A 144,179-nucleotide genomic window follows, 5' to 3' on the forward strand; every position below is an offset into this window, starting at 1 on the left:
TTTTATATTTAAATCAGGTACCGGCCACCACTTCCAGGATGCCTTCCCTGACAATGTCACCTACAACTGATTTCTCGCATGGTTGCTTGCAAAAGTTAAGCTAGGTTACTTTCCTGTTTATCACAGTCGCTCAATCACTGGACAAGTATTTATCAGGTCCTACTATTTGCCAGGCACTATCCTATACTTTAGGTATACTTTGTCGCCTGATGCACTGTTAGAAGAGGACAAGGAACATCACAGTATCCAACACATCTTCTGTGTCCAAGGACATATTGCAGTTGTAGCTCCAGTGAATGGAAGCAAAAGGATGAGCAGTTGCATTTCTGTAGCTGGCGTTCAGCTCAAGAATACCAGACTCGTGGTGTTTTTTATTTTATTTTATTTTATTTTTTTCTTTCTTTTTGAATGTGAGGCCTTTACAAAAAAAGAAAATGTCAATCTGATTATCCAGGGCATGACGATAAAGAGAAGCCCAAACAAATGTTCCCCCACTCTACCCCACTCAATATACTGTGGCACTAGAAAACCATTCCGGAATCAGAAACTATGTGCTGATCTCCACCAACCCTCTTAGTAGCACCTGAAATAGACCAGCGTCTATGTGAGACCTGTAGTTGGGTCCCCACAAATAACCTGTTATAGACCAGTGTCTATGTGAGACCTGTAGTTGGGTACCCATAAATAACCTGGACTGGAAAAAACAGCTCGACATGAACTCTGCCCCCTAGGCAGGGGATCAGGAGCACGAACCTCTATACCAAGGGCGGCAGAGCGGTTACTAAACGTGCTCGTTTTTCGTCACTGGGAACGTGCATTTTTAAAGTGCATAGGTCCCTGATGATAAGGGAGTTGTTTAATAATAGGCGGTTGGAGATATTATCACGTTAGGGACTTGGAAGAAAGTAATTAACGCTATTGTAACAGAAACAATGGGGGGAGGGAAGGTTTGTGTCCAGTTTTGGGCAAAAACTTATAAGTTCCACCCGCCTTTTGATGGATGCTTTTTTGATGGGGCTTGTTTTGCAAAACTCAACAGATAAGTCATGCTGTGTACTGGAATGATTTGGAGCGTCTAAGCCGTGGCACCCTACTTAATCCCCCATCTCCAGTTATCCCAATGGACCGACCCCAAGGGGGCATTTCCGCTGAAGTCCGGGGCTGTAAAAATTAAGTGAGAAAAGCCTCGCTAAAGTCACACGTCGCCGTCACCCCAGGTACTACGCTGATGCGCTTCGGGCCGACCAGGTGCGCCCGCCGGGGCGTCTTCTACGCAGGACGGGCCACGCCGAGAGACACCGGCAACAAGGGCAAGGCGGGAGGCCGGAAGGTCACCCCTGTCCCCGGCCGGGCGGGCGCGGCCCAGCCTCACTTCCCGGGCACGTTCGGGCGGGGCGATTGCAGGGAACGAGGCGGGGAGGCGACAGTCCCCGGCTCCGCCGCCCGCCAGCCCGCCTTCCCTGCCCGGAGGCGCCGCAGGCCTGGGTTCCCGGACAGCTGAACCAGAGCGCCGCCTCCCGAAAGGTGAAGGCAGCCCGGGGAGGCGGGGACGGCGACTGGGGCGGGGGCCGCTGGCGGTCTCCCCGCGGCTGTCGCGGGGCCAGCCCAAAGCCCCGGATCCCCGGGAGCTGCGCTTCCCGCGCGGGGCGCCGGAGTAGGGCGGGCCAAGCTGGCCTGCGGCTGCGGCGGGAGGAGGGGCTAGCAAAGCACCCCCGAGCTGGCCCAGGCGCGGGAGGCCGGGGCTCGCTGCAACTTCTCTTTGGAAGCCCCTACACTAGCCCGGGCCCGCGCGCGCGCTCCCCCACGGCCACGCGCGCACCCTGCCGCCCGCTCCTCCGCGCGCCCTCCGTCTATTTTTTCCCTCTTCCTTTCATCCTCACACTCTAAAATAGGTCAAGGGGTGGAAGTTACACCTGGTGCAGCCCTCGGCTCTGATGCAAAAGCAGCTTTTGCCCCTGGCTGCGGGACAGCAATGTGACTACTCGCATCGGGAGAGCTGCTGTCCGTCCCCACACCGTGCAGAAAGCGCCGGCGACTCGGGCGCTGACAATGGTCTGCAGAGGGGAGCGGAGAGAAGCCTCTGTTCCACCCTAGATCCGCCGCCTCGGCGCCCGCCCGCGGGGAGGAGGGGGCGCGACAAGTCATCTAGCGCGTGCTCCGGAGCCCGCGCCCGGGTCCGGCCGCCTGGGTGAGTTCCTGGTCCTCCCCTGCCTTTCGGTAGCCCAGGGTGGCCTGTTTACCTTGCAAACTTAGATACGATCAAAAGAGGCGAGACTGCCATGCCGTAAGGGATTGCGGGATGTGCTTTGGGTGTGAGATCAGATAAATCAGAATTCAGAGATAAAGAACATGTCTAGTGCCTTAAAGGTTAAAATGGATTCGTATTTTTTCATGGAGTGCACGTGTATCTTTCCCTGGGGAACTGATTTTTAATTAGTAAGAGGCAAAGAACTAAGATAACTTGAAGCCAGAAAGTTTTCAAAACTCACGATGAAAATACAGTTTAAGAAGGAATGCCAAAATAGGAAGGTAAGGATTTGTATGATATTATTTGCTATGTGTAGGATTTGTTTGTTTGTTTGTTTGTTTGACGGAGTCTCTCTCTGTCACCCAGGCTGTAGTGCAATGGCACGATCTCGGCTCACTGCAATCTCCGCCTCCCGGGTTCAAGCAATTCCCCTGCCTCAGCCTCCTAAGTAGCTGGGATTACAGGCACCCGCCACCACGCCTGGCTAATTTTTGTGTTTTTAATAGAGACGGGGTTTCAACATGTTGGTCAGGCTGGTCTCGAACTCCTTACCTCGTGATCCGCTCACATCGGCCTCCCAAAGTGCTGGGATGGGGCCCGGCTGGGTCTTTTTATATTACCTGGGTTCATTGTGATAAATGATGTGAGCCCACAGTGCTCTATGTAGAAAGAAGATAAGGCTGTAAACGTCTACTTGCAGAGCTTTATGTTAGGTGGTGGGCATGAATTTAAATGTACATTGAAAATTTAGTGTGTAGAAAGAGCTAAAATATATCTACACTGTTTTAGGTTAAGATTTTGGTAATATTACAGCTAACCATTGGCATTTAACCCTGTTTCAGCAACTAAAAGTGCTATTATTCATGTGACATCAGCAAATGGAAGCCTTTATCTTTCTATTTTTTATTATTTATTTGTTTGTTTCTTTGTTTGTGTTTGAGATGGAGCCTCACTCTGTCGCCCAGGCTGGGGTGCAGTGGTGCGATCTTGGCTCACTACAACCTCTGTCTCCTGAGTTCAAGCGATTCTCCCGCCTCAGCCTCCCCAGTAGCTGGGATTACAGGTGCAAACCACCATGCCCAGCTAATTTTTTTTTTTTTTTTTGTATTTTTAGCAGAGAGGGGGTTTCACCTTGTGGGCCAGGCTGGTCTCAAACTCCTGACCTCAAATGATCCACCCACCTCGGAAGCCTTTATCTTTTAGCTAATGAATGGTTAACTTGTTTGAAGTTTGGGGAAGGGAGAGTTGGAGCTTTCTTTGTCCTTGATGACTGGCTGAGAATACAGGGTAAAGAACTGTCCAGTATTATGAGTGGTGCCTTAGAGTTGCTCATAGCAAGATCACTTAGGAGAATGGAAGTGGCTGTCAGATGGTCATTGGTTATCTATAACTTATTTGAAGGAGACCTTGAGAAGTTGGGACATATCTTGTCACTGAGGAAATTATGCCAAAGAACTGCTGCTTTATTAACGCATTTGATCAGATTTGAGACGGGAGCTTTGTATACACTCTTTTTCTAACTCCAAAGAAATTTTTTTTCTAGAAAGATTCAATTGCCGTAATCATGTCCTTTGGAAATGTGCCGTTTTGCGTGTATATCTTAATATGGAAAAAGTTCCAAGGTAGTTCAAAGATTTTAATAAAATTTTACTTACCAGAAGGATGTGAAATTGGGAATACCCTGTGTGGATAGTTAACTCTGCCTTAAATTGGAAGGTCAATGGGAGCAGGGATCTTCCCAGTATATCTTAAATCTCTGTGTATGTGTATCTTTGACAGCCATATCTTACTGGAGATTGCAAGGGTTGTAAAGAAGAGACCAGACCTTATAGTATTTCTGATAGGTGGATATGTGGATGCTTAAATGCATTTCACTTGTAAAGAATTTATATGCTCCTTTAGAGAACTAGTCTCCACAATTTGAAACAGATTTATGAAGAAGACTCTATCATTGCTTTAAAGAAGACACAAGCAAGACATACTTGGCACTATACAGGCTCATGATGTTGAGAGCAAAATGCAATTAAATGCCTGTGTTTACTACATGTCAAAGTTCTCATTTGTATTTTTAAGCAGGAATTGAGTGAAAGCTCTCACTGCAATTAAGCCCCTGGTATAATGCATTATTGAAATTAGGCTGTCAGCACTTGTCTGTGCAATCTTATGTTTTCACTTGTAGATAAATTAGGAATTCTTCTGAAAAGAATGGCATGAAAGCATTAAGATAACTGGAGAATTCATTTAAGGACAGACTGAAGAGTGATGCCAAATGGCCAGTTAAATGTCCTTCAGCTTTTGTGATTCACTTCTCTTGATGCCATAGAGAAAGTACATTGCATAGACCTCCTAGCGGAGACATCTTCAAAAGGAGTTAACATCATTGAATTTGGATACTCACTTCTCATCCAGAGAAACTTCTAACCACTCAAAGAAAGCATTTTAAGAGTTTGAACTAGATCACCTGGATTGAAGCCCAGCTCCGAGCCATTTCCTTGTCTGTGAAATGGAGATAATGACACCTCCCCAGGTGGCTATGGAGCAAATGACTAGGTGTAAAATGCTGAGTACACAGTTGGCACATTGTGAGCAGTCATAAAGAGGGGTTTATAACAAGAAGTAGGAATATGTTGACTAAATATCATCTCCTGGAGGCTGCAGAGAGGTTGCTGCCTAATTGACTCTAGAACTGAATATATGGGTCACTGGTTCAGTCCCCCATCTGGGTATACTGAATATATTCCTAGTATACTCCTATAGCATAGAGTATAGAATATGTTGTACTCTTAGTAACCAGTGTCCTTTGGGAGCCAGAGGCTGTCACACTTGCATCTCCTCCACCCTAGACAGGCCTTTGACTCAGCTAGGTTAAAGAAGTAACCTGTGGTTGTTTTTAGAGATGACAATGAGGTGGTGGGGGGAGGTGGGCACTTGAGGGGTTTGGTGTATGGTCCTCTTCACACATATGCATGGTTTTCTTCTCTTTGCTTTTCCCTGTTCCCTTCTATCCTCCCTTCTTTTCTCTCTAGGGGTCCGGACGATTATTTCCCAGCCTTTGTTAATGTGTCTCGGCATCAACCCTAGGCCGTAAAGGGTTGTTAGTCCTGATTTGGGTAGTCCTGGAAGGTGCAGCCTGTGAGCTTTTTGTTCTTAAAGGTGTAACTGCGAATGTCAAATGGGCACAACCTTTGCCACTTCCATGGTTCTTCTGGGGTGTGATGTCCCATCTTGCTATATTGAATGTGCTCATTTCTACCTTCTCTTTCTTCTCCATCAAGTTGCAGATAATGGAAACTATCCTAACTATTTCAAGCATGCAGGGGTTGAATATGAGAATTAGGTGCTCACAAGAAGGTTGGAATGAAGGTTGCAACTGAAAGTAGAGGAGGGGACCTGGCCTGAGCCTCATGTCTTGGCTCCCAGGCAGCAAGCTTGATTGGCCCCCAGGGTTGCTGCTGTCATTGCCACAGCCTGGGGGATGGGAATCAGAACCACCACTAGAACTGCTAACATCAAGGGTGCACCTTTCGGGCTAAGTTCCATTGATCAGAGAGGCTGCTGCAAAATGCCTCTCCACCCTAGGAAGCTAGTGACTGAACAAAAACAAGGAAGCAAATGTTTTCCTTAGATGCTCTCCACCTTCCTTCTTACCCTGCTCATCTCCCTGGAAGAACACTGTGCCCAGAACCCTAGCTGCAAGGGACTCTGGGAAATGCAGCTTATAGGTTTCTAGCCTCAAAGATAGAGGGATGCCCACCTGAAGGAGATAGGAGTGAATGTTGTGTGACAATCCATCATGCCTAACACATATCTAAAATATATTTCATCCAAGATTTGGCTAGAATATTTATTTTTAAAGCTGGTAGAGATTGACTTTGGAAAGGTAAGAGGATATGTTGTAAAAAATTTTTAAAGGAGTTAGTTGCTAACCAGTTACCTTTTCAAACAGATGGATGTTATCCTTTTGCAACTGAAATTGCTGGAAAAAGCATCAAGCAAATGAGTAACTAAAAATTACCAAGCGCCTGTCTCTGCATGTGGTACTAATTGAATGGAAATAATGTTCCTTAGGTTTGGTTTCATAATCAAGGTAAAATATTAGGAAAATGATTTTTTAAAAATTATTTTTCCTTCTCAAAGCCACAGATAGTCTACTCATTTAATGAACCATAATACAAAGGAAGACAATAATGTCCTAAGAGAGAAATAATAGCACCTGGCTTGCTAGTTCTTTCGTCAGATGAATTATCTGTGTTTTTCCCAAATCCTTCTCTCCCCTGTAACTTTCAGCATGCTCATTTTAAGGATTACAGGAATAGACGTGACTTGTTTATTGGAGAATAACATAAGAGTATGCTTGAGTTCACTTTAATTACTTATTTCATACCCTGGTGCTTGTCAGATTCCTTTTTTTCCAAAGTATTGAAGTAGATATGATTGGATCTCTTCTATTTTTAAGCAATAAATTACCAGTTCATTTGCACTCACAAATTACATTAGCACATCAAGGGATGGTCTTGATTATTGAACAAAATTGTGTTATATTTACCTCTGATATTTGGAGTTGGAAAATGAGAGAAGATATTCATCCAGGGGGTGGATAACAATAAGGTTATGATAGTATGGTACTTTTATTATAAGTGCAGAACAGTAGGTTACTCGAAGAGAAAGTGGTGTGTTCTCTCATGGTGAGGTGGAAGATGGAAATAATTGAAACATGAACATATTTCTGACTTCAGGGAATATTTGTTGATATTTTTAACAACAACAAAGAGGTAGCCAAGAGAGACAAGAAATAGCAACTGTCTGGAACCATGTCTTTCTCTTCTCTGTTCCCTTTAACCCAGAGCTAGTGAAGTAGGAGAGCTTGACAAATGTTAGAGGGTTTTAGTGTTTAGAGAAATAATGTGTCTATAAGAAATGAGGACTACTTTTGGTGCTCTAATCAGTGTTCAGAAAGTAATCAGAAACCTTTAAAATTTTATCAGAGCCTATAACTTTCCATGGGTCATCAAATTTATGATTAGAGTAATCCAAGAAAACACAGGTACGTTCTGAATGTTAAGGCATTTGCATACAAAGATGGCAATTCAATGATTTATACAATTATGAAATAGATCTAGGGTGATCAGATGACTTATTGTTCAAGCCAGGACACTTTTGAGAGTGAAGAGGGAATGATTAGTGATTGCCCTGAATACAGAAGCATAAATAGAGACTGCCTCAGCAAACCTTGGGGTGACCAGGACTTAACAGTCACCCAAGATTAAGGTGCTAGTATTATAGTTTGATTGCATTAACTGCAATACTGATTTTTAAAAGTTGTAATAAAATATACATAGAATGAAATATACTATTTTAACTGTTTTTTGAGTATACAGTTCAGTGACCTTTATTTTTACATTGTTGTGCAACCATCGCCACCATCCATCTCCAGAATGTTTTTATCTTCTTAAAGTGAAACTCCATACCCATTCACCCATAATTCCCCATCCCTCCTCCCCACAGTACCTGGCAATCACTCTGTCTATATACGTTTGATTATTCTAGGAACCTATATGACATGGCTTGGCTGGGCACCCACCCAAATCTCATCTTGAATTGTAGCTCCCACAGTTCTCAACATGTCATGGGAGGGTCCTGGTGGGAGGTAACTGAATCATGGGGGCGGGTGTTTTCCCTGCTGTTGTGATAGTAAGTAAGTCTCACGAGATCTGATGGTTTTATAAGGGGGAGTTTCCCTGCACCAACTTGCAGCTCTCTTGCCTGCCGCCAATATAAGACATGACTTTTACTTTCCGCCATGATAGTGAGGCCTCCCCAGCCACGTGGAACCGTGAGTCCATTAAACCTCTTTTTCTTTATAAATCACCCAGTCTCGGGTATGTCTTTATCAGCAGCGTGAAAACAGACTAATATACTATATAAGTGGAATCATATAGTATTTGTCCTTTTGTGATTAATTTATTCCACGTAGGACAATATTTTCAATGTTCATCCATGTTATAGTGTATATCAGAATCTCCTTCCTTTGTAAGGCTGAGTAATATCCCATTGTCGGTTTATGCCACATTATGCTTATCCATTCAGCTGCAGTTCGGATACATGGCTTGCTTCCACCTTTTGCCTATTGTACATAATGCTGCTGTGAACATGAGTGTGCAGATATCTCCTAGAGTCCCTGCTTTCAGTTCTTTTAGGTATATACCCAAGTATTGGTTTTTAAATGAAGAAATTAAAAATGGAAGGAAAAGAAAGCATTCTTTTCCTCTGTAAGATATTTCTGATTCTGTTCCTCCAGCATAGTACTGCATCACATTGGTGCCCAGCTATGCCTCTGTAGGATTCATCAGAAAAATCAGGTAATTCAAAGAAACTACCGCTGAAAAAAGCACCCAAGATCTTAAATTTCATCTCCATACAAGAAAGGAAGCTAGTTTTTCTGTAACAACTACCATGATGCATTAACCACAGGTGTATGTCTCTAAATGAACAGGGCTGGCATCTACAATGTCAGAATCTGAACAAAGTGAATGATGACCTTCAGTAGCACAAAGAACCAGCATGAGATTGAACAAAAGAATTCTCCATGTTACCTATACACCATGGAATACTATGCAGCCATAAAAAGGATGAGTTCCTATCCTTTGCAGGGACATGGATGAAGCTGGAAACTATCATTCTCAGCAAACTGTCACAAGGACAGAAAACCCAACACCACATGTTCTCACTCATAGGTGGGAATTGAACAATGAGAACACTTGGACATAGGGTGGGGAACATCACACACTAGGGCTTGTCAGGGGTGGGAGGCTGGGGGAGGGATAGCATTAGGAGAAATATCTAATGTAAATGATGAGTTGATGGGTGCAGCAAACCAACATGGCACATGTATACCTGCGTAACAAACCTGCACGTTGGGCACATGTACCCTAGAACTTAAAGTATAATAATAATAATAAGAAGAAGAATTCTCCATGTGACCAAGACCATCTTTGTAACACAGGGGACCATGAACTTCCCGAGTGAAAGGGTACAGACTAACAACTACAGGTTGAGCATCCCTAACCTGAAAATCCAAAATCTGAAATGCTCCAATATCCAAAAATTTTTGAGCACTAACATGATATGCCACAAGTGGAAAAATCCCACACCTGACTTTACTTGACAGATTGCTGTCAAAACGCAGTCCAAACTTTGTTTCATGCATACAATTATTTTAAAACATTATATAAAATTACCTTCAGCTATGTGTATATAAATCACAAATGAATTTTGCTGGTTTATGTCTATGCAAATATGCTACAATTGGAAACATTTCTGATCCCAAGGATTTTGTCCTCTCCTCTCCTCTCCTGCCCCTTTTTCTCTTTTCATTTGTTTTTGTTGTTGTTGTTTGTTTGTTTGTTTGACAGAGTCTTGCTCTGTAGCCCAGGCTGGAGTGCAGTGGCATCATCGTGGCTTACTGGAACTCAACCTCCTGGGCTCAAATGATCCTCCTGCCTCAGCCTCCTAAGTAGCCGGGACCACAGGTTCATGCCACTACACCTAGCTAATTTTGTTTACTTTTTGTATGTACTGGGTCTCACAAAAAGCCTACTTTGCCCAGGCTGGTATTGAACTCCTAGGCTCAAGTGATCCTCCCACCTCAGCTTCCCCAAGTGCTGGGATTACAAATGTGAGCCACCGCGCCTGGCCTGGTCCCAAAGATTTCAGAAAAGGGATAGTTAATCTGTATCTGTTGATTTGGAAGCTGAGATGAAAGGAGACAGGCTACAACAGAATAGGGAGCTTCCAGGTACAGAGAAAAGTATTCTTCCTTTGGCTGTGGAACTAGATACCTGCATGCCAGTGTCAAGAACATTCGCGCAGCTGCTCTCAATTTAGACAATCCCTTTATGGAAGTGGAGACATCAAAATGCAACCCTTCATTGGAAGTTTTAAGTAACACAATATCCACTGGAGCTTTATAGTCCTGGAAAGTAATGTCCATGTGTCTGGGACAAATACGGAGTTGCTGCATTTACTATATGGGAATTGCTCCCCCTGTTTAATTCTCTGAGCCAGTTTTGACACTCTGAGGAGTCAACAGAGGAAATCTGCTCATTTAAAATGGCAGCCTTGAGGAAAACAGATACATTTCAGTCATTAGTAGTAACCAAGCTTAAGAAAATACATCTGCAGAAGTTACCTGACGATCAGAAATGGTAGCTGAGAGCCAAACAGGTATTAAGGAGCTTTCAGAAAAATGGAGCCCACGGAGTATCTTACGGCAGCCCAGAATGGACAGTGTTCCCAGGCCTGCTCTCCTTGGGCAGTACCTGTATCGGTGAAGACTGAAAAATGAACAGGCAAGTCCATACAGAAACCTGCACACAAATGTCTGTAACCACTTTGTTCCTAATTGCCAAAAACTGGAAGCAACCAAGATGTCCTTCAGTAGGTGAATGGATAAGCAAATTGTGATATATCCTTACAATGGAATATTATTTAGTGATTAAAAAGTAATGATTTTTCAAGCCACAAAAGGACATGGTGGAACCCTAAATACATATTACTAAGTAAAAGAAGCCAGTCTGAACAAGGCTAAATGCTGTGTGATTCTAGCTAATTGACATATGGAAAGGCAAAACTCTAGAGACTGTGAAAAGATCAGTGGTTGCCCTGGGTCTAGTGGGAGGGGAAGAGAAGAATAGGTTAAACACAAGGGATTTGTAGGGCAGTAACACTAGGCCAGGCGCGGTGGCTCACGCCTGTAATCCTAGTACTTTGGGAGGCTGAAGCGGGTGGATCATGAGGTCAAGAAATCGAGACCATCCTGGCCAACGTATTGAAACCATGTCTCTACTAAAAATACAAACATTAGCTGGGCGTGGTAATGTGTGCCTGTAGTCCCAGCTACTCGGGAGGCTGAGGGAGGAGAATCGCTTGAACCCAGGAAGCAGAGGTTGCAGTGAGCTGAGATTGTGCCACTGCACTCCAGCCTGGTGAAAGAGTGAGACTCTGTCTCAAAACAAACAAACAAACAAAAAACTATTCTGTGTGATACGGTAATGGTGGATATGTGACATTATGCATTTGGCAAAACCCAAAGAACTAATACAGAGTGAATCCTTATATAGCCTATGAATGTTAGTCAATAATAAATATCAATAGTGGTTCATCAGTTGTAACCCAAGTACCACACCAATGCAAGATTTTAATTAAAAAAAATTCATAATTTTTTTTTTTAAGTTAACAAATACATCACTTGATGCTAGCACAGGAGTTGTAGAAAACGTTAACTGCAGGGCTCCAAGTGATGACAGGTCAAATGGTAGGCTACATAGCTCCAAGTCAAGAGAATTAACAAAACAGAGCAGCTCTGTTGCCCTAATCCCAGAGGAAACATCTAATCAGCTACACTGCACCTTCAGTGCGGACATTTCAACCAAGCTTTCAACAGGCGAGGAGAATATATTCAATCAGACTTCTCAGCAGACCACTTCCTTGCCTTCCAGTTTCATATTAGTTAAAGACTTGGGTCAGAGACCACAGAATCCATTAACAGACACACCTGAAACCAGAGAGAATGCCAGCCCTGAAGCTGCAATGCCAACCATCCACAGGTTTCTCCAACCTTTACCATTAATGTTTCATCCTACAGACATGGACTGGATTCTCCATGCTAGCTTTCCTCTGCAAGAAGCTCTTGGGGCTATGCATTGAGTTGGCAGAAATGCAGACCTTGATATTCTTGCTTTGCTAGCAAACCATCATAACTATGGAAAAATGGGCTTGATCATATGTCATTCCCTTCAAAAAGCTATGTAGGCACACCCATACATATACATTATGTGTAGAAACCTACATGTAGAATGTTGAGTTAGATAATTTTAATGATTTTTTTCAGCCAAAATAGTTTATGATTTCTTGTCTGATAGTTTGTCTATTCTACTTGTTAAAATGTGGGCCTTTAAAATATGTTGGCAGTATGTGCATACAGAGGATTTTTTTCACCTTAAGATGATGTGTTCTGGCATAAAATTAATAGCTTTTTTTTTTTTTTTTTTTTTTTTCGGTAGAGTCCCTCTCTATTACCCAGACTGGAGTGCAGTGGTGTGATCTTGGCTCACTGCAACCTCTGCCCCCTGGGTTCAAGCGATCCTCCTACCTCAGCCCCCTAAGTAGCTAGGACCACAGGTGTGTGCCACTGCACCCAGCTAATTTTTATACTTTTTGTAGAGACGAGGCTCGCTGTGTTGTCCAGGCTGGTCTGGAACTCCTGAGCTCAAGGGATCTGCCCACCTTGGCCTCCCAAAGTACTGGGATTACAGGCATGAGCCACTGCACCTGGCCAGATGGATGGTTTTATGTGTAGCATACCACTTTAGAATGAGAGCGAATCTTTGAAAGGCAGAACCTACTATAAATCCTACCACTTGTGCAGCTAACAGCTGACTGACTTCATGCTGTGGCTGTGTGTTTCTGCTGTAGACGAGGTAGGCCTTGTCAACTCAATTGTCAAATTAAAAACTTGTAGCCACATGGTTTAGGGGTTTGGATTCTTCCCAGTCTGCTGAATATTATGATTTATCCATTAAAGCAGGAAATTCAAGAATAATTGAATAACTAAAAAATGGAGGAAAAATTATGTTATATTTTTACATAGAACTTTTTATTACAAGTAAATAGTAATCACTAAACCATGTATACTGGTGGCTGGGCGCAGTGGCTCACGCCTGTAATCCTAGCACTTTGGGAGGCTGAGGTGGGTGGATCATGAGGTCAGGAGTTTGAGAGCAGCCAGCCAATATAGTGAAACACCGTCTCTACTTTAAAAATTCAAAAATTAGCCTGGTGTGGTGGCATGTGTCTGTAGTCCCAGCTACTTGGGAGGCTGAGGCAGGAGAATCGCTTGAACCTGGGAGGTGGAGGTTGCAGTGAGCCGAGATTGTGCCAGTGCACTCCAGCCTGGGTGACAGAGTGACTTTGTCACAAAAATAAAACAAAACAAACAAACAAACAAAGCACATGTATACTGTCAGGACACAGTGGCTCATGCATGTAATCCTAGTGTTTTGTGAGACAGAGCCAGGCAGATCTCTTGAGTCCAGGAATTCAAGACCAGCTTGGGCAACATGGCAAAACCCCATCTCTACAAAAACAAAAATTAACCTGGGAGTGGTGGAGTGTGCCTGTAGTTCTAGCTACTCGGGAGGCTGAGCAGGGAGGATTGCTTGAGCCTGGGAGGTCAAGGCTGCAGTGAGCCATGATCGCACCACTGCACTCCAGCCTGGGCAACAGAAGAAGACCCTGTCTCAAACAAAACAAAAATGTATATAAGTTTTTTAAAATCTTGTGCAATGGCTGCCTTCGTTAAAGCTGTACCTGAGTAGCTCCTGTTTTCTGTTTATTTAAACTAGACTGCAGCGTGGCATGATAGATCTGTAGACATGTGGATTCAGCCCATGTGGATTCTAGTCCTTGCTCCTCAAGAAACCAATGATATTGTTTCCATACTGGTTGATTCCCGGATATTTATAAATGACACCAATCGCATCAGCTTTCGTTTTGTAATCCATTCACCTGTTTTTGACTTTGGTCTTTTCGTACATGAACTATGTAACTTCTCATTTTCTAACAATTTAGGATGCCCTAAAACAAAGATTTGATGATCAAGGTAGAATATTGGCTTTTCTAAGGAAACTCAAAAAGACTCATGTCATTATTGTGATATTACTTTTGTTCTTTTAAAGCTATTTTTCAAAAATATCGTATTTCATCTTTTTGAAAAACATTACATTTCAACATCATTGACATGGGGTACATCTTACAGTTGATGACACATCCTCATCTTTCTTGGCAATAACTAAAATAGTTGTGCATTTTACAAAATAGGTGGCTTCCTAGCTTCTGTGAAATGTTTTATAGCCATTTACCAGAACATTTCCATCCTGCCACAGGAACTTCAGGTCAAATGCTTTGTCTCACTTATTTTGTAATTTTAAATTTCGGGCCAGAGTTCTGTATTCCTGTTTAATTTGTTTTTTTAGTTTTAAGGTAGTTTATGATAGAACTCCTTGAGGTTAAAAAATAGTATTTATAGTTTTTAACTCTAAATAATAGACTGTGGTTTTTTGTTTGTTTTTGCTTATTTGTTTGTTTGTTTGTTTTTGAGACGGGGTCTCTGCCACCCAGGCTGGAGTGCAGTGGCACAATCACAGCTCACTGTAGCCTCAAACTCCTGGGCTCAAGCGATCTTTCTTCCTTATCTTCCTGAGTAACTGGGAGTATAAGCATGCACCACACGAGGCTAATGTTTTTTTTTAATATTTTTTTTAAATTTATTTTTATTTTTTGTAAAGATGAGGTCTCACTATGATGCCTAGGCTGGTCTTAAACTCCTGGCCTCAAATGACCCTCACACCTCGGCCTCCCAAAGTGCTGGGATTACAGGTGTGAGCCATATGCTTGGTTCAGAGATAAGACTGTTTTCTTATACACCGGCTTATCTCTGAAAAAACAAACACAGTCATAAAATGGAATATGAAAACCGAAAAAATCAAACTTTCCAAAACAGTCTGGTTTATTCTGGTCGCAGACTTCGTAACTCCTCCCACTAGGAGAAGTACAATTTGCTGCCACAGGAAAGCTTAAAATGCCAAACACATTCTTATGAAATACAGTGCAAGCTGCCTGCAAATGAGGCCATTCTTTCAACTGGCGTTATTTCCTACTTCAGTGCAGTTTTCATAATTGTGGCACTTACCCAGAACCAAAAGCCTCTGTGTGTGATGTAAGCATTCAAGCCATATGGCTGCATTGGTTTTTGTAGATACCAAGCAGGTGTGGACTCGGAGACTCTGGAGGGAACTACAGAATCCAAGCTATTGAGGAGCTCAATTTGAAAGAAACAGAGCTAGCACCACAGTGAACACAGAGCATAGAGATGGTGGCAGGGAGATCTGACTAAAAAGCCGAAGGCTGGCAATCAGAAGGCCAGCTACCCAAGGGTTTAGCAGGAAGACATGGTGTGGCCAGCTTTCCCCAGCATCCAGATCCCTGTCCAGAACCAAGGTGGCCTGTGAGCTGTCAGTACAGGATGTCACCAAACTCATTTATCCGAAGCTGACCCCTCTGATGACCTGAAAGTCTTTTTCTTCATATTTTTGATAGGATCCCAAAAGGCTTAGTTGTCTGAAATTTTTTTTTTTTTTTTTTTTTTTTTTTTTTTTTTTTAAGCCCAAGGTATACTACAAGCAGGAAATTAGAAAGTAGAGGAGCTTATGGAGACAGGCACAATGAGAGTGAGAAATGACAGCCGACCGCAAGATGGGGCAGGCTGGGGCACGGCGACTCACGCCTGTAATCCCAGCATGTTGGGAGACTGAGGCAGGCAGATTGCTTGAGCTCAGGAGTTCAAGACCAGCCTGGGCAACATGACAAAACTCCATCTCTACTGAAAATAGAAAAATCAGCCGTGTATGGTGGAGGGCACCTGTAGTCCTAGCTACTCGGGAGGCTGAGGCAGGAGAACCACTTGAACCCAGGAGGCAGAAGTTGTAGCGAGCCAAGGTAGTGCCACTGCACCCCAGCCTGGGTGACAGAGCAAGACTTTGTCTCAAAAAAGAAAAAGAAGAAGAAAAAAAGAAGCACTCCACGACTAGGCATGTCATGCATGCCTGTAATCCCAGCACTTTGGGAGACCAAGGCAGAAGGATCGCTTGAGCCCAGGAGTTCAAGACCAGCCTGGGCAACATAGTAAGACCCTCCATCTCTACAAAAAGTAAAACAAAACAAACAAAAAAAAACCCAGTAGCCTGGCATGGTGGCCCATTCCTGTGGTCCCAGCTACTCAGGAGGTTGAGGTAAGAGGTTCACTAGAGCCCAGGAATAGCAGGCTGCAGTGGGCTATGATTGTGCTACTGCACTCCAGCCTGGGTGGCAGAGTGAGACCCTGTCTCTGTGCTCAGGGTGGGGACGGGGGGAAGAAACACTCCAAACAAATATAGCCATGTGCCATTTAGTGTGGATGCAGACACTTTGTGAACTCTGGAAAGCATTGCTACTGTATAACACTTTGTCATCTTTATTGATAACCCCTATGTTATCAATAAAGATGTGTTATTTACAAGCTAGACATTGCTGTTCTGTAATACTTTGTCATCATTAGCTCATATGTTACCAATAAAAAATGTGTTATTTATAGACTATTGAGATAGACATAAAAGCATGTGTTGGAAAGATTTCTATGATAATACAGCTATTTCTATTGTCAAGCCATGTGGCACAGCATTTATTTAAATTGGTCTACATTTTTAGTTCAGTGTCCATTTATTTAGCCTGGGACTTATTTGATTAATACAGGAGATGGCACACATGAATACCATCCAAAGTATGAGAGTAAGAACTAGATGCTGTGGGAACTCTCAGAGAACCCTCATTTCTAACACATAGGGTTAGGGGAACCATCCTGTTCGAGATGGGGCCTGGGCCTCATAGGGTTTGTTGAGGAGCTGGGTACAGTGGGGAAGTCTGCAGGCCTTGTTTTCCTAGAGGAGCAAAAAAATAGATTTTACCACATTCTTACTACCTTGCTTTCATTTTACAGTGTTCCTTTCCATGTTTACATTATGAGATTATAATCCAACAGCATTTTAGGGCTAGGTAGTACTCTAGTACTCACCTTCCTTACAGACACCGATGGTGAATACTCCCAAGGTGTGGGAAGGATAGGTCATGACATTCTAGGTATTTTTTTAACAGTACACAAAATTTGAATTGAGAAGCAGAAATGTTTTACAAGTTTCATGTCCAAGCAAGATATATCTCTAGGATCCTGGGTAAGTCATCTCCTGAATTTGTTCTCTTTCTGAAATGATCATCCAAAGATATGCACAATGTCCAGAAATCTTTGATCACTTAAGTTAAATACCAGTGGTAAAAGTCATCAAAAGTTTTAGGAACAAATGTGTTTCATAGGACTAGACAGTGGCACAGCTGAGACTTGACCTTAGGACTATAAGTCTAGAAAAATCCTTTTCTGAACTACTACTCCACCCTATAGCTCCCCTACAAAGACTGAACCTCATCAGACCATAACGAAATGGCAACAGTGATGACAAGGATGATTTGTTTACCCTGGAGATTTTTCTTGGGTTGAAGTTGACATTAAAAAAGGATGACATTCTCCAGTTAACATTTGACCAACTCAGACCCTCTTCATTTAGATTGTTTTTTGCTTTTCCCCACCAATGAACTAATAATGAAATGCGTCCTTTCTAATTAAAGCAGCTCCTTAACAATGGCACAGCCTCCTGAGTTTTCAATTTTTCTTTTTAAGTGAGTAGTCACTTCCATAGTAGAATTACAATTACTCACCACTTAGAATGTCAGAAGAGTATTAAGTACATCTTTATGCATGAAAGTGGTCAGCATGAATGTGGTCAGCAGGACAAAGCTTAACAAGTGGATTTTGAAGCAATATTATTAGTTTAATTTTCCCATGTCATTGGACAGGCTGAAGGTCCATATTATACAGCTGCTAAAACAGACAACATTCTTCTAATTTATTTACTTATTTACTTTTTGAGACACGGTCTTGCTCTGTTGCCCAAACTGGAGTGCAGTGGCACGATCTTGGCTCACTGCAACCTCCGCCTACTGGGCTCAAACAATCCTCTCACCTCAGCCTCCTGAGCAGTTGGGACTACAGGCACACATCACCACACTCAGCTAATTCTTGCATTTTTAGTAGAGATGGGATTTCACCATGTTGCCCAGGCTGGTCTCAAACTCCTGGGCTCAAGCAATCCACCCCTCGATCTCCCTAAGTGCTGGGATTACAGACATGAGCCACCACCTGGCCAAAAGTGCTATTTTAAATGAAATGTTGTTCAAGTCACAGAAGACATACATCCCGAGAGACTATAAAGTTCTACAGGAGTATGTGACTTTCTGGGCATGTGACCTGTGTGATGGGGATGAGGGCAAGAAGAGTGAGGAAGTGGGCCGATCTTCCTCGTTTTTGTCTCTTTAATTTAGAAAACCTCAGCCTTGCTGTTTGGTAGGAATTGCTACAAAAGGAGACTTTTCCTTTCATAAACAGACATTATCCAGTGACAGACATTTTAGCAATTTCTGGTATATTTGTTGTAAAGAGCTAAATAGTTTTAAATAAATTACCAAAATCCCTTAATGCTTTCTAACTGGAGGTCTGCATTTTAATGGAATGCAATCAGGTTAATTGGAATCTTAAGACAGTGACATTTGGAGGCATGAGCTGTGAGCCGATGGCCACGTGGACTCCAGGTTCAGCTACCCACTCTGGGAGGAATCAGTCCTCAGGGTGGGAGGGGCAGCCTGAGCAGCTGGCAGCCCAGAAGGCCCCTCCCTGAGTCACAAGAGTGCACCCCTACCTCTCGCAGGAGGTGTGGTCCTGTTTGACAAGGTCAGTTACTAGAAGAATTGAAGTATGGTGGGTAGAGAGCCATGCTGTTCATTATCTACACAGGCCTGGCCTGACTTACCCCATGGAGAAGCAACACACTTGCAGGCCTTCAGCAGTGGTCACGTAAGCCTGCTATTACATATTTATATAAAACCAAAAAGTGGGCTGGGTGTGGTGGCTCACACTTGTAATCCCAGCACTTTGGGAGGCCAAGGCGGGCGGATCATCTGAGGTCAGGAGTTCGAGGCCAGTCTGATCAACATGGTGAAACCCCATCTCTACTAATAATACAAAATATTGGCCCGGTGTGGTAGCATGCACCTGTAATTCTGGCTACTCGGGAGGCTGAGGCAGGAGAGTCACTTGGAAGGTGGAGGTTGCAGTGAGCTGAGATTGTGCCACTGCACTCTAGCCTAGGCGAGAGAGAGAGTGAAATTGTGTCTTAAAAAAACAAAACAAACCAAAACAAAAAGCAACAACAAAAAGAACTGAAAGGCCTGCCCTCTCTTGATTACACAGGTTTCCATCCATCCTAGGCTCTGGGACAGTGCTAGCTACCTTTGGGCTCACAGAGGCGTGTAAATCTACCTTCCTATGTTTTTGTGTTGTGTATATATAAATACATACACACACACACACACACACACTCGCTCCTTTGCATCCAAAGGGGATTGGTTCCAGGGCCCACTCTACCCCCACACCCCTGTACTAAAATTCATGGATGCTCAACTCTGAGATATAAAAGGGCATAGTATTTGCATGTAACCTGTGTACATTCTCCCATTATTTTAAATCATCTCTAGATTACTTGCAATAACCTAATAGAATTTAAGTGCTAAGTAGTTGTAATAATGTATCATTTATTTGTATTATTTTTTATTTTTCCTAATACTTTTTCTTTTTTAAAAATTCTCTTCTTATTATTTCTTGTTTCTTTTTCTAGAGGCTGAGTCTCAGTCTATACCCCAGGCTGGAGTGTGGAGTGCACTGGCACAATCACGACTTACTGCAGCCTCGAGCGCCTGGGCTCCAGGTGTCCTCCCACCTAAGCCTCCCAAGTAACTAGGGCTACAGGCCTGCACCACCACACCCACCTAATGTTTTAATTTTTTTTTTTTTTTTTTTTGTAGAGAATGGTCTTGCTATGTGGCCCAGGCTGGTCTCAAACTCATGACCTCAAGCCATCCTCCCACCTCAGCTTCCCAAAATGCTGGAATTACAGGCATGATTCTGATTTTAAATGTTTTTGATACACAGTTGATCAAATTGGCCCATGTGGAACTCAGATACAGAGGGCCAACCATGCCTAACGAGGCAGAACTATTGCAGATCCTTGGTGACCTCACTGTTGCTCACCTCCCTTCCCTTTAGCCCTCTTCTTGTGATAACTCCAGTTCCACTTGGTTTTCTTCCAGGTATGTGCAAACTATTTTACTTCTGTGAACAAAAATATATGAAACAAAACAAAACAAATTGACTTTGTTAGCTTGTAGACATCTGTTATTATTAAACAGGCCAGTGTCTTCCTTTACTGTCCTTGTTTTGGTCCTGTTTTTTATGTAAGCCTATTTCTCCTCATTTATTCACTCTTATTTCCAAAGTAGTATTTACCCAACTTTTAGGTTGTCATGTATTCACTGTTCTCCATCCCAGCCTAACGGTGAAGAGAGCACATTATGGCAGGTGTCTTCCTCTTCTCATTGCTCCCTGCTTCCAGTCCATTTTCATGGCTTGGTGCAGGGCTTCTTGCTAAACGTGGACTCTGTGGTTCAGATTTAGAGCAGACGCCTTCTAGGCGGTCCTACAGATTTACATGCGTGAAAGAGATGAGCCGGCTGTGCTGACCTTTTTTGAGACTTGCAATGCATTCAAATGTGTGAGATGGTTAATGCTGCTGTCAATATTAATGCTATTCCATGGATTAAAAATGGTCTTAAAAATATCCAGCCAAGTTTAAAAAGTATTACTACAGAAAATCACAATGTTATTTGGAACTGGAAATAGAATTGGCACCAAGGCTTTTTACGACACTTTTGGCTTCCTGTCAGTCACTTCATGTCTTTCTAGCCTCTTAGTCTGTACAGGGTGATGCGTTTGGGAACTGTGATAAGAAGAAATTCAAGTCTGTATATTGACTGCTGATGCTCGAAAGTTCTGTTGTGATTTGGGGGATGTTAAAGCACATTTCTTTTTTTTCTTTTTTTTTTATTTTTATTATACTTTAAGTTCTAGGGTACATGTGCACAACATGCAGGTTTGTTACATATGTATACATGTGCCATGTTGGTGTGCTGCACCCATTAACTTGTCATTTACATTAGGTATATCTCCTAATGCTATCCCTCCCCACCCCCACCTCCCCACAATAGGCCCCAGTGTGTGATGTTCCCCTTCCTGTGTCCAAGTGATCTCATTGTTCAATTCCCACCTATGAGTGAGAACGTGCAGTGTTTGGTTTTCTGTTCTTGCGATAGTTTGCTGAGAATGATGGTTTCCATGCTGCATCCATGTCCCTACAAAGGACACGAACTCGTCCTTTTTTATGGCTGCGTAGTATTCCATGGTGTATATGTGCCACATTTTCTTAATCCAGTCTGTCACTGATGGACATTTGGGTTGATTCCAAGTCTTTGCTATTATGAATAGTGCTGCAATAAACATATGTGTAAAGCACATTTCTATATGAAGGCTCAGTCTTGAAAGAGGAGAGGCACTTCAGAAAGTATCTGTATTTCTTCATTTTTTGCATTTTTAATGATATATCATAGTGATACATATTTTGGGGGTACATGTGATATTTTGACACATGATGATGATTAATCTGAGTAATTTGCATACCATCACCTCAAACATGTATCTTTTCTTTGCCTTGGGAACAGTACAGTTCTTCTCTTGTAGCTATTTTGAAATAGGTAATAAAGTTTTGTTAACTATCATTTCCCTACTGTAGTATCAAATACTGGTATTTATTTTTCTTTCTTTCTTTTTGTTTCACCTTTGTCCAATTTTTTTTCTTTTTTGTTTTGTTTTTCATTTTGGCATTTCTTTATTTCTAACGGGATTAGCAGGTACGTAGAGAAGCTAAATACTTTGCTGAAGGTCACTTTGCCAGGGAATGACAGAGCTGGGCCTATGACATCAGGGTTCTCCCACTACAGCATTTTTTCAAAATAATGAAATCCTCTAAGTTCTACTTTGTAAGTTTTCTTTGTGAGGTTTAACATATGGTATTGGTGTGCCAATTTCAAATTGTGTATCAGCTGAATTTAAAATGAACTTGTCATGACTGCATCGAGTGTGATATCCAGTATACAGTTGACATTAAAAAGTATTTTACTGGCTGAATGACTATCTCATGGATAACATGCCCTAATCTATAAGAAAAAAAAATGGAGAAACACCACTGACAAAAATTAGCAAACAAGAAAATGGGGGTGGGGGGAAGCAGAAAATGGATATTACTAAAAATTTCAGAAAAAGATAGTTCAGCTACTTACTTTCCTCCAAATATATTTAGATGTGGTTATCGCTTTTACACAAGCATGTTTTCATGACCAAAATTACTTTTTTTATGTTTAAATATTTCCTATTTATTTGTCCAACAGATATAATTGGGTGCCTACTTTGGGCCAGGCCGTGTTTAGAATGCAGAACATAGCATCAGTGAACCAAATTAAAAAAAAAACCAAAACCCTGATTTTATGGAATTTATAAACTCATTGGGAGAGACAAGCCATAAGTAACTCTAGCCAAATATTGAAAAGGAACTCTTTATAGTTTTCATGTTTTGCACAATAGCGCAAAAATGCAGCAGTGTTACGTAGAGTCTGGGAGGGAAAATCCCATCAGTTATGTTAACAGAGAACATTTAACATAAGGAATTGGTTAGACAGGTATTAGGAGACGAGCAATGCAAAGAGGGAACAAATGAGGCAGGATAGCAAGAACAGCAGCAGGAAGCAGCCGTCCCTGTGCTGAGGGGACAGATAAGAAAATGAGCTTCTCAGAACCTAGAAGCTTGGACAAGGGGTCTGCAGAACGGGGACCCAGACTCCCGAGGAGACGGGGCTGGCCAGCTGGTGCGGAGACTTCGAGAGCTCAGAGGAGAGTCCCTAAGGAGTTGGGAGGCAGGTCTCTTGGAGGGAGCCTTGCTTGTGGGTGAGGTGTCTTTTGCGGGTGCGCAAAAGAGCTAGTCCTGGGGAAGTGAGAGAAGCTGGAAACGAACCGACTGCTAACGGAAACAAATGCTGCTGCCAGGGTGAAAGGCTGTTGCTGGCCAACTCTGGCAGAAACAGGAAGCAAACAGAGGGGCCGGTCCCCTCTCCCTCCCTGTCCTTCCAGGCTCCCTATGGTGTCCCCTGTCAGCAGAGACAGTAAAGAAGCAGTGCTGTTTACAGAGTCCCCGCCCTCTCCACACAAAGCGGTGTGTAGGAGGGAGTGTTTGGAGGGGAGCGACAATGTCTTGATAACAGGCACAGTCCCAAATACGCTAGGTGACAATGACTCTCGTGTTCTGAAGCTAGTTGCTAGACTGCCCAAGCAGGACTTGCAGAAGAAATGACTGAAATGTTTTTTATTGTGGTAAAATATGCATAATATAAAAACGACCATTTCACCATTTTTAACTGTACAACTCAGGGGCGTTAAATACATTAACGGTGTTGTACAACCATCACTATTATCCATCGCCAGAACTTTGTCATCTCCCCAAAGTGAACCTCCAGGCCGCTTAAACACTAAGCCCCTTTTACTCCGACTCCCCAGGTCCTGGCAGCCACCATTCGACTTTCTGTCTCTGTGTGTCTAACTGTTCCAGGAACCTCACATGAGTGGAATCATGCAGCGTTTGTCCTTTCGTGTCTGGTTTATTTCACTGAGCATAATGTCTTCCGGGTTTATCCGTGTTTGTGGCATGTGTCAGAATTGCATTGCTTTGTAAGGCTGAATAATATGACATCTGGTTTTGTGACCCTTAGTCCAACACCCAGTTGGACACTGGGGAGAAGATGTATTGAGGAAGATTTTTTTTTTTTTTTTTTTTGGCATGCTGTGGGTGCCCCTTCCCTTGCCAACACATGCACAGCATCGTGGGAGGAAAGAAGAACGTATTTCTCCCCATCCTCAAGTCAATGACAGGGGTTTCAGGAGGACCACACAGAAAGCTGGATATGTGCCACTGCAGATGAGATCTCAGACACAGTGGTCTGGACTGAGCTATGCCTGAAAAATCTAAAGACTGGTAGAAGCAATCTGTGGCAGCAGAGTGGGTATTGCTTGGGAAGTAACTGCCACTCTCACTGAAGAGAGAAAAAAGGCGCTTGTTTTCCTTGGACTAGATGTGGGCCATGAAAGACAGATGGCATTGGCTAGGATCTCATCTGGAGAGGTGAAGAGATTGCGGGTGAAACATGTTGGAAGTGTAGGGGTGGATGACATGGAACTGTCATAGGCAGCCAGCAGGACAGTGGATTATCCGTTTCAGAAAACTGCTGGCTAAAGGACTTCATCCATGAGCATCTGCACACAGCCAATGAAAGATTCCATGAGGTCCACAAAATGCTTCATGAACGAGAACAGCCTTTAGTTCCCACCATGCCCAGAGAGCACTGAACTCAGTTCACACCAGTACCAGTCAAAAAGAACATTTTGGCCAGATGCAGTGGCTCATACCTGCAATCCTAGTACTTTGGGAGGCTGAGATGGGAGGATTGCTTGAGGCCAGGAGTTTGAGACCAGCCTGAGCTCTCTAAAAATATATTTAATTTTTTTTTTTAAGCCAGGCATAGTGACAAGCACTTGTAATCCCAGCTACTCAGAAGGCTGAGGCAGGAGGGTGGCCTGAACCCAGGAATTCAAGGCTGCAGTGAGCCATGATCGCACCAGTGCACTCCAGCCTGGATGACAGAGCAAGACCCTGTCTCTTAAAAAAAGAAAAGAAAAGGACTTTTCTGGCTCCCTAACCTCTACTTGCTGGCTCCCTTCACCACCACTGCGACCCTATCCCATTAACTACTGAACTGGGAGTGAAGGATGCACCAAGAGAAGAAGCCACCTTTCCCACTGCAAGCTTCCTGATAGCAGCAGGTCCAAGCTGGAGATGAGAAGTTTCAAACGGTGATGAAACGTGGAGCCTGGATTTTACACTGGACGGGGAATCTTAATGTCAGAAGTGAGAACGTTTTGTGATTTGGAGAGCATTTACTTATTATTGAAATTTATGAAAAATCTGTGGCCCTGCCCGAGTTTCATTCAAGGCCAATGGAAGAATGAGCCCCTACAGAATAGGTTTCCAGGGATATGAAGTCACCTATAGGTCCTGCTTGTTCCAGATAAGAGGTTGGCCGACAGATGTTTCAAGTGGCGATGAAAGCTGGGAGCAAAACGTGGCAGTCTGGAGTGCTGCCTGCGCTGCAGTGAAAGTAATGTTGTGGGGTTGATGAAAAGTAAACCACTGCATTAGGTGTAAAATAAAAGCATTTCACTTCTCTTGCATGAAAAGGGACATGAGGTGGGACAGCAGCAGGCAGGGTTTTGTTTTGTTTTGTTTTGTTTTTTTAAAGTAGCTCCCCTGGTTACACAGCTTGCTGGGTGCAGCTCTTCACTGCTGAGGTTGACAGGTGTTTTATGATCCCCTAAAAGATAAAGCTAAAGTTTTCAGATCAAAGGAAAACCAACAAATAGAGGCAGCATTATTTGTGAAAAACTTTACCATAAAAGGAAGCAGGGAAGTTAGGGTTGAGACTGGATGATGGTCTATGGTCATACATAAGCAATTGTTTCTTTTAGTTGAGCTATTGAAGTGTATTTTTACACTAATGGGGAAAATTAATGATTGAGAAGAGAAAGAAGAAAATTACAGGAGAGAAGCTGTTAATTGTCCAGAACATAGGATTCCGTGTACGGCTAGTGGGGTTTGCATTCTAGAAGTACAGATAGTTCATCCTCATCTCTCTTCCAGGAATCTATGAGAAGAGATACAAATAGATTAGTAGATTTGCTGGTATAGGCCCATGGAAATCAAAGTGGGCCACTCCCCTGAACTTGATACTTGATACTATACTTGATATAGATATCAAATATTTTGTTGATCATATAATTGTTGAACATATATAGACTGCCCCCAGAATAAAATTTAGAACTTCTTATTTGGTCCTTTCTTCTAAAAGTAGCAGGAAAGAAAAAAAAATGCTCTTAAATTGATGCTTCTAGGGGAGGCACAGTGGCTCATGCCTGTGATCCGAGCAATTTGGGAGGGTGAGATGAGCAGATCACTTGAGGCCAGGAGTTCCAGACCAGCCTGGCCAACATGGGGAAACCCAATCTCTATTAAAAATACAAAAAATTAGCTGAGTATGGTGGCACGTGTCTGTAATCCCAGCTACTTCAGAGGCTAAGGTCTGAGAATCCTTTGAACCCGGGAGGTGGAGGTAGCAGTGAGCCGAGATGGCACCACTGCACTCCAGCATGGGTGACAGAGCAAGACTCCGTCTCAAAAATAAAAATAAAAATAAATAAATTGATGCTTCTAGCTATTTGGGGGCATTCATTCCTTCAATTGATGATAATCCACCACCACCATATTTGCCAGATATGATGACAGACATTGCAGATAAAGAGATGAGACAGGTATAGTCATTGTCCAGAAAGAGTAAAAGTTGGGGGCAATAAATAAGCACCAACAAATGAATACGATAATGTTTTCTCAGTTCTATGTGAGCCATGGTTGTTGATTATAAGCAACAGACACTGACTCGTGATCTTTGGACTAATCAGGAATTTATTGAAATATGGAGGACATAGAAAGCCAGAGAACTAGACTTGGAAAATAAACGTGCCCCAGAGAAGCTCCATCATGCCAGGAGTCTTAGGTACAACAGTCAGTCGGACCAGGACCCAGTGCCACTAGTGAGGTTCTGCTGCCACACTCGGCACCTGCACTAGTTCTCCCTTGGGAGGACAACATATACAATGCCACTTTCCCAGCTCTGAAGATTTTCCCATTTGCAGCTTAACTGAGCCTTTTTACCATCGTAAAAGGCCAGGGATTTTTAGGTGATGAGTACGTGGTAGGATCAGTAATAGGGCATTGTTTATGCTTTACTTTTTTTTTTTTTTTAAATTATAAAGTGAATTTCTTGGTCAGCAGCAACGTTGTGTGAGATACTATATATTAGTTTCATTAAGATAGCATATGGGCTGGGTGCAGTGGCTCATGCCTGTAATCTCAGCACTTTGTGAGGCAGAAGCGGGTGGATCACTTGAGGTCAGGAGTTTGAGACCAGCCTGGGTAATATGGTAAAACCCCGTCTCTACTAAAAATACAAAAGGCTGGGCGCAGTGGCTCACGCCTGTAATCTCAGCACTTTGGGAGGCTGAGGCAGGCGGATCACAAGGTCAGGAGATTGAGACCATCCTGGCTAACATGGTGAAACTTCATCTCTACTAAAAATACAAAAAAATTAGCCAGGCGTGGTGGCGGGCGCCTATAGTCCCAGCTACTCAGGAGGCTGAGGCAGGAGAATGGTGTGAATCCGGGAGGGGAGCTTGCAGTGAGCCGAGATTGCGCCACTGCACTCCAGCCTGGGCGACAGAGCGAGACTCCGTCTCCAAAAAAAAAAAAAAAAAGATGACATATCAGTACAGATTTCTGTAAAAAGTGGCGTATTCAAAAGATGTTACTGAAGAGAATTTAGTAAAGGGTCCATTCACAAAGTGTCAGCGAGGTTAAGAAAACTAACTAGGGACCGCGAAGCATCCTGGGATTAGCAGTGACAGGACTACCATCCTTAGCCTGAAAGGGAGCAGAGAAAGACTGGATTCCAGAACTTGGCATAACTTTAACCCCAGGAAAGAGCTGCCCAGCAGGAGCTGTGACCTGCAGGCAAGAGACAAAGCCATTGTTCAACCTAACTTGACCTCTGCTTCTGCTGCCTCCTCCCAAATCCTGCCTGTGCCTGCTTATGCCCCAGATGGAGGTCTGAGAGGAAAGAAGCTTCCTTGGAGAGCCTCCCGGAGGTGTTGCTAGCAGATGGTGTTGCAAATAGAAGCATGGTGGGCAAAGAGGAAATTCAAATGCAGATTAAATGTCTATTCTATTGAATTCCTCTCCAGTTGCTGCCCCCTCCGGGATGGAAGGTGACCCCAGACAATCAGCCTGCTGTCAGGCAGATGGCTGATTCGCTTGAAGCTTTGTATAATACCGTGGGCTCAGGGTTTATTACTTCTGCTGGTCGATGGAGCACTCAGCAGTGCCAATGGCAAGATCAGCCTGGAGAGGAGAGGAATATATTACTGTGCACACAGATAGCCGTCAACCTATTCACGACCTCAATGGAGCAAGCCCTAGAGTGTCAAGCAAGGAGGTCACCACGACCATCTTATTTTCTGGACTTAAAAATATTCTTGGCTGGGCATGGTGGCTCACACCTGTAATCCCAGCACTTTGGGAGGCTGAGGGGGTGGATCACGAGGTCAAGAGATCGAGACCATCCTGGCCAACATGATGTAAACCCCATCTCTACTAAAAATACAAAAATTAGCTGGGCATGGTGACACGTGCCTGCAGTCTCAGCTACTTGGAAGGCTGAGGCAGGAGAATAGCTTGAACCCAGGAGGCAGAGGCTGCAGTGAGCTGAGATAGCACAACTGCACTCCAGCCTGGCGACAGAGCAAGACTCCATCTCAAAAACAAACAAACAAAATATATACTTGCAGCTGGGCGCAGTGGCTCATGACTGTAATCTCAGCACTTTGGGAGGCCAGGGTGGGAGGATGGCTTGAGGCTAGGAGTTCAAGACCAGCCTGGGCAATATAACTAGTCCCTCTCTCTACAAAAAAAGGAAAAAAATAATACAAAAACATTAACCAGGTGCCATGGCATGTGCCTGTAGTCCCAGCTACTGGGGAGGCTGAGGTGGGAGGACTGCTTGAGCCCAGGAAGTCAAGGCCTCAGTGAGCTGTGATTGCACCACTGCACTCTGGCCTGTGTGACAGAGCGAGACCCTGTATCCAAGAAAAAAAAAAAAAAAAAGGATAGTGGGATAGTGTGGAGTCTTAATTAGGGAAAAGGAGTCAGGCTGGCAGGACCAGGGGAGAGCAAAGAGAGAAAGCAAATAAGCTATAGGTCTGCCTTTCTTCATGGCCCAGGACATATAGCCCTTCTGAGCAAATAACGTGCATAACTCACAAACTTCCTGCTCATCATCAAACACTGCGATTTATCATCAAGCTCCTTGGCTGACAGAAGAATGCAGGTGAGCTCCCTGCTACCTTGGCGTTATCGATCAACCCAGGAATCGTTCTATAAAATCTCCAGCAAGCCTTTGTTTCCTGGCAGTCAGCTCCTCTTCCACTGATTCTGCCCATTGCACTCTGGCGGCATGTTTTCCTACTTTCTCTAATAAATCTGCCTCTCTTTACCTACAACTGTCTTGGTAAATTTGTTTACCCCTGCACCACTGGCCCAGACAGTTGCTGCTCACCCGCAACAGAGAGATAGATGATAGATAGATAGATAGATAAATAGATAGATAGATAGATAGATAGATAGATAGATAGATAGATAGATTCTTGCACTATGAGCAATTCTGAGAAGTTCATTTATATGACTCTTCCCAGACTGTTTCTGTGTCACTAACCAGCCAATACAGTAGCCACTGCAGGGCATGAAACAGGCCCACTTGCCATGCCTTAGTTGATCTTTGATCAAGAAATGTACAGCATCTCAACTCTGGTTAGGCCACCACTGAGTCCAGGTTTTGATTTAACAGATGAGCAAGCTCCTAGAACTGCATTCAGTCGCCCAAGTTGGCACATGAAGCCCAGACTCTCTGGTAAGCTCACCCATGTTGATAAACTTAGTACAGTCTATAATTACATTCCTCTCTTTGGCAGTCACCTTCAGAATCCGTATGTGTGGATACTTACCCCAGATCTTTTCCTTCTAAATTCAATGGGCTGTAAATCTGGTGTGTAAACCTTCTGGGTCTGACTTTGTAATATTTTTTCTCTGGAACCTGCAGGAAAGTGGCCAGTTACAGACTTGGGGACAGTGAGAAGGGGAGGGAACATGGTGGTGTGGAATGGGCTGAGCTCTCTCCCTCTTACAGGAAACTCTGTCTGGTGGGTGCATGGCGGGCCTATGAGGAAGTAAGGGTTGTCCTTTTCAGGGGAGTGAGGGAGGGCTGCATCCAAAAATTCTCTTTCCTGTTCTCGGGGCCCAGTTTTGCCCCCTGCAGGCAATGCCCTGACTTTCACATAAAATATTTGGGGAGGCTATGAATTCAAATAATTTGGCAGCCTATAGATTCTCACTAACCTAGAGCTTGTATTTCAGCTGCCTTAGCACTACCGCTTCAAGAGATAAGAGAATCAAGCCTGTGTCGAGTTAAGAATTAAATGGGAGTTTGCAGTGAACCAAGATCATGTCACTGCACTCCAGCCTGGGTGACAGAGTAAGACTCCATTTCAAAAATAAGAATAAAAAATAAAAATAAAATAAAAAATGATTTGAGTATTTTTTTTTCTTAAGCTCATTCAAATGCCTTCCTGCCTTCTTGAATTCCTCATGCCCTTGGTAGCATTCTCCAGTGAGAACGGTGTTAATTCCCAAAGCCTTGCCCTACTTGGATACCTAAATCCTACAACTACAGGTGATTAGTTAAATGAGCTTTCTGCTACTGTACCCCACTGGTTGCCAGAGTCCCGTTCTGGACTTAATGATGTTTCTCAGAATCTTCATATTTCTCTTGGAATGGCCGGAACAACGACCAACACGTTTTTAAAAATTTAGTTAAAATTGTGAATTGCAGGCAACAGAAAGGAATTCTGGATTTCTTAAACAGAGAAGAACATTGTCTGGAATACAGCAGGGACTGTACAGAATCAGGAGAACCTGGGTTGGAGAATGGGTTTGAATCCTGATTGTCTGAGAAGGACAAGGGCCCCTATTAGTGGGAATGATGTGGCCAGGACACTGTCACCCAGCCTGTGCCTTTGAATGACTCCCTTTGCATTCAGAGTCCAGGATAAGAGTTCACGGTTGATTGAATCTAGGTCACAGGACCAGGCATCTATATTTGTTTCCTGGGGCTACTGTAATAAATGACCACAAACTGGGGGCTGAAAACAACAGAAATGTATTCTCTTGCAGCTCTGGAGGCCAGACGTCCTAAATCAAGTTGTCAGCAGGGCCCTGCTCCCTTTGAAGACTCCACAGGAAAATTCCTCCTCGCCTCCTCCAGTTCCCAGTGGGCCCAGGGACTCTTTGGCTTGTGCCAGTGTAACTCCAGTATCTGCCTTCCGCCTTCTCTCCTGTCTATTTCAAGGACATTTGTCATTGGCGTGTAGGGCCAACCCAGATAACCCAGGATGATCTCCCCTTGAGATCCTTAATTACATCTAAAATAAGGTCGCATTCCCAGATTCCAGAGGTTAGGATGTGGGCATATCATGGCAGGAGTACACCATCTCACCAGGGGACAGGGAGTGGGGAAAGCTCCCTGCTTCCGTGTCTATGGTGAAAGGCAAGGCTCTGCATCCCACCAGCACTGCACACTATGGAGTTGAGTAGAAAATGCCCTGAGATATGAAAGCCAAAATAAACCAGATTGCAACCACAGCACTAGTGCTAAAGCCTACCATATAATACAGGAGAGGTACAAGAGAGCACAGAAGACGAATCCTACATGGGGGGCAAGAAAGGCTTCGTGACACAAGCTGAACCATCAGAGATACTTGGTCTGTTAGGTGGTGTAGAGGAGAAAGGAAATTCCAGGCAGAGAGGGAACAGATGAGCAAAAAGCACGAAGGTATCAGATGTCCAAAGCTTTCAGGGAATTTCAAGTCCAGAGGGAAGAGCAGTGGCACTAGATAAGGAGCTTGTGCTGGAATATAAATCCACGAAGTCACTATGCGGATTCCTTTTTTGTTTGTTTCTTTGATCACTGCAAGAGTTTCTCTATGATAGAAGTAATGCACTGATTTACATTCTGGTGCAAAGTCCTCCTCTCGTTGTCACAGAGAAGTCACTGGCTGGCTACTTCAAATGGCGCTGGCAGAGCACAGGGTGCACGAATTGCGGGTGGGACATCATGAGTGAAGATGCAGATCAGATCCTGGGGGCTTTAGGTGACATGCTCAGGTATTTGGACTTTCTCTTTAGAGCTGGAGAGTGATACAGTGGTGACATAGAGGATGACTTTCAGGACTTGAGTGTGACGGCACGGAGCGTGTGAGATTGGAGACCATTATGTTATCTGCTTCCCCAAACTCAGTTCTTTATTCCAGTGTTGGTTTCTTTTTCCTTTCCTTTTGTTTTTCTTTTTTTTGATAGAAACAGGGTCTCGCTCTATTGCCCAGGCTGGAGTGCAGTGGTGCGTTCATACCTCACTGCAGCCTCAACCTCCTGGGCTCAAGTGATCATCCAGCCTCAGTCTCCTGAGTAGCTAGGACTATAGGCATGTACCACCACACCTGGCTATTTTTCAATCTTTTGTAGAGATAGGAATCTCATTAAGTTGCCCAGGCTTATCTCAAACATGTGGCCTCAAGTGATCCTCCTTCCTCAGCCTCCCAAAGCCAGTGTTGGGAGGTGACAACGTTTTCATCAATCTGTAGTGAAATGAGAAAACTAAACCTGATATAGTCAGTTCTTCATAAATTCTGTTCAATTTCAAAGGACTCTCCTTTGGTTTGAGATCATGACTTCCTAAATTTTATGAGGGTAAAATTGTCCATTTGTCTATGAAATTATGGTAATAGTAAATAATAGGTTTTACAATCTCTGTATCTATCTATTATATCTATCTATCTACATACCTATCCATGTGTTTGCCTTCAAGTAAAAAATCAGCTGGTCCCTCTAGTTCTCTAATTGTCCCTTTGAGATTTTTCTGTACTGTGCAGTCTGCAAGAGTGAGAACTCCTGGCCCAGGTGAGGACTTAATCCCAGGTGGAGGTGATAGGGAAGGGGCAGGGGTACTCACAAGAGGGATATGACAGAGCTGGAATCCACACCATGAGATCCATGACAGTCCAGATTCTACTATGTTTTGCATACACATAGACTCTGTCTGAAATTCAAATACATAATCAGGGTCGGACACGGTGGCTCATGCCTGTAATCCCAGCACTTTGGGAGGCCATGGTGGGCGAATCACTTGAGGTCAGGAGTTCAAGACAAGCCTGGACAACATGTTGATACCACGTCTCTACTAAAAATACAAAAATTAGCTGGGTGTGGTGGCAGGTACCTGTAATCCTAGCTTCCCGGGAGGCTGAGGTGGGAACGTCACTGGAACCCAAGAGGCGTAGGTTGCAGTGAGCCAAGATCATACTGCTGTACTCCAGCCTGGGTGACAGAGCGAGACTCCATCTACAAAAAAAAAAAAAAAATCATAATCAGAGTTTATTTAGTTTATCTTTTTAGTACAGGTTGGATATTTCTAGTCTGAAATTCCAAATCCGAAATGCTCAAAAATTTGAAACTTTTGAGTGCCCACGTGATGCCACAAGTGGAAGTCACGCCTCACTTCATGTGACTGGTTGCAGTCAAAATGCAGGCACGGGACACATGGTTTCTTCAGCATCTCCAAGGGACAAAAGGTCCTTCCATCCCTCTTTAGATACGATCTATGTTCTCCTCACATGCCCAAATTTCCCCAGGCGAGCATGCTCACAAAGTGTAATAAAATGACCTGTGTTCGGGCACCAACGACGGGTTCCCCACGATGCCCCACATGAGGCCAAGACCTGCGTGCATTACTCAATGTGGTCTTTTGCTTATTTCCTGCTCTGTGGTGTGAAGATATTGTTGAAAATGTCAAAAAGACCTGCAGATACCCCTATGAGTAACGGTGATGAGAAAAAGGAAGCATTTACGTAGTAGTGACGATGAAGATGACATTGTCAACACTGCAGAAAAAGCGCCTGTCAATGGCATGGTGAAAAGGTACGATGGGCTTATTGAAGGACTAGAGCAGTGTGCAGCCATAACACAAGAAATCATGTCAGTTTATAAAATCAGAGAGTTCCAAGACAAAAAAAAAAAAATCTTAATGAGGCAGGTGACTCTGGAGGAAACATTTTCTAAAAGCCATCTAGCCGGCTAGGTGCAGTGGCTCACGCCTGTAATCCCAGCACTTTGGGAGACTGAGGAGGGCGGATTACCTGAGGTCAGGAGTTCAAGACCAGCCTGGCCAACACAGTGAAATCCCATCTCTACTAAAATTACAGAAATTAGCTGGGTGTTGTGGCGGGTGCCTGTAGTCTCAGCTACTCAGGAGGCTGAGGCAGGAGAATCGCTTGAATCCAGAAGGCGGAGGCAGCAGTGAGCCGATATGGTGCCACTGCACTCCAGCCTGGGCAACAGAGCAAGACTCTGTCTCAAAAAAAAAAAAAAAAACCCAATAACAATAAAACCCTTCTAGCAGAATGTCTCCTCATCCCTAGAGGCCCCTCTTCTTGGTCCCTCAACTGCTTCTGATGTTTCTTCTTGCCTTGAAAAATAAAATACAGTGTACAGTAGCCTTTTAATGAAAACACAGCATTGCAGATGGAGACTGAAAGCCTGCCCTTACTTGTTGCTGTTAACAGCTGACACAGGTATCTGATGTTGTGCTGCTCAGCTACCCTGAACACTTTTTTAAAAAACTGTATTAATGATGTGTCCTATTTTTACTGTTAAGTATTTAAGCGTGAATAAGTATATGAACACGATTGCTTATCAGAAGCATATAAATTTAGAGTCAGGAACGATGGTGCTGTCACACAACCACAGATTGTCCATATGGGTGGCTGAGATAGTGACACCTTTTCTTTCTGATGGTTCAGTGTACACAAACTTTGTTTCATGCACAAAATTATTAAAAATGTGGCATAAAATTACCTTCAGGCAATGTATATAAGGTATTATGAAACATCCATGAATTTTGTGTTTAGACTTGGGTCTCATCCCTAAGAAATGTCATTCTGTCTATGCAAGTCTTCCAATATCCAAAATCCGAAACACTTCTGGTCCCAAGCACTTCGGTTAAGGGATACTCAAACTCTAATAATCCCATGAGTGCCTCTTTGGGATCAACTGTGTTATAAATTTATTTTATGAAATACACTAATATATAATTTATTGTCACATTTCCCCTTAATTCCATCCTTAGAAAAATCATTAGATAACTTATAGCTTTATGGTTGAAAACCATGATCTTCATCTAAAAACTCTTTCTTGAGCAACCTTTTTTCAGTAAAATGACTTTGGGATTCTTTGTCCTGTATCCTGCCTAAACCTTCTTTCCTGGGAGAAAAGAGGATGAGTAATACATGTTCCACTTCTTCTCTGGAAGTGCCTTTCATATGTAATAGCAGAGCAGTCTTCTTCCAAGGTGCTATTTTGGGGGACCTATTGCTTTTATCTCAACACAAACCGAGAGCTGTTTTTGTCAAATTGACACCAGCAGCCAATGCCTAGGGGAAGCCGGCCGCTATATTTTCATTTTTCTTCACTCTCGTGTTTGATTTTCTTGTTCATTTCTGACATTCTTTCATCTACAAAATCAAAATGAATTGTAATATAGTTGCAATGAACATGGCCTTATCATTGCCTGAGGAGGAATGGCCTTTGGTAACTGATCTCATGATCAATATTAAGCCGCGACCTCTCTTTTCCTAATTTTTACATTATCCTCTTACACCCACTCCCTGAAACACACACACACACTCACACTCCCCACCCAGATGTTGTCATGTTCATTTCCCCTATTTCGTTTTTGGGGCTAATATCCTACTCTTAATGAAGGCCATTTAGACACGTACTCCTTGACATTTTTCGAGGAAAACAAAGTGCTCTCGGGGTATTTGATTTCTTCCCCTAAGGTAAACTCCCCTCACGTTGTTCACTTTCTTTCAACATGGTTACGGGGAGTAACTTTCTAGTCCCTGATGGGATTTCAGAGAGGATCATATTCTCCAGATGCAACGTATTTTGTTGTTTTGAAGCTCTGAGTTTGTTCTGCTCATAGGATTTCAAGGAGAGATGCCAGCTGTTCCTTTCTTTAGCATTTCTGTTGTAATCTCTCTGGTGTATCATTGAGGAGTTTTGTGTAGATGAGAAAATATTTATGAGGTTATTTTACTTGCTTCATTTTTAGAGGGAGTCAGAACCACAGTCCAAGTGTCACCCCAATCTGGAAAAGCTAATATTGCTTGCTGTCTATACTTTTGTATCCACCCGTCATATGCTTACCCCTGGCTATGGTTATTCAGCTGTTATTCTGTGTCACTCCTGAATTAGTCTGTAGCTTCGAAAGAGTAAGGACCACCCATCTTTGTTTGTCTTACAGTTACCAAAGCATCTGTTGCCTAGTAGGTGCTTAGTCAACATTTCTCAAATTAAATTTAATTATAATAGAGCTCTAGCGTACATGGTAGTCTCTCCTCTGATGCTAACATCTATGAGACTTAAGAGTTTGTGATTCTTCCTCTTCGAGCTCCATTTCTTTTCTTACTATATGTATTCTCTTTTGATTTAATATACTTAATGTCTCTAATGGGCTGTGTACTAGGATAATGATTGTTTTATTTTATTTTATTATTTACTGATTTATGTAGTTTTTTTGAGATGGAGTCTCACTCTGTTGCTCAGGCTGGAGTGCAGTGACATGCTCTTGGCTCATTGCAACCTCTGCCTCCCAGGTTCAAGTGAATTCTCCTGCCTCAGCCCCTGAATAGCTGGGATTATAGGTATGTGTTACTGCACCTGGCTATTTGTAATTTCAAAAAAAATTACTGTATTTGTATTTTCAGTAGAGATAGGGTTTCACCATGTTGGCCAGGCTGGTCTTGAACTCCTGACCTCAGGTGATTCGCCTATCCCAGCCTCCCAAAGCTGGGATTACAGGTGTGAGCCACCGTGCCCAGCCAGTGCTGATGTTTAAATGAAGTTCTCCTGAGCTTCATGTCCATCTAACTTTGTGGTCCTTCAGATACCACAGAGACAACATGCCCAAGTCTAAAACCTCGACCTCTTATCGCATTTCCTCTGATAGTGAACCCCTGCACTGTCTACCCAGGGGCCATCCTTCTTTTCTGTTCTTCACGTATTTATATAGTAGACATTTATTGAACATTGTAAAAATACTGAAAAAGATGCAGAGATCATAAGACGTATTGTTCCTGTCTAGAAAGTGCTACCGTCAATTATAGAACTTATGTTCAAACAGCTCATACCGTAATATAAAGTATAATGCATTACTGACCATAATAGCATTTCAAAATCAGTTACCAGTATCTAGTCCTTCTTGTATCCTATTTCCTGCAAGTGCATACATCTTAAGTAAACTAATTTGGATGTATACACATATATTACAAAGGAAGGGTTTATTAGAGTTTATATATGGCCATTACTAAAAGTTTCCTTTGCTTTACCTTGTATTCTTTCTTCTTCTTTATTTTAGGACAGTAGGGGTACATTGTACTGTATCAGGCTTATTATCAGAGCTTCATCTTCAGTATGTTCCCTGCCTTAACTTTTCATGAGTCATCAGGTCCTATTAATTTGGTTCTTTCTCCTTAATATCGCTTGTATTGAATCCTTTCTAAGCATTATTAATATCATTCTTTGCTAACATATTTAACCAAGTTCTTTCTCTGTCTTCATTGTGGACGCATCCACGCAATGCCAGTCTACACTACTACCAGAGGCAATTTCTTAAACCCAGATCAAATTTTGTCATTCTTCTTTTTGAAATAATTCAGTGGTTCCCCCATGATGTTCAGAAGCTGGACTAGGACCTATGTGATCTGACTCCTACCCATTCTTCCACCCTCTTATTTCACCATCTGCTTCCCTGCCTCCATTTCTCCTCACCATCTGTATAGTTAAGAGTGTGAACTCTAGGGTCAAATTGCCTCGGTTAAAATCCTGGCTCTGCCACTTACTAGCTATGTAACTTTGGGAAAATCACTTAGGTCTTCTGTGCCTCAGTTTTCTTATCTATAAAATGGGGGAAGTAGTAGTTCCTATTTTATATAGTTATTGGGAAGATTCAATGAGTTAATACGTGTTAAATGCTTACAACAGGGCCTGGCCCATAGCAAATAACTAATACAGACACTTCTCAACTTATGATGGGGTTACAGCCCAATAAACCCATTACAAGTTGAAAATATTGTAAGTCAAAAATGTATTTAGGCCTGGTGCAGTGGCTTACTCCTGTAATCCCAGCATTTCAGGAGGCAAAGGCAGGAGGATTGTCTGAGCCCAGAGTTTGAGAGCAGCCTGGGGAACGTAGGGAGACCCCATTTCTACAAAAGTAACCAAATTAGCCGGATGTGGTGGCCCACGCCTATAGTCCCTGATACCTGGGGGACTGAAGCAGGAGGATCGCTTGAGCCTGGGAGGTCAAGGCTGCAGTGAGCTGTGATGGTGCCACTGCACTCCAGCCTGGTCAACAGAATGCAGACCCTGTCTCAAAAAAAGAAAAAAAAAATGCATTTAATACACCTAAATTACAGAACATCATAGCCTACCTCCCTAGCCTACCTTAAACGTGCTCAGAACACTTACATTAGCTGACAGCTGGGCAGAATCACCTGGCAACAAGGAACACTGTCAAATCTCAGTTGTCTACTTTCATGATGATGTGGCCGACTGGGAGATGTGGCTCTCTGTGGCTTCCCGGCATTGTGAGAGAGGATCCCACCGCATGTCATTGGCCTGGAAAAAAGATCAGAATTCCAAATTCAAAGCACAATTATTGCTGAATGTATATCACTTTCACACCATCATAAAGTCAAACCTTCATAAGTCTGGGACCATCTGTATATATTTGTGTGCGTGTGTTGCTGTTATTGTTGTTGTCATTCATTTATTGGCTTTGTGTCTTTCTTTTTGCATATGCTGTTTCATATGCCTGGAATCACCCACTTCTCCTTGTCACCTGGCTGACCCCACTCATCTTTTGAACTTCAGTTTAGGTGTCAGCCCCTTGAAGGAGCCTTCACTCCCCCTTCCCACTCCAGGCTGGATTAGTTGCATCGCCTATGTGCTCCTGTAGCACGGGTGCACACCCACATCATAACATTCATCACACCAGATAAGGGGTATTGACACTGTGATTTTGAACACCATAAGTGACCTAAAGGTCCATGATGTTTAATAATTTGCAATGACACAAAATATTTTATAATGATTGTATAAATATATGATTATTGTATTAGTCCATTCTCAGGCTACTAATAAACACATACCTGAGACAGTGTAATTTATTAAGGAAAGTTTAATTGACTCACAGTTCCCCATGGCTGGGGAGGCCTCAGGAAACTTACAATCATGAGTGGAAAGGGAAGCAAACATATCCTTCTTCACATGGCGGCAGCAAGGAGAAGTGCCAAGCAAAAGGGAGAAAAGCCCCTTATAAAACCATCAGATCTTGTGAGAACTCACTCACTATCATGAGAACAGCATGAAGGTAACCACCCCTATGATTCAATTACCTCCCACCAGGTCCCTCCCACAATACATGGGGATTATGGGAACTACAATTCAAGATGAGATTTGGGTGGGGACACAGCCAAACCATATCAATTCTATTATTTTGTAGATGATTATATCAAATAATCTTGATTCTTGGTATTAAATAAGGCAAGGCATGAGTTTGGGGAATCACATTAGCTCAGGATGTATCCATCCCAGAAGTAAAGGTTCTCCTACATTTTAATTTTCTATTTATTTGTATGCTTCCAATATTAAATTCTGGGGTCCCGAATGCGGTGAGAGCTGTTTTATCTCTATCCTTAGTGCTTTACATTCACCAGAGATTCAGTTAATATTTGTTGAAAAGATGAATGTGTATTTTTAATTTAATACAGAAAATTCTTTTTTTTTTCCCCAAAAATCTGGCTTTGCCCCTGAGCCGTGGTTTGAGGTGCTGACCCTCTTCCCAGGAAAATACATGCATGGCTCATTTCAGAAGGTTTAAGGTACAGACCTTGCCCTAGAAGATGGCCTCCTGCTTAGTCAAAGAGAAGAAGGGAAGAAATGTGTTTCTTTCAATACTAAATAGGACTGATTTAATGAAAAGACTCAATTGGAATTCAACTCCTTTGAGATAGATATGACCCCATTCTATCTTTGCCCAACAACTTCTTGGAGAAGGTGATATGATTCATGTACTTTAGACAGAGGCAAATTTGGATCCAAATTTAGGAAAATGAAGCGAAATCAGTCATATCTGTAGGTGTTTTGGGTGCCTGATTCGGCATATAGACAAACCTCCTGCCCAGGTAGCTTACATATGCCTCCTACTTCTACACTAGCTACAATTTCTCTTCTCATTGGTACTCTTACTGACGGGGGCATTCAAGACTTTGCCTTCGGTGGCTTATCTGAGGGGTCTAACACATTTAGGCACAAATGCCTGAAGGAAAGGCGCGTAGGCAACCACATTGTCTGATGACAGTTGACTGCCCAGGTCAGAGCCTGGCAGGGTAAGTCTGAACAGAGAGCTTTTAGCTTCACCCTGTCATAGGGACTCAGTCAGCAAACATCATCTCTCTTATAATTAAGGAAGGCTCTAAAATTGCATGAGCAAAGATGAGGTGCTTTGGTAGCTCTTTCAAAATGCTTCTTAAATGCACTTCTAACAAGTTAGCTTCTGTGGCTCTCAACGGCACAGATCATGTGCCTACATATGAGTGAGACGTAGCTGGGGTTAAAATCTATAGGCAAGTTCTGAAGACTAGAGAGAAGCTTTCCAAAGCACATCCAGATCAATGATGTTTTAAATAGGGGCCAGGACTGGGGTGGGGCTGGTGTAGGGGAATGTTGGGGGAAGCCACATGCATCTCTGAGTAGGAATGCCACATGCACTCTGCCATTGTGGGAATCACTGAGAGTAATGAGAAGTACAGTTTGTGGCAGTGTAGTGAACACACAAGTGAAAAGGAAACTAGGCAAAATGGTTGCAGGCTGGGACTTAGATTATAGTCCATTCACCCCACTTGCAGACAAGCAATTAGGGTCCAAGGTGTTACAGGATGGGCTTTTCCTATCACATCAGGCATCTCTCGGGATCTCATTGTATACCACAAGGCCTCTATATTACAAAGTGGTTTTTGGTGCATTATTTTTTTTAATTACTAAAAGCTTTTTCATGGGTTTCATGACACTCTTATGAACAAGAAGAAAAATGTGAACAATGATGAATAACTACAAGTACTTGTCAAAGTGACATGAAAGTAGCTGGTAATATGGAAAATATTGAGCAGTCCAATTGTACTGGAATGATTTAGTACAATTTAGTAATATTGTCTTAGATAGTATACATTTAATTGAGCCCCTGGAATCAGAGATGACTCTCAATGTTAGCAATTTTCCCAGGAACAAGATGAAATCATTCAATTTAACTTTAGGAGAAAGTATTGTATGTTTTATAGAAAGCTTAGGAATTGATTTATTGGCCCATTGATTTGAACTACTTTTATAATTCTGGCACACTCCACATATTAACAATTCTTTCGAATCCCTACTTGGCTGGGTAATTTATGCATAGGTCAGGAAGTCAACCTGGGCTGTAGCTGGTTTCATATACTTATCATGTGAAATGACGTTTACTATTTGTTTTCTTCCTGATAGGGCCTGTGCTCCCTTCAGAGACTCACACCAGTGGTTTATCATGAGAAGGACTGCACTATTTGATTTCACTCCTACAACTTTTCATTGACGTTACACATTGAGAAAGTTATGAGAAGTAACTGTCACTCTTTGGAGGTGGAGACTGCCGTGATTCACAAAGACAAGAGGTAATTTTCCTGTAATCACAGGATGACTCAGGTTAGTAGCTTTCAGCCCTTCAGCAACTCACATACCATGAGGCGTTTTTAGCAGTGTGCATCTTTAGCGAATCTAATTCTTCCCAATCCCTATAATTTTAAATTTATGACAATGTGATATAAAGTACGTTGGAATTTGTTTTTGCACAAGGTGGAAACAGTATCTGAAAGTAGTTGTACAGGGTAAGTAAAAATTATGAGAACATATTTAGCATTTTTAGAAAGCAAAATGCTTTGGTAGGACTTAAACATATTTTTAAATGAGATTTTTATCACACAAAAGTTTACAGTATCATTTGTACTTGGAAATGATAGATGTTAAGTGTGAAGTTGCATGTATTAAAAAGTAAAATTAAAAAGCTATGCATCTTGTAATTAGGTCTTTTTTATAACATAAAAGATCTGTCTTTTAATTGTGCGGGCCAATTTGCATTTTCAGTTTAGAATTGTAGTTTAAGTATGTCTTTGAATTTTAAAGCAGAATTTTATGCTCTCTCTTTTTTAATTCTGTGTCCTCTGTGGCATTTATAATAGAAGAACTATTTCCAGTATTTATATTGCTTTTTAGTTATGAAAAAGTGACCATTGTATGCCTAGATTGTACCTATAATACAGACCTGGCTGGATGCGTTGGCTCATGCCTGTAATCCCAGCACTTTGGGAGGCCGAGGCAGGTGGATCACCTGAGGTCTGGAGTTCAAGACCAGCCTGGCCAACATGGTGACCCCGTCTGTACTAAAAATGCACAGCTTAGCCGGGCGTGGTGGCGGGCCCCTGTAATCCCAACTATTCAGGAGGCTGGGGCAGGAGAACTGCTTGGATCCACGAGGCAGAGGTTGCAGTGAGCCAAGATCGCACCACTGCACTCCAGGCTAGGCGACAAGAGCAAGACTCTGTCTCAAAACAACAACAGCAACAACAACAACAGACCTCTGGGGCAGCAAATCAGAAAACACAAAATAAAACTGGAAAAGCTCAGTCTTAGTTCTGCTTTCCTCCAAGTGTCCAGTGACTCACAGCCGGCTCTTTAGGATTTATGACCAAAGAGTCAAGGACCAGCTTGTACAGAGTAAAGTACTGCTGTTTTGCAGAGGGAGCTAAGAAACAGCTCCTTGATTCATTGGCTCTACAATTAATTATTGAGTGATGCTCTGTGTTCTGCACTATCCTAGGCTCTATGATGTACAGATGAGATATAGATATAGATATATAAAAACGTCACATTTCCATCTCTGCCCTCCAAAACCTTATAATCTAGTTGGGAACATATATATAGTTGAGAGTTCATGACAGTATCTGGAAAAATGCCCTAAGAGTGATAGAGATAATAAGTTTGCAGCGTATAGAAGTCCTGGGGCCAGGCACAGTGGCTCACACCTGTAATTCTAGCACTTTGGGAGGCCGAGGCAGGCAGATTGCCTGAGCTTAGGAGTTCGAGACCAGCCTGGGTAACATGGTGAAACCCCATCGCTACTAAAATACACACACACACACACACACACACACAAGCCATGTGTGCAGCGTGCACCTGTGATCCCAGCTACTCAGGAGACTGAGAGGCAGGAGAATTGCTTGAACCCGGGAGGCAGAGGTTGCAGCAAGCAGAGATCGTGCCACTGCGCTCCAGCCTGGTGACAGAGCAAGACTCCATCTCCCCCCCCCCCAAAAAAAAAGTACTGAGACGGATGATTTTTATCTGTAGTTATCCATGAATCCTTTATGTAGGAGGAAGAAACTGTGCTAGACTTTGCAGACCAGAAGATTTTGGCAGGAGGAAGTGATAGGAGAGCATTGCAGGTGAGAGAGAATAGACTGCTGGCTTCAGCAAAGACCTGAATAAGGTCCTGAGCAAGTCCCACTTGGGAAAAAGTGAGTAGATTTGTGTGGGTAGAGCTGAGAGCTTGAGGTACTGTAGTTGCAGGATATAAGACTGGAAAAGTGGACTGGGCCAGGTCAGGGAGGCTTTTCATGACAGACTGAGGAGTGCAGGTGCTATCCCATAGGCAGTAGAGGTCCCCTGAAGGGCTTTCAAGAAGGAGTGAATATTATCCAATGGGTTGTATAGAAAAATTAACCCTGCACCGGCATGAAATACAGATTCTAACCAACTTTTCTTGAATTCATAGAAGAAAAATGAATTGTAGCCAGCAAACCAGGAATGGCACCTGTGATACGTGGTCTCCGCAGTTACCTTTTACTGTAGGAATGTGTTGTGTCTCCAGCCAAGTGGACATTAACAGAGAAGGTTGTGTTGCCAACTCCCATCATTATGAGTATATTAGAAGGGATAGATGTAGGCGGTGCAGAGACAGCGAGAGGAACAGACAAACCAGCTAGACTAGCTGAGATACTAGGGGATGGCAGCACAAACAGAAAGACAGAAAGGGGGCAAAGGTGCCAGCACTGCAACAACTTTGATCTTCTAGGCTGGCATTCCAATAGCACATTGCCATCTCAGTAGATTCTTTTGCTCCAACAAGAGTCCCTTCATCCATTTGTGATGAGTCCCGTTGGCAACCCTAGTGGCCATGGTACCTCTCTTTCACTGTGGCCCTCACTGGGGTAGACGCTGTTGTTGTGAAGGAGCATTCAAGTTTGTAATACTTTAGTCCTTTTGCTGTACACGTCAAAATGAACTAAAGCAAGGAGGAGGATGTGTTGGGAATGCCTAAGTAGCTGGCACAATAAAAGGAACCGCTGCAAACCAAACCTCAGGAAAGTTACAACTTGGGATGAGACATGAGGATCTTTGCTTCAGGGCTGAGCCATCAGCAGTTCTGCTCCAACCTCTTGTCAATTTCCCAGGCCAGGGAGAATAACTGTCCGAGATTGGATCATGTACCCACCGCACTGCCACTGTCAGTGTGCCTGGCAGGCCCCAGTGACACTTGGAGTCTGAGAGAGGTACAGTTCCCCAGAGGAACAGAGGATAAACAGAGGCTTTTAAAAGTATTTTAATCTCTAAAATGTCTGCGATTGCAAATAGTGGTCATATGTGCGTGGCCTCAGGCTTGGGAAGGGATCAGATATTCCCCAGAATCTTAGATCTCCAAAATTATTTTTCACTACTACCTCTGATGGACCCTCTGCTCTTTCAAACTAATGTCTTTTTTGTTTTTTAAAAAGATACTGATATTGACTAGAAGCTTTTTCATTTTTTAAGAAGACACTGATATTGACTAGAAGGTATTTACTATGCATTACCTTCATGCCTGCATGCCTCTAGCTCCGTGGATTAAGCATCTTTACTCTTTCTCCCTTTCCTTTCCTTCCTTCTGTAGCGGTCAGCTCTTCAAACACATCAAGTGCCCTGAAGTGACTTGATTTATACGCCTTACTTATGTTAGAATTCTCAAGTTTGCTACTTTCCCTGAAAAGCAGGCTAAGAGGACCTGAAAAGCACAGTGACTTGTCCACCTTTGGGGAACCCTGGAATTGATTCTTCTTGCAAGTGCAATTTAAATGACAAGAAACGAACATTTTCCTTTTTTTTTTTTTTTTAACTTGAGATGGAGTTTCGCTCTTGTTGCCCAGGTTGGAGTGCAATAGAGCGATCTCGGCTCACTGCAACCTCCACCTTTCAGGTTCAAGCAATTCTCCTGCCTCAGCCTCCTGAGTAGCTAGGATTACAGGCATGCACCACCATGCCTGGCTAATTTTTGTATTTTTAGTAGAGACGGGGTTTCTCCATGTTGGTCAGGCTGGTCTCGAACTCCCAACTTCAGGTGATCTGCCCGCCTTGGCCTCCCAAAGTGCTGGGATTACAGGCGTGAGCCACCGCGCCTGGCTGAAACAAAGATTTTCAAATCTTGCCTATGCTTCTAGGCTGAGTTCCAAGGCGCAGTTCCCAACTTCTCAAGCATTCATTAGAAGGCGTGTTAGCTTACACACACATAGGGCTCACTGAAAATTTCCCTTTTTAATAATTTCCTATTATTCTGGAAATGAACATAATATATTAAACTTCAAAGCACTACAACTCTAGACTTTGTAGAGCAAGAATTTTTAACCTTTGGCATTATTTTGGATTTTAGTTTCTTAACACAAAGGTTCAAGCAAGTTTCAGTTGCAGTTAGAAGTCGTCAAAATCTAATTTCCATTAGTGATACATGTGTAAAAAGTTATACGAGCAATTGATATTTGACTATATAAATCTAGTTGGAGTGCTAATTGGAGTAGATATAAACAAATATATACAAAATTATATATTTTTACCTTTTCTTCTCTTTATTCTTTATACATATTAAGTCATAGCTCTTAGCTCTTCGTCTGCTTTTCTTACTCCCCGTTTCTGGCTTTGTTTGTGCTAACATATTATGAACCACATGATAATCATTCAGTACATATATTCATTCCCCCGTTTCTTCTCCTTTTACTTCCCCTGGTTTCTTTCTTCTTTTCCTTGTCATTCTATCTTGATCCTTTTCTTGATTTTTATAAAAAAAACTTCATTGATACATGTTTTTGTCTTCTTTGTGTTGTTTTTGTTCTGGGTTTGGTTTTTTTTGGAGGGAACACTGATTCTTCTGTTAGTTGTGTGTGTTTTGGGAGATTCACCATCCAGATATCAATTAGGCCCCAAGTCATTGTTGTCTTAGGTTTTAAGCCTTATAAACACTATAACATTTTTCAGAAAGATTTTATTCTCTGCAGAATAAAAAGCTCAGCAGATTTTTCCAATAACTGCACATATAAAGAGCCACATAAACAGTAGACTGAATATTACAGATGATCCACATGGGAGTAATAAATGAGGACACTCTAGTTTGTCCATACATTCTTCATAAGGTACTGAAGTAACTGAGAATTGTCTTAACGAGTAACAGTAACAATGAAACAGCAAGGTAATTAGAGAATGAAGGTAAGTAGCAATAGCAACCACCTGCTGCTACAAGCAGAGGATCATGTAGCCTCCTTGCTGGACCTTTACACAGTTTTATGTTCCCATCTATTTATTGAGATCAGTAATCCTCATATATTATTATAATTGTGCTACTTGGAAGCTGTGGCTGGCACAATTCATCCTTAATTTCACTTTGAGTTATTGAGTAAAGCTCTTCAATGTGTAATAAGATCACAAATATAAGGTAGGTAGAATGAATTTCCTTCCTCTCATCATACTGATGAATCACTTACCTGCTGCCCTAACTGAAACAACTTCTTTATTGAGAGCAAATGGACTCTATTCTTCGCTGGTTACTGGATAATCTGGCATTGGACATTACCTCATTTAAGTCACTTATTTCTTCAGTTAGATTTCTTCTGAGCTAAAACTCTCTCAGCAATTTCTGTATATACTATGACATAATCTTATTGAATGGGGATACTGCTTTGACATTTCACCTGATCTTTGAACCCAGTGATCTCCAGTTTCTAGCTGCCCGGAAGGCACTGACTGGATGGCATTCATCCCTCAGGGGAATGGCAGAACACGGATGAGAGAGGACACTCTGCTCAGTTTCAAGTTCTAACATGGTTTAAAATAAAGGCAATTGCCTGAAAGCAAAAGGCAGTTTTAATTGAAATATACATGGACCAAAGTACATATATCATAAATGTGCAAATAAATGAATGAATCTTTCATAACCTAAGCACCCTCATGTAACCAGAGCCCACATCAAGAAACAACATTACCAGCACCCCAGGACCACCTCCCGACCCCCAGTGCTCCCTGCCAGGTGCTACCCCCAGGCAGCCTCTATCCCACTTCTAATGGCCCACATTTGTTTTATCTGTTTTTGCACTTTTTTTTTTTTTTTTTTTTTTTTTTGTCTTTTTGAGATGGAGTCTCCAGTCCACCCAGGCTGGAGTGCAGTGGTGTGATCTCGGCTCGCTGCAAGCTACGCCTCCCGGGTTCACACTGTTCTCCTGCCTCAGCCTCCTGAGTAGCTGGGATTACAGGCGCCTTCCACCACGCCCAGCTAATATTTTGTATTTTTAGTAGACACGGGGTTTCACTGTGTTAGCCAGGATCGTCTCAATCTCATAACCTCATGATCTGCCCGCCTCGACCTCCCAAAGTGCTGGGATTACATGTTTTTGTACTTTATTTTATTTTATTTTCTCTGATCTATCTATTGGCTCATGTTTTTGTACTTTCCATAAATGGAATCCTACAGTATGTATTCTTTTGTGGACTTCCCTTTTAATATGATATTTATGGAATTTTTATCGTTTGGATATTTGTCCCCTCCAAATCTCATGTTAAAATGTGACCCCCAATGTTGGAGGTGGGGACCGTTGGGAGGTGTTTGGGTTATGGGGATGGATCCCTCACGAATGGCTTGGTATCCTCCTTGTGGTAATGAGTGAGTTAATGCTCTATCGGTTCACATGGGAGCTGGTTGTTTAAAGGAGCCTGGCATCTCCTCCCCTCTCTCTTGCTCCCTCTCTGACCTTGTGACACACGTGCTCCTCAGTCACCTTCCACCATCAGTAACAGCTTCCTGAGGCCTCACCAGGATCCAAACACGTGCTGTACAGCCATGCTTGTACAGCCCGCAGAACCGTGAACCAAATAAACCGCTTGTCCTTATAAATTACCGAGCCTCAGGTATTCCTTTACAGCAGTACAAAATGTACAGATATAGAGATTGATCCATATTGTTGCATACGGTTGAAAACTTTCATTATTTTAACTCTGGTAGCATTTCATTCTATGAATATACCACAATTTATTTGATCATTTCACTGATGATGGGCACATATGCAGTTTCCAGATTTGTGCTACTTTGAAGAGTGCTTCTTTGGATATTCTAGCATATGTCTTTAGGTGAATATAGGTGTCCATATCTTTTGGATATATGTATATACCTTTAAGAGTGGGGTTGCTGGGCCATAGGATATGCATATGTTTAGCTTTAGTTGTTACTGCCAGGCAGTTTTCCAAACAGATTGAAACAACTCACATTTCTTCCAGCAGTGTATTAGAATTCACCAATTCCATATTTCACCAACGCTTGATATTCCTTGTGTTTTTCATTTCAGCCATTCTTTTGTATAGGTGGTGGGATCCCATCATGGGTTAAATTTGCAGTTCCCTGATACTAGTGAAGTTAAGCCCCTTTGTGTGTGTTTCCTGCCCATCTCCTGCCCATTGTGAAATGTCTGTTAAAGTCTCTTGCCCATTTGTCGGTTGTGTTGTCTGTCTATCGCTTTTTTATTTGTAAGGAATTGTTTATATTCTGGATACTACTCTACTGTCCGCTGTATGTACTATGAATACCTCTTCACACTCTGGGGGTTGAATTTTCCCTCTCTTCATGGTGTGTTCATTTTAATATCGTCTACTTTATTTTTCCTTTTATGGTTAGCACTTTATATGACCCTTTGTAAGAAATTTTAACTTACTCCAAGGTCATGAAGACGTTCTGCATTTTCCTCTAAAAGCTTTATTGTTCTATATGATAGCAAGAGGTTTTAATTCATAAACGTATGTCAGTATTTGGAGACAGAACTGTTTTAAAGCCACGTGTGTTTTCCATTGAGCTCAAACATAGAGGACTCACTGCAGGGAAGAGTGTGGTACAGAAAGAAACTCAAGATAGAGGTAATGGAAGTTCCCGTCACAAACGAATGAGAAATCCTTTCTGATGACAGGGCTAAGTGCTTATAGCCTATCACCTCGGTCTCTGTGCTAACGTCTTAGGAGGAGCGGGTATAATAAGCACCATCTTGAGGACATTCAGTTATAGCACCTCCTCCCTGGGGACAAGGAGCCACTCTTGGGGACAAAGCCTTCTCAGAGTTCACTAGACTTCTGTAGCTCAAGTACAGAGTCTCATCTCCTTGATGAGACAATAGAAAAACCTTTTCCCTGGAAGCCTTTTCAGTTCCTCGGAATATTTTTACTATTTGCATCTGGGTGCGAATATGTTTGTAGCTTTCCAGTGATCATTAAGGAACTGGAAAAACTTGGGAAACCTTTTTATTTTTATTTGTCGACACATCAAATGCTCAAAGTTGCCTTTGAAATTGTTGTCGTTGGATATATATGTCAGTGTCCACCTCTCTATCCCTATTTCTTTGCCTAGAAACATGACATTAAGAAAGATTGTTCAGAGGCTGAGTGCAGTGGCTCACGCCTGTAATCCTGGCACTTTGGGAGGCTAAGGTGGGTGGATCATAAGTTCGGGTGTTCAAGACCAGCCTGACCAACATGGTAAAACCCCGTCTATACAAAAATACAAAAATTAGCTGGACGTGGTGGCGTGTGCCTGTAATCCCAGCTACTCAGGAGGCTGAGGCAGGAGAATCTCTTGAACCTGGGAGGTGGAGGTTGCAGTGAGCTGAGATTGCTCCACTACACTCCAGCCTGGGTGACAGAGCAAGACTCTGTCTCAAAAAAAAAAAAAAAAAAAAATAGGGAAAGAAAAAGAAAGATTGTTCAGGGTAGGGGAAGATGGGAGGGTTGATTTATTGTGGGAAGGATATGTTCATTATCTTGAGTATCTTGATGGTTTCACAGATACATACACACATACACACACATATGTGTGTAAAAACATCAAATTATATTCTTTAAATATATGCAGTTTGTTATATGTCAGTTATACCTAAATAAAACTGTTAATATGATTTAAAAATGTAAAAGAAATAATTGTTTAATTGGCTAGAGTTCCATCATTCATGTATTCACTAAACGTATTTAGACCTATTACATTTAGGCCCAGTGCTAGATACTACGGGCTAACCAAAGATGTGTATGAAATCTTGTTTCTTCTTTAGAAGTTCAGAATCTAGTAGAAATACTTAAGCCATTATAATACTTTACAGCACGCGATATATTTCAAGTGCTGTGGAATTATGATTGTGGAGATTATGTTTCTTTGAGAAGGTAGAGAAGACTGTAGGTAGAAGTTGCCACTTGGTTCACAATATTAAGTTCAAAAAAGTAGGATTTAAAACTGTATCCAGTTTTCTCTCAATTTTTTAATAATATATATCTATGAGAAAGAAAACTTTTAACTTTATGAAGAAAAAAGGGAGAACTTATATGGTAACAAGTTGTCATCTAATAAAAATTGATGTATACTTTTTACTTTTTCATGATCTAGATATTTTGCAGTTCATATGATGAACTGAGCTGTTTATTCCTTTTGGTGGGTGGGGTTAGAATACCCATGATGTCTCTCCATCAAGAGTTCTGAGGGACCTAGGCTGATGCCTCCAGGACAAGGAACCTTTCCTTGCAGAGACAAGGGATAGGGAACTTGGCAAGCAACACACTGGGATCACATTTATGCCATAGCAAGTCACATAGGGTTTACCTGAATTCAAGTAGGTAGAAAAATGTTAGCCTAATCACATGCCCAGGGCAGGAAAACTAAACATTTATGACTTCTCAATAGAACCCTGTTGCTAGAAGCAGGAATTGCCAATGTCCTTCTCTTTGTTTTTCTAGCCTTGGGAAACATGCCAGGCCACTGACTCTCCTGTTAGTTTTCTGTCACTTTCTCTCCTCTCTTCCATCCTCCAAGGAATAAATGCTAGAAATAGGCAGAGTTTGTGGGGCAAGGGAAGGAACAAAGATGATTCAATGTCTGAGGTCTGCTCTTCTGTGCCTACATCAGCTTCCCCCTGGCAAAGTTAGTTGTATCTTTGTCTACTCAGTTTCATTTGTGTTTTTGTCATCATATTTATGATTTCTTTTGATCATTAGCATTCAATTTTGGGGGTTTGATTTAAGGTTACATTGTAAGCTTTACAGGTTGCTTGAAAAGTAGCAATAAAGGTAAGATATTACAACACTGTGTGTCAGCATCACTGCACACTGGTTGTTTAAAGTGTAAAATAATCATTTCAAAATGTTAATAAAAAAAGCAGTTTGCCTGCCTTTGGAAAGGTGTGGTTGTAGAAACAGAAATGAGTTCAAGTGAAGAATATTTTAGGGCTAGAACAGGGTATCCATTTGAGATTCAAAGTTAGGAAATGTGGTACCTCAGGACGCAAGGGTGGTACTCTAAAATGAACAGGTTTCTTGCGAGTTGAATGACCCTGAGACCCTGTCCAGAGCCTACATAGGGACTAGAACTAGAATATCGTCTACTAGACTTCCCCAGTCCTTCTGCCTTTCCCCCCGCCATGTTATAAAGCATCCCAAATTCTCATCTTGTTTTTTTGTTTCCTACAGCTACATTTATTTTGCAGAAAGATATTATTTTGGTTCATCCATATGTGCATGGCTAAAAACGGACTCCCTAACACAGACTCCAAGTGATCACAACCAACCACTTGCGGTCATTTGACTATTCAGGCCTTTTAGTTCAAATTCTTAAGATTGGGTCAGTCTCACCCATGGACTGGTTCTCTGTAGGTCTGGTTTTCAACCTGGGTCCACTCAGTGAGGCGGGGATCCCTGGAAAGAGGAGGCACAGGCTCAGAAGCAGTTTCTTTTGGATCGACAGCAATGAGCAACTCTGATGTGCATCCTTCTGACTTTCTAGTTAAAATGTTTACCGTCTCATACTTTCAGTCATTTTATAAACCATCTTAGAAGTTATGATTTGTAGATAACATACTTCACTAAAACTACATGAATGAAAAAGGATGCTCAGGAAAAATGCTTCCTTTGTTTAGGGGACATCCTTAAATTGCAAAACATTAAATTAGCATTTCCAAAGTGTCTTTCGCATAATATTATTTCCTAAAAACACAGGAGGTGTTTAAAGACAGAAAGAGTATGTTAGACCCAGTAATTCTGAGAAAAGATTTTTCAAAACTTGTAGTATGCTGGGGTGCATTTTGAATCTCAGAGGAGGGACACAATGTGAGGCTTTAAATACTGACTTTTTATGTGGATTATTTTATGAGTCTGCAATTTGACAGCATGCAGATTAGGAATCCTGGCTAATCCAAACCCTTTATCCCTCGCTTCATCTGGAATCCTGTGCTCCTGTTTTAGTACTAGTCTTATTAGCTTAGTCACACTTTCAAATTCAAGGAATTTGTTTATATACATAAAATTCATGTGGAAAATAGTGTAGGAAATTTAAATCCACAGCGTTTAAAATTTAAATCTGCAGTGTTTATAAAGTTAACTGGAAAGCATCAGAAAAACAAAATAGATTCATATTGCTTATACACTTAAAAATAACTCTCTTTTAGGTTACCTGATGATAGCAGAGGCCATAGAAAACTCAGGGCAAGATCTCAGGGGGTGCTGTTCAGATACTACAAATTCTGAGCTTGAAATTGGAGTCATTTTGTAAACTGCAGAGTGCAAGGAATCCAGTTTATGTTGGTTACCACTTAACATTTGCAAGTGCAATAAAGAAAAACTTACTTGTTCTAGTGTTCTCTAAATTGTATTGCTTGATTGATTCCTTGAGGAAGGGGAAATGTAAATAGGCTAAAATCTACTGAGATTTTGATTTAAATGAAAAGCACATAGTGTTTCTGTTTTTCTCTTGTGTGGGCAGTTCTAGCCAGCCATATGTTTACTTTGTAAATTTCAGTTGAAGGTGCAACATAAGCTGTTTCAATTTGGGTGGAAGTTTTGTCAGACCTCACAAATTAGATTTATACTCAGGAGTTTGCTAGAATTTTTTGCAGGGGCTGTGGGTTGGTTCATACTGATTAAAGACAACCTATTACATTTTAAGAGTAAATCCTGAATAGCTCTTCCTTGAAATGGAAGGAATGATGGAATTATATTATCATCATTTGGTGATACTTGTAGTAATAATTGGGGCAAGAATCATTGGTAGATGCTAAAACTGGCAGGTGAGCAAATAAGAAACAGTATTTGCATAGTCTGAAAGTCTCTCTCCATATAGGGAAGTAACTTGGCAGACACCATCTTACCCAGGTACTTCCCACTTCCCAGGACAGGGGTAGAGGTGTGGGGACAGAGGCTGTCCAGGGATGGTACCTTCTCTCTAGTTACACTCCCATCTGCCTACTTTGCAGGTGTTGGGTCCCCTCCCTTCCCCAGCTCCTCAGAGTGATCACTCCCTCTGCTAACCAAAGCCAGTACTACCCTCTGTACTCAGAGCCAGATTCCATTCTTGTGATGTGTGTTTATCTGATCATTTGCTGAGGGTCTGCTGTGTCCTAAGTTCTGGGAACTCAGTATTAAATAGGACAAGTCCTTGTTCTCCAGAGTCTTCCAGCGGACTCTGCCAGAGAAAAATATCTTATCTGAATTCAACGATTATAGGACTCTGTGATCCCTGTAGAGGTATGCATGGGATGCAATAGCTGATAGCCATCAGTAGGGCCAAATGGGTTATTAAATGATTGAAAATACTTTCCTACTGATTGGTAAAAGCCACAACCTGGGCCCCTGGCCACTTCCCTGGGCTAGCACTCACTCACATGCCAAAATAGAATAGAATAATTACAGAGTTAAGCCCAAAACGGGACCTGCTCTCATGCTTTTCTTACTCCTTCCCTGTTGCCCTTATCCTGCCTGGAAGGTCAGGAAAGCCTTCCTGGAGGAGGCGATGCCTTTTCCAAGAGTGACTAGAATTTAGCCAGGTAAAGCATAGCATCTGTTCAGGCCCCTGGATGAGAAGGAATGTGTCACCGCTGAGAAACAATGGGTCATTGGGTATTATGGCTAATGCTGAGGAACGATGGTGAGAAATGACCCTTAAGAGGTCTGGTGAGACTAGATCAGAAAGAGCCTTATGTGCCCGCCTAAGCCAGCTGAATCCAATGGGACAAGCTATAAAATGCCTCTGAAGAAGTTGAAGGTAAGAATTGAGGGGAGTGGCATGGAGTAAGATGGCCAAATGGAAGGCTCCACTGATGGTATGTCCTCCCTCCGCCACCCTCCCGACAAGGACCAAAGTTAACACCTATCTACACACAAAAAAGCACCTACATGAGAACCAAAAATCAGGAGAGCACTCACAGTGCCTGGTTTTGACTTCATATCACTAAAGGAAGCACCGAAGAGGGTGACAAAGACGGTCTTGAATTGGCCATGTCATCCCTCCTCCAACCCCCTGGCAGCAGCCATGTGGCATGGAGAGAGAATCTGTGCTTAGGGGAGGGAGAGCACTGCATTTGTGAAACACTGTATCGAACTCAGTGCTGCCCTGTCACAGTAGAAGGCAAAACCATGGGGCTGAACTCAGCTGACACCTGCCCACAGAGGGAGCATTTAAACCAGCCCTAGCCAGAGGGGAATTGCAGATCCCAGCAGTCTGAACTTGAGTTCCTGCAGGCCTCACCACTGTAGGCTAAAGGGCTCTGGGGTACTAAATAAACTCGAAAGGCAGTCTAGGCCACCGCTCCTAGGTGAGTCCTCCTGCTGAACTGGCCTCAGAGCCAGTGGACTAGGTGGGGAGGAGGGAAGGCCACCTATGGAGACACCAGCAAGGGCTGCTAAGAGAATGCTTGCACCAACCCCTCCCGCTACCCAGGCTGCACAGCTCCTGGCTCCAAAAGAGAGCCCTTCCTTCTGCTTGAGGAGAGGAGAAGGAAGAGTAAAGAGGAGTTTGTCTGGTATTTTGGATACCAGCTCAGCTACGGTAGGATAGGGCCCAGCCAGAGTCCTGAGGCCTCTTTCCAGGCTCTCCCTCCCAGATGACATTTCTAGACACTCCCTGGGCCAGAAGGCAACCTGCTGCCTTGAAGGGAAGGAGCTAGTCCTGGCAGGACCCATCACCTTCTGACTAAAGAGCCCTTGGGCCCTGCATAACCAGCAATGATAGCCAAGTAGTACTCTGTGGACCTGGGTGAGACTCTGAGCTTTGCTGGCTCTAGATGAGACTCAGCACATTCCCAGCTGTGGTGGCTGTGGGGCAAGACTCCTGCTTAAGAGAAGTGGAGGGACAAGGAAAGGGGACTTTGCCTTGCACCTTAGGTACCAGCTTGGCCACAGTGGGGAAGGGGTCTTTGGAAAGGGGAGGGAAGAGTGGGAAGGGCTGCATCTCATGGCTGGAGTGCCAGCTCGGCCACAGTACAATAGAACACCAAGTAGACTTCTAAGGTTTTTGACTCCAGTCCCTGGCTCCCAGACAGCACCTCTAGACCTGCTCATGGCCTGGGGAACTGGCCACAGAGGTTACAGTGAGCTGAGATTGCGCCACTGCACTCCAGCCTGGGTGATAGAGTGAGACTCCATCTCAATAAAATAAAATAAAATAAAAAACAAAAAGGACAAAATATCTGAATAGACAATTTCGCAAAAGAAGACATAAAAAATGGCAAACAGGTATATGAAAAAGTGCTGAACATCATTGATCATCAGAGAAATGCCAGTCAAAACTACAATGAGACATCATCTCACCCCAATTAAAATGGGCTTTCTCTGAAAGTCAGGCAATAAAAAATGCTGGTGAGGATGTGGAGAAAAGGGAACCCTTATTCACTATTAGTGGGAATGTAAATTAGTACAACCGCTATGGAGAACAGTTTTGAGATTCTACAAAAAAACGAAAATAGAGCTACCTTCCGATCCAGCAATCCCACTCCTAGGTATATAACCAAAAGAAAGGAAATCAGTATATCCAAGAGATACCCATGCTCCCATGTTTTATTACAGCACTATTCACAACAGCCAAGATTTGGAAGCAACCTAACTGTCCATCAACAGATGAATGGATAAAGAAAATGTAGTGCTTATACACAATGGAGTTCTCAGCTTAAAAAAAAAAAAAAAATGAAATCCGGGCGAGGCATGGTGGCTCACGCCTGTAATCCCAGCACTTTGGGAGGCCGAGGCGGGCAGATCACGACGTCAGGAGATGGAGACCAACCTGGCTAACATGGTGAAATCCCTTCTCTACTAAAAATACACAAAATTAGCCACGCATGGTGACATGCGCCTGTAGTACCAGCTACTCAGGAGGCTGAGGCAGGAGAATGGTGTGAACCCGGGAGGTGGAGGTTGCAGTGAGCCGAGATCATGCCACTACACTCCAGCCTGGGTGACAGAGCGAGACTCCACAAAAAAAAAAAAAAATCCTGTCATTTGCAATAATATGGATGGAACTGGAGGTCATTATGTTAGCTGAAATCAGTCAGGCACAGAAAGACAGACTTCGTAAGTTCCCACTTATTTATGAGAGCTAGAAATTAAAATAATTGAACTCATGGATATAGAGAGTAGAAGGATGGTTACGAGAGGCTGCGAAGGGTAGTGGGGAGTGGGAGAGAAGTGGAGACGGTTAATGGGTACAAAAAATAGAGTAAGACCTAGTATTTGCTAGCACAACAAGGTGACTATAGTAAAAAAATAATTTATTTGTACATTTTTAAATGCCTAAAAAAGTATATTGGATTGTTTGTAACACAAAGGATAAATGCTCGAGGTGATGGACACCCCATTCTCCCTGATGTGATTATTGAACCTTGCATCCCTGTATCAAAACGTCTCGTGCACTCCATAAATATATACACCTACTGTGTACCCACAAAAATTAAAAATAAATAAATGAGAAGCAACAAAATCAGTCCTATATTTTACAAAAATAATTATGACGTAATTGAACTTGGGAAAAGCAATTGAAGGGCAATAGAACTGTTTGTCAGCTGTTGAAGTAATTCAGTAAAGAAATGGGCACCTATACTAAAATAAAAGCAGTAGTGATATAGAGACATGACTGGAACCCAAACGCTAAAAAGGTAGAATTAATAGGGCTTCGTTATTGGGTTGAAATGGTGAGCTACCTGTTATGAAATTTTGAAATCTATTTAGCGTCAGATACAATGGTGTTATCCAAAGTAAACCGTTTAGTAAGAATTTTGGTTATGCTTCTAAAATTAAGAATTCATCTTGGCCGGGCGCGGTGGCTCACGCCTGTAATCCCAGCATTTTGGGAGGCCGAGGCGGGCAGATCACGAGGTCAAGATCAAGACCATCCTGGCTAACACGGTGAAACCCCGTCTCTACTAAAAATACAAAAAATTAGCCGGGTGTGTTGGCGGGCACCTGTAGTCCCAGCTACTCTGGAGGCTGAGGCAGGAGAATGGCTTGAACCTGGGAGGCGGAACTTTCAGTGAGCAGAGATCGTGCCACTGCACTCCAACCTGGGCGACAGAACAAGACTCCACTTCGAAAAAATAAAAAACTCATCTTGTCCAGGAACTTATTATATAATAATTAACTCATTTTCAAACCATTGTTTTCCTTAACATAGCAGGTAAAAACCGTGCATTTGCTAGTCTTTTGGCAACGATGGTTACAGTGAAGGTATTGTACTTTGCAGCTTATAAGAAAGTGTGTGAACAGCAAGACTTTTGCAGTTGTAGGTTCCAAAGTTTGGGAAATATGCATCCTCCTTCAGTCACCTATGGTGCATAGGCTGACCTGCATGCCTTGGGTTGGTCCTGTTTTCCCCAGGATGGATCATGAAGCTGCCCAGCTGGAGAAGCAGCATGTGCACAACGTGTATGAGAGCACAGCCCCTTACTTCAGTGACCTGCAGAGCAAAGCGTGGCCTCGTGTCCGCCAGTTCCTCCAAGAACAGAAGCCAGGCAGCATCATCGCAGACATAGGTAACCCACTGTTGGGCCATGCAGCATGAAATATCTTCCATTGAGCCTTTGCTTTTGAGATTCATTTTTTATTTTTGTTCTAATAAGAATCCTGAAATTGTACCCTTGGCATGCCAGTACCTAGAATATTCATTTTACAGCAGAAACTCAGTCAAGTCAGCAGCAAGTAAAAAACTTTCTCAAACTCTTTTTTTTTTTTTTTTTTTTGAGATGGAGTTTCACTCTTGTCAGCCAGATTGGAGTGCAGTGGTGCAATCTCAGCTTGCTGCAAACTCCACCTCCTGGGTTCAACTGATTCTCCTGCCTCAGCCTTCCAATAGCTGTGATTATAGGTGCCCACCACCATGCCCAGCTGTTTTTTGTATTTTTAGTAGAAACGGGGTTTTGCCATGTTGGGCAGGCTGGTCTCGAACTCCTGACCTCAGGTGATCTATCTGTCTTGGCCTCCCAAAGTGCTGGGATTACAGGCATGAGCCACCATGTCTGGCCTCAAACTTTACATTTAGACAGTGACTTTTCAGGGCCTTTGTGTACATCCTCCACCAAAACGGACCTAACATTGATTGAATAAATTAGGATGGAAATGATGGCTTGTGAAACTGACCATTGTAAATTTAAAGACCTTCACATTTGCCAAATGTGTTCACCGCTGATGGCTCACTTTGAGTGGTTCACATGCCTTCTATGGAATTGTGAGATTATGCAAGAGGTCCAGTAATGCCTTATGAATCTCATGGGTCCTTTCCCTTAATTATTCTGTAGGTGTTTCATTATAGGAGCATATCTTTAATTAGACAGTATTTTCATAATAGCTTATTTGTCTGGAGGACATTGGTTCAGCATCCTCCTAAATCAAGAACTGGTAAACCACAGCTTAGTAGATCTAGGACTAAGACTTAAGTTGTGGTTGGAATCTCATGCAAGGCCTGCCCACCTAAAACTGCATTCTAACAAATGCATGCTGACTGCACCCATGAGTCGTTAAGTCTGTAGTTGCAAAGTCTGTCTAGTTTGATATTCACTCTAAATACTGGTAAGAGAAACAGACATACTGTAACTTGTGACTTGCTGAAGATGGTATGAGTAATGTGGAATCTGGGGAAGGGGAAATTGGGAATCTTTGAAAAATATCTCTACCATGTAATTTAAAAAATAATAAATCTAGTTTCAGAATGTGCAGTGACTTTGGATCTATTACCACCTGTTAATGTAAGTAAGCCACGTACCAGGATCTTAAAATCAGTGGGGAAAAGGAACTATTAGGTAAATGGCTTTGGGATAACGACATACACAATCAGAGAGTTACTTTCTCACACCTTACATCAAAATAAATTCCAAATGAAGCAAAGATTTAAGTATAAGGAAATGCGCTCATTAAAGGACTAGATGACAACTAGATTGTTATTTAAAATATTCTCAGAGGCAAAATGCCTATGTATGATACACATACAAAAAGAAATCATAAAAGAATATACAGTTCATTGCCATTATTCACATTACTTACATTTCATATATTATCATAAGCATTGAATTGGCAAATACTGAATCATTACTCATAGGGGAAATATTGGATTAGGCTCCTGTAAGCTTTGGGTCACAACATTTTTATCAATTTACCAATGTGTAAGCTTGTTGCATTTGTGCTTCTGTTTAAAGACACCTTGATTACTATGTATCATTATTTCATAAACATTAGGCTCATGGCCAACACACTATAACTCTTTCCTGAACAAAGCTTATCTAACACATATATTTTGTCCATCAGAGACATCCCAGCCTTCTTATGTTCAGGAACACTAGACGGCATTTCAGCCCCAGGCTTAGGCTCTTTGAAACAGCAAAATCACCAGTAAAAACTGTACAAATGGAGAAATCATGGCCCTAAATAGATTATGGAAAGGACACACGATTACAGTATGGGAGCTGAAAAAAGGAGGCTGGGTATGTGGGTCTCAGGTGACTCAAATATTTTGCTGCACTGTGAGTATATAAGTCTGATAATGTCCATGCAATGCTGTAGTATTGACATTGGAGTTACAAATAAATTTCAGCAGGTAGATTAACTGCAAATATGGAAGCTGTAATTGATGAGGATTAACTGTATTGACGGATAACTTTGACCCTATAAAAATGGAAAAGTTCCACAAGACAAAAATGTAGACAGACATACAATTCAAGTCAAAAGACCAAAATCAAACTAAGTAAAAAGATCTGCAACATATGTCATAGAAATCTAGATAATTTTTAAAAATTTTTTTTAATTTTTTTTTTATTTGAGACGGAGTCTCGCTCTGTCGCCCAGGCTGGAGTGCAGTGACGTGATCTTGGCTCACTGCAAGCTCCGCCTCCCGGGTTCACGCCATTCTCCTGCCTCAGTCTCCGGAGTAGCTGGGACTACAGGCGCCCGCCACCACGCCCGGCTAATTTTTTGTAATTTTAGTAGAGATGGGGTTTCATCGTGTTAGCCTGGATGGTCTCAAATCTCCTGACCTCGTGATCTGCCCGCCTCGGCCTCCCAAAGTGCTGGGATTACAGGCGTGAGCCACTGCGCCTGGCTGATAAAAAAGCATTCTTCAATGTCACTGTAAAAAAAAAGATCAGCATCCTGTCATTTGCGACAACACGGAGGAACCTGGAAGATATTATGCTATGTGAAATAAGCCAGGCACAGAAAGACAAATACCCCGTGATCTCACTTATATGTGGGATCTAAAACAGTGGGACTCATAGAAGGAGAGATTAAAATGGTGGTTACCTGGGGCTAGGGTGTCAAAACAGGTGTGGTAGGTGTAGGAAATGGCAAGATGTTGGTTAAAATGTTCAGAGTATCAAACAGAAGGAATAAGTTCAAAAGAAAAAAAAGGAAAAATACCATCAAGTCACAAGAAAAATAGTTAAAGGATGAGAACAAGTGGTTCAAAATGTGTAAAAGTATTTTAATAGGTAACCCACCGATATGGTTCAGCAACAAAGCACAAAAGAATGCGTAGTGTAAAATCTTCTCCCATCCCGGTCACTGGCACCAAGCAACCCACACCAGAGGCCTCTGATGCTATTAGCTTCTTGCATGATCTTTTTGAGACGTTTTATGTAAATATAAGCGTATTTGTGCCTGTGAGTGTGTGATGGGTAGTTTCCCTTTTTTTGGTTACACTAATGGTAGTATACTATTAATTATACTCCTAGCTTTTGTTACACTTTTAATATATTGAGGAAATCATTCCATATTTATTTTTTTATAGAGCTACCCAGTATTAAAAGCTGCCTAGCACTCTGTGCTAATAATGCCATATTAACATTTAATATATGTTGTTTGCTGTATTTTGCCACTACAAATTACACTACAAATAGGCCGGGAGCGGTATCTCACACCTGTAATCCTAGCACTTTGGGAGGCGAGGCAGGCAGATCACTCAGCTCAGGACTTTGAGACCAACCTGGACAACATAGTGAAACTCCATCTCTACAAAAAATACAACAACAGTAAAAAAAAAAGATTGGCTGGGCATGGTGGCACATGCCTGTAGTCTCAGCTACTTGGAGGCTGAGGTAGGAGGACCGCTTGAGTCTGGGAGGCAGAGGTTGCAGTGTCCTGATGTATTTCAGAAACAGCAAGCTAATCATCTCTGAATAGTGATAGATATTTTTTCAGGTAGAAAAATTGTATAGGTAATGTCAATAGGTACAAATATAGGCTCTAATGGTTTCTTTTAATATTTCTGGAAAGGAATTAGATTATATATCTGTGATAGAATATAATATAAAGTATTCGATTGTAGAAGGCTTTGTTTCAAGGTGGTTATTCATTCATGTTACTACCTTCTTCAACCATAACATCGGTAAGACCTCAATGATCTAAACCTTTGGGCTTTGTAAATCCTGAATTATTTAGGTCTTTTCCACTGGAAAGTGAATATCAAAAATTGTCTATTTAAGAAAAAAAAAGTAGTTTTTATAATCTAAGTTGTATACTGGGCCCATAGAGATCATTTTAAATGTAGCAATGAATAGAGATTGGATAAAAACAATGTTAAAAATGCTTTTCTAATTCAAGTTCAAATTTTTAAAAGTTGAAAGACATGTTTTAGTGTATAAATAATTGAAAAGTTGTTGACAGTTTGTTTTGCAGTCAGCAAGTGGTAAGAATCTTTGGAGGGACAACAGGAGAATAAAGGCCGTAACATGCATGTATATACAATGAAATACGGATGTGAGCTTAGAGGCCGCACACGGTCTCTGGGATACTAGAACTACCTTTCTTGCCATGGATCAGCTAACGTGCCTTGGTTGCACTGGTGTACTGAGCCCTGTGGACATTACCTCATTAAATATTCAATAAATGTTATTTTTTTCCTATGGCCTTTCTCTCTTCTATATGAGAATATGTAAGTATTCGCTGAAGACTTTTCTTTTACTTTTGTGAATACCTTCACACCATGTTGTATTCTGTCTTGGTTAGTTAAAAAAAAAAAAGGTTGGCCGGGCGCGGTGGCTCATACCTGTAATCCCAGCACTTTGGGAGGCTGAGGCAGGCGGATCTCCTGATGTCAGGCGTTCAAGACCAACCTAACCAACATGGAGAAACCCGTCTTTACGAAAAATACAAAATTAGCAAGGCACAGTGGCAAACGCCTATGATCCCACCTACTCAGGAGGCCGAGGCAAGAGAATTGCTTGAACCCGGGAGGCAAAGGTTGCAGTGAGCCGAGATGACTGAGCGAGACTTTGTCTCAAAAAAAAAAAAAAAGTTAATTATATTTCTTGTTATGAGACAAATGAACTATTTCACACTTTCCATTGAGGACAGCATGTAATGCAGGTTTTTCTCTTATAGGTTGTGGGACTGGAAAGTATCTTAAAGTGAACAGCCAGGTACATACCGTGGGCTGTGACTACTGTGGGCCACTGGTAGAGATTGCCCGGGATAGAGGATGTGAAGCCATGGTATGTGACAACCTTAATCTCCCCTTTAGGGATGAGGGCTTCGATGCCGTCATCTCCATAGGAGGTAAGGCAGCCGGATCACACATTCACCCTTTGCCATGAGAATAATTGACATGGTTTAGTCTGTTCTCATGACTCACCATCTGTTCTGTGTAGAAATGTCAATGTAATTTATTTTCTCTAATTTAAAATAATTGTTTCAACTACATGAGTGATTTGACTCAACTCCAAAATGTATTTATGGCACATAAAATTGTCATTGCAGTTTTTTTATGATTCATTCCAATTTCTTTTATTTGAGTAAGAAAGGATAAAAGGAATCTTACTCATTGAAAACAGCACTTCATTATATTTAAATGAAGCCAGATTCATGCAAAGCAAAGTAGGTTTTCAGAAGTTATATTACCATTTTTTAGGCCAAAACAGTGGCCTTTGTTAGCAGAGAATTCTAGGGCTCACACACCAAATGTCACCCGGACCAATCTGCCACTCACGGGCACTCAGGTTCAGGGAGAAGGCGGGTCCCATCTGGTCTTGGATGGCATTGTTTTTATAATGCCACTCTGCTCATATACTGCCAGAGATTGTTCATGAGTCTAGGGAATGTGTTTCTCATATCTTCCCAAAAAGTGTGACCAGAAAACACGCATGCCAAAAAATGGGGAAAAAATTCTATGCCTGAAATACACGCAGGTAAGGAATACATCACACCTCCCATATTTAAATATGCAGGGAAACTTGATATTTAAAAGAATCCTATAGCAAGGTTTTTTTGTTTGTTTTGCAATGGAAAAATCTTTTGCAAAGCAAATTACTTGTCCCAATACACTCTTAAAAATCAACCTATTTGGCTGGGTGCGGTGGCTCACGCCTGTAATCCCAGCCCTTTGGGAGGTCAAGGTGGGTGGATCATGAGGTCAGGAGATTGAGACCAGCCTGGCCAACATGGTGAAACCCCATCTCTACTAAAAATACAAAAATTAGCTGGGCATGGTGCAAGCGCCTGTAGTCCCAGCTACTCAGGAGGCTGAGGCAGGAGAATCGCTTGAACCGGGAAGGTGGAGGTTGCAGTGAGCTGAGATCGTGCCACTGTACTCCAGCCTGGCTGACAGAGTGAAACTCTATCTCAAAAAAAAAAACAACAAAAAAATAAATCAACCTATTTGAATAACAAGTTTTATCCAAGAAAGATGATCTTTTGTAAAATGGAGTTATTCATGACAAAAATGCAGAATACGATGATTTGCTCTTTTCCTAAAATACATGAAAGATTGATTTATCCAACATTAGGTGGGGACTGTTTCTTCGTATGGTGAGGGGAGGCTGCCTAGAAGCCATAACCTTGGAACTAGTAAGGACTGGCAAGAGATGGTTGCCATGGAAACTTCCTCTCTGATAGCCTCGTTTGCAGTTGAAACTGTTAGATCCATTTTGGTTGTAAGCATAAAGAAGATTGTCTTAGCCTTTGCAGCCTGCTATACCAAAATACCATAGACTTGGCTTAAACAACAGACATTTATTTCTCACAGTTCTGGAGGCTGCACATCTGAGATCAGGGTGCCAGCAGGGTAAGGTTCTGGTAGGGACCCTCCTACCAGCTTGCAGATGGCTTAATCATTGTTGTTTCATCACGTGCAATGTAGCGGGAGACTGGAAGGAGAAGAAGAGAAAGAGAGAGAGAGAGAGAGCAAGCTCTCTGGTCTCTCTTATAAGACCATTAATCCCATCATGGGGGCCCACTCTCATGACTTTGTCTAAACTTCCTAAAGTTCTGATCTCCTAATACGTTCACTCTTGGGTTTAGGACTTCGACATATGAGTCTTGGGGGCCACAAACATTCAGTCTATAACCAGGAGAAAACCTTGTTGAATTAAGCAACACTATACAATGCTTTGAATCTTTAGTGGAAAAAGGTTTTGGTTTGATCATTCCACTTAACTAGAAATTGGAGAAAGGTCAAAGAAATGGGCCGGGCGCGGTGACTCACACCTGTAATCCCAGTACTTTGGGAGGCCGAGGCGGGTGGATCACGAAGTCAGGAGTTCAAGACCAGCCTGGTCAAGATGGTGAAACCCCGTCTTTACTAAAAATACAAAAATTAGCCGGGCGTGGTGGCAGGCGCTTGTAATCCAGCTACTTGTGAGGCTGAGGCAGGGAACTGCTTGAACCCGGAACACAGAGGTTGCAGTGAGCCGAGATCTCGCCACTGAACTCCAGCCTAAGCAACAGAGTGAGACTCCATCTCCAAAAGTAAAATAAAATAAAATAAAATAAAATAAAATAAAATAAAGTCAGATAAATGTGTGGACTCTGCTTTTCTTTTGTCTACACTCATTTTGCTTTTTTTCCTTTTAACTATTTAAACCTTCAAATTGTTATTGGATTTTTTAATGATTCAAGAGTCTTTTAGTTTTTTGAAACAGGGTCTTACTCTATCACCCAGGCTGGAGTGCTGTGGCAGCCTTGACCTCCTGGGCTCAGGTTATCCTCCTGCCTCAGCCTCCCAAGTAGCTGGGACTACAGGCACACACCACCATGCCTGGCTAATTGTTTTGAATTTTTTTGTAGAGATATGGTTGCCATATTGTCCAGGCTAGTCTTGAACTCCCGGGCTCAACCAATTCACCTGCCTTGGCCTCCCAAAGCATTGTGATTACAGGCATGAGCCACCATGCCCAGGCTAAATTCGTTTTAGTCTGCAAAGCCACCTACATCCAGACCATGCCACTGAGCCACTGGTGAAGGAAGGGGATATAGACCAGCTTTCTTATACTTAGGAAATGCTCCATGCGTATCTGGCTCCATCCTTCTCTATTTTCAGTTTACATCTCATGCCTTGCCCTCAGAGAAAATGGAGTACACCTAGTTACCATCTTCGAATTTAAAATGCTTCCTTGAGTGGAAAAACAGCACACGCTTGTATGATCTGTAACTATGAATTAATGTGATGTGGTTATTTTCAGTTAGATTTCACATTTATAACTATATTACAGCAGCCAGGCATGGTGACAGGCACCTGTAGTCCCAGCTACTTTGAGAGGCTGGGGTGAGAGGATCATTTGAGCCCAGGAGTTTATGTCCAGCCTGGGCAACATAGTGAGACCCTGTCCCTAAAAAACATATATATATACACACACACACAACATATATAAATATAAAAGGTAAAATATATATGTGTGAGTGTGCATATATGACTGTATGAGACATAAGAGAGAGAGTCTACTGAAATTTCTCCTATTACATATATAAGGACCTATATTATAAGAAATATATATAAATAAATATATAAATATGAATAATATATAAAAGAAAGCATAGTATGAGAAATTTCAATAGACTGTCTCTCTTATGTCCCTATATATTTACTTCTCTATTTAAAATTCTATATGTTGGCACTTCCTGCTTAACAGGAAGAAATATATATGTATATATATGTTTGCTTTTCCATATCTTTTAATAATGATAATGTGAGCTAAGCATCATACCTAGTTATGCCTTCATTTACTGGTGGATTAGAAAAAGAAGTATCATTTTACTTACCTTTGGAATAGTCTGATAAACATCCTAGGGAAATGTGGTGGCATATTAACATAGCAGCAATCAACGATGCCCTTCAGGCTAGTGCTTCTCAACTGGGGGTTATGTTGCTCCTTCCCCCTTTCCCCAGGAGACATGGGCAATGTCTGGAGACATTTTTAATTGTCACAACTGGATGTGTGTATGTGTAATGTCATCTAGTACGTGGGCTCCCACAATAAAGAATTATCCACTTTGGGAGGCTGAGGCGGGCGGATCACGAGGTCAGGAGTTCAAGACCAGCCTGGCCAATATGGTGAAACCCCGTCTCTACTAAAAGTACAAAATTAGCTGGGCATGGTGGTGCATGCCTGTAGTCTCAGCTACTTGAGAGATTGAGGCAGGAGAATTGCTTGAACCCGGGAGGCGGAGGTTGCAGTGAGCCAAGTCATACCACTGCACTCTGGCCTGGGTGGCAGAGCAAGACTCTGTCTCAAAAAACAAAAACAAAAACAAAAAAATGAATCATCTAGCCCAAAATGTCAGTAGTACTGATGTTTACAAAAAGCCTGCTTTACGCTAAACCTGCAGATTCTGAATGCTGAAGGTTAGAGAAGCGAGGCATGTACACTTGAAAAGTTAAATGTAAACAAATGATAAAATATCAAGATGGAAGAAGACATTAAAGGAGATCGTGTGTAACTTCTCATCTGAATCTCAAATCCAGTAATTGAATTCAACCTACCTACTGTCTGGGCTCTCAGCAGGAAAATACTGCTTTAGGATACATATATTGAGTACTACTTTTTTTTTTTTTTTTGAGACGGAGTCTCCCTCTGTCGCCCAGGCTGGAGTGCAGTGGCCGGATCTCAGCTCACTGCAAGCTCCGCCTCCTGGTTCATGCCATTCTCCTGCCTCAGCCTCCCGAGTAGCTGGGACTACAGGCGCCCGCCACCTCGCCCGGCTAGTTTTTTGTATTTTTTAGTAGAGACGGGGTTTCACCGTGTTAGCCAGGATGGTCTCGATCTCCTGACCTCGTGATCTGCCCGTCTCGGCCTCCCAAAGTGCTGGGATTACAGGCTTGAGCCACCGCGCCCGGCCTTGAGTACTACTTTTGCCTTAAGGTTGTAATTATGATTTTTTTTAAACAAAAGGGACTTTAAAAAATTCAACATAGTTTCCAGACATTGATATTTCAGGTAAATATATTCTCACTTCCCATTTTAGATACATTTACAGTGTTTCTTAATAGAACATGCATGTGTATGCATGTCTAATGCATTTAACATGTAAAGAAGTAATCATTTGTAGGGTTTTTGTTTTTTTCTTTTTTTTTGAGACAGGGTCGTATCTTGTCACCCAGGTTGGAGTATAGTGGCGTGATCTTGGCTCACTTCAACCTCTGCCTCCTGGGTTCTAGTGATCCTCTCACATCAGCTTCCTGAGGAGCTTGGACCACAGACACACACCACCACACCCAGCTAATCTTTTTTTATTTTTTATTTTTTTGGTAGAGATGGGGTTTCACTATGTTGCCCAGGATGGTCTTGAACTCCTGAGCTCAAGTGATCCGCCCACCTCAGCCCCTCAAAGTGCTGGAATTACAGGTGTGAGCCACCATCCCAGCCGGCTATTTTTTTCTTAAGAACATTTGGTTTAAAGACTGTTACTTATTACACTTTAAATATAAAACATAATATAAAAGACTGATATTCCTGGGCGAAATTACAGTATTACATGTGATTGGAAAGGAATTGTCACTCAGGCATTCATAAACGAATAAATAAGGACTTTCTGTTTAAAAAAACAACTTGGCCAGGCATGGTGGCTCATGCCTGTAATCCCAGCACTTTGGGAGGCTGAGGTGGGAGGATGGCTTGAGCTCAGGAGTTCGATACCAGCCTGGGCAACACAGCGAAACCCCATCTCTACAAAAATTACAAAAATTAGCTGGGTGTGGTGGTATACACCTGTGGTCCCAGCTACTCAGGACGCTGAGAAAGGAAAATCAACTGAACTCAGCAGGCAGAGGCTGCAGCCAGCTGAGATGGAGCCACTACATCCTGGGTGACAGAGCAAGACCCTGTCTCAAAACAAAAATGAAAACAAAGAAAAAAACCTACTTTGAAGCCCAAAAAATTCTGAATGTTGATGTACGAGTCTACTGAAGAGACCATTTTATTAAAATAGTCCCATTTTAATTTTTTTTTTTTTTGGTCTTATACCACCCCCCAAAAAATACAGTCAATTATCATTACTACAGTAGTAATGTTCTATAAAATCTCTGTGAACACTGAATTAATAAATTCAGTGGAATATAGAATCCCAAGAGGCATACAGGATTGGGTTTCCGTGAGCCTCTGGTCACAACATTTTTGTCAGCTGAACAATATATTGCCTTGTTTTATGTGTGTTTCTGTTTAAAGACAGTTTATTTGATCTTAGGCTCATGCCAACAGCACTGCAACTCAGGCCTGAATGAAGTTATCTAACTCATATATTTTCTCCGTAAGGCACATCACAGTCTTCCAGGGCTTAGGAGCACTAGATAATACCTCACCACTATGTTTGGAGGCGATTTCAAAGAGCAAAATCACCAACAAGAAGCACAAACATGCAGAAAATGTGGCACAAAATAGATCACAAAAATAACCCTTGTTTACAGTATTAGAGTTGAAATCAGAAGGAAGAACATTGCTTTGTTTCATCTCAGCTGGGAATACGTGCATTGAGAGGCTCGCGTTGCCCCTCTGCATTCGTCAGTGAATGACCATGAAAGTCTGGGAGTATTGATTTGGGGGATTACAATTTGGGGAGTATTGATTTGGGGGCGATTGATTATCAAGTGGGCAAATGTGCAAACACAGAATCCATGAATAATGAAGATGGATTGTATTTAGAAAATATACCCATAGAAGAAGCTCTAAAGTGAATTAGGTGCAAGTTATGGGAGATACATACATACATATGGGAGATACTTGAGACAGTGTCTCACTCTGTTGGCCAGACTGAACTGCAGTGGCATGATCATGGCCCACTGCAACCTCGACCTCCCCGGCTCAAATGATCCTCCCACTTCAGCCTCCTGCGTAGCTGGAACTACAGGCACACACCACTGCGCCCAGTTAATTTTTTTGTATTTTTTTGTAGAGATAGGGTTTTGCCATGTTGCCCAGGCTGGTCTCAAACTCCCGGCCTCAAGTGATCCACCTACCTCAGTCTCCCAAAGTGCTGGGATTACTGGCATGAGCCACTGCACGTGGCATGGGAGATATTAATGGCTCTTAGTAACCACGGATAAATGTGAGCATTAGCAGTGGAATGAGTCTTTCTCAGTCCCGACTCCTATACCTCCTTAGCTTAGTAATCAGGACTCTACTTCTAGAAAGGTTTGCTTTCAAATGAGCCATTTTAAAGGACTCTTCTTTTGGGGGGTGGGTGGCGGCAGTCTGAGGCCAGGTGGATGGAGTGATTGGTCAAAGATCACAAAACTAGTTACCAAAAAAAATCTAGCAGAATAAAATACACTGGTGTCTTGTTCTTCAAACCCATTTTACCCTCACACCTCTGGCTTTCTTACATTGCTGCATGGTAGAGATACCAAAGTTCATGTGCTGTGGATAGGAATGAAAACTTGATTGCTAACAATACAAAATATATCTGTTGAGTGATATTTCTTTACTAGTTTGATCTGTACACAAACCCCATTTTTGATGTTTAATATATCTCTGTGGCAGGTAAACTACAAAGATTAGTTTGCCTAAAATCACCACTAACAGTTGGATTATTTTGACCCTTAGAGCAACCCTTTCAGCCTCTATCTCTGCCCTCACAACTCATATCAAAACAAGAAACTTTGCTTGAGATTAATTTCCTCCCTGATATATTGGTAGGTCTGTGTAGGAAAAAATAATTTGAAGTTTTCTCTTGACACAGTACTGTGATTACACTCCCTCAAGAACTAACAGACTAGCACTTTCTGTCTATTGGTGGATAAAATTATGCCTAATAACACACTTATGACTTAATAAAGGCAGTCTTACTTGAAGCTCATTTTGACTTTGCAGAAATTGAAAGTAAAATGATGACCTATAGACATTGATTTTTTTAATAGACACAACTATTTTATATCTTGTTATAAGCAATCAATTGGACTTGTGGTGAGCTGGCTGATCTTTGCATTATCCAGACAGAGAAACAGTCTTTAATATATTTCTCTACTTCTCAGCTATTACTTTAGAAGTACAAAGTATTCATTAAAACATTCAATTACATCATAGAATTCAACCAGGGAACACTTAATATCCCTTTCAAATTTTAGTAATTCACATTGGCCATCCTTCTGGTTAAGAAAATCCGTAGTATTTTGGAACTGGAAGAGACTTTATGGATTTATGGACTCTAGACTTCTTATTTTAGAGGAAGCATGTTAAAATCTATAGAACTTAAATATCTTGCCCAAGATCAGCTATCTAATATTAAAGTACAGCAGCCAAAGCTAAAATTTATATCTCTCCTAAAATCAGGCCTGTGCTATTTCTGTCATCATCGTTGCCATGGAGGAAATAAGAAGGTTTTACTAGATGTCAAAATGTCATCATTGTTATGTGGTAAACACCAGTATATACATGTGTGGGTTTATGTGTGTGCATACAGAGTAAGATCTAGTTTTGTCTTTTTCAGTCATACATCATTTTTCTACGAAACAAAGAAGAATCAGAGCAATAAAAGAAATGGCCAGGGTCTTGGTTCCTGGAGGCCAGCTGATGATTTACGTTTGGGCAATGGAGCAAAAGAACCGTCGCTTTGAGAAGCAAGACGTGCTCGTTCCATGGAACAGGGCCCTGTGTTCCCAGCTCTTCTCAGAGTCCAGCCAGTCTGGGAGGAAGAGGCAGTGTGGACACTCAGAAAGAAGCCATCCCTACCATCCTCCTTGCTCTGAGTGTAGCTGTTCTGTTTGTTTTAAAGAGCAGTGTGGTTCAAAACGGTCCCACAGTGTGGACTATGAACCTGCTATGGCAAGAACTTGTTTTGCAAATATTTCTAAGGAAGGAGAGGAAGAATATGGATTCTACAACACATTAGGAAAATCATTTCGTTCCTGGTTTTTCTCCAGGTCTTTGGATGAGTCAACTCTGAGGAAGCAAATTGAAAGAGTAAGACCCTTGAAAAACACAGAAGTTTGGGCCAATAGCACTGTAACAGTCCAGCCTTCCAGACACTCTAGTTTAGACTTTGATCACCAAGAGCCATTTTCAACAAAAGAGCAAAACTTAGATGAGGAAGTGTTTGTGGAATCTTCTTCTCGAAAACACTTAGAGTGGCTGAGAGCACCAGGCACTCTGAAGCATTTAAATGGAGACCATCAAGGAGAAATGAGGAGAAATGGAGGGGAGAGTTTTCTGGATAGCACTAATACCAGTGCGAATTGTGTGGATGCAGGTAACTTAGAAGATGATAATCCTTCTGCTAGTAAAATATTGAGAAGGATTTCTGCGGTCGGTTCCACAGATTCCAACGCAGATGATACAATGTCTGTCGAAGATCCACAGCCTGATCTTTTGGACTCCAGAGCCTTTATGCGCTACTACCACGTGTTTCGAGAAGGGGAGCTCTGCAGTCTGCTCAAGGAGAATGTATCAGAGCTCCGTATCCTGAGTTCTGGAAATGATCATGGTAACTGGTGTATCATTGCAGAGAAAAAGAGAAGTTGTGATTGACTGGATCCTTTTAGACAACTCCTCCAAAAGACGAACCACATTTTTTTTCACTAGGTTTGATATGGTTACCTGAATTTGCATTCAGTGTTATTTGTTAATACATTTATGATTTGGTCTGCAGAGACTGTGAATTACATGGTTGTTTTTGTTTTTATCTTTGAATAAGCACAGATCCTGGCACTGAAACCACTTGACAAAGGGTATTTGTGCTTAAATGTTAATATAAAAGATCTGAAGAAGCAACAGAAAATGCCCTTCAGTACAGCTCAGATTTTTTTTTAACCCCTGAGAGATAAAATACATTTATAGTGTTTTTCAGTGTTACACATGGATTTAAAAAGATGATGCTGTTAAATAATCTTTTAAAACAGTATTTTTATAAAGTGAGGGGATAATTTCTGGTTCTCAGGTTATAATTGAGAGCAGTGTGCAAGATAATAGGTAAACTTGATCCATTGCACAAATATACATTGAACCATGTGATGACTTATCTTGCTGCCAAGGTCTTGCTTCTACTTAAAGTTTTCAGAAAACTGAGTAACAGTAGAGAGAACCAAGAAGTGTTACAAGGACTTTTCTAAATTGTAAGCTAACTTGCTTCAAAATAAGTTGACATGTGATAGTAAGGTTTTCAATGTAACCCAGGAGGTTTTTAAAGGCACTGTTAGGCTGAGCATGGTGGCTCATGCCTGTAATCCCAGCACTTTGGGAGGCCAAGGCAGAAGGATCACTTGAACCCAGGAGTTCAAGAGTAGCCTGGGCAACATAGCAAGACCCCATCTCTATAAAAAATTAGCCAGGTGTGGTGGTGCAAGCCTGTCATCCACGCTACTCAAGAAACTGAGGCAGGAGGATCACGTGAGTCCAAGAGTTCAAGGCTGCAGTGAGCTATGATTGCACCACTGCACTGCAGCCTGGGCAGTATAACAAGACTCTGTCTCAAAATAATAATAATAATAATAATGATAAACGCAAATGTTAGCTTGTAAGTAGTGGAGGATGTAGGTACTAGTAGCTATATGCAAGTACCCAAGTGGTATTCTTCCAATCTTATTAGAAGCATGAATATTCAAGATTGATATTACTATTGCTTATTAGCAAGACTGTTATCAATCATGCTTATTAGAAGCATGAATATCCAAGACCAGGATTGACTAATGATGAGTCTGCATCAAGAACTAGGCATTTCTTTTGAGGTGACAGACTCTTTAGGAAAGGAGAATCTAGGTGAAGCACTGATTTTGGCTCTGAGAACAAACAGATTAAGGTACAGCATAGTTAGCCTTGGTAGAGGTATGACTGGGATTTGCTGTATCCTTTAAAATAGTGTCTGGGCATTTATTTTATTGAAGGCAACTATATTTTATTAGTTATGTTAGGAATTTAGGTAGAATCAACTTCTACTTATTAAAGGTTGAATTTCTGTCGCTTTGTAGAGAAATGAATAGACTGGACACTGTGTGGTCAGTGTTTAGATTTGCCCATGGGTCTGTTTAAATCTATATCATGGATCCTGAGACATATATAATTAAGACAGGTCTAGAGACAGGAGAAGCAGAAATAAGCTGACCCAGGAGTACAGTCTCAAGTAGTTCATGAATGAGAAAGTGGACATCTGACAAGAGTCTTTTACTTTGTCCTGGCTGAAAATCCAAATCTTGTTTTATTTTTTCCACTAAAAGAGACTAAAATAATAACGAATTTCATTTGTTCTTGGGTTCTTTTTTCCTTTAATGATTGTGCTGTAACTTAAAATAATGATGTTACTTTTGAACATTTTTAAAGCATATCTGAAAACGATTGATGTTTATAACTCTCTTTTGGCTTCAAAATAAGACTGTGTTATCACCATTTTGGTAGAAGAGGTTGTCTGATGAAAATGATGTATATGACTTCTACCGTTCAGTGTACATCCTGCAGTAGTGGACGATTGAAAACATATATAAGCAGAGTATAAATTAAAGATTAATTTGGTTTCTTCTATTCCTTAATTTAGGATGTTAAACCATGACTGTAAGGGATTTTCTTGGTAAAAAGAGAAGATTCTCAGAGTCAAAAATGTTCTTACAACTCGGGCTTGATGGCCTTTGAATTAGGAATGGATTGTTCCTCTCTCTGAAGCCTGTTGTCACATGGGTTTTTAATCCTGGCCTTGCTGCTAGAAATCTGTGCTTGAAGTCGTCTCTTTCTGGTGGTAACCTACCACTTAAAAGTCATGACGTGGTGCAACTCAGTTCACTAGACTCTTTAGCCTTTGAGCTAAACTGAGCAACCTCTTAGATGTACACACACCACTTTGTATGAAAGGGTTCTGTAGAATGGTTCTTTGGAGATAAATATTTTCGTGTAATTTTGACAGGGGTGTAAATAAAGCATGGTGACTAATAACTCTTTCACTCTTCATCTGATGAACGTAAGAATCTTCGCATCCAGATATTATTTTGTATACAAATATTTAACTTGGTGATTGATAATCTCTCTTTGGGGTAGTCACATGGAAATCTCTTTTAAATTTAACTTCTGCCTTTGGATTTTTTTTGAGAAAAGCCATTGAAGAGCAAAACTAACGTAAACGTCTTGATCATTTAAAAAGCTTACTTGTCCTCGAAAGGAAACACGAGTCATCGGTGAGTATAAACGTAGACAGTTGATTTGTGAATGCTGTCGGCCTCAACATGCTTGATAATAGATTCTACCGATCTAGCTGGAGTAATTTGATCACTTACTTCCTTATTAATACTAGATCACACAGTGTCTTTCTTATTCCTTCTTCTTTACTTACTGGCATGAGCACAGAGTCCCACTATCTGAAATAGAAGGGAGAGTTTGGGGGATTATTGGAGGATTCTTAAAAACTTGGTTGGCAGTTGGGCACGATGGCTCATGCCTGTAATCCCAGCACTTCAGGAGGCCGAGGTGGGTGGATCAACTGAGGTCAGGAGTTTGAGACCAGCCTGACCAACATGGTGAAACCCCGTCTTTATTAAATACAAAAAATTAGCCGGGTTGGTGGTGCATGCCTGTAGTCTCAGCTACTTGGGAGGCTGAGGCAGGAGAATCACTTGAACCTGGGAGGCGGAGATTGCAGTGAGCCGAGATTGTGCCATTGCACTCCAGCCTGGGCAACAAGAGTGAAACTCCATCTCAAACAAAACAAAACAAAACTGTGTTGGCTTCCTGATACCTCACTGTCTATTTGAGGAATTCCATGGAATCTTCAAAGGATTTGGGGGAAAGTGCATTAACATGGACAAAGGATGGAATCAAAATAATGTTATAGTGGGAATAATTCAAGCACCTATTTAAATTGTTTCCAATTGCCAGCATAGTGATGATATGACACCAGCATATCAAAGTAAGTAACAAATTGGCTACGCAGACATCCTGGAGTTTGGTTTGGTTCTCTTTTCTCATCACAGATCTCCGTGCAGAATAGTGCTCATCTTTATTTCTTTCTTTCTTTTTTTTAAATTTTTTTTCATCCTTATTTCTTGTTTGCCTTTCTATTTCCTTCCAAATTCTACATGCCAAGAATTCCTCTGTCTTTTAAGTGGCCATCAACTCTATAGGCAAAAATTTGGAGTAATCCAGAGAAAACACAATCCAAATATAAACCAGCTAGGAACATGAATGCCCCTGAATATTAATGACCAAAAAAAAAAAAAGGACTGGTGAATGTTTAAATTAAATTACTACATATACATGTACATATCTATGGGTTTGGAGGAGAACAGAAGGTCTAACTCGGGAGTTGGACTTGGTGGGGGCGGGCACAGGTTAAATGTGAGCTGTGAGCACCCAGTTTGGGAGGAAGGAGGAAATGGGAACCAACTGCCAGTCAAGCAGCTGCAGTCTAAGAAGAACGAATTAGGGCAGGCCTCAGCATCTCCTTCCAATTACATAGAAAATCGGAAATAAGAATAGCCGTGAACTTTTCTTAATATACAACATTCATTAGTTTATATGCAGTCCTCACCACAGCCCTCCGAGAGAAGTATACTTATTGTTCCCATTTTGCAGATGAGGAAAACTGAGGCAGAAAGAAATTAAATTGCTTAAGGTTACACACATAGTAGGTATCACACATTTAGTCAGAGGCAGAGCTGGGATTCAAACTCAGGTCTGGCTCCTAGCCTCTGCTCTTAACCACAACACCATATACTCCCACCCCTGGGCCCAGCTCATGTGCTTGGGAGAGTATTAGAGCCTTTCAAGGTAAGTGTGATTATCCGCTTTACAAATGAGCTTTGGAAAAGTTAAGCAAAGATTACGCAGCTAGACAGTAATTCAATAGTAGTCTCTTACCTATTTTTCCTTTTATTTTTTCATTTGTAAATCTGTTTTAATTTGATTTGAACTAAAAAATAGTACTTGATTGTGAAATATTCTGGGACCACTTTTCTCCAACTCTTCAACCTTTCAACAATTATATTATTGTTTTCCCATTTTATAAGTAAGGCCACTGAGGACTATTCGGATATTTCATTCATTCCATTTGTTTACTAAGCCCTGCTGTGTGCTGGATACACAATCTGCTGTGTGCTGGATACATATGATACAAAGGAATGACTATCTGGCATCTTGAAGGTACTCAGAATATTGGACTTAACTGACCTGAAGGTGCCAAGCTGGAACATTCTTCATATTCCCTGTCTGCCTATTACCAAGTTACATTGTTTAGTTTGAGGAAAAAACCAAAAAACAAAAAACCCTCCCTTAGAGAATCACGATGCATATTAGCATATTTAAGGACTACTAAAACTTAGACTTAATCTAGCCTGCCTTAGACATATTAACATCCGGTAGCACAAGTGTTCTGTGAGATATATTTCAGAAAAATACAGAATAAACGCAGACTCCTTTGGATAGCATTCAGGCCCTTCATAAACTAACTCTGAATTATTTTTCAGTCTCATTTCCTGCAATTGCACCCGATTTTTTCTGTTCTGCAATCTGCTATTTTAGACAAAGCTTTCATAAGAAATTACATAATGACAAGTAATTCCCACATTCCCTAGATATATATTTGGATTTCAAATGCCATAATTGTAATCTTTCTCCAAAGAAAAATGCACGATACAGGCTTCATTCCATCAAGAGGCGTATGAGGTAAGTGTTATTATACACGCGTCCAGCATATGGGAAAACCACGAAAGTGGAAGGGAATCAGAGAAGCATTAACAGACCCTCAAACAACCATAATGCTTAACTCCTCTTGTTCCAATCTTGACTCAAAATTATGATTATTTTGATTATTTGATGATTGTTTTGACAGTATAAACTCCATATCTGCAACCTCAGTTATCTACAAAACTGAAGTACAAACATTGAAAAAGAACTCTCACCAACCAAGGATTGAAATTGTAATGCAAATAGAAAGGGCTCAGCTTGAGAGCACAATCAGAAACTGAAGAGAGTTGATCAAAGAGAAAATTCTAGCTGAATTGTCCTATTTTTCATTCCCCAGGGATCCCACTGTCTATGACACATTAATAGCGGTGGGAATCGTTTCTGTTACATCACATACTCTGTCCTCTCGTGATGCGGGTCTTCCCCAATTGAGTATATACAGATAATCAATGACTTTATCTGGGAGGGATTGGAGCTATAGAATAATCTATCTGACCAATCTGATGGACCATTTGTAAGAGATGATTGCCAGATTGGATCTTCATTTGACAAATAAATACTAGAGCTGCAGAAAGTAAAGTTTACTCCAACCCAATTAATCAGTAATTCATCCACAGGAAAAAAACATTTTCTCCACATGGAATATTGATTTTTCTACGAATATTACCTCCACATTGAAAAACGAGTGAGTCACTGCAGTTAAGCCAGTGTACCCTGACGATGAATTCCCTGAAGAAGGTACAGTTATATTTACATTCCCTTAGCAAGAATTTGGTTAAGTGATAAGCACTTTTCTCTTTTTTTTCTTTCTTTCTTTTTTTTTTTTTTTTTTTTTGAGACCATGTCTTTGTCACCCAGGCTGGAGTACAGTAGTGCAATCTCAGCTCACTGCAACCTCTGCCTCCCAGGTTCAAGCAATTCTCGTGCCTCAGCCTCCCAAATAGCTGGGATTACAGGAACGTGCCACCACTCCTGGCTAATTTTTTTATTTTTTGTTAAGTAAAGACGAGCTTTCAACATATTGGCCAGACTGGTCTTGAACTCCTGACCTCTTATGAGCGAATCATACCACTTATAACTAGATTTTCTATTAATGTACAAGGAGGGACTCTACTACTAAAGTTTGTTTTACTTCTCTGGTTATTTACACAGAACGCTGGCAATACATTAAGGCTCACTAATGTGGACCTAAGTGGAATTTCTGAGAGGCTTTGAATATGTATGTGCAAACTGTCCTATTTTCTTCATATGCTCTCTTAAATATGTATGTATGTAAATATATATATGACACATATATATATTCCTAGACATCTAGGGTTTGCTGTCGTTAGTGACCAAGAAAAAGTAGTTCTTTTGTGCACGTGTGAAAACATCAAATTAGCAATTACCATAGAAATGTATTTCATTGAATAACTAGGTTTTGTTTGTTTGTCTGTTTCAGGGAAATGTAAAACAATTATTAGATGTTATTGTGCCTCTTCTTGTGTTGATATGTGTATTTGGGTCAAAAGTGCAAAAACTTTTTTCTACAATATACAGTTATTTTGGCTTTTCCCAGGGGAAGCTAGCAATAGTTTTAAAAGCACAAATTGATGTAAAATATTTTGACTCTTAAAATAATGTGAAGAAATTTTATTTGCATTAACCAAAAATATTCAGGATCTTTTTGTAGTAAGTATATTTTAAATGGTGTAATTTGTATGTTTATGATATGTATTCAATTATTTAAGTTAGGTATCAATGCATTTTTTAAAATATGGGCTCCCAGGTGAACAAAATTTTGCTTTTCTTCTCCATTCTGTACAGGACAAGCATTATTTAGTTCACACAGTCAGCTCTCACTACACTTCAACCAGACGGGGCAAGTGCGTATTTGAATTCTGTTATCTTTATCTAAGGGAAGCAAAATTAACCATTTAATACTAGATTATCTTTAATGGTTATTAAAATAATGTTATTGACCAAAAATACATATTTGGAGATTAATAAAGATGTATTAGACTATCCAAAAGTGGATGCGTGCAAATGTGGTCCTAATCTAGAAAGGATGTCATTTTTGTATGTTGCTTGGGAGGTAGGCAAGTTTGTTCTCTTTCCTGACCTGCTCCATCTGCAGCTTGTCAGCTCATTACCAGCATGGGGGTGTGAAACGAGGGAGGATTTGCGCCGGCCCTGCTGTGGCTCTCATGCCACTCAGAGGGATGCAATCTTGCAGCAGATGGTGCCCTGACATGGCGCAGCTTGACGGCTTCTCACCTGTGATGGACGAAGCTACTCCATCTCCCTGAGCATCAGTTTGGCCCTCAGGTGGCTGCTTGAAAGACAAAAATCATGACAAATAAAATTCACTCTGTGCTGACCTTTGGCAAGAATCAGTGAGACCTCAGTCCTGTGCTTTGTACTCTGCTAGAAACCTCCCAGTTTAAAAACATTGCTAGTTATTGTCTTTAGAAGCCATCCCTTCTTCCATCTTTGTGCTCCTTTTCTATTTTTGAAATATCTAAGCATAAATTCAGCTTTAAAATTATATATTTAACAGATGTATAGTGGGTTTTACAGTTTTCTCAATGGGTAAAATCAGAAAGAAACTGTCAACGTCAGTACACTTCACTCCCCACCCCATCCCAGATGCAGGGCACAGAAGATAATCCCATGCAAGTGCACGTGTGTGCAAGGAAAAGCAGCAGATGCTTGAGATACCAGAAACCTTGGGAGCCGCTGACTCCGAGAAGGAGTGACTTCCAAAGGCAAGAACCAGATCCATATGCTTTCTTCTGCATTCCTCCACACACACCTGCGTTTGCATTCCTCCAGAGAGTTGTCCTATGCATCCATCCAGATCTTTGTCACACTGCAGCCCACTCAGGTCCCATCTGCAAAGAAATGCCCCTGATCCCACAGTTCCACGTTGATCTTCTCCCCTTTCACCATCTACAGCCCTTTGCATTTAGGGTATTTTACAGCACTACTCGTTTTACACCTTTACAATTTAGCAGTTAAAAAACCATTCTGCATCAGCCACAAGTTTTCCCTTATGTGTCTCCACCAATTTTTTGTTAAGAGGGATAGTTGACCAAGGCCATTCCAGCTCCAGTCACTTTCCTACCTAGCACAGTCATCCCTCCCCATCCCTGGGTTCCACCTCAGTAGATTCACGCAATATTTGAAGAAAGGAGATTGTGTCTGTGCTAACACGTACGAACATTTTCCCGTTATTATTCCTTACACAATAGAGTATACCAACTGTTTACACTGTGTGATGTATTATAAGGAACCTGAAGATGATTTAATGGCTAAGGGAGGATGTGTGTCAGTTATATGCAAATGCTATGCATCATTTCTATATCAGGGACTTGAGCATCCGTGGATTTGGTATCTGAGGGCGTCCTGGAACCAACTCCCCACAGATATCGAGGGACCACAGTATCTTTATCCTCCATGTCACCCCCTGCCCTGACCTCCAGAAACAAACAATCATTTGCCATTTTAAAGGACCTACTCTAAATGAGCAACAGAGGAGCTCTCCTGCCCACCACCGACTGCCCGCCTGCCTTCAGCCTTGTGGGGAGGAAGAGACCCGGCCCTGGCTGATGGAACTCAGCTCCTGGGATCAGCTGGCAATAGAGGGTCATGTCCCAGTTTCATTGACTTCCTGCATCGTAGGTGTCCTCTTAGGAGATAACCTCTCCTCTCAGGCCCTTAGGACCAAGTGCCCTCTCTCCACCTTCTCTGACACCTCAGGTGTGAAGAATACGCTTTTATTTATTTGCTAGATGTTTGTTTGAATACTGATGAAAACTAATCATGTGGACTTGGTCCTCGGGGTTAAACGTCCAAGTGTAAAAACGAAAACCACCAGTGAATGATGTTTGACGATCAGTTACAAGTTTTTCTTTCTCTTACAATGAAACAGCTCACAATAACTGAAAATGAAGGGTGTGATAAGTTGAGATAGAGATATCCCTTCCTTCCAAACACCCCACCCCTGAAAAATCAGGGTAGGCAGGCCTCTGTTAGAGCTCTCTTGCTGCAGAAGAGAACTCACAGCCACTTTGAAGTGAACCCCACCCATCTTTCAGAGGCCAGGGCCCTCAAAGGGTTTACCCAGGGAGACACTGCATTGAGGGGAGGGTGGGAACAGCCCCACTCGCCAGCAGCTGTTCGCAGCTGTGAACTTGAGCCCCCAAGATGCTGCCCAGGAGTGGAAGAAACCTGACTTGGAATAGCCCCGGATGTTGCGCTGAGCCTGAGCCCTGGCCTGCCTGCCCGGGAAGCTTGGCGACGATTCCTGTGTCCATGCTTGGCATAGAGTGAGTGGAGCTGCCACCTTCAAACTGCATGGGGGGGCCACTTCCACAGGCCTGGTTCTTGCTGCGTGGGGGAGCACTGTCCCCACCCCAGAGGCAACTAAAAGCTTCTCATTAAAACAAATGTAGTTGAGCCCCAAAGTTCCAGGAAATAAGATGACTCCAGGAGAAGGTGATTGTTAGGGTGTCTGACTCAACCCTATACTCTTGTTTGGCTAAGGAAGGAACTTCGGTGTGATGGAGAAAGTGACCTGCACACCCCACACGGGTGGAACTCTCCTGCTTCGGGGGTAAGAAGCTGTCCTGAAGCAACCCTCACCCAAGCCATCTTGTGAGCTTTCGGCCCTCAAAAGAGGTGGTCTGTGAAGAACTAGAGTTTTTCATTACCATATCATCTTGGGACTCAAAATATGTAACCACCCCGAGAAAGGGACAGAAAACACAGGAACGGAAAGAACTTGTTTCCCTATCGTTTTAAAGACTTCAATTTTAAAAATTGCCATTTCTTTGCATTTTTTTGTTCATCAATTTCTGACGAATTCCTATAGGCAAGGGCCTTTCCACGCTCTGCTGGAGATTTTATGGGAAAAAATTCAGTGTCTGATCTTGGAGAATTTAAAATTGGCAGGAAAGATAAGAGGGGCACAGTTCTCTCTTTCTAGAATGTGATTCCACTCCTCAGTTGGCCTGACTTAATCACGCTTCCAACTCAGCTTCGACGTGCCTTTCCGAGGTAGGCCTTTGGGGCCCCTGCCCCTGATACAGAAGAGACACTAAGCTATTTTCCTGCTCTGTGGTCTCAGAGTTACGTGAATTTCCTTTTGAAACTCATCACCCATATTTATTTATTTATTTATTTATTTAAGTATATTTCTCTATGAGAGTATACCTGTCACCATGGCAGGGATTTGTCTGCCTCTTTCACTGTAGTACCTGCATAGTGCTGGCGCTGTTGGGGGTGCCCGGTAAACCTGGGTGAACGAATTTTTACCTGACTCTGAATGAGGGTGCTCAGAAGTAGCAGTAAACGCTGGGATGCTGGGGGAGGAAGAGGGTTATCATAAAGAAGGTGACACAAGGCTGGACCTCACAAGGTGAAATCTCAGTAGGGCAGGAGAGCAGGGAATTTGGCCAATGGCAGAGAAGAAGCGAAGCTCAGAGTAAATTAAGTAAATTGATGATGATGACAATGACAGTACCATTTATCATGTGGTCAGTTTATGCCAGGAACTCTTACATTCGTAGCAACGTTTATTTGTTACACCAACCATGAGGGGCAGGTACCACTGAGCCCCATCTAGTGATATGAAAACCAGGGTTCATAGAGGTTAAGTTCCTTGCCACGGTCATATGGATGGAAAGTAAAGACATTGAGCTTTGCATCTGGACTCGGACCTAGAGTTGTTCAAACCCTAGTTCTGCTTACTCCATGGAAACGTGGGTTTTTTGAGGGGAGTACAAGCAGAGGAAAGTGGAGAAGTAGATTGCAGTTTGATTCTTAGGGGCCAAGAATGCCACCGGGGGATTTAGACTTTAACCTAATCACACGTATTTATTTCTTCAAATGCTGGACAGCCTTGGAACGTTTTTGAGCACGTGCTTTGGAAACATTCCTCTGGAATAGAGAGAAGGTGAGGGAGGGGAGGGGAGGCTCTGAGATTTGAGGGGTCTACAGCAGGAGGTTGGGAGACACAGTAGGGAGCTGGGACAGCAGGTCTAGAAATGAAACTAGGACACGTCCAGAACTCAGGTGGAATTAACTAGAATCTGGTTAGAGAGCCAGAAAGAACAAAGAGAAAAAATACCTCCCAAGTTCCCACCTGGCTGCCCAGGAGGCTGTAATGCACTTAACAAATAAAGCCTGCCCTTTAACAAACAGAGGAGGGAGGAGGTGGCTGCAGGGAGGCCTACAGACAAAATGTGGAACGAGGCTGCCCTCTTCTGGACAATGAAAGCCGGATGCTGAATCAAAATCCTCATCTGCCCAGGACAATTTATTATTATTATTATTACTACTATTACTATTATTATTATTATTATTTTATTTTCAGAGACAGGGTCTTGCTGTGTTGCCCAGGCCGGAGTGCAATGATGCAATCATAGCTCACTGTAACCTCCATCTCCCGGGCTCAAGCGATCCTCCTGCCTCAGCCTCCTGAGTAGCTGGGACTACATGTGTGTGCCACTACACCCAGCTATTTTGTTTGTTTGTAGACAGGAGGTCTCATTATGTCGCCCAGGCTGGTTTCAAACTCCTGGCTTCAAGCGATCCTCCCAACTTGGCCTCCCAATGTGCTGGGATTACAGGTGTCAGCCATCACACCCAGCCATCAGCACATTTAAATACACATCCTTGGCCGCGCGCGGTGGCTCAAGCCTGTAATCCCAGCACTTTGGGAGGCCGAGGCGGGTGGATCATGAGGTCAGGAGATCGAGACCATCCTGGCTAACATGGTGAAACCCCGTCTCTACTAAAAATACAAAAAACTAGCCGGGCGTGGTGGTGGGCGTCTGTAGTCCCAGCTACTCGGAGGCTGAGGCAGGAGAATGGCGTGAACCTGGGAGGCGGAGCTTGCAGTGAGCCGAGATCGCGCCATTGCACTCCAGCCTGGGTGACACAGCGCGAGACTACGTCTCAAAAATAAATAAATAAATAAATAAATAAATAAATAAATAAATAAATACACATCCTTATATATATTTAAATATATGTCTTTTATATATACATATACATCCATACAGAACGGACCGATGCTGAGTTGATACTAATTAGTCAACCAACAAACAACTGGTAACTAACGACTTGGTAACCAGGTAGGACTTCGGACAAATCTGGTTGTTCAGGGAGAACAAGGGTCTCTCAAACAACTTGTTACATCTTCTAATGCATCCTATTTCAGACTCAGGAGCAGTTTATATTTTACACAGTCTCTGTCTCTCTGATTCCTTCAGACTTATCAAGCACAGGAGAAAACCTAGGTAAAAAATAAATAATAAAACACTCAAGAACATCTCAAATGAAAAAAAGAGTTATAATATCAAATGTTGCTGCAGATGTGGAACAAGATGTGGAAAAACTTGAAACTCCACTAATAGGAGATACTGAAAAGTCAGACAGCAAGGACATAGAGAGGGAGACAGAGCTGAGCTAAAAGTGCAATCTAAGACAGTACACTATGACCCAGCGATTCCCACTGCCAGTGTAGACCAGATAAAAAGAGTCCTATGTTACCAAAAGATATGTACGTGTATGTTCCTAGCAGTACTTTTCATTATAGCCCAAACCTAGAAATCATCGAATTTTCCATCAACAGTAGAATGGACAAGTGTGTTTATATAAGTGTATTCATATAATTTAATGTAATAGAGCTATGGGAATTTACTGCTACCCTGAACAGCAAAAGTAAATCTCACAAGCGAAACTTAAGTGAAAGAAGCCAAACCAAAAATCACATATATCATTCCATTCACAAATTTCAAAAACTGGCAAAATTTTTATATGGCAGTGGAAGGCAAAATAGCAGCTCCTCAGGATACAGGCTGGGTAATGTTCTGCTCCCAAATCTAATTGTGGATACAGGGGTGGGTCACTGTGTGGATACATGGGTGTGTCACTGTGTGAATTCAGGAGTACACACTTTGATATGTGAGTTTTTTACTTTGTATTTTATATATATATATATATTTAAGAGATGGGGTCTTGCTCTGTCTCCCAGGTTGTAATGCAGTCCAGAACTCCTAGGCTCAAGGGCTTCTCCTGTCACAGCCTTCTGAGTAGCTGGAGTAGCTGGGACTATAGGCATACACCACCACCCCTGGTGGTATATTCAGCTTTAAATGAATTGGCTGGGTGCGGTGACTCACACCTGTAATCCCAGGACTTTGAAAGGCTGAGGCCGGAGGATTGCTTGAGGCAAAGAGTTCAAGACCAGTCTGGGTGGCATAGTGAGACTCCATCTCTAAAATATTTTTTAAAATAAAATGTACTTAAAATTTAGGAAAGATTTCAGTTGCAAAGGCTAAGTTGAAAAGACAGGAGTAAAAGGATAATACACAATTTAGAATATATGGATATATGGCATTTGGTACTTTAATATATATTACTATTTTAAAATTATTTAATAGTCCATGAGTAGGTTAAATTCCATGAAGACAATAACTGCACCTCATTCATCTTTATAGCCTCTGGATGCCCAGTGTACATTATAAAGTAGCTATTCAGAAAATATATATTTTAAAAAATTGTGAATATTCTGTTTACAGCAAACTTCTCTAAACTAAATATAGTGATTGAATACATTTCTACAATAAAAAAATTAGACAATAAAGACAAAAGGCATTTCTGGGCTTATATTGGACAAAATAGGAGTAAGAATAGAGGCAAATTACTCTGTTTCTGTTATCTTAGGATGAAAAGAGTTTGCTTCGATTTATCCAAAATCTTTTTTCTCATCCAAATATGAAAATATTATAAGGCAAATTTTCAGCAATAACATTGTATTAGTCCATTTTCATGCTGCTGATAAAAGCATATACAAGACATGACCATTTACCAAAAAAAAAAAAAGAGAGGTTTAATGGATTCACTATTCTACATGGCTGGGGAGGCCTCACAATCATGGTGGAAGGTGAAAGGCACGTCTCACATGGCAGCAAACAAGAGAAGAGAATGAGAACCAAGCAAAAGGGGTTTCCCCTGATAAAACCATCAGACCTTATGAGACTGATTCACTACCATGAGAACAGTTCGGGGGAAACCACCCTATGATTCAATTATCTCCCACCGGGTCCCTCCCACAACATGAAGGAATTATGGGAGCTACCATTCAAGGTGAGATTTGGGTGGGGACACAGCTAAACCATATCAGACATATTATGTATTGCTGCATAACAAACTATGCCCCAAGGCCGGGCGCGGTGGCTCAAGCCTGTAATCCCAGCACTTTGGGAGGCCGAGGCGGGTGGATCACGAGGTCAGGAGATCGAGACCATCCTGGCTAACATGGTGAAACCCCGTCTCTACTAAAAATACAAAAAACTAGCCGGGCGTGGTGGTGGGCGCCTGTAGTCCCAGCTACTCGGAGGCTGAGGCAGGAGAATGGCGTGAACCTGGGAGGCGGAGCTTGCAGTGAGCCGAGATCGCGCCACTGCACTCCAGCCTGGGTGACACAGGGCGAGACTCCGTCTCAAAAAAAAAAAAAAAAAAAAAAAAACTATGCCCCAAACTTAGGGCTTAAAACCACATCCATTTTTTTTTCTTCACAGTTTCTGAGGCTTAGGGATCTGCAAGTGACTTAGCAGGGGTTCTGACTCAGGGTCTCCCAAGATGTTGGCTGGGGCTGCAGTCACCTGAAGGTTTGACTGGGCCTGGAAGGTCCACTCTTCAAAAGGCTCACTCACATGGCTATGGGCTGGAGGTCTACTCACAACTATCCCCAGAGCAGATCATCCAAGAGTAACAGCAAACTGGAAAACACCATCACTTTTATGACCTAGTCTCTGACATCACACACAATCACTTCTACATTCTATTTACCACAAACGAGTCACTAACTCCAGCCCATATTCAGGTGGAGGGGAATTATGTTCCATCTTTTGAAAGGAATATTAAATAATCGGTGGATGTATTTTAAATCATCACAGTCCACCATCTGGCCACAAATTATTTCTATTTCTCCCACATGTAAAATACTCTCATTCCTCTCAACTCCTCCCAAAAGTCTCAAGCTTGTACAGGATATCTAGGTTTGAAGTCCAGGATGTAATTATTTAAATCAGATCCCAATACAGAGAAGTCTTCTCAGGTGTAGTTCTTTTTTTTTTTTTTTTTTTTAATTGAGACAGAGTCTCACTCTGTTGCCCAGTCTGGAGTGCAGTGGTGCAATCTCAGCTCACTTGTAGCCTTGACCCCTTGACCCCTGGACTCAAGCAATCCTCCTGCTTCAGCGTCCCAAGTAGCTGGGATGACAGGCACACACCATAATGGCTGGCTAATTTTTTGAAAGTTTCTTGTGGTGATGGGGTTTCACCATGTTTCCCCGGCTGTTCTCAAACTTTCGGGCTCAAGCAATCATCCTGCCTCGGCCTATCAAAATGTTGGGATTATAGGCATAAGCCACTCTGCCTGACCAGGTGTAGTTCTTTAAGAATAGATCTTCAAGTAGAGTTCCTCTCTGTCTAAAGTCTTGCGGACTAAAGAGACAAGTTATCTGCAATGTCTATCAATTATCTATCACTGTGTGACTAATTACCCCCAAAACTCTGTGATTTAAAACAACCTTTATCTCAGTGTCTGTGGGTCAGGAGTTCGGTGGTTTTGCTGGATGAGTCTGACTCAGTGTCATTTCACAACGTTGTAATCTATGTGGGATGCAGTAATCTGAAGGCCTGATTGGGGCTGGAGGGTCTGCCTCTAAAAATCCCTCACCGGCATGATTGTCGGCTGGTGGCCTCCGTTCATTACCATGTAGATCTCGCCCTGGATTGCTTAAATCTTCTCACAACACGCAGTTGGTTTCCTCCAGAGAAAATGATCCAAGAGAAAGCCAGCAACATAGAAACCATGATGTCCTTTATGACCTAACTTTGTGACATGCCATCACCTCTGCTGTGTTCTATTGGTTACTTGGAACAACCCTGATATGACACAATAGAGGACTAGGCAAGAGCATCAATCCAGGAATTTAGGGCTCATGGGTGCCATCTTGCAGACAAGCTAGCACACCTGTAATGCTAGAAGCTGAATCCAGGAGTACCATCAGAGGCTGTAGATTCTGGTGATGTCTCAAACATTCTTTCTGTGATCTTGATACAGTAACAAAATTTCTGGGTACCCTGAAAATGGAAAGAATAAGTTTCTACCAGGTGAGTGATTAGGTGACGATGATCACTTTGAAGTAACATGAACCTGGCCGTGTAAATCCAGCAATGTGTTCTTGGGAAAAAATCACTGCCCTTCTCTAGGTCTTGGTTTCCTCAGCTTCAAAAAGTGCATAATAATAGCTGCTTTTGGGCCAGGCGCAGTGGCTCATGCCTGTAATCCCAGCACTTTGGGAGACCGAGGAGGGCAGAACACAAGGTCAGGAGTTCCAGACCAGCCTGGCCAATATGGTGAAACCTGTCTCTACTAAAAATACAAAAATTAGCCAGGTGTGATGGCTTGCACCTGTAGTCCCAGCTACTCATGAGGCTGAGACAAAAGAATCACTTGAACCCAGGAGGCAGAAGTTGCCATGAACCAAGATCGTGCCATTCCACTCCAGCCTGGGCGACAGAGTGAGACTCCATCTCAATAATAATAATAATAATAATAATAATAATAGCTGCTTTGGTCAGTTCTTACAGGGGTTCAAGGTTACATATGTAAGATACAATTATTAAGCAATTGATAAATGGTAACCATTTTAAAGAATATTGCATATTGGCCGGGCACAGTGGTTCATGCCTGTAATCCCAGCACTTTGGGAGGCTGAGATGGGCGGATCACAAGGTCAGGAGATCGAGACCATCCTAGCTAAGACAGTGAACCTCCATCTCTACTAAAAATGCAAAAAATTAGCCTGGCGTGGTGGCACATACCTGTAGTCCCAGCTACTCGGGAGGCTGAGGCAGGAGAATGGTGTAAACCCGGGTGGTGGAGCTTGTAGTGAGCGGAGATTGCACCACTGAACTCCAGCCTGGGTAACACATCAAGACTCCACCTCCAAAAAAAAAAAAATGCAAATTTTGTGATATTGCCTGGTAACCATCTGAGTTGATAGACGTATTTCAGTTTTTAGAAAGAAATATGTAAATTAGTAAGAAGGTAAACCTTTCTCATTTAATAACTGATATACCATATTTCATAAAACTAAGAAAATAGAAAAAACCATCCATTGTCCTACAACTCTAATGCAATGTCATCACCGTCTTTCCTTCCAGCTTTCTTTTCCATGCATTTCCCATAACTGAAGTCAGAGTGTACATAAAAGTTTGCTTTTTGCTTCTTTCTCTTTATACCTTAAAATAGAAACTTCTAACAGAGTTTGACACAGACACTTGCCCCAGTGTGTCATGCTCAGAGGAATGACCCATGGGTCCTAATGAGAGGTAAGCACTGGAAAAGGAGGGGAAATTCCATAGGTCAGCAAGGCTGCATCAGGATCAGCTGAAGTTCTGAGAGCAGATCTCATGGAGAGAATCAAAAGCTAACTAGGGGAAACAGTAGGAGTCACTAAGAGATTCTGGAAGTTGTGTAGGGATGAAAGTTGCTTAACGACTCTCTGACTCAGTTCATCTTCTATACATCAAAGATGTTACATGCCCCTACCTTTATAGGGCTGCCGGGAGGATTCATCAAGTTCCTGCATGTAAAGTTCCAGGCACAAAGTAAAGATGTTGCTATTAAAATGGTAAGATGTGGCTGGGCGCAGTGGCTCATGCCTGCAATCCCAGCACTTTGGGAGGCCGAGACGGGCGGATCACGAGGTCAGGAGATCGAGACCATCCTGGCTAACACGGTGAAACCCCGTCTCTACTAAGAAATACAAAAAACTAGCCGGGCGATCTTAGCCAGTGTGATGGCGGGCGCTGCTCGGGAGGCTGGGACAGGAGGATTGTTTGAATCCAGGAGGAAGAGGTTGCAGTGAGATGAGATCGTGCCACTGCACTCCAGCCTGGGTGACGAGGTGAGACTCCGTCTCAAAAAACAAAAAACAAAACAAAGCAAATGGTAAGATGCAATGCATCAGGGTCTGGGATTTTCCCAAGTGTTTAGCAGCGTAGGAATTCTCAATAGACTTCTGAAACATAATTTATGCCCTAAAATGTTGATGACTAATATCTATGATATAGGAAAGTCTGTCTGGATATCAAGTCAGTGTGGGTTTGATCATTCATTTCAACCATTGGAAACAAACCTCAATGTCTTGAGGAGCCAAGTGAGTGACCTAAGGATGCAACGGCAGGAAGGTGTACCACCTAGAGAGCACAAGCCCTCCTCAAAAGAGAAGCTGTTGCTGGGTTCATTGTTGCCCTATGTAAGTGTGGACCAGGGTTGCTGTTTGACGTCTACAGAGCATTGTTTCAACATTCATCAGATTTAATGCACTATGCCACATAAGCGAGGTGATGCTACTAGGGTAGGTTTTGGAAATTTACACACACACAAGTCTGCTAAGGTAGTTAGGTTGAAGGATTCCTAGCTCTGGGAGAAAGGTTACATTTTCTGCCTTATCCCCAGCTCCCCAGCTATTGGGGTTATTTGAATTATTTAACCTTGACCTGTTGGATTAGTCCATTCTCACACTACTAATAAAGACATACCTGAGACTGGGTAATTTATAAAGGAAAGAGGTTTCATTGACTCACAGTTCTACATGGCTAATGAGGCCTTAGGAAACTTACAATTATGGTGGAAGGGGAAGCAAACATGTCCTTCTTCACATGGCAGCAGCAAGGAGAAGAATGTAAGCTGAGAGAAGGGGAAAGCCCCTTATAAAACCATCAGATCTCGTGAGAACTCACTATCATGAGAATAGCACGGGGTTAACCACCCCTGTGATTCAATTACCTCCCACCAGGTCCCTCCCAACTCACATGGGGGTTATGAGAACTACAATTCAAGATGAGATTTGGGTGGGGACACAGCCAAACCCTATCACCTGCATTTAATTTATATAATAAAATACATTTAATTTATAGATTATGTTAAAAGTACACATTGACACACGAAAGGTTTCAAGAAATCCTATACTAGAGCAAAGAAACCCATTTAACTGTATTCAGCCACTTGTTTCTCATAATATTTCATTCAAAAGCTTTATTTTCCGGGCCGGGCGCGGTGGCTCAAGCCTGTAATCCCAGCACTTTGGGAGGCCGAGACAGGCGGATCATGAGGTCAGGAGATCGAGACCATCCTGGCTAACACGGTGAAACCCCGTCTCTACTAAAAAAATACAAAAAAAAAAAACTAGCCGGGCAAAGTGGCGGGTGCCTGTAGTCCCAGCTACTTGGGAGGCTGAGGCAGGAGAATGGCGTGAACCCGAGAGGAGGAGCTTGCAGTGAGCTGAGATCCGGCCACTGCACTCCAGCCTGGGTGACAGAGCAAGACTCCGTCTCAAAAAAAAAAAAAAAAGCTTTATTTTCCATATAAAATGTACGAACACCTTACAGAGCACTCTTTGGGAAAGGATGACCGACTTTTAAAAGGAAGACCCAAACAAACCGGTCAACAGAAACGGAGTGCTGCTCTGGTGCCATGCCCGAGACAGCTGCCAATAGTCCTCTGCCACTTGCCATCCTTGCATCAGCATCTGGGACATGGTAATTACACTTGACGGCTTGTCACTCCACCTCTCCTCACTCCTCAGCTCACAGAAAAGAGATTTGTGAAATACCAGCTCTGGTCTTGGCAAATATTTGTTTCCCCTGGCACCCTGGAAAATGCATTTTTAAAACTCTTCCTGCACTTGCGGTATGGCAGCAGCTTTATCAGTATGTGAAGATAGAGCGATGATGTGGCTTGGATACTTGACATTTTGTATTGTTGCAAAGTGGCAAATTGCACTGAGCTGTAAATGCACTATAAATGGTGTTGTGTTGAATTATAAAGACAATTAGCATATTTCTTCCTTGTTTCTCATTTATCTTTTAGTTTGTGAACATGGAAAGCAGAGTGCAGTAAGCTTTACATGCCTTATCTGTAAAATGAGCACAGTGATACTTATGTTACAGACTTTTGTAAGCCAGAATTTTTAAAATGTTAAACTACCTAAGATAGTATAAAAAACATAGCAGTATCCAATAAATGGCAATTCTTAGTATTACCTCCACACCTCCTGATAACATTAAACTCTTGGAGGATGGAAGAAAGCGTGGATGTGAAGCACATACAATCACTAGAGGAAATCAGAATACTGCAATGTTTGGGGTTCCTTGAAAGTTTTTAAAGCGTGTAAGGGTCCTTAGACACGATCTCTTACAGATGAGAACAAGATGAAATGAGATTGATAAAAATTAATCAATTTGCCCACGTTTTGCACAGGAGCATAAATTACCAGCAGACAACATCTGGATTCCATACTAAGAACAAGCATCTCACTACAAACTTACAAACTGAACATGCCTCATGCCTAAAGTGCACACACCTATCAATCTTCACTTTGCATGGTCCCAAAGATTCTGTAACTTTCACAAATTTGCATGTTTAATAACAAATTTGAGCTTTTGGGCTACTGAGTCATGTGCTGCAAATGTCACCGGTCCTTTGTTTAAGTCTCTGCGTGTATTTCAGTCAACAGGTTTTCTTCATTACGCACTGTGTTTTCTGTCCATCAGGCAGCAAAGCATCAGCGCATCCCACCACCAGATGGCGCCAGACCCACTTGTGGAGGCTCTGGGGGCGCCATCAGCTTGGGACTAGAAGCTGATGAAAAACGAGAAGTTTCATTTCCGGGTTCCATTTAAACGTTCATCCTGGGCCATAAAAGCAGGTGAATTAGATATGCCATTATCCTGAATATATATATTTATATTTTATTATATACATAGAGAGAGAGAGAGAGAGAGAGAGAGAGACAGAGTCTCGCTCTGTCACCCAGGCTGGAGAGCACTGGCGGGATCTCAACTCACTGCAACCTCCGCCTCCAGGTTCAATCGATTCTCCTGCCTCAGCCTCCTGAGTGGCTGGGATTACAGGCGCGCACCACCACATCCGGCTAAATTTTGTATTTTTAGTAGAGATGGGGTTTTACCATGTTGGTCAGGCTAGTCTCGAACTCCTGAGCTCGTGATCCACCCGCCTTGGCCTCCAAAGTGCTGGGATTACAGACGTGAGCCACCGCGCCTGGCCTATCATGCATATTTGAACTTATTTGAGTTTAATAAAAACAGAGCAGAGAGAGAAATAGCTGGCAGACCAGCAGCTCTGAGCTATCTCATGTAAGGCTTAGCGGAGAATCCTGACCCAAGTCCAGTCTCCAAGCTCTACACATCTCACCAACAAAACAGGAAGCCAACACATTCTGGATCTTCTTTCCAAGATAAAGGCGACCTTTTATAGTATTTTTTTTCAGAGACAACGGAAGCTGAAAAATAATTGCTGAGAAAGGAGGAACTTTTCTAGAAGAACTTAAATCCAAAAGGCTATGGGATAGTAATGAGAAGTGGAGGAGAACAAAAAAGGCATGGAAAGTAAAATCAGGAGGCAAAACAAACGTTTTAAAACAGCCAAGTGTGGGGAGTTGGAAAGTGAAGCTCTGAGTAGGAACCAGAGTTACAAAATTTCAGAGCTGGAAGGGGCCTTATAAGGAAGCAGAATTGGGCCTCAGGACTAAATATTTGCCAAAAACCACACAGGCAATTAGTGGCAGACAAGACAGGACCTTCCTTTTTGCTAACCAGGGCTCTTTCCATTGAAACATGTGGCCCTCTCAATATCTAACTAAAAACCTTTCACAAAATCCAAGTAAACACAGAGAAACATCCTCTCTTCTGTCTTCACTGCTTTCTCTGCCCACACGTGCACATGTGCACACACAGCCACAATTATAACAATACAGGAAATTGAAGGAAGCCATCTGAAACTTCAACGTTGGCCACAGCTGCCACAGATAACATATCAAATGCAAGGCTAGAAATCAGCACTGTTCACATTCACACAGGAAGCCCAACTCAAGCTGTTTGACCCTATTTAGTAATCAGTTCCATACTCACAAAAGAATGCCAGAACAAAAACAGAAGGAAAAGACAAAAAATAACTCCAACCATCCTTTTCCTTTGGAAGAGGATTTATACCAAGAAGTTTAAAGAGAGGCCCAGCTAGTTTATAGAATTTTGCAGGAAATTTGGGGACCGCTGTGATGCCATTGTCTTCCCTGGCCCAGGAAAGTAGCCATACCAAGGCAGTTATAGGGATAATTCAAACAAATCAAAGCCATATTTCACCTCAATTGTGCTTATACTTTAGGCAAAAGTATTTTGGACCTAAATATTTCCAATAATCATCAGATGCATCCTGGTCTCCTGGGAAATGCTGAGAAAACCTATGAGGCTATTATCCACTTACTAGCTCTGTAACCTTGGGCAACTTAACTGTTCTGAGCCTCTTCCTTCCTCTATCAAAATGCGATTGATCAACTATTGCCTTCCAGAATAGTTCTGAGGTGAAAATGAGAGTCAATGTTCTATGGCACAAAGACACACCAGGAAATATTAGCCGTTTCTTTCAGACGTATATATACACATTTAGTAATAAATATATATTTAGTAAATATTAAATATATATTAAATATATATTTATATATTTAATTATATATAGTATTATGTATAATTATACAAAAATCATATATAGTAAATATTACATATATATTTAGGTTTTTATATATACATACATATATATATATATATATATTTTTTTTTTTTCTGAGACAGGGTCTCCTTCTGTCACCCTGGCTGGAATGCAGTGGCAGAATCATGGCTCACAGGAGCCTCAACCTCCCTGGGCTCAGGTGATCCTCAGCCTCTCAAGTAGCTGGGACTACAGGCATGCCACCACACACAGCTAATTTTTGTATTTTTTGTAGAGATGAGGTTTCACCATGTTGCCCAGGCTGATCTTGAACTTCTGGAGTCGAACGATCCACCTGTCTCGGTCTCCCAAAGTGTTGGGATTACAGGCATGAGCCACCGTGCCTGGCCCCATTTAATTTTTCTATTTTGTTTAATTTGTGTGGACTTGGGCCTCAAAGAGAAAAGCGAGAAGAAAATGCCTCGTGTACAGTGGAGCCACTGGCGAGTTCTCTTAGGCCTAATCTGCATCTGAAGTTCTCAAATATTTTGGTCTCAGAACCCACCTACTTTCTTAAAAATTGAGGATTCCAAAAGACTTTTTAAGTGTGGGTTATTGATGTTTACTATATTCACAAATAATACTCAGGGTTGGGAGTGGTAGCTCACACCTATAACCCCAGCACTATGGGAAGCCGAGGTGGGCAGATCAGTTGAGGTCAGGAGTTCGAGACCAGCCTGGCCAACATGGAGAAACTCCATCTCTACTAAAAATAAAAAAATTAGCTGGGCATAGTGGTGCACGCTTGTAATCCCACCTAGTTGGGAGGATGAGGCAGGCAGGAAAATCGCTTGAACCTGGGAGGTGAGGTTGCAGTGAGCTGAGATCGTGCCACCGTGCTCTAGCCTGGTTGACAGAGTGAGACTCAATCTCAAAATAAAATAAATAAAATAATAATGCTGAGGAAGTCTTAAATATTCATATAAAAGTAAAGGTAATATATTACATGTTAATATAAATAACACAGTTGATGAAAAATGTATTTTGCAAAACAAAACAAAAATGTGGTGAGGAGAGTGATGTCATTTACAGTTTACAGATCTCTTTAATGTCTAGCTTAATAGAAAACAGCTGGATTCTCATAGCCACTCCGCTTCTACACTCAGCCTGTTGTAATAACTTGTTTTAGTGGAAGTTCGTGAAGAAAAATCAGCCTCTGTGTAGGGGAGAAATAGTTTAATAGCTTTTTTAGGTATTGGTGCTTATGGTATGACACTATACCTAAGTTCAGTAAGTACTAGTTTCTCAGAAGTTAATTTCAGTGTGGAATCTGCAGCCTTAACAATGGAGTTTTGTGCAACTTTAACAATGGAGTTTTTCCTCTGTTACAGGGATTCCACCGATTTATTCTGCACTTTGAATACATTTTATCTATGCATGATTTTGTAACGTTTGGAAGATACTGGTTCACTGAGTTATATAGATCTTTCAATTTCAACAAATTTTATTATACAACATCAAAAATCATTTTTTAACAATATTACCACCAATCTCATCAGGATGATCTCTATAAGGAAACTGTCAAGCTCACTGTGATAGACATAAGTTTTCTATAGTTCTTATTTTCTCTTGAGTTCAGATTTTATCTTTGGCAACAAATACTCTTTGTTATTTTACTTGAGGTGACAATCTCACTTTATTCATTTTTGAGAAAGAATTTCTGAAATATCTAAGTCTAAAATAATAGTAGTTTGTCTTACATAATTTAAAGTAAAAACAGTGTTCCAAGAAAAAAGAAATGGTTAGGTTAACTCACAATTCAATTACCAAGTGTTTTTTTCTCAAGAAAACTAACATACTTCACTGTTCAGCAGAACTGCTTTTGTGCCCTTCCCATGTGGTCACACAGGATATTAAATGGATACGAACATAAAGGTCAAGGCTTAATGAAATTAATTTGTACTGATGTACCAAGGACATTCTTAAGTGAAACTGACATTCATTTTACTATAAGTATGTGGTAATAATTTGGTGCCATGCTAAAATGACAGCAGTTTTACTCCCTTTTGCTTTGTAAAATATACATATTTTTATTTTTTTTTGATGCTTTACATGCTCAGAAAACTATACTAATGAACAACAGAAATTAACCCAAAAGTACAGTCTTTGCTTCTGCACCATCCGTGCAGATGTAAACAGAGTGAAAAAGGCAAATAGTATCCTAATATTATTATGAAAGTAGTTTTGACCTTACAGACTCCCTGGAATGGTCTCAGGGATACCACCTCGCAGTCATCTGAGGCACAGTTTGAAAACCACTGCTCTCAGCTCCCTTTTATACTTTTGCATGCCTCTTTACTCAGTGTCCAGCTCCTGGTGACCTTTGGCTACTCTAAGTTTCCCCAGTGAAACATTCAGTAGTGTTGTATTGCTTTAAGTTCTCTGATTTAAAATGTACTATATCCTGGCAGGGTGTGGTGGCTCACACCTGTAATCCCAGCACTTTGGAAGGCGGAGGAGGAGTTCGAGACCAGCCTGGAAAACATAGCAAGACCCTGTCTCTACAAAACAGAAACAAAAATAAGAATTAGCCGGGCATGGTGGTGTGAGACTGTAGTCCCAGCTACTCAGGTGGGTGAGATGGGAGAATCATCTGAGCCGGGGAGATGGAGGCTGAAGTGAGCCATGATTGCGCCACTGCACTCCAGTCTAGGTGACAGAGTGAGATCTTGTCTTAAAAATAAATAAATGAATAAAAAATAAAACAGAATGTACTACATCCTCTATTCACAACAATAAAAACTTTATTGAGTACCTAATATGTGCCAAACACTGTTCAAAACATTTGAAAATACAGACGTCAACGAGATAAGCAAGGTCACTGGTCTTGTGGACTTTCTATTCTAGAGGGAGAAAATAGACAGTAAACTTGTAAGTGAATTAACATACAAGGTAATTGATAACTTCCAACAATATTGAGCGCTGTGATAGCCATAAAAACAAACCGATGCAACTCAGCATGATTGGGTGAGCCAGTAGCCAGGTGGCCCCAACCCAGCAGATGTCATGTTTCTGCATCTGGCGTGCCTAACAGTACATCAAAAGTGGGGTGACTGAAGATTCCAGCGAGAATCTGCCTACCATAGAATTGCGATAGCCCTGGAAAGCTGGGGAAGAGGAAGAGGACAGAAGGCAGGGTTGCTTGTATTTGAAAGTGGTGCTCCTGGCCAGGCACAGTGGCTCATGCCTGTAATCCCAGCACTTTGGGAGGGTGAGGCGGGCGGATCACTTGAGGTCAGGAGTTTGAGGCCAGCCTGGCCAACATGGTGAAACGCTGTCTCTACTAAAAATACAAAAATTAGCCAGGCGTGGTGGCTGGTGCCTGTAATCCCAGCTACTCAGGAGGCTGAGGCAGGAGAATCGCTCGAACCCAGGAGGCAGAGGTTGCAGTGAGCTGAGACGGTGTCACTGCACTCCAGCCTGGGAGACAGTGAGAAATTCCATCAAAAAAAAAAAAAAAAGAAAGAAAGAAGAAAGGAAGGAAGAGAGGGAGGGAGGAAAGGAGGGAGGGAGGGAGGGCGGGCTCTGGGTAGAATGTAGCCTGGCCAGTCTCCAGGGGGAATAGCAAGTTACTGAGAGAAAGTCACTTAAGAAAAACTGAGGCCAGGACAAGAAGCCACTCTGTCCTGCTGGGGGCCAACGTGGGATGCTGATGTTCCTAGCTGCCACTTGTTCTGTCTGAGGATGGTGGCAGAAGGGGGCAAGGATGGAAGTGGGGCTGTTTGTAATGTGAAGTTTCCATTACCCTGATGGAAATATCCAACTTACACTGATACTCAGAAGCTGGCTACTATTTCTGCTTTGGGGCGTTCCAGAGCTGCTTCCAGAACATACTAATACCTTTCATCTGTACCAGTATTCACCTAACCCAGGTATCTAGGGCAAAGCCAGACAAATGACAATAAAAAATAGTCTGGGCATGGTGGCTTATGCCTGTAATCCCAGCGCTTTAGGAGACCAAGGCAGGAAGATCGCTTAACGCCAGGAGTTCGAGACAAGCCTGGGAAACATAGTGAGACCTCGTCTCTATTAAAAACATTTTAAAAATTAAAAATTAGCCAGGTAAGGCCAGGCGCAGTGGCTCATGCCTGTAATCCCAGCATTTTGAGAGGCCAAGGTGGGCAGATTATTTGAGGTCAGGAGTTCAAGACCAGCTTGGCCAATATGGTGAATGAAACTATGTCTCTAAAAACAACAACAAAAAAATTAGCTCAACCTGGTGGCACATACCTGTAATCTCAGCTACTCAGGAGGCTGACATGGGAGAATTACTTGAATCTAGGAAGTGGAGGTTGCAGCGAGGCGGAGTGGGCCACTGCACTCCAGCCTGGGTGACAGAGCGAGACTCTGTCTCTATAAAATAAAATAAAATAAAAATTAGCCAGGTGTGTGGTGGCTAATTTGAAAAGCGCTTTGCCATGGAAGAAACAAATATGATGATACTCCCTCGAGAAAGTTGCGGTGGAATTAATTCCTTTATTTTGGTTTTCCTCTCTCCTTTACCCCAGCAAGATGCTGCTGCTGTTCATGCTGAAGGAATGTGTCTTCTGCAGTAGGGCAGCATCTCCCAGGCAAGCTTCTGGTGTTTTTCTGTGATGCAGCTGCTCTTCCCAGTCCTGGGACATGGGCTATCAGCCTTTCACTCCGCCCTTCCCTGTGATCTGTTCCCTGGGAGTTAATGCTCTTCTCCACGCTTCACTGAGGAACCACGATCTGGTTTCATGGATTTCACGCTTTTCTCATAAGTATGAATTATTGTAACCCCAACAGAGGCACATTTGATCCCTTTCACAAGTCATTTCTCTCTTAGCCACTTCATGTTTTCCAGAAGACAAGTCCTGGAGTGGCTGTTTCTCTGCAGAACTGCACTGTAGACCGATCACGTGCACCCTACTTCAAATGTGGAAAAATCTCCCTGCTACGGAAATGCGCACCCAAAGCCATCCATTCAATCTCCTCCATCAATTAGATAATAAGATACTCCCTGTCCTCATTAAATCAGAAAATTCTTGAAGGCCAGCCTGTTGTTTTTCCTTGCATCCCTACAGTCCCAGCCTTTGGAGAAGGTTGATGCTTATGTTATAAAAACATCAGAGGCCGGGCGTGGTGGCTCAAGCCTGTAATCCCAGCACTTTGGGAGGCCGAGACGGGTGGATCACGAGGTCAGGAGATCGAGACCATCCTGGCTAACACGGTGAAACCCCATCTCTACTAAAAAATACAAAAAACTAGCCGGGCGAGGCGGCGGGCGCCTGTAGTCCCAGCTACTCGGGAGGCTGAGGCAGGAGAATGGCGTGAACCCGGGAGGCGGAGCTTGCAGTGAGCCCAGATCCAGCCACTGCACTCCAGCCTGGGCAACAGAGTGAGACTCCATCTCAAAAAAAAAAAAAAAAAAAAAAGAACATCAGAAAATTTGATTAGAAAGACACTGCACAGTATTTTTTTGTGTGTGTTTTGTTTTTTGTTTATTTTTATTTGTAGAGACGGGCTCGCTCTGTTAGCCAGGTTGGAGTGCAGTGGCATGACCACAGCTCACTGTGGCCTCAACCTCCTGGGCTCAAGTGATCCTCCTGCCTCAGCCTCCCAAGTAGCTGGGACTACAGGCATGCACCACCACCCCTGGATAATTTGCCTCTGTTGTCCAGGATGGGATTCAAGCAATCCTCCTGCCTTAGCCTGCCAAAGTGCTGGGATTGTAGGCATAAGCCACCGCAGTCAGCCTCAGTGGTCTTCACGTTGTCCCCAGAGAGAGTTGTGAGTGGGTGATAAGAGTGGTGGGAGAATGGATTTTTCTCTGCTCTCTATTTCAAGAGCAATAGTACTTCTGTTCTAACCACCTCTGCCCCAGTCACATAACTTATTATATGGTCCCATTTTAGCCTGGCTCCTAGAGTGTTTAAAGCCAAATTTATAATACCTGTATAGCAGCTCTATGGGATCTTATCACAAGTATCTGGGAATAAAAGCCTGAAGGGCTTCATCGTATTTTTCCTGGCTTCAATATCCTTTTGTCCTGTCTTCCACACCTTCATCACTGTTGTTTTGTCTTCTCTCTTCAACTTTTACATGTACCTTGGATACATTTTGTCTCCAAAGACAGACCCTCACATAAACTTTAACAGTTGGTCCTGCATCTCTATCACAGGGACATTTTTCACCTTAAAAAAAAAAAAATTACAGGAATCATCCCAAACCTTCACTTTGGACTCTGGGGAATATCATAAGGGAACAACACAGTTGAATCAGAAAAAGGCAAATCAGAATCGCAAGGGAGCCTCTAGGTTTTCACAGCTGCCTAACCTAGTTCTAACACCACCAGCATGCGCTCTAAATAATGCATGAGGAATGAGCCTTGCCAGTCTACTGATTGGATTAGAATGGGGGCAGGGAGTAGCTAAGGGTGGGGGCACTAGCAGGAAATCACAAAGAAGATAAGGAAAGCAGAATAGTTTTCCTTTGTTCATTCTTCAAAAAGCCCTACAGTAAATGCACGTAGTGCAAAGTAAAGCTAGGAAAATGAGGGTGCATTCTAGCTGGTCACTTTATCCGATTCATCCTAAATTCTAGCTTTGTGTCCCAGCTTTTCAATTTCTACTTCCAGTTCTCTTTGCTTTCTACAAATGTGATTCACCTCTTAGCTACTTGAAACAGAGCTCGCTTTTTGTCTCACCGAGTCTTCTCAATCCTGTGGTTTGAGTGTCTCCTTTCATCCTTTGAGAACCCTGTTAAGCCACTGGCTCCATCATCCATGGCTGAAGCAGGAACTAGTGGTCATCACGGAAGAGGGAAAGAAGACTGCAATCAGAAAGATGTAATCAAAAAGCTGTTGTGGTTTAAAAGCAACATTAAGTGAATTCAATGACAGTTGTGTGTGTGTCCCAGACCTTCATTGTTCAAATATTTTCCTTCAATGTTTCCTTTTTATTTTGTTTGTTTTGGTATAATGGAGCTCATGGGGAAGGGAAAAGGAGCTGAAATCCTAACCAATATATAATTTCCATTATGTAATATGAGCTCATTTTTTAAGACAAAAAATTTATCCTGTTTTGTAGCCATCCACACAGGATCTCCATGGAAGAGACTAAGCACCGATAATATTAGACAGAAAAAATGCTGAGATTGCACATTTCAGCTATTTTTCTTTGGCTCTACACGGGCAAAGAACGCATCCAGAGGGCTTTACTGAGAACATTCACTGCACAGACATTGTTTACTAAAGGAAGCTGACTGTAGCAGTTGCTGGTGAGGAAGAGGATACTTTCCTCAGCTTAATTCTCAGAATACAGAGTGTGAGTGTGTGGGAGAAATCCCAGTGAACTTGACAAACACATGACATTCATACTATGAGGACAACAGATGGGACGTATCAGCAATAAACTGCCTACGTTTCGTGAGGCTATTTCCTAAGAGGAACAGTGTGGCATAGTGGGAAGAATAGTAAATTCAAAGGGTTTAATTTTGGTTTTAGCTTATGGTGCTTTAAAATTGTCACTCCAAAAGCTGAATGTGTCAAGAAAACCACTTAATCCCAAGCAATGTTATGAATTACATGGCTATGAACCAAACAAGTACTCTGGTTTAGAGTCTGGTAAGTGGACGCTGAACCAGTCAAAAAGCCTGCAAGCCAGGTCTGAACCACTTGTACATCCCATGCAGCCCTTTTATGGTGATTAGTCAAGACTCTCCAGATAAACAGAGTCAATGAAAGAGATTTATTTTGAAGAATCTGCTCATGCGATTGTGGGGGTTGGCAAGTCCAAAATCTGCAAGGCAGGCCAGCAGAATGGAAATTTCAGAAGAAGCTGCTGTTGCAGTCTTGAGTCTCAACGCAGCCTGGAGGCAGAATCCCTTTCTCTTTAGGGGAGCTCAGTTATTTTTCTTAAAGCCCTCAACTGATTGAACAAGGCCCACAAACATTACAAACGGTAGTCTGCTTTATTCAAAGCCTACTGGTTTATATGTTAACCATATCTTTTTATTATTATCATTATTTTTGAGATGGAGTCTCGCTATGTCACCCAGACTGGAGTGCAATGGCACGATCTTGGCTTTGGCTCACTGCAAGCTCTGCCTCCTGGGTTCACAGTATTCTCCTGCCCCATCCTCCCAAGTAGCTGGGACTACAGGCGCCTGCCACCACGCCCAGCTACTTTTTTGTTATTTTAGTAGAGACGCGGTTTCACTGTCTTAGCCAGGATGGTCTCGATCTCCTGACCTTGTGATCCACCTACCTTGGCCTCCCAAAGTGCTGGGATTACAGGCGTGAGCCACCGTGCCCGGCCAACCATATCTTTTTGAAAATATCTTTACAGCAACATCTAGACTGATGTTTGACCAAACAACTGCGTACTATAACGTGGCCATGTTGACACATAAAATTAACCATCACACATAGTAAGTGCTCAAGAAGTTGACGTGATTTGATATCCCAAGACAGATATATTTCTGAGTCACTATGTCTTCAGCTGAACAAAGTAGAGATTAGACTTTATTAGTCTAACTCTGATAGTCCAAGGGCAAAATTTGTCTTGAGAATATGAGAGAAGCTGCAACTTCTGGTCTCCTCAGGCGAATTGAAGAGGTTCCTTTTATAAACAGATTTTCTTAAAATAGTGGTAAAATGTATAACATATAATGTAACATTTTAACCGTACAGTTCAGTGACATTAAGTACATTTACATTATTGTGCAACCATCACCACGTTCTATCTCCAGAACTTTTTCAACATCCCAAGCCAAACCGACTCTGAAATCATTAAACAGTAACTCTCCATCCTCCCATTTCCTTAGCCTTGGCAACGACCATTCTACTTTCTGACTGTATGAATTTGACTACTAGGTAGCTCATACAAGCAGAATCATACAGTATCTGTCATTTCGCATCCTGCATATTTCATTAACATAATGCCTTCAAAATTCATCTATGTTGTTGCATGTGTCCGAATTTCATTCATTTCTAAGCCTGAATAATATACCATTGTATGTACACACCACTTTTTTTGTTCATTCATCTGTCAGTGGACATTTGGGTTGTTTCAAATTTAGAGTAATTCAGTTCAATTCAATTGGGTTGTTTGGTTATTGAGAATAAAGAGGTTACAAATTGAGTATACAAATATCTGTTGGAGTGTCTGCTTTCAGTTCTTTGGAGTATATGCCCAGAAGTGCAATGGCCAGATCATATGGTAATTCTATGTTTAATGTTTTGAGAAACCACCATACTGTTTTCCACAATGACTGCAACACTTTACATTACCATCAGCAGTACACAAGTGTTCTGATTTCTCCACATCCTCACAAACACTTGTTGTTTTGTTTTTTTTGAAACTTTTTATAACGGCCATCCTAATGAGTATGAAGTGGTATCTCGTTGTGGTTTTGATTTGCATTACCTAATAATTAGTGATGTTAAGCATCTTTTCTTGTGTTTATCACCTATTTGAATATCTTCTTTGGAGGAATGCCTCTGTGTCCTTTGCTTACTTTTAATGGAATCGTTGAATATTATATTTATCTTTGGGAATGTCTCTGTAAAATATTTTAGCCAGTCCACGTATACTGAATGCCAACAATTTCTATAATAAAAATGCATTTCTACCAAATCAAACCTACAATGGGATACCACCTCACACCCATTACGATGGCTACTATCAAAACCCAGAAAATAACAAGTGTTGGTGGTGATAAGGAGAAACAGGGACACTTGTGCACTACTGATAGCAATGTAAAACAATGCAGCTTTTCTAGAAAACAGGTTGATGGTTAATCAAAAAATTAAAGATAGGCCAGGCATGGTGACTTACACCTGTAATCCCAGCACTTTGGGAGGCTGAGGCGGGTGGATCATGAGGTCAAGAGATTGAGACCATCCTGGCCAACATGGTGAAACACTGCCTTTACTAAAAATCCAAAAATTAGCTGGGCGTGGTGATGCGCACCTATAGTCCCAGCTACTCGGGAGGCTGAGGCAGGAGAATCACTTGAGCCTGGGAAGGCAGAGGTTGCAGTGAGCTGAGATTGCGCCATTGCACTCCAGCCTGGTGACAGAGCAAGACTCTGTATTAAAAAACAAAATTAAAAATAGAATTACCATACCATCCAGCAATTCCACCTTTGGGTATGTATCCAAAGGAATTGAAACAACAGTCGCAAAGAGATATTTGTACACCCCTGTTCATAGAAATATTAGGTCACAATAGTTAGAAGGAAGAAACAACCTAAATGTCCATTAATGGATGAATGGATAAACACAACGTGGTATATCCATACAATGGAATACGATTCAGTCTTAAAAAGGAAAGAGCTTCAGACGCATGATACAACATAAATGAACCTTGAGGACATTATGCTAAGTAAAATGTGCTAGTCACAAAAAGGCAAATATGACATAATCCTCTTTATATGAGATACCTAGTGTAGAGTAACTTATAGAGACAAAAGCAGAATAGTGGTCCCCAGAGAACTGGGGAGGGAGAAACGGGGAGTTTTTAAAAGGTACAGACTCTTAGTTTTGCAAGATGAAAAGAGTTCTAGAGACTTGTTGCCCAAAAGTCTGAATGTACCTGACGCTACTGAACTTTGCACTTAAAAATGATTTAGATGGCAAATTTGATATTATGTGTATTTTACCACAATTAAAAATAAAAATTAAGAATATTTTATATTTTCATTTTTAATATCAAGTGAACATGTTTTCGCACCAATGAACATATTTCTACATTATTATTTTAGTGGATACATAATGTTCTATTTCATAATTGCATAACTTATTCAATGAGATTGCCATTTTTGTAAATTTATATTTTCTACAAAGCTAATATCACAAACAGGCTGCGATGAACATTGCTGCAAGCTACAGCTTTGCCAATTGTGCAACTATTTCCTTAGAATAAATTCCTACAACGGAAATGCTAGGTCAAATACGTCCAGAATCTGACCACTCTTTATAATCTACCTTGCTATGCCCCCCGCCCCAGATAGCTACACTGCTTTCCCCCTTGCTACCTTCAGGCTGATACCCGTGGTCATCATGGGTGGCCTTCCCTGACCACCCGTTGCAACTGAAATGCCCTCCTCCCACCCAACACACACTTGCTGTCCCCATCTCTGCTTGTTCTCCACAGCACTGATCATTCTATAATAAGCTACCCCCCCATTCTTGTTTATCGTGTTTATTGTCTGTCTTCCTCCTCTCCAGGATGTCAGCTCCATGAGGGTCAGGCTTCCTCTTTCAACTCCATTCCCATCCCCCAGCACTCAAGTGTTCTTCAAGTATCCCTTAAACATTCCAACAGTAAGACCCAGTTCCTGTTTTGAAGGAATTCATGGTCCGCTGGGGGAAACCGACCTCAGACAACAGAGGGAATGATGCTATATTCCCAGATACTCAAAACACGCTGGAGAAAGCATCGAGGAAGCAATGACAGAGGAGGTGACATCTGAGTAGAGCCCTGATGGGCGAATCTGGGAACAGGAGAGAGGCAGTAACCCTGCAGGGGCACATTCTGATGTGTGTGGACCATAGGCTGGGGTGGAGGGTGGGGAATGGTTGGGGTCAGATTGTAAACAGTGTTGAGTGTTGAGGGGCACAGGACAGAGCTTTAGCTTTTTTTCTTTTTTTTGTTTTTTGGAGACAGGGTCCGTCTCTGTCATCCAGGCTGGAATGCAATGGTGTGATCATAGCTCACTGCAGCCTCAAATTCCTGGAAGAGTCTTAATTTTAACCTGTAACATTCAGGTTAAATTTCAACCTGTCACAATCAAACTGTCCCCTAGGGCTTCACCACTGCCAGGCCACCTGATGATGGCAAAGTGTAGAAGAAGATTAAACTGGACTCTAATCTCCACTCCAGCACACCCCTGTTTGAGACGGGGCAGCCCAGCACGACCTGGCTCACACACTGTGCTTCTGGTGGGTCCTTCCTTGGAAGGCCGTGCTCCATGGCTGGAATTTTGAAAACCATCTCTGCAGGCAATGAAAGCTGCTGCCTTATAGAATGACCAAGGCCAGCACTTTGGGAGGCTGAGGTGGGAGGATCATTTGAAGCCAGGAGTTTGAGACCAGCCTGGGCAATGTAGTGAGACCTTGTCTCTATAAAATAAACAGAATTAGCCTGATACAGCGGCTAGTGCCTACAATCCCAGCTAGGGAGGCTGAAGTGGGAGGGTCACTTGATGCCAGGAGATTAAGGCTGCAGTGAACCATAATTGCAGCCTACACTCCAGCCTGGGTAACAGTGTGTGAACCTGTCTCAAAAAAAAAAAAAATTGAGCAAGTGGAATCTCCTTTCTTCTCACAGGAGGGCAGGACCCTTTTACAACCTGTAAAAGTGTGTAGGTTTTCTGGAAAAGATTGAATTGCAACGGGTATAGAAACCAACCTTGGGCTTTGGGGAGGACTCAAACCTTGTCAAGGCTCAGCAAGAGAGAACAGTGCTGCCTTCCACATGATAGCAAGTCACCCTTCCCGGCAGCACACTTGAGATCACCTCCTGCTGCAATCCCTGTGTCCCAAGAGGTAAAGCAATTCACTAAAAACACACACTCAGTTAGCAGAACAGGTGACGTCAGCTTTCCAACTCTGACGTTTTTGATGGGTTGTTTAAAGTCCTAAAAAATCCACTAAGATGAACATAGTGGAAGTGAGGCTGAGGTGGGAGGATCATTTGAACCCAGGAGTTCGAGATTGCAGTGAGCCATGATCATGCCACTGCACTCCAACCCGGGCAACAGAATGAGACGCTGTCTCAAAACAAACAAACAAAAAATGTGGAACTGCAGAAGCAAGGGTACAGAACCTGGAAACTGGATAGAGGGGTAAGAGGAGAGGGCAGGGAGGGCCATGGGGCAGGGAAGGTCGTGGAGGACTCCTAGACCATTGGATTTTGGCCAAATCTATTTTCTTATCTGCAAAACAAGAGAGAAACTCACGCTCTCTGGGTGCCCTGTTACCTCTCACTGTGACATTTCTTTGTCTTTGAAAAGTGTAACGCATACAAGACTGCCAGATTCCCATTTTCTATCAATTTCTAGAAAGTTGCGACTAAGGTTATGAGAAACCTTGGTCATACCTGGGTAGTAAAATGCTGACCTCAGGAGTCATGCAGTCCTTAGGTGGAGCAGAACGACCTCGCCTGACTTGTGGAGACTTGCGGCTTCGTAAATGCCCGGTCGCGATGCCCCTTGCTGCCCTGGGATGTGCCCCTGCTGGGCTGGATTGGCCCAGCCATCAGGCAGCGCGAGTCCCCCGCCTCCAGCGCCCCTCAAACTCGTAAGAGCCTCACGTTCCCCATCATAGACAAAGGACTTGGATGAGCCCTCTGAGGTCCCCTCCAGCTCTCAGGTCTGAGGCTATGGTTTATGAATACTGCATTTCTACTCTGAAAAAAAAAAAAAAAAAAAAAAAAAATTAATGATACCATGTCTGAAAAGTGCCACGAATTACTTGGGATAGAAGTGATGAGTTAATTTTGTTGCCCACGGTTTCTGTAATCCAATAAAATGGCAATACTCAGGCTGGGCTTGGTGGCTCATGCCTGTAGCCCCAGTATTTTGGGAGATGGAAGCAGGCAGACTTCTTGAGCTCAGGAGTTCGAGGCTGCAGTGAGCTATGACTGCACCACTGTACTCTAGCCTGGGCAACATAGTGAGACCCCATCTCTGCAAAAATTTAAAAACTTAGCTGAGCATAATGGTACACATCTGTAGTCCCAGCTATTCAGGAGGCTGAGGCAGATAGTCCCAGTTATTCAGGAGGCTGACACAGGAGGCTTGCTTGAGCCTGGGACGTCGAGGCTGCAGTAAGCCCTGATATTGCACCACTAAATTGCAGCCTGGCCCACAGGACAAGACTCTGTCTAAAAATAAATAAATAAATAAATAAATAAATGTAAAAAATTCCTACATAGTTTACAGATCACTTTAAGTGATCGGATAGGCAGGGATCTGAGTCATTGTTTCAATTTCACAGATGAGAAAATTAGCATTGTTTCTTATATTATGGATCCTCCTTATTACTGAAAGTAATCCATTTTGAATCAAAGCACAAATTGCTACGAAAAAAATGGCTGAGAGAATCTCTTCTTGGGCAACTTTCAAGGAATGCTCCAGATCTAACCTTAAACAAAAGGAAAGGGCAAAGCAATGTTATCTTTTAGGTCAGAAAAATAAACAGACTTTTCTGTTTTCTTCCCTCTTTTGTAAGCAGTGACACTTGAGAAGTTTCTCACCAGCAGGTTTCTGCCCAAGCCTGAAAATGATCTGACTGACATGAGCCTAAACAAGGGTGGGGACAATCTGAGGACACCTCCCTGGTACTCTAAACAGCATGTTGTGAGTAGATGGAAATGAAGGCTACAGTTTTTAGGGAAAAATCTTCCTGCTCATTTTTTGGATGACATTGCATGGTATCCCTGACCCCTGAAAATGTTGAGAAGGGTAGAAAAGGATGAGATTTGTCAGTATCTGCTTGCTTTCCACGAGAGCTGGATGATTTCCAAGGAACCTCAGGGGTCAAATTTCTTCACTGGAAAGGGGTGGGACTGGCGAAGGCGCAATCAGGAGTCCCATCTGCAAAGCCTACTCTTGCTGTGTGGTTTAACCTGCATTATAGCCCTGGGAGATTCACAGGTTTCTTTCTCTGTCTTCTGTAGGAGGCTCAGTAAAGTTGCCTCAAGTCAAACATTTAAGAAGGGATACCTGGCCCTGCAAGGTGCCTCACACCTGTAATCCCAGCACTTTGGAACGCTGAGGTGGGAGGATCACTTGTGGCCGGTTCAAGACTAGCCTAGGCAACAGAGGGAGATCCTGTCTCTACCAAAAAAAAAAAAAGTTTAAACAGATTAGCCAGGTGTGATCAGTTTGTTTAAACTTAAATTAGCTGTGTATGTAGTCCCAGCTACTCAGAAAGCTGAGGTGGGAGGATGGATCCTTTGACCCCAGGAGTCTGAGGCTGTAGTGAGCTATGATCATGCCACTGCACTCCAGCTGGGTGACAGAATGAGACCCCTGGCTTTCAAAACCAGCTATCTGGAGTCCAACTTCAGTACTCTTCCCTTCTGTTACACAGACCCAAACATCATGAATGTTCTTAGGCCCCATCAGAGTGATGACACTGAAGTGGCAGAGACTTCCAGAGTGTATTAGTCCATTTTCACACTGCTATAAAGAAATACTCGAGACTGGGTAATTTACAAGAGAAAGAGGTTTAATTAACTCACAGTTCCACATGACTAGATAGGCCTCAGGAAACTTACAATCATGGTAGAAGGTGAAGCAGGCACATCTTACATGGTGGCAGGCAAGAGAAAAGGAAGAGCCCCTTATAAAACCATCAGATCTCATGAGAATTCACTCACTGTCATGAGAACAGCATGGGGAAAACAGCACTCATGATCCAATCACCTCCCTCAACACATGGGGATTACACTTTGTGATGAGATTTAGGTGGGGATGCAGAGCCAAACCATATCACAGGGGAATAAGATCATGGGTCTCCCAAATTGACCATGATCTGGCTTCAAAGCAGTGAGATTCATTGAAAATAAGGTTTTACAACAGGAGCTGACAAACAAGCCCATGGGTCAAATCCAGCCCACCGCCAGTTTGTGTATGGCCAGTGGGTTTAAACTACTTTTATATTTTTAAATGGTTGAGGGAAAGCTCAAAAGAAGCGCAGTCCTTTGTTACATATACAAGTTACATGAATTTCAAGTTTGAGCGTCCGTAAATAACATTTTATTGGAACATAGGCCCATTGTTTAACTATTGTCTGGAGCTGCTTTCACACAGCATCTGGGGAATTGAATACAATTTATTCTTGTTATTCGCAGCATTTATGTTCCATAAAGTCACCATTAATACTGAATTAATGAATACTGAACTATTTCTCCTAGGGGAAATATAGGGTTAGTTTCCTGTAGGCCTCCGGTCACATTTTTGTCTACTGATCAATACGTAATTATATTTTATATATGCTTCTGTTTAAAGGGACTTTGTTTAATATATATTGCTGACTTGTTAACATGAAACTCACAGAAACAGCACTAGAACTCATGCCTGAACGAAGCTCATCCAACACACGGGTTTTCTCCTTGAGGCACCTCACAGCTTCTTGTGCTTAGGAACTCTAGGCAGGACCTCAGCACTATACTTGGGAGTCACTGAAATGCAAAATCACTAACAGAAAGCACAAAAATGCAAAACACATGGGACTAAGTAGATCCTGAACAGGTGACTTATTTACAGTGCAAGAGTTGAAACAAAAAGACAGAACATTGCCCTGTTCAGCATCAGCTGGAAACGTGGGTGTCAGGTGACATATGTTTTTCCAGGAATGAGTGCAAAGGAACCATGAGTATTCATTTTGAGGTTGCAAATAAATTTTAGTGAGTAGGTGAATTCGGAAATACAGAATCCACGATTAATGAAGATTGGCTGTAGTTGCAGCAGAGACTATACAGATCACAAAGTCTAAAGTATTTGCTTGTGCTTTTTTTTTTTTTTTTTTGAGATGGAGTCTCACTCTGTTGCCCAGGCTGGAGTGCAGTGGCCGGATCTCAGCTCACTGCAAGCTCCCGCCACCACGCCCAGCTAATTTTTTGTATTTTTCAGTAGAGACAGGGTTTCACTGTGTTAGCCAGGATGGTCTCGATCTCCTGACCTCGTGATCCGCCCATCTCGGCCTCCCAAAGTGCTGGGATTACAGGCTTGAGCCACAGCGCCCGGTCGCTTGTGCTCCTTTTAAAAAAAAAGTTTGCCAGCCCCTGCTCTCCAGATTGTTCAACCTTTTCTCCACGGAGAATGAAACAGGCACTGGAAGTCACGAACCTCCAAGGAGAATGAAACAGGCACTGGAGTCCAAACCAGAAGAAGCTCATAAGGAAAAGCAAAACAACTTCAATTATGGGGTAGAAACTCAAGTAATTAATGTGGAAAGAATTTTCAAGCTCTAGAACAAAATCGAGTTTCTGCTCTTCACCGATTTTCTGTTGTTCATTCACAAACATTTATCCAATACCCTCTAATTGGCATGACTCTGTGCTGAGTGTTGTAAGTCTTTTAGAGTTACTACTTTAAACCGTAACATTGTTACTTGATCAGTGTTATTGAGAACTGAAATTGCTTAGAGGAAGGATAGTTGGAAGGAAAGAAGACAAAAACAGATTGGCCAATTTATTACTTGGATCATCAGTCTCTTGAACTGATTGTTTTAATTTTAAAAAGTTTTTATTAGTGCAAATTTATGGAGTGCATGAGAGATTTTGTAACATGTATATAATGTGAAATTGATTATTTTAAGCAGGTGTTTTGCTAAACGTATTTTAAACAATGATATGATTTGGCTGTGTCCCCACCCAAATCTCATCTTGAATTGTGTTATAGTTTCCATAATCCCCATGTGTCATGGGAGGGACCTCCATGCTGTTCTCCTGGTAGTGTGTAAGTTCTCAGGAGAGCTGATGGTTTTATAAGGGGCTTTCCCTCGGCCCCCTTTCACTCTGCATTTCTCCTTGCTGCTGTCCTGTGAAGAAGGACCTGTTTGCTTCCCCATCCACCATGATTGTAAGTTTCCTGAGGCCTCCCCAGCCATGCAGAACTGTGAGTCAATTAAACCTCTTTCTTTTATTAAATTACCCAATCTTGGGTATGTCTTTATTAGCAGCATGAGAACAGACCAATACAAAAATGTTTGCTTGCGATGACTTAATTTTCAAAAAGGACTTGAGACAACTTAAACCAAAGCACATGCAAAACTCAGGAGGGAGGCAAGCAGGATAGACAACAAGGTCTGAAAAGTAATGTGGCACAAGCAGACAGGACATGCAAGGGGCCATGGAATTATTTTATTGCATTTCCATTTGGATTCTGAGACTCTCATCTCAAAAAAATCCCAGGGTGGGGGCAGGGTGGTAGGGTAGGGAAGATAAAATCGGTAATGAGAGTAAACTCAGGGGGGAGAAAGCTTTCTAAAGCTGTTACAAATAAAAGCCTTTTTGGATGAGAAGTTTTTTCTTTTCTTTTCTTTTCTTTTTTTTTTTTGAGACGGGGTCTCACTCTGTCACCCAAGTTGGAGTACAGTAGTGCATTCTTGGCTCACTGCAACCTCCACCTCCTGGAGTCAACTCATTCTCCTACCTCAGCCTCCCGAGTAGCTGGGACCACAGGTGTGCACCACCAAGCCCGGCTAATTTTTTTTTTTTTTTTTTTTTTGTATTTTATGCTGAGACATGGTCTCATTATGTTGCTCAGGCTGGTCTCGAATTCCTGGGCTCCAGCGATCCACCCACTTTGACCTCCCAAAGGCCAAAGCATGAGCCATGGCATCTGGCCTTGGATGTGAGGTTTCTTAGAATAGACACAGGAGGTGCAGGTGCCCCAGCTTCACAACTTAAGCAGGTCCAAACCAAATGCTTCATGCTTTCTACCCTGGCTCTTGGAGCTTCCCTGATGAAAATGTAACTCTGTCGTTTTGTTCGGAAGCTAAGTATTAAGTACCTAGGTGTTTGGTTTACTAATGTCCAGCTGTATCCAAAGAAAAATCCTAAAGTACTAAGAAGAGAGAATGAACTAATTAATTTTTAAGTAGTCCTTCCAAGGGAACTTTCTGTCACGCAGCTTTTGGATGAGAGTTGGTGAGCATCAGTTCAAGGGCTTAGAGAGACGTTATTTTGTGTCCTTATTTGAAGAATGATCTGTAGACTTGAAACCTTATTATGTTGCGTTGGAAGGCGGGGAGGACCTGAAGGCAAAGCCAGGAATTTCTCAGGAAACAGTTTGGGGTCCACCCTACCCCATGAACAAGTCAGAGCTTTATTCTCCAGAGAGGGCTCAAGGTGATTTCATCCTGGAAGATTTTCAAAACTCGCGTCCACCACCCCATGAAAAAATTCCACCAATGCCCGCATTTGTATGGACAAAAAGGCGTGTGTCTCCTAAGCCCCTTGTGGAGACTGGTGTGCCTGAAGCCCTTTTATGCTGACCTGACTCTTGGTCTAGGTGACATTTCTCCTTCCTTTTTCCTGACATGGAGATAGAGGTTCAGATAGTTTAAAGCAGTAGAATCCAAGAATTCTGATTCCACTTCATGTTTCTATTAATCATGTCCTGGTACTCTCAACTCCCCATGCTTAGTGATATCAAAAGTATAGCCATATGTGGAATATTAACTGGGTAACAGCAGTATCACGCTGTTCCCCATCCACCTTACAAAAAGCACAGGCTGCAGAACTGTGAGCTCAGCCTCCACAGAAATGGAAACTCTCAAGCTCTGCCGTGTGGCCGTGACAATCAGTGCAGGGGGTCAGAGCCTGGGGTGACCCCAGAGAGCTAAGGTTCCTACTTAGTCTTTGGTCTCATGATGTGGATTTCACCTGAGGAGTGTCATAAAACAAATCACTGAATTGGGTATGTCTACCAAGAAACGCAGTCCTCCCCTCTCTCCCTCCCATCCTGACACTCCGCAGGGAGCCTCTGCTGATTTCTCAGCAGCATGGTACGCCTGTGATCAACCACATGCTAAAAGATAAGGCTGAAAATGACCAGACAGTAGACTGTGAGCACATCCACGCCCAGGATTCATTTGAAGGGGTTTGTCAAGTCTAGAGGTCTCATCCTGGCTTGGTGGAACCCCAAATTCCCCTGTAGAGTAGACTGGAGAATCCAAGTGTGAAACCACATTTTTGAACCCAGATGCAGCCGCCTCCCTTGACCCTGAAGGTTGACATTGGGAAGCACTTACAAAAGCACAAGGAGGTGTGAATAGCACCTGGATTCTGAAAGTAAAACCTCCTGCCTTCAACCTCATTTGCATGCTTTTCTCCCCGAGATTGTTGCAATCAAATTAATTGTCTTCACTGCTCCTGGCTCCTTCTCTCAGAGGTGAGGCATTAGGTGAAGATAAGGGAGTGTGAGGAGACGCCCTTTATCGGGGAAGAGAAATGGAGGATGGAAAACAGGGTGGTGATTCAATTACATAGAGCACATTTCCTGTTCTTACAGACTGATGGCCGACAGTTAAAACAGATTAAAGGTTACCTTTTGAAATCACCCCCTCAAAGTCTGGATTTCTATTTGTGAGCTGTTAGCGCTGGTGAAATAAATATCTTAAGACTCTGTTACTTGTTATTTTTTAAAGGAGGAGAGCTTGGTCAAGTAAGTAGATAAATGATTTCAGAAGTCAGTTCTTGCACCTACTAAGACATACCTAAAGCAGAGTCCCCCAGGAAGACTGCTGGAGTAATTTGAAGAGGAGACCAGGAATGCAATTACATCCAGTTCTAGTAAAGCCAGGGGTGACTGAAACCTTAATTACAATGAAGGAGAAATATACTTTGTGAGCATTTGGAGTTGAATCTTCCTCTTGCCCTTTGCCAAGAGGAAAAAGAAAAAAAGTAAAAGTAAGGAGAAGAGACAGCAAACATTTTTGTCCACACCTGTCCTAATTTAAATTTCCTCCAGGACCCACTAGACTTAGCTCTGAGAAAAATGTGTATTTAGATCAATTGTCTCGCAGGGTCTAAGTAGAAAAGGAGAAGAAAGATACTCGAGTCCAGTTCCTTCTCCACTTCCTGCATCTCTCATTAAGGAAGAACTTGTTGGCCTCTCAAGATTCACTCTCGTGGTATGGCTGTAATAAAAAAATCAAAAAATAATAGATGTCGACATGGAAGGGAACACTTTTACACTGCTGGTGGGAATGTAAACTTGTGCAACCACTATGGAAAACAGTGTGGAGGTTCCTTAAAGAACTAAAAGTAGAACTACCATTTCATCCAGCAATCCCACTACTGGCTATTTACATAGAGGAAAAGAAATCATTATGTGAAAAAGATAGTGGCACACGCATGTTTATAGTAGCACAATTTGCAATTGCAAAAATAATGGAACCAACTCAAATGGCCGTCAACGAATGAATGGATAAAGAAAATGTGGCCGGGCGCAGTGGCTCACGTCTATAATCCCAGCACTTTGGGAGGTAGAGGCAGGTGGATCACGAGGTCAGGAGATCAAGACCATCCTGACTAACACGGTGAAACCCCGTCTCTACTAAAAATACAAAAATTAGCCTGGTGTGGTGGTGGGCGCCTGTAATCCCAGCTACTTGGGAGGCTGAGGCAGGAGAATGGCGTGAACTGGGGACGTGGAGTTTGCAGTGAGCCGAGATTGTGCCACTGCACTCCAGTCTGGGTGACAGAGCGAGACTCTGTCTCAAAAAAAAAAAAAAAGAAAAAGAAAGAAAGAAAAAGTGATGTATATATATCATGGAGTACTACTCAGCCATTAAAAAAATAAAAACATGAAATAATAGCATTTGCAGCAACCTGGATAGAACTGGAGACTATTATTCTAGGTGAAGTAACTCAGGAATGGAAAACCAAACATTATTTGTTTCCACTCATAAGTGGGAGCTAAGCTATGAGGATGCAAAGTCTTAAGAATGATATAATGTACTTTGGGGATCAGGTGAAAGGGTGGGAAGAGGGTGAGGGACAAAAGACTACAGATTGGGTACACTGTACGCTGGTTGGGTGATGGGTGCATCAGAATCTCAGAAATTACCACTACAGAACATAACCGAACATCACCTGCTCCCCCAAAACCTATTGAAATAAAAAAAATATTTATTCTATGGGTTGCTGGATTTTGTTTTCTAACTAGATGGAGTTTTCAAGTCACCAAAGGCCGTGTGTCACCCTAGAGCCTTGGAGGCAGTAGGTGTCTGTGTTTGCTGGGTGCTGCAGGGTGCTCCTTCAAGGCAGGAAAGAGGTTTCCTTATTCAAGTTGCCTCAGACCATGGGGTGGCCCTCCTTCCCCACTGCTTTCTCTTCATCCTCTGTCTTCAGAGGCACGTCTGATTGTAAAGCAGATTGTCTTCTGGTCCATATGATTTTGGAGCCCTGGAAATATGCCAACTACTATGCTAGGTGTTGGGAACAGAGAGAGGAAGAAGGCAATGTTTGCCTTCAAAGAGGCTATTGTCTAGGAGCAGACCCAGACCCAAACCAAAACAAAGTAACACAAAACAAAAGGCAGACCCAGACAATAAAAAATAATGCAGCCAAACAGAGCAAGCCCAGAGGAAGGACACTTAGTCCCTACCCTGGGGGGTTTCTTAGAGGAACCATCACTTGAAGAGTCCCTTGGAATTAGCTGGGGAGGTTTAAATTTTTCCACTCACCTCTTTGACAGAAGTGTTTGGAAGTTTCAGCTGGCAGGACTCCTTCTCACCACAGAGGATGCTGGTAGGGCTTCTGGTGATGCCGCACTCACTCACAAGGACAGTGAGTCAGGGCTGAGCTCTTGTTGTGGGGTCCCAAACTTGTCACCTCTCTGGATAACATTTAATTTTGTTTTATATTTTAATCTCTAGAAACGTCAGGTTTTGAAAATTGATGTCTGTCAATTAAAGTGCATTGACTAAACCAACCTAATTTGCTTTCTCAGAGTTTATAAAGAACACATGTAACTGCTAATCAAAGCTTTTGACTATTATAGGATACCCAAGGGAGAATGCGGTGCCTTATGAAATCCACAAAATGTTCTAATTACTGCACGCAGCCCTTTTGTGCTAGGACAAGATTTGCACAAGCCTGCTCTTGTCTTTCTTGTTTTTGTTTTTGGTATTTTAAAGATACTGAAGAAAGCAAACAGCTCTTTCACGCTGGTCAACTCTAACTTCACTTATCAGGGACTGTGCCTGAATATTAGACAGCCTAGGATAATTTGTGACTTTTTATTCATGAGCGAGAACACTTACTCCATTTGATTAAGTTATTTGGTTGACACCATTCTCTGTTCTCTTGTTTTTCTTTTTCTTTTCTTTTCTGAAGACAGGGTTTCCCTTTGTTGTCTAGGCTGGAGTTCAATGGCGTGATCACAGCTCACCGCAGGCTCAAACTCCTGGACTCAAGTGATCCTCCCACCTCAGCCTTCCAAGTAGCTGGGGCTACAGGCATGCACCACCGTACCCTGTTAATTTTTAAATTTTCTATAGAGATAAGGCCTTGCTTTCTTGTCCCGACTGGTCATAAACTCCTGGGCTCAAGTATTCCTCCGGCCGTGGCCTCCCAAAGTGCTGGGATTACAAGCATGAGCCGTTCCACTTCTCCACCACGCCTCCAGCTTCTTCATGGAAGAGATCCAAATGGCATTCATTGTCTCCAATAAGCTAGGGAATTCAGGAACCTAAAACATCAAGCTAAGAAAAAAAACAAGCAAACTTAGGTTCCTGATAATTACCAAGAAACTCATGTCCCCTGTCTTGTGACCCTGGAATCTTTTATGAGATGACTTCCAGGCAGGTAGCTAGCACTCTGATCCCAGGCAGCCTGGTAGCGACCTCTCTGTTCTCCCCCTAGACCAGGACATCTCCGCATCGTCCAGGGCTTCAGCTACCCTTTACTCTTCCAAACCCTTGCCTTGGCCAGGTATCTGCTCCCAGGAACTCGTGTGCCCTGTTTCCTTGGCCTGGGTCAGAACTCCACTTAGACCTCCTGCAGAAGCCTCAGTAGACTCCTACTTTAACTCACCACCCTTTTCCTTCATCTCAAACCTGTTTCTCCTCCGGCACTGCTTATCTCAGACAGCAGCATTCCCCTTCACATGGGGGCTTCAGCTATGATCTGGAGTGCAATGCTTATCTCCCATCTCTCATTGTAAAAGGGCTGCTGCTGCATGCCAGGGATTCTCCCTCCTCATTCTCTCTGTTCCTCGCCTCCTGCTGTTTCTTCCCCACAGCACTCTCTCGGTTTGGGCACTTACCATCTTTTGTGGGTATTAGGTAAGGCTCTCCTTGCCTAAATCCTTTCCAGTGAATCTAGCCTCCACACCCCTTGCAGGCTTTTCTTTTATTTTTATTTTCTTTCTTTATTTTTTTGAGACGGATTCTCGCTCTGTTGCCCAGGCTGGTGTGCAGTGGCCGGATCTCAGCTCACTGCAAGCTCCGCCTCCCGGGTTCACGCCATTCTCCTGCCTCAGCCTCCCGAGTAGCTGGGACTACAGGCTCCCGCCACCTCGCCCGGCTAGTTTTTTGTATTTTTTAGTAGAGACGGAGTTTCTCCATGTTAGCCAGGATGGTCTTGATCTCCTGACCTCGTGATCCGCCCGTCTCGGCTTCCCAAAGTGCTGGGATTACAGGCTTGAGCCACCGCGCCCGGCCATTTTCTTTATTTTTTTAGAGGCAGGATTTTACTCCGCTGCCCAGGCTGGAGTGCAGTGGCATGATCAAACTACTTCCTACCTCAGCCTCCTGAGTAGCTGGAGCAGCTGGGACTTATAGGTGTATGCCATCATTCCTTGCTAATTTTCTTTGTAGAGATAGGGTCTCACTAGATTACCTATCCGGATCTTGAACTCCTGGCCTCAAAGAATCCGCACGCCTCAGGCATCCAAAGCTCTGGGATTACAAGTGTGACTTGGCCAGAATTTTCTTTTAAAAACTCAGATCCAATTCTTTGTGGTTGGACTTAAAACAATAAAAATTTATTCTCACAGTCTAGAGGCTAGAGTCCAAAATTAAGATGTCACTTGGGGCTGGGCTGTGGCCTCCCAAAGTGCTGGGATTACAGGAGTGAGCCATTGCACCCGGCCTCAGGGGTTCACACCTGTAATCCCGGCACTTTGGGAGGCCAAGGCAGGCGGATCGCTTGAGGTGAGGAGTTGGAGACCAACTTGGCCAACATGGCAAAACCCCATCTGTACTAAAAATACAAAAATTAGCCAGGCGTGGTGACGGTCACCTGTAATCCCAGCTATTTGGGAAGCTGAGGCAAGAGAATGGTTTGAACCCAGGAGGCGGAGGCTGCAGCGAGCCAAGATTGCATCACTGCCCTGAGCCTGGACAACAGAGCCAGAGCAAGGCCCCGTCTCAAAAAAGAGATGCCACCTGAGCATTCTCCCTCCAAAGGCTCTGGGAGAATCCTTCCTTGCTCTTGTAGCTGCTGGTTGTTGCTGGCAATTGTGAGCGCTCCTTGGTTTGCAGACGCATCCTTCCAATCTCTGCTTCCTCATCACATAGACTTCTCCATGTGCCTATGACTCCATGCGTCTGTGTCACTTCTTAGATGGAGACCAGTGATTGGGTTTAGAGTCTACCCCATCCAGTGTGACCTCATTTTAACTTGAATTTTTTTGTTTGACTTTTTTTCATTGCAGTTTTTTTGTTGTTTGTTCATTTGTTTGTCTGTCTGTTTTTTGAGATGGAGTCTTGCTCTGTTGCCCAGGCTGGAGTGTAATGGCGCCACCTTGGCTGATTGCAACCTCCACCTTCCAGGTTCAAGCGATTTTCCTGCCTCAGCCTCTTGAGTAGCCGGGATTCCAGCCATGCACCACCAAACCCAGCTAATTTTTGTATTTTAGTGGAGACGGGGTTTCACTATGTTGGCCAGGCTGATCTTGAACTCCTGACCTCAGGTAATCCTCCCACCTCGGCCTCCCAAAATGCTGGGACTACAGGAGTGAGCGACTGCACCTGCCCTCTTTGCAGTTTAATTTTAAAGTTTTTAATCGTCATGGGTTCGTAATACAGCTCTAACTCTATGCTTCCCTCCTTCAAAGCTTCTCAAAGCTTCCTGTTTGCCTGGCCCGTGACAATCAAATTCCTTAGAATGGTATGCAAGGCTCTTCTCAATCTTCCCATCTCCCCTGCCTACTTCTGCAGGAGCTTCTCCTGCTGAGCCTCCAGAATTGCCTCCTCCAGCCACGCAGGACCCTCCCTGCTTTATTGCCAGCCTAGACTCCTTCAGGCTACCTATCCCCAGCTTGCCCCTGCTTGGAATGCCTCCTGCCCCTTCCTCCATCATCCTTCAACATCTGGTTTAGATGTCCTCTCTTTTTCTGGGCCACTGGGTAGAGTCTCCACTAAAACACATGGCATTGAAATTATTTCTCTCTCTGTCTCCTTGGAAAGGCTATCAGCGCCTCCAAGTCGGGAGGGTTGACTTACATTTCTGTGGCTTTCCTCTGTTGGTTCATAGCGGATACTCATTGTTGAATGACTAACTCAGTAAAAAGTCTAGAAATCCAGTGCTGCTAAATTCCAGAGACTCCATAAGGAGAGGAAGCTGTCCGGTCTTTCCCACTTCACCCACACGGAGAGCCACGCAAGCTTGACCCACAGGGAGAGCCACACAAGTAATAATCTTGATTCATATGAATCTTATGGGTGTGTATAGTTTGTTTTAGGCATGTGCTTAAACTAAGAAAGAATAAGAAACACATTTAGAAATAATAATACATAGTGATCATTATGTGTTGGTTACCATGAGTACTAATTTCTTTTTTCTTTTTTTTTTTTTTTTTTGATGGAGTCTCACTCTGTCGCCAGGCTGCAGTGCAGTGGTGCAATCTTGGCTCACTGCAATCTCTGCCTCCCGGGTTCAAATCATTCTCAGCCTCCGGAGTAGCTGGGACTACAGGCGCCCACCACCCCACCCAGCTAATTGTTTGTATTTTAAGTACAGACAGGGTTTCACCATGTTGGCCAAGATGGTCTCGATCTCTTGACCTCGTGATCCGCCCACCTTGGCCTCCCAAAGTGCTGGGATTAGAGGGATGAGCCACCGTGCCTGGCTGAGTACTAATTTCTTTACTGTTATTACCTCTATTTCCTCGAGAGCACACAGCTAGTATAAATGGTGGTTTGACCCCAGAGAATCTGGCTCCAGAGTCCACGCTCCTACCTGCTACATGACATGGCCTCTAGTAAAACAATAAAGATAATATCTAACAGATACTGGGGCTTAGCGTGTGCCAGGGGCTGTTCCTAAGTCTTGATGTGATTAATTTCACAGGGAACGCTGGAAAACTTAGCCTAGCTGTACTTTGCTTTCTCCATCTGTAACACAGAATAATATGACCTCCAATCTCATTGTTTCTTCTGTGGTGAGGGTTAAATAAGATAATGCATGGAAAAATTAGAATTGTGCAGACCTACCTGCTGAAATGAACATTATCCATGCCTCCCAATAGATAGTCATAGCTTTAGGGGAGTAAAAGTAGAGAAAGAGGACACACCGATGGCTGGTAGGAACTAGGGCCCTGCCCTAGGAGAATCTGAGTTTCGAATGAAAGTCAGACCAGGGCACCTTGATGGAGGTAAACCCTGAAAGAAATGACTACAACAGAAGTGCTCATCTACTATGTTGCTGGGCAGTGGGGAACCAACCTAAAGTTCCTCCAGAATAACTGCTGTCATCCAAACCTGACTTCTAGCATATTTATTGCTGTCATTTAAAACCTTCAGGCAAGAGGTCTGGGCGAGGTGTTTCACACCTGTAATCCCAGCACTTTGGGAGGCTGAGGTGGGCGGATCACCTGAGGTCAGGAGTTCGAGATCAGCCTGGCTAACAGGGCGAAACCCCATCTCTACTAAAAATACAAAAATTAGCCGGGTGAGGTGGCGCCTGCCTGTAATCCCAGCTACCCAGGAGGCTGAGGCAGGAGAATTGCTTGAACCCGGCGGGGGGAGGTTGCAGTGAGCTGGGATTGTCCCACTGCATTCCAGCCTGGGCAAGAGAGCAAGACTTCATCTCAAAAAACAAAAAACAAAAAACAAAACAAAACAAAAACCCCCAAAAATTATTTGGGCAAGGCAGTGTAGTGGCTCCTGCCTGTAGTCTCGGCTACTCTGAAGGCTGTGGTGGGAGGATTGCTTGAGGCTAAGAGCTCTAGGCTGCAGTGTGTTGTGACTGTGCCTGTGAACAACCACTGCATTCTAGCCTGGACAGCATAGCCAGATCCCATCTCTAAAAACAGTAAAACACAATAACAAAAATAAATAAAATCTCAGCCTCTCTGAGCCTGCTTCTACTTCTAGAAAATTAGATGCTTAGATTTGTCCATCTTGAAAGTGCCATCCAAGTCAACATTCTCTGATTCCATGGCTCCCAAGTCTCTTGCATAGGAAGAGCTTTCTTACCCTGTCTTTCCCTGCTGTTCCAAAGGAAGGCACGTTCCCTGACTTTGATGCTCTGTGTATTTCTCTCCTCATGGCACCTTTGCTGTTTCCCTCTCCATTGGCAAATGTCCTTTGTCTCCAAAATTCTGCATATGAGCTCCTGAACTTAAGAAAGTGTTGCTCAAATGAGATCACTTGGACACAGGAAGGGGAACATCACACACCGGGGCCTATTGTGGGGAAGGGGCAGGGGGGAGGGATAGCATTAGGAGATATACCTAATGTAAATGACGAGTTAATGGATGCAGCATACCAACATGGCACATGTATACATATGTAACAAACCTACACGTTGTGCACATGTACCCTAGAACTTAAAGTATAATAATAATAATAATAAAGAAAATGTTGTTCAAATCTACTTTCTCTAACCACCACCCTGTAGCTGTGTCTTCATCTGTCTAATTTATTGAGGCCCATTGGCTCTCTACCTATCACTCGACTGCCTCCTGCAGTATGCCCTCTGTAATGACTTCATATAGATCTCTCTTCCTAAAGGGGGCAAAGGATAAAGAATTCTCAGCCTATCTAGCAGAGATAGTCTGAATACTTTTGTTTTATTTTATTTTCATTTCTTAAAAGATGGGATCTTGCTCTGTCGCCCAGGCTGAAGTGCAGTGGTGCAGTCATAGCTCAGTACAGCCTTAAACTCCTGGGCTCAAGTGATCCTCCTGCCTTAGCCTCCTGAGTCGCTGGGATTACAGCTGCATGTCACCACTCCTGTCTAACTTTTAAAAAATATTTTGTAGAGAAGGGATCTCACTATGTTGCCCAGGGTGGTCTCCAGCTCCTCTTCTCAAGCAATCCTCCTGTCTCAGCCTCCAAAAGCACTAGGATTACAGACATGAAACATTGCACCGTGCCAGTTCTCCCTTTGCAAACGGGACAAAAGATAAATAATTCCTTAGCCTATCTAGCAGAGATAGTCTGACTACTTTTATTTATTTGTATATTTATTTACTTTGAGATGAGTCTCATTCTGTCACCCAGGCTGGAGTGCAGTGGCGCAATCTCGGCTCCCTGCAACCTCCGCCTCCCAGGTTCAAGCAATTCTCGTGCCTCAGCCTCCTGAGTAGCTGGGACTACAGGTACTCACCACTAAGCCTGGCTAATTTTTATATTTTTAGTAGAGACGGGGTTTCACCATCTTTATCCAGGCTGGTCTTGAACTCCTGAGCTCAACTGATCCAACCACCTTGGCCTCCCACGGTGCTGGGATTATGAATACTTTTAAATTAATAGAAACATAAGGTGATTTTTCTTACTTGCAAATTAATGTGAGCCTAAGAAATTACAAGAAACTAAAAATACTTTTTTCTTTATTTGAGACAGAGTCTTTGTTCTGGCTCCCAGGCTGGAGTGCAGTGGCACGATCTTGGCTCACTGCAACCTCTGCCTCCCAGGTTCAGGTGATTTTCGTGACTTGACCTCCTCAGCATCTGGGATTACAGGTGCGTGCCACCACGCCTGGCTAATTTTTGTACCTTTAGTAGAGACGGGGTTTCACCATGTTGGCCAGGCTGGTCTCGAGGTCCTGACCTCAGGTGATTTGCCAGCCTTGGCCTCAGCCTCCCAGAGTGATGGGATTACAAGCGTGAGCCACTGCGTTCCGCTGAAACGAAAAGTCTTTTTTTTTTTTTCTTGAGGGATCCAGGGATAGGAAGGGAAGGTATATGGAGGTGTGAAAGATGAAGAGAGAGGAAAAACAAGGAAGGGACTGAGGGAAGACACAGGGAGCAGGGACGACTTGAGGCCCCAGGAGGGCCCTGGAGTCCTAAAGTTGGCTTGAAGGAAACAAGAGAGAAAAAGTCATGGAGAGAAAGAAAGCATTTGTGTGAAGGAACATTGGCCAGATAATGAGAGCCTGAATACCAAGAAGATGAGAAAAAAAGGCCTAGAGTCAGTGTGAAAATTGAAATAAATCGTATTCTCTCAGGCAGCCTACGAAAGGGAGTCCGGCTGGCTCTTTTGGTATCTTCAAGCACAGAGGTGTGATGTAGACTTAGGAATTTTTGCGCGTCTATGTTGATGATCATGAGAAACCTTGCCCTGGGCCATGCACTGTGGCTCATGCCTGTAATCCCAACACTTTGAGAGGCTGAGGTGGGTGGATCTCTTTGAGCTCAAGAGTTCAAGATCAGCCTGGCCAACGTGGCAAAACCTGTCAAAAAAGAAAAAAGAAAAAGAAAAAGAAACCTTATCCTGCTCCTTCTTTTGTTTGCTTCCTTCCAGGACTGCACTGGTTCTTCCTTTTTTTGTTGTTGCTTAAATGAGAGTTTTGTTTTATTTGGAGGATGCTGTTTTTTCCATTTCCTGATTTTATCTCTATTTGTTCTTTTCTTGGGATTAAACAGGTTTAGAATCAGAGGAAACTAGGAAGTGAATGAAAGCAAACGAAAGGAGTTAGCCTTTGAAATGGTTTTCTTATTCTGTTAGGTCTCCTATGTCATGAAATGGCTCTGTTCAAAAATCACCAAAAACTGCAGTTCTGAAATTTAAATGCCCACCGGTCCTCTGAAAGGCAGCTTGACCTTAGGCTGAATGAGCCACTGAAGTCATTCATGCAAAAGGGATGGAACTCTTGGGTCTCTCAGAGTAGAAGGCCACTGGGTTATGGGATATGCCCGTGGTGGCAAATATTAATCTGATCCAAGAATGTTTGTGGGATTAGGTTAGCTAAAACAAAACCAAAAGCAACCCCAAACCCCCACCAAACCAAGAGCTTTACCCTCATCCTGCCTTACCGGCCAGATCTGCTTTCTTCCCGAATTTTCGTATCTTCTTTCCTTTCCATCAGGTCGTTCAGAAACATATTCTATTTTCAGTATTCTGCACCTTGGGGTGAAATATTCTCTAGCTCTTTGAGATATTTCAGCATTTTCTTCTCGCTTTAATAATCATTACAGACTGTGTGACTTCGAATTTCCTGCTTTCTTAGAATGATATTAATGATCTATTTATATGTTTACGTTTTGAAACGCTGCAACAAAATAGAGCCCTGCTTATCTTTGTTATTGAAAAAAATACATCCTATCTGCTGGCCCCGGAAGTCAGGAAAACTGTTTTCTCTGGGACGGATGTCAAATCCCCCATTTCCTTGATTAATCACCTCCTGTGCTGAGTGCTGGAGAGAGCCAGGAACTGTCCCTGTGCTGCAGACTTGGGATTGTTGAAGTGAATGGCCTTGGACAGTCTTGAGACTAAAAAAAAAAAAAAAGGTTTTTAATTTTTAGTTTTTGTGAGTACATAGTAGGTGTATATAGTTATGGAATGCAGGAGATGCTTTGAGGCAGACATGCAATGTAAAATAAGCACATCGTAGCAAATGGGGTGTCCGTCCCCTCAAGCATTTATCCTTTGTGTTACAGACAATCCAGTTACACTCTTTAGGTTATTTTAAAATGCACAGTTATGTTATTATTGATTATAGTCACCCTGTTGTACTATCAAATAGTAGGTCTTTTTTTTTGTTTTGTTTTGTTTTTTTTTTTGAGACGGAGTCTCGCTCTGTCGCCCAGGCTGGAGTGCAGTGGCCGGATCTCAGCTCACTGCAAGCTCCGCCTCCCGGGTTTACGCCATTCTCCTGCCTCAGCCTCCCGAGGAGCTGGGACTACAGGCGCCCACCACCTCGCCCGGCTAATTTTTTTTTAATGTTTTTTAGTAGAGACGGGGTTTCACCGTGTTAGGCAGGATGGTCTCGATCTCCTGACCTTGTGATCCGCCCGTCTCGGCCTCCCAAAGTGCTGGGATTACAGACTTGAGCCACCGCGCCCGGCGCAAATAGTAGGTCTTATTCATTCCTTCTAACTATTTTGTTTTGTACCCATTAACCATATACACTTTTCCCCACTACCCTTCCTAGCTTTTGATAACAATCCTACTACATCCATGAATTCAATTGTTTTGATTTTAAGATCCCACAGCCTTCAGTTTTAAAAACCTTAGAAAACTGCTTTTCATGGAGAACACTCAAATTGTGTGCCAATAAAAGTTATTTCATATTTCTTTCTGAGAGGCTTCTAGCCTTGATTAACAGTTATAAATAATACGTGTATACACTGAAAATAAGAAAATGAATACATTACTTCCTCGAACAATTATACTGTGTAATATGAGAAATATTTGAAAACTGTGGAAAAGGTGGAGCAGGTTAAGGAATATAACAAAGATCCTTTGGAGGTGAAAGTCTAGAAACCACTAAGGAAGATGTATCTTTGTCTCAGAATTGTTACTGCTGACTTTTGGGTGCAGACCTCTCTTATCAAACCGTAGAGATCAGGGATCTCCCTATGTTGCCCAGTCAAAGTCTCGATCTCTTGGGCTCTGAATGCTGCTGTTGAATGGCCAGTCTTACCAACATGAAAAGAAGCCACGATACCAGAGACAAGGGAACAGACACACAAAATAACAGGCACAGACAAGAACAGACCACAAAATGACAGCTGTGGTTGCTGGAACAGCAATGTCTGTGAGAGTTGCAGCGAGCCAAGAATAGTCTGAATTATTAGGCATTCTTTTCGGATCAGCTGCATCTTTATCTCTAGTCTGGAGATGTGTAGATTCCCTAGTAGCAAACAAAAGAGGTTATCCAACTCTGGGTTGAGAAATGTGGAGGCTGGCCGTAGGTGGTGGAGATGCCGTTTTAGTCTTGTGGCAGAGCAGGAATATCTCCAGCATGGCAGAATGTTCTAAGTACTGACCTGAAATACGGTCAGTTAGGTTTTTACAAATATTACTGTATTTCTGTTCATTCCTTTTATTTTCTTTCTCTCTTTCTCTTTTTTCTTTCTGTAAAATGAGGCTAATAAGTTCTCTCCCTCAAAAGGCTGCTATGAAATTTACTTATTTATTATTTTTTTGAGACACGGTCTCACTCTGTCACCCAGGCTGGAATGCAGTGGCATGATCACTGCAGCCTCCACTTTTCGGGCTCCAGCAATCCTCCAACTTTGGCCTCCAGAGTAGCTGGGACTACAGGCCGGCCACCATGCCCAGCTAATTTTTTGTACTTTCTGTAGAGATGGGGTTTTGCCATGTTGCCCAGGCTGGTCTTAAACTCCTGCTCTAGAACCATCCACCTGCCTCAGCCTCCCGGAGTGCTGGGATTACAAGGTGTGAGCCACCATGTATGGTACTATGAAATTGAAATGAGGTATTAACTGTATATAAAGCACATATTCTCTTACCTGGTGCATTATAATATTATAATAAATGGTAGCTCACGGCATGTCCATTTAGACTTGGGCCTAACACATTTGTGTTTTAAAAGTGCCTGTAATCCCAACAGCTTTTGAAATGACCTCCTTGTAAATCAGACTGTTTTTGCAGAAACACATCACTTAGCATGGTTGGTGAGTGCCATTCTCAGAGTCATAAGAAGAGTAAGGTTTTTCCTTTCCGCAGTGTTTTGTATGTATGTATGTATGTATTTATTTATTTATTTATTTTGAGACAGAATCTCACTCTCTCACCATTAGCTGGAGTGCAGTGGCATGATCTTGGCTCACTGCAACCTCCACCTTCCCGGGTCCAAGTGATTCTCCTGCTTCAGCCTGCCGAGCAGCTGGGACTACAGAAGCCCGCCACCACGCCCAGCTAATTTTTGTATTTTTAGTAGAGACGGGGATTTCACCATGTTGGCCAGGATGGTCTCAGTCTCTTGACCTTGTGATCTGTCTGCCTCGGCCTCCCAGAGAGCTGGGATTATAGGCGTGAGCCACTGCTCCCGGCCACCGTTTTGTATCTTAATAGAAAAAGGCTGGGCGCGGTGGCTCACGCCTATAATCCCAGCACTTTGGGAGGCTAAGGTGGGCGGATCACATGAGGTCAAGACTTTGAGACCAGCCTGACCAACACGGTGCAACTTCATCTCTACGGAAAATGCAAAAATTAGCTGGGTATGGTGGTGCACACCTGTAATCCCAGCTGCTTGGGAGGTTGAGGCAGGAGAATCTCTTGAACCCAGAAGGAGGTTACAGCGAGCTGAGTTCACGCCACTGCAATACAGCCTAGGTGACAGAGTGAGACTCCATCTCAAAAAAAAAAAAAAAAAAGGAGAAAGGAGAAAGAGAAAAGGAAACGAGAAGCCCTTATGAGTTGTAACACTTTTAGCCCTGAACTCCCTTCCCCTTTAAAAAAAAAATTCAATGGTTGAAAATTTTGTACAGAAACGTGTTTATTACTATAGGTGTCAACACAGCCTTGAGTCCGGACAGACAAGCCAGCTGTTCTCATGGGAGCTGTGTATATACAGCAAAGATAATTACTTTGGGCTACAGCTACCAACATGATTTAGCAAACTCCCTGCCTGCAAAAGTCTCACCATCCCCTAGAGAATGGGCCCAAACTCATTGCAACTGTGCAGACCTACCTGAGCTTTTCCTGCCACAGGCTTTTTAAGATTTGTTATAATTTGCATTCCTTAGGCAAATGGAATTTAAATTCCTTAGGCAAATTGCATCCTGATGGAACACCAAGATGACATGCATGCCATGATCTCATTGTTTGGGATTTCTGCTTTAGAGTCATTAATGTATGCCTCAACGGGCAGGGGAGGGAAAGCAGCTGGGCTCGGTTCCACTTTGCTTTCCTGAGTGCTCCCTTACAGCTGAATAACCCTTGCTTTTCAAAGCACCTTCACAAATATCCCCGTAGCACTTCCTGATATTCTTGTGTGGTGGGGAGCGCGTTATGAAGTGTTGCAGAAAGAGTCACAAGACCGGTATTCTGGTCCTGGGTTGCAAGTTAAGAAGCCTGTCAGTGATGTTCCTGTGTACCCACTAAGAAATGCATGATAAGAGGGAATGGGTGGGCTGTGATCAGACCACATTTGTCATTAACTGTTCTGTTCTTGCACAAGGGGAGAATCCGGTCCTATGTGTCACAAAGAGGAAAAGCGGAGTCTGTACATTTCAAATCATATATTTGATTTGCTAGACAGAAACTACAAATTCTTTCAACCATCAACCTGAAATGAAACTTTCTTCTCCTACTTATCTTCAACGATTTAAATTCTCCTGTCATCACAGTAATAGGGTGACAGAATTTCCTTGGGACTCCAACTAAGGTGGCATAAACCAATAAGTATCTGAGACAGGTCTCAATCAATGTAGATGTTTATTTTGCCACGGTTAAGGACGGTGCCTGAAAGACAGGTCTGCGAATTTCTACAAAGATGATTTTGAGGCTTCAGTATTTAAAGGGGAAAAGCTAGTTGGAGGGGGAAAGAAGGAGGGTATTACTAAATCCACAAGTTGTAAGAGAAAAGGAGCAGGTAGGGGGCCGGGCATGGTGGGTCATGCCTGTAATCTCAGCAGTTTGGGAGGTTGAGGCCGGTGGATCACTTGAAGTCAGAAGTTCGAGACTAGCCTGGCCAACATGGAGAAACCCCGTCTCTACTAAAAATACAAAAATTAGCCGGGCATGGTGGCATGCGCCTGTAGTCCCAGCTACTCAGGAGGCTGAGACAGGAGAATCTCTGGAACCCAGAAGGTGGAGGTTGTAGTGAGCCAAGATCGTGCCACTGCACTCCATCCTGGGTGACAAAGTGGGACTCCACCTTTTTTTTTTTTTTTTTTTTAAAGAGCGGGTAGGGGAATAGTCAATTATATCTTTGTCTGGTGCTCAGTAAATAGGCACTTTACATAAGGTAATGTGAATATAGAGTAGCTATCTCCACAGATATTTAACCTTTTATCTGTAGGTATCTTCTTAGGAACAACAAAAAAAGGCAGTTTGTTGTGTGATCAGCTCTCAGCTTAATTGTTTTCTTTTGGCAGAGTGAATTGGTGTCCCAAGTTTCTATTTTCCATTCACAGAAGCTATTTTGTTGTGGACTTTCATGTTCCTAGTTCTTCCTGATTCTAATCCTGCAGCCATGGTGGATTGGTTTGCTGAGAAATTGCCTCTAGATTAGGGAGCGACCAGCAAAGGGCAGATGGTGTGAGGAACGTGGATGTGAGCTGGAATCACAGCTCTCGTTCTTCTGGGTCTGGGGGCTTTAATGAGTCACTAACTCTTGAAGCCAGTGCTCGCCAAACTTTTTGGCACCAGGCACTGGTTTCGTGGAAGACCATTTTTCCGCGGAAGAGGCTGGGGAATGATTTTGGGATGAAACTGTTCCACCTCAGATCATCAGATCCCAGGGAGTGTGGAGCCTGGATCCCTTGCATGTGCAGTTCACAATGGGGTTCACGCTCCTATGAGATTCTAATGCTGCCCATCCCACAGGAGGTGGAGCTCAGGCAGGAAGTAACGCTAACTGGCCTGTTGCTCGCCTCCTGCTGTGTGGCCTAACAGGCCAGGGACAGGTACCTGTCTGTAGTCTGGGGCTTGAGGATACCTGCTCTAAGTCATATCCTGACCATAGAATGGTAAGGACACATAGGCTTCACGGGGTGCATGTGAGGCTTAAGTAAGCATATGAAAAGAGGATAAAGTGCTGTAAAGACACATGAATGCAGCTGTAAAATCCCCCACACCCCTCTCACCCCTCTCTTTCTGCACTCCCCTACCTAGTGGTGTTGGAAAGTACCTGTATCGGATTGTCTTCCTTCATTTTTCTTTAGATCCTACTTTTCAAAAATTTCAGTTGTCTCCACAGCCCTGAAAAACAAACTTCTTAAAGAATCATGTAATGTGGTTAGATTTGCCCAACTTATTCCATTAAATTGGTAGGAAGGATGCTTGGAGTGTGTAAAACAATTACCTTGAGCTTTGTTAAGCCCTTCGTTTCTCCTCCTGAGTGCGTAGGAACCCGTCTAGTGCTCACCACGTAGCACTGACATTTCTATTTTAAAATCTGTGAGGGCAGATGTTAATTCTGCAAGGGCAGGGTGATGCCGACCTTGCTCACAGCTTGATCTCCAGTGTGGGGTACATAGCTAGTGAAAAACTGACAAAATGCATTAAGCACGTAGTAGGTGGTGTGACGAGAGCAATCTAAACCCACAGTGGGGGCTTGTGAGGGTGGCTACTCCCACCTTGGTAACCTTGGGAATGGGAACCAATGATTCCCGATCTCTTCAAGTAACTAAAGTATTGGGTATTCAGGCCTAAGACATTTTGATCTTTATTTTATACAGCTCTGAACAAACCAGGTCTGAAGAGGCAAGTAAAAAAAACCTCCCTGATGTGTGTGTGTGTGTCCTTTAAAAAATGATAAGGGGGAGGCTGGACATGGTAGCTAATGTCTGTAATCCCAGGACTTTGGGAGGCCGAGATGGGGGATCGCTTGAGTCCAGGAGTTTGAGACCAGCTTGGGCAACATGGTGAAACCCCATTGCTACAAAAAATACAATAATTAGCTAGGTGTGGTGGTATGCGCCTGCAGTCCCAGCTATTTGAGAAGCTGAGTTGGGAGGATTGCTTGAGCCGAAGAGGTCAAGGCTGCAGTGAGCCTTGATCATACCACTGCACTCCAGCCTGGGCAACAGAGTGAGACGCTGTCTCAAAAACAAACAAACCACAAAACAAATTATGATAAGGTTAAAGTCCCCCCACCCCCGACCTTTTTCTATGCCCAAAGTAAGTATTTGTTGAAATACAACCTCTTCTGAAAAGATAGACATCACATTGTGAGACATGTGATTTGTTAAAATGCCATCACAACCTGTTTAAAATCAGTAGCCATAGTATCTATATAATCTATGTCACCTTCATCAGTTTAAATTTAAGTCTCCATCAGGTTAAATTATTTGTCTTTTTCAGTTTAAAACTTAAGATCCCATGAAGTTGGACAATTTCCAGTCTCTGTCATCTGAAAATCAGCAATGAATGAAAAGGAGGCTTTAAGATGATCGGGATCCTAGATGCTCTTCCCTTTGCAATAACAAGCTAATCCAATCAGTTCAGTTTAGCAAATAATAAATTTATTAGGTGCCTACAAGTACAAAATACTGAAAGCTGCTGCAGGGGATTATAAAGATGTGTAGGAGACGAGCCCTGCCCTCAAAGAGCTTACAATCTAGACAATTAGTCACACAAATAAGTTGTGATGGCGCTCTAATCGACCTCAGCAGAGTTCTTGAAAATGTTCATATCCTTCAAATTTTTCTCTTGTCAAATTAAATAGTGGGAAAGAGACCTTTTGTGGCATTCGTCGGCGAGCCTCACTCTGCTTGCGAGCATCTTTCTGCTGTTGCATGTTCTTGTCATCCTCTCAGCGTCGTTTCCTAACTGGCCCTTTGTTTGGAGAGAATCTCCGTGCTTCCTGAACCTTCACCAGGGTTTCCTGCTGGGAGTGGGTGGCTCAGTTGCAGTTTGGCCTTGGAATGATTTGCAGTCCGATTTTTCCTTCAGCAAATCACTCTTTTGATTGTAGCTGATGCTAAAATGCTATGCTTTGCAATGTGTGGTTTTAAGGGTGGGAGTGAGATGCAATATTAAGGGAGGCAGCCCAGACTTTTCCCTTACTTTAAACATTTAATAGTGCACTTATTGATTATATTCTGTACAGATATAGAGCAAGTTATAAACCTCTTCCTTTTATTTATTTTCTTCACTTAGACTGTATTCACGTAAAGTGTATTTACAATAAGGAGAAAAAAGCCTTGAGGTACAAAACCCAAAAGAATATCTGAGGTATAAATACAAGTATATCTTAAATAATAATCTTTATCATGCTTTATCTATGTTTGAAAGCACAGTGGACATGTTTCTTAATAGAATGGTATATACAACATACAATCTTACAAATCTGGAAGCCATCAAAATTGAATATCCAAGTATATCTTCATGAGGAACACTGATATCCAAAATACTCAAATTTTAAAACTCTAATCTGACCCCCTGCCCCGAAATTCTTCAAAGAACCTTTGAAATAACACTGAAAATGGTAACTACATTATAACAACATAAAAATCCTTCTTACAACTCTCATTCATACATTATTCACTTTTGATCCATACAAAATAAATTTACTAATACTGTCTCTTGAGTCAATCCTTACCATTACAGTAAAACCTGAATAAAGACCACCCTTCTAAAAAACTTCACTGGTTTGAGTTGGTTTTCTTGTTGTTTTTTACTATGATTCCTATTTTTCATTACCACTTAAATATATTTCAAGGGCATTCTAAAGGAAAAAAAAGAAAGAAATGTAGGAAAAATAAAATAAGACAAAAAGTCATAAAACCAGAAAACCTATTGATAAGAACAAACCCAATTAATAAACACATGTGGCTTTCGGGAATGCCGTTAACAACCAAAGGCGGGGGAAAAAGCCTTTCGTAGGTGGGTTAAATTTACAGGGATTTCCTTGGGCCACACAGTTTCCTACATTCCCAAACATAGTGTCTTAAAGCGTTTCTGTTACAAACACAAAAATGCAAAGAATTCTAACAGGGAAAACGTTTTGATGCTTGATTTAAGAGTAAGTGTTATCACGTTCAGTTTTTACATCTCAACTTAAACAAAACAAAACCCTGTGGATCAGAGCCAGTAAGGTCAGAGGGAGCAGTTCATCCCTGAACTAATCCATACTGGTTAAAACTACATCACTACTTGCAATCAGGTCTAAAAAGAAACTGCATTTGAAATGGGTGTCAGAGCCAATCTATTACAATCAAAGTACAAAAGAGGTTGGTGGAGAAGGAATATGCTTAGTCACTTGGAAAAAAAACAACAAAGCATAAACAGACAAGGGTGTTGGGCCCCCTTTCTGGGTGGATTCATGGGTAGTCAGATATTCCAGGTTAAACTGAACCTGACGCATCAATCTCCTTCTTGGAGGTGTCTCAGTGTGCCAGACACTGAATCCATCTTAGACATCTATTGCCATTCAACCAGCAACAAACACACATTCACACTCCTCTGTGCAAACCTTTCTTTGCTCATCTTGGTGAGAAAACACGTCAAAGAGTACCAGCTATTCCAGTGGATACACCAGTCCCTCAGCACACTGCAAATAAAGCGACACAGGTACGCATACACCGATATCACGAGAGAATGAAGTATCTTCATTATCTTCCATAATGTATTTAAAGAGTTTTGCTTCTCAGAAGCAATTTGAATAAGAATACAAATACATTTTTTTTTGCACAGTCTTACATATTCCAGTCAAGGTCTACGAATACAGACCCTCAACAAACAGGAAGCAGCTTTAAAAATGTATCAAATTGCTATAGTCAATTCCTACACTCCAGCATGTAGTTTTCTTTGTTTGAGGATTAGACACAGAACCCATTCTTCAAGGACTGGCCAAGGTTCTAGAAACAAACACCCTGGTGGTGGAAGCGGCTGCTTTGCTTCAGTGATCACCTAGATTTGGTGTCTTTGGTTTCAGTGTTCTGGTTACTGAAGGAATCCCGGATCTTTACAACTTCAGCTGCACACAAATGTCCAAAAGATTTTGTGTACCACTCTGGCATGTGGCCCCTATCAGAGAAAAGAAAGAAAAGCAGATGAATCATTTAAGTTAGAAAGCATGGAAATAAAATGAGAAACGTCTGTTTGCTAGTTCAAATGCATAAAATCTATCACTTCCTGTGGCTTTGAATTCATGGCCAAGCTACCGTATTTGCTTTGCTTTAGAACTACATTTTCTAAGGGATCCAAATTAGGAAGTGGTCGCTGGAAGACCAACAAACATGAAATGCTACTGTATAAACACCACTCTTCATGAAGTCACCAGGAAACAATGATGTGTTCATTTAAGGCATTCTTTGCATTAGACAAAAAGTCTGAATTTCCTTCGTGACCCTCACCATATAAAAAAAATCGGAATCAGAACATACCTTAAGTCAGCTCTGCACATGTAGGTGAGTTTGGATTTTCCTGGCCCACAGGGTTCAATCAAATACCTGGACAAGAGTACATTAACCCTCACACCCACCACAGGAGCCCGATCGTGATCCACGGAGGTTAGTAAAAGGGCACACGCTCCTTTGGGTAAATTAGTCCTCCAGGTTCTGTAGAGACAAAACCAGAGGCGGAAATGATGCAATTTCATAGAAGCCAAGTTTAAAATCATGCTTCACTCTTCACTATTTGCAGTGGGGTGACGGGTCAGGCTCAGTGGCTGTGCTGTGTGACCCAGGCCTAGATAAATGGCATCCTCTAAGCTACTTGCTATGGTGTACATGTGTTCCCCAAAAAGCATGTGCTGGAAACTGAATCCCCAATACAACAGTGTTGGGAGGTGGGGCCTAATGGGAGCTGGATTAATGCCAATTATAAGAGCTTGAGGCTGGGTTCCGTGGCTCACGCCTTTAATCCCAGCACTTTGGGAAGCTGGGGAGGGAGGATTGCTTGAGACCAGGAGTTCAAGACCAGCCTGGGCAACATAGTGAGACCTCATCTCTACTAAAAATAAAAAATATTAGCCAGGCATGGTGGTGTGCCCCTGTAATCCCAGCTACTTGGGGGTCTGAGATGGTAGGATTGCTTAAGCTGTAATCATGCCACTGTACTCAAACTTGGGCAACAAAGTGAGACCCTCTATCTCAAAATAAATAAATATATAAATAAAAATGGCTTAAAGCTGCACATTTTCTCTTTTGCTCTCCCTTGCCCTCTCTTTGCCCTTCCACTATGGGAGGACACAGTAAGAAGACCCTCACTAGGCTGGGCATGGTGGTTCATGCCTGAAATCCTGGCACTTTGGGAGGTTGAGGTAGGAGGATCGCTTGAGCCCAGGAGTTTGAGACCAGCCTGGACAATATGGTGAAACCATGTCACCACCAGAAACAATCAACAAGTTAGCCAGGCATGGTGGCACATGCCTGTAGTACCAACTACTGGGGAGGCTGAGGGGGGAGGATTGCTTGAGCCTGGGAGGTGAAGGCTTCAGTGAGCCATGAGCTTGCCACTGCACCCTAGCATGGGTGACAGAATGAAACCATGTCCCCAAATCAAACAAACAAACAAACAACCGGATGCAACTCCTTGATCTTGGACTTCCCAGCCTTTAGAACCAAGAGCCAAATAAATATCTGTTCATTATAAATCGCCCGGTCTGTGACATTCTGTTAGAGCAGTATTAGTATTATATGCACGAAGACACTATACAAGGATTCCCGAATGAGGAACTCTGTACAGAGTCGTTGTTACAGAGGGTTTATATGCTCAGACAGTCTCCTCTTTGAAAAAAGAGCCAATTTGAAGTGTAGCTTAAAACCATTTTTTCTATTTCACAAATGTCTTGGAACACAGACACCTAAAGGAGCACTGGCTGTCTGAAAAGGTCTGGACTTCCAACATGACATTTCCTCAAAGATTTTTGGAATTCTTCTTTCAGTAATATCCCAAGAGAATTTATGAATTACACATAAATCAGCCTTCACCACATCTCCCTTGGGACTCAAATGTTATTTCCTGGCTTATTCATTCACTAGCTGTTTCTGACAAGAAAATCTATCCTAAAAGGGGCAAAAATCTGCTACCAATGAGCATATTCATTGGAAGGCGCCTCTCTTTCCGAGCTCAGTTACCAAGGAGTTCAAGCCATTCTCAGTGAGGAACACATTGCTAGAATACATGTAGATCTGTTTTCCACATTTGAAGGTGTTCACTACTTTTCTGGAGGCATATGTTTTGTTCTGTTTATTTAGAAACAAAGTCTTGCTCTGTTGCCCAGGCTGCAGTACAGTGGCATACTCACAGCTCACTGCAGCCTCAAATTCCTGACTCAAGAGATCCTCCTGCCTCAGCCTCCCGAGTAGCTAAGACTACAGGCATGCACCACAACATCTAGCTAATTTTTAAAAATTTTTTGCGGAGATAGGGTCTTGCTATATTGCCCGGGCTGGTCTTGAACTCCTGGCCTCAAGTGATCCTCCTGTCTTGGCCTCCCAAAGTGCTGGGATTACAGGTGTGAGCCATCATATGCCTGGCCTCTACTTTAAATAATTATACCATCTTGTAAGATCAGTGACATATAGGCTTGGTTCATATATGGAGTCATCCTTGTCACAAAAAAACAATTTGGAAGTGCTCACCTTAAAACAACATAGTCTCGAGCAGGATGAGGTGCCATACTGTTTTGGACATACTGGTAAATTTCAGTTTGGCTGTCCAGAATTTCAATCACTTTTGAATCCAACAGGTCTACATCCCAGAGGTGCTGTTCTTTAAGTAGGCGCTTTAAGATTTCCTCTGGCACAGCAGGGACTTCAATGGTTGACCTCCAAAGCCTCAGAGGGGGTCCTTCGCTCACCTGGAAAGAGGATATATTTCTCAGTGCCAAGGCAATCCGTACACACCTAGTTTTTGAAGTCAAATTGTTAGTTAGACTAACAATTTTAGTCACATATAATCAATGTTAATTGATTATATAAATCATATAAACAATATAATCAATATATAAATATTGGAGGGCTAATAAATCTATGACTTAAATAGGCTGCTATCCCTAGGCTTTAAGAGCAAGCCAGAAAGTGAACAAAAGCTGTTGTCAACTCTGGTCAAAATTATGACATTTGGACTGGGCGCTGTGGCTTATTTCTATAATCCCAGCACTTTGGGAGGCTGAGGCGGATGGATCATCTGAGGTCAGGAGTTCAAGACCGGCCTGGTTAACATGGTGTAACCCTGTCTCTACTATAAATACAAAAATTGGCCAGGCGTGGTGGCAGGCACCTGTAAGTGCAAGTACTCGGGAGGCTGAGAAAGGAGAATCACTTGAACCTAGGAGGCGGATTTTGCAGTGAGCCGAGATCACACCACTGCACTCCAGCCTGGGTGATAAGAATGAAACTCCATTTCAAAACAAAACAAAACAAAACAAATTATGACATTTGTTTTGTTTTTCTGGGACCTGTATCAGGGTGCATGCAATAAAGAAATATCAGTCACTGGCCGGGCGTGGTGGTTCACGCCTATAATCCCAGCACTTTGGGAGGCGAAGATGGGCAGATCACAAGGTCAGGAGTTCGAGACCAGCCTGGCCAATATGGTGAAACCCCATCTTTTCTACTAAAAATACAAAAATTAGCCAGGCATGGTGGCGGGCGCCTGCAGTCCCAGCTACTTGGGAGGCTGAGGCAGGAGAATCGCTTGAACCCGGGAGGCAGAGGTTGCAGTGAGCTGGTATGGCGCCACTGCACTCCAGCTTGGGCGACAGAGCAAGACTCCATCTCAAAAAAAAAAAAATAAAAAATAAAAAATCAATCAATTGCACTCATTTCCAAAGCTTGCAAGGCCACCCAGCCTACTCCCATTGTTTATGTATTTTCAAGATGGTAGAGGCAGCATCAACATATACTTCCGATGGACCTGTCCTGCCGAGCCTTACGAGATGCCTCTGCCCTCAAGAGGTTTACTAGTCCTAACTGGAATTAATTTCCCCCTAAGGATCCCTGCTCATTAAAGGGCCAAGAGAACAGTAAGAACAGAGAAGAGTGCAAAGTGTTTCTGACCAAATTATGGAAAAATCGAAGCGTGTCATAGGATGTTCCACAGCTCAATGCCATTAGCAAAACATTCCAGGGAAGTCTAGTGTGATTCTGTAGAGCCAAAGGACTTCATTAGAAATAGTTGAAATCCTCTCCCAAGTGTTACATGGGATGAAAATTACTCTTCCTTTGCCCGGTTTCCACTCTCACCAGGGGGATCTGACTCACCCGGGTGCCCAGCTCTACAAGAGAGGGTGTGGGCTACAGATCCCCAGAGAGATTAGTTGGCAAAAGCATGTTATCTCTGATGGACCCAAGCCTCGACGCCTAGACCGAACTAGCCTTACCTTCTTATAGGACAGCTCAGCCTGCTCCGAAGTGGAGTAGCTGACCCAGCCTTTAAACTTCTCTTTGACTTCTTTAAACAGGCCATCCACACAGTCCTGGAGGAAGTGTTGGTAGTCAGCTGAGTCATCATTTCCCAGGTGCCCGAGTGCCTCCAGAGTGAGGGGCTTCAGCTCTTGTTCAGTATAGGAATTACGACATCGGCTCATTTCCTCGGGAACCTGTGCGGAACATGACAGACAGAAAGGAGGTGAGTCCACCTGTACTCAATCTCAACGCCCATCAGTGGAAAAGGCTGGGCAGGAACAGTGGCCTGGTCCTTAAAGCAGCGCAGGCATCTTTCTGCCAGAGGTGGGCTATAATGCTGACCTCACGTGGTACCATGAGGATATGAATAGATCACCTCCATAAATGTATCTGAAATCTTATTCCCATGTAAGGTCTTCTTTGGAAAGTTAGAGTAGGGGGAGTGAATTACATTGATCAAAGCAGGTTTTTCAGATACAGAAGTGGATACAGAAGTTTAATTCCAGATAATTGGTTGCCTTTTTTTTCTTTGCCTTTTTCTTTTTTCTTTTTTTTTTTTTGAGGCAGAGTCTCATTCTGTTACCTAGCCTGGAGTGCAACGGCAGAATCTTGGCTCACTGCAACCTCCATCTCCCTGGGCTCAGGTGATTCTCCCATCTCAGCCTCCCAAGTAGCTGAGACTACAGGTGCACACCACCATGCCCGGCTCATTTTAAAATTTTTTTTTGTAGAGATGAGGTCTCATCATGTTGCCTAGGTTGGTCTTGAACTACCGAGCTCACGTGATCCACCAGCCTCAGTCTCCCAAAGTGTTAGAATTACAGGCGTGAGCCACAACGCCTGGCTGCTTTTCCTTTCTAACTAAAGGGACAATTTCATTAAGCATAATTAACTCTAGCTGATACATTATAATATATGTAAATAAGACATTCTCGGCTATTTATACCATCTCCAGCTGTGGAAAAGGTCTTCAGGTAAGACATGAACAAGTATCAAGCCTAAGACTTCGTACCTATTCACATTATCCTTAATAAAGGAGCCAAGCTTCTCAATTCCTTACCTGGAAAAGCTTCTTGCACTCGGCGATCATATGGGCCAGCCCTTGAGTGGCAGCTAGGTTTTCATTCAAATCTTTCTGATCTGGTTTGCCCAAACTTTGTTTTCTTTGCATTACCCTAGATAGAAGAAATACAGGAGGGGAACAGTTCAAATATTTCTATATTTTTCATGCAGGTATTATTCCAGGAAACCCAAAGAAAAGAGAAAAAAATTTTTTCACTGGAACCTGTTTACTGTTAAATTCATTAAGAGTGTTTTTACTTTGCTCACCAGAGTATCTCAGAGTTTTGTCAACAACACACAAAAAACATTAAAGAGATATGCTTTTGATGAAATCAAGGTGATTAAAACCATTTTATTAAATAGCTTCCTATTGGGAACAGGGCAGCTTGGAGGGGCTGTGTTTGCATGGTAGGGGAGCAGCTTCTGAGAAGTGTGGGAAAGGAGTGCCTGGGAGTTGGAGTAAACGGTGTCACTGTCTTTACCTGCCTGAATACACAGGCCCCCTCCCACAGGTGAGGGCTAAGTCCATTGTTTCCTTGAGCTTTTGTCTTCATCTTATTTGATCTCTCTCCTCTACTCATTTCTAGTTCTGTATCCCATTACAGTTGGATTGCCCCAGTCAACTTTAAGAATTATTTAAATGTGGCCAGGCACAGTGGCTCATGCCGTAATCCCAGCACTTTTGGAGGCTGAGGCAGGTGGATCATGAAGTCAGGAGCTCAAGACCAGCCTGGCCAACATGGTGAAACCCCGTCTTTACTAAAAATACAAAAATTAGCCAGGCATGGTAGCACATGCCTGTAGTGCCGGCTACTCAGGAGGCTGAGGCAGGAGAATGGCTTGAACTTGGGAGGCAGAGGTTGCAGTGAGCTGAGACTGCACCACTGCACTCCAGCCTAGGCGACAGAGCGAGACTCCATCTCAGAAAGAACTATTGAAACATACATTTAAACACTGTACGACTTTCAAAAGCAACCTAACCTTCACTAGCATAACTAGACCCCAGGCCTCTAGCTAAGAAATACTTTTCAAGTTCCTTTAGAGCTGAGGAAAAGGATCAGTTGGATGGATTTAGTCTGTGGGGGGTAAGTCCCGTGAGACTGTTTTCTCATGGACACCAATAGACCAGTCTCAGGCATGTCTTTATTAGCAGTGTGAGAATGGACTAATACAGTGGTCTAACTTTCCTCCTTGTTTCGGGAAAGACTCCCACAAAACCACAAATACAGAGAGTCCTAGAAGAATGCAGGCTGCCCCCTCTGTGTACGCACCTCCCATGCAGCCCGTACCTGGGAGAGGAATTCTCTCTCTTCAGGGTGTTGAGATGGAAGAGGGAAGGCGCTAAGCACACGGCCAGGTTGGTTGGGGTCATCTGGTTTTCTTTTACGGCTGCTGTGACATCGCTCAAGAAATAAAGCAGGGTCTGCAGAACCTCCCGGTTCTCGTCAGGCAGCAGCATGATGGCAGCCTTGATGGCCTGCAGGCGCTGGTCCTTGGGTACATCTGCACGACACCAGCATTTTCCCCATCAGCTTGGTGAATTTGCATGGATATTGCAAGGAAATGTCCCAAAGCAAATATCGGCATCAAATACCTCAGCCCAGTACTGAACAAGCACTTGTAGAAACTGTACTAGAGGTTAATACGGTAAAAGTTATGAATTGCCACTGGCGTCACTACCCTCAAGTATTTCCTGCCTCGTGAAGGAGTGAAAAAAATTTTAAACACCCACGATACCCAAACACTCTTAAATCCACCTCAGAGTTCGGCTCTAGAGGATGCCTGTTCTTTTAGTTGACAGAACAGTTTTTTCTAAAAGAAGCATGAGAAAAAAAAAATCTCTAATTTACCAATCTCAATTACTGAAAACACTATACACTTTTGTTTAGTGTCGACGAAAAATCTTATCTGAAATATGTACAAGAACGTAAGAACGGAGATCTCTCAGCCTTGAATACAAAATGTTCAGTATCTCTGGAGATTTTCATGAGTTTAACTGATTTGTTCATTCTTGAAATGGGAAAAGTAAGCCGCTAAAAACATTCAGTTCTGAACTGAAAATATTCAGTTTAATTAATACATAGAATACATTGAATTAGTAATATCTTAAGTTTTTAGAAAGCATGCTTGAGAGGCTGTTATAAAAATGCATATGAATATGCAAATACATAAAAATGCAAATAAACCCATAAACAATCTACATGTAGAAAATGCTGATCCCAATCTTCAGGTCTCCTTGAACAGACAACTCTTTAAAAGAGCGTGTGGTGGAAAAATCAAGTCACTCAAATGTAGCTCCATAGGACAAACTGATTAAACAGCTCCATGGTTACAATACATAACAAATACCTTGGCAAGGAAAATGTGACCTGTGTTTTTATAAAATATGAAAGGATGAAACAACTAATGAAATAATCCAGACCAGCTCCATTTCTCATAAAATGAAGTCCACTGTGCCAGTCCTAGAGACAATTCGAGCGCTAAGAGAGGCTGCTTTTAAATTACATTGCTGTGATACCACACTGAGCCAAGAAAAACACAAGGCTGTAAAAGCCATAATCCTGATCTTGATCATTAATTTAGACAACTGTTTTCTTTAAGCTTTACATAAAAGTAAGAAGGGCATGGGTATTGTTTTCCCAAGTATTTCTGGCAGAAACTGAGATGAATCACAGAAAAAGATGATGTATTCATTTTACAGCAAGATAAAACACACAGACCTGTGAAATTTTAAATCCAACAGCCCAGCAAGAGGGAGGTGAAGCAACTGAAATTTCTGTAGACAAGGTGGAGAGAGAAAGAGATCTTGGTACCTGATCTTTATCTGAGTGCTCAGATAACACTGTTCTAGAAACGAATGAAAGCCTAACTTGGATCTGCTGGTAAAAACATACAGTTGCATCAGTCATTAGAGACTGGGAAATTTATTTTCGCATCATTCAGTAACTATACAGAAACCTGTTCCACAAACAAGGAGGCAAGGAAGAAAGTGATGACATGGGTTTCCAAGAGGTCACCATGCAGACCCTCTTGTCAAAAGAACGCTATCAAGGCCAGGCATGGTGGCTCACACCTGTAATCCTAGCACTTTGGGAGGCCGAGGTGGGAGGATCACTTGAGGTCAGGAATTCGAGACCTTTCTGGCCCACATGGTGAAACCCCGTCTCTACTAAAAATACAAAAATTAGCCAGATGCAGTGGCGCCCACCTGTAGTCCCAGCTACTTGGGAGGCTGAGGTGGGAGAATTGCTTGAACCTGGCAGGCAGAGGTTGCAGTGAGCCGAGGTCACGCCACTGCACTCCAGTCTGGGTGACAGAGCGAGACTCCATCTCAAAAAAAAAGAATGCTATTAAGGAAGCTACAAGCTTCAGTGGGTCCTATTTTTCCCCGACGCCAACAATCTTAAGATCAAAGGACACTCACATTGGTAGATCTGTAGAAAGGTTTCCGAGAGTTTGTTCGTCATTAGTGGCTCAGGAAGATCTCGAAAATACTGCTTCAGCATGTCTGCCACGTCATAAGCAGACTGTCCTTCGTAGTTGACACAGTCTATGGCA

At 42.5% G+C, this 144,179-nt stretch overlaps 2 protein-coding genes and 3 long non-coding RNA genes across 15 annotated transcripts in view; 2 read left to right on the top strand and 3 right to left on the bottom strand.

Annotated features, from left to right (window-relative positions):
* Positions 1-1,771: 1,771 nt before the first annotated feature.
* On the top strand, positions 1,772-74,118 carry TRMT9B (tRNA methyltransferase 9B (putative)). 7 transcript variants are annotated; one of them, XM_009212538.3, is made up of 5 exons: positions 1,772-2,188; positions 41,308-41,474; positions 57,802-57,956; positions 62,791-62,964; positions 71,101-74,118. In XM_009212538.3, the coding sequence occupies exons 2-5, from the start codon at positions 41,416-41,418 to the stop codon at positions 72,135-72,137; spliced, it is 1,425 nt and encodes a 474-aa protein (XP_009210802.3). In that variant the 5' UTR covers positions 1,772-2,188; positions 41,308-41,415; the 3' UTR covers positions 72,138-74,118. The 7 variants fall into 7 exon arrangements, with proteins under 7 accessions (XP_009210802.3, XP_009210804.3, XP_021797712.2 ...); XM_021942020.2 differs by having other exon boundaries at positions 1,823-2,188; positions 41,308-41,505; XM_009212540.3 differs by lacking the exon at positions 62,791-62,964.
* Positions 25,533-38,076, bottom strand: LOC116276326. 2 transcript variants are annotated; one of them, XR_004185740.1, is made up of 4 exons: positions 32,930-32,972; positions 32,663-32,749; positions 29,604-29,692; positions 25,533-25,639 (listed from the first exon to the last, which is right to left on the bottom strand). It is a non-coding gene; the product is annotated as an uncharacterized LOC116276326 (long non-coding RNA). The 2 variants fall into 2 exon arrangements; XR_004185741.1 differs by lacking the exons at positions 32,663-32,749; positions 32,930-32,972 and adding an exon at positions 38,034-38,076.
* Positions 38,096-87,400, bottom strand: LOC103886637. 4 transcript variants are annotated; one of them, XR_004185739.1, is made up of 5 exons: positions 86,924-87,400; positions 79,524-79,578; positions 51,799-51,861; positions 38,239-38,388; positions 38,096-38,136 (listed from the first exon to the last, which is right to left on the bottom strand). It is a non-coding gene; the product is annotated as an uncharacterized LOC103886637 (long non-coding RNA). The 4 variants fall into 4 exon arrangements; XR_004185738.1 differs by having other exon boundaries at positions 79,524-79,581; XR_004185737.1 differs by lacking the exon at positions 51,799-51,861.
* A 601-nt stretch (positions 87,401-88,001) lies between these two features.
* On the top strand, positions 88,002-99,915 carry LOC110743910. The gene is made up of 2 exons (XR_002523702.1): positions 88,002-88,438; positions 99,410-99,915. It is a non-coding gene; the product is annotated as an uncharacterized LOC110743910 (long non-coding RNA).
* Positions 99,916-132,703: 32,788 nt separating this feature from the next.
* DLC1 (DLC1 Rho GTPase activating protein) overlaps positions 132,704-144,179 on the bottom strand; it is a 424,170-nt gene continuing 412,694 nt past the window's right edge. Inside the window, 7 exon segments of the mRNA XM_031669361.1 lie at positions 132,704-135,231; positions 135,591-135,764; positions 137,793-138,010; positions 139,535-139,753; positions 140,620-140,734; positions 141,911-142,124; positions 144,046-144,179. The exon segment at positions 144,046-144,179 is cut by the window's right edge and continues 65 nt beyond it. Of these exon segments, the coding sequence (XP_031525221.1) occupies positions 135,111-135,231; positions 135,591-135,764; positions 137,793-138,010; positions 139,535-139,753; positions 140,620-140,734; positions 141,911-142,124; positions 144,046-144,179 (1,195 nt within the window). The 3' untranslated portion in view covers positions 132,704-135,110.

Source organism: Papio anubis, chromosome 8 (assembly GCF_008728515.1).
Source record: "Papio anubis isolate 15944 chromosome 8, Panubis1.0, whole genome shotgun sequence".
Classification (NCBI taxonomy): domain Eukaryota; kingdom Metazoa; phylum Chordata; class Mammalia; order Primates; family Cercopithecidae; genus Papio; species Papio anubis.

Bases quoted from the DNA above. Each gene is read 5' to 3' on its own strand.
- TRMT9B (XM_009212538.3), top strand. From the start codon at position 41,416: ATGAGAAGTAACTGTCACTCTTTGGAGGTGGAGACTGCCGTGATTCAC. The intron at 57,957-62,790 runs GTAACCCACTGT...TTTCTCTTATAG, and splicing joins CAGCATCATCGCAGACATAG to GTTGTGGGACTGGAAAGTAT. The intron at 62,965-71,100 runs GTAAGGCAGCCG...TGTCTTTTTCAG, and splicing joins TGCCGTCATCTCCATAGGAG to TCATACATCATTTTTCTACG.